Source organism: Bos javanicus, chromosome X (assembly GCF_032452875.1).
Source record: "Bos javanicus breed banteng chromosome X, ARS-OSU_banteng_1.0, whole genome shotgun sequence".
In the NCBI taxonomy this organism is placed as follows: Eukaryota; Metazoa; Chordata; class Mammalia; order Artiodactyla; family Bovidae; genus Bos; species Bos javanicus.
In genome coordinates this window covers 94,242,249-94,386,427 of record NC_083897.1, presented here as the reverse complement: position 1 = coordinate 94,386,427, position 144,179 = coordinate 94,242,249, and the positions used below count along the sequence as shown (strand labels likewise).

The following is a 144,179-nucleotide window of genomic DNA, read 5'->3' as shown; positions in this document are numbered from 1 at the left end:
GTAAACTTCCAATCCCAAAGAAAGGCAATGCCAAAGAATGCTCAAACTACCACACAATTGCACTCATCTCACACGCTAGTAAAGCAAAGCTCAAAATTCTCCAAGCCAGGCTTCAGCAATATGTGAACCGTGAACTTCCAGATGCTCAAGCTGGTTTTAGAAAAGGCAGAGGAACCAGAGATCAAAATGCCAACCTCTGCTGGATCATCAAAAAGCAAGAGAGTTCCAGAAAAACAACTACCTCTGCTTTATTGACTATGCCAAAGCCTTTGACTGTGTGGATCACAATAAAACTGTGGAAAATTCTGAAAGAGATGGGAATACCAGACCACCTGACTTGCCTCTTGAGAAACCTATGTGCAGGTCAGGAAGCAACAGTTAGAACTGGACATGGAACAACAGACTGCTTCCAAATAGGAAAAGGAGTACGTCAAGGCTGTATATTGTCACCCTGCTTATTTAACTTATATGCAGAGTACATCATGAGAAATCCTGGGTGGGAAGAAGCACAAGCTGGAATCAAGATTGCCGGGAGAAATATCAATAACCTCAGATATGCAGATGACACCACCCTTATGGCAGAAAGTGAAGAGGAACTAAAAGGCCTCTTGATGAATGTGAAAGAGGAGCGTGGAAAAGTTGGCTTAAAGCTCAACATTCAGAAAACTAAGATCATGGCATCTGGTCCCATCACTTCATGGGAAATAGATGGGGAAACAGTGGAAACAGTGTCAGACTTTATTTTGGGGGACTCCAAAATCATTGCAGATGGTGACTGCAGCCATGAAATTAAAAGACGCTTACTCCTTGGAAAGAAAGTTATGACCAACCTAGATAGCATATTCAAAAGCAGAGACATTACTTTGCCAACAACGGTCTGTCTAGTCAAGGCTATGGTTTTTCCAGCGGCCATGTATGCATGTGAAAGTTGGACTGTGAAGAAAGCTGAGCGCCAAAGAATTGATACTTTTGAACTGTGGTGTTGGAGAAGACTCTTGAGGGTCCCTTGGACTGCAAGGAGATCCAACCAGTCCATTCTAAAGATCAGTCCTGGGTGTTCTTTGGAAGGACTGATGCTAAAGCTGAAACTCCAATACTTTGGCCACCTCATGCAAAGAGTTGACTCATTGGAAAAGACTCTGATGCTGGGAGGAATTGGGGGCAGGAGGAGAAAGGGACGACAGAGGATAAGATCGCTGGATGGCATCACCGACTCGATGGACATGAGTCTGGGTGAATTCCGGGAGGTGGTGATGGACAGGGAGGCCTGGTGTGCTGCAATTCATGGGGTCACAAAGAGTCGGACACGACTGAGTGACTGAACTGAAACTTCCAAACACATTTTATGAGGCCACATTCACCCTAATACCAAAACCTGACAAAGATGCCACAAAAAAGAAAAACTACAGGTGAATATCACTGATGAACATAGATGCAAAAATCCTTAACAAAATTCTAGCAAAACAGAATCCAACAACATGTTAAAAAGATCATACATTATGACCAAGTGGGCTTTATCCCAGGGATGCAAGGATTCTTTAATATCTGCAAATTAATCAATATAATACACCATATTAACAAATTGAAAAATAAAAACCATATGATTATCTCAATAGATGCAGAGAAAGCCTTTCACAATATTCAACATCCATTTATGATAATAACCCTCCAGAAAGCAGGACTAGAGGGAACATACCTCAACATAATAAAAGCTATATATGACAAAACCACAGCAAACATTATCCTCAATATTGAAAAATTTAAAGCATTCCCCCTAAAGTTAGGAACAAGACAAGGGTGCCCACTCTCACCACTACTCTTCAACATAGTTTTGGAAGTTTTGGCCACAGCAATCAGAAAAGAAAAAGAAATATAAGGAATCCAGATTGGAAAAGAAGAAGTAAAACTCTCACTGTTTGCAGATGACATGATCCTCTACATAGAAAACCCTAAAGGTTCCACTAGAAAATTACTGGAGCTAATCAATGAATATAGTAAATTTGCAGGATATAAAATTAATATAAAGAAATCCCTTGCGTTCCTATACACTAATAATGAGAAAATAGAAAGAGAAATTAAGGAAACAATTCCAATCACCATTGCAATGAAAAGAATAAAATACTTAGGAATATATCTACCTAAGGGGAACATGTGTATACCCATGGCAGATTTATGTTGATGTATGGCAAATTAACCTCCAATTAAAATAAATAAATTTCTATTAAAAAAAAAAAGGAAAAGAAACAAAAGACCTATATAGAGAAAACTATAAAACACTAATGAAATAATTCAAAGAGGACAAAAATAGATGGAGAAATATACCATGTTTATGGATTAGAGGAATCAATATAGTGAACATGAGTATACTACCCAAAGCAATCTATACATTCAAAGCAATCCCTATCAAGCTACCAAAGGTATTTTTCACAGAACTAGAACAAATAATTTCACAATTTGTATGGAAATACAAAAAACCTCGAATAGCCAAAGCAATCTTGAGAAAGAAGAATGGAACTGGAGGAATCAACCTGCCTGACTTCAGGCTATACTCTGTGTACGAGACAGCAAAAGAGACACTGATGTATAGATCAGTCTTATGGACTCTGTGGGAGAGGGAGAGGGTGGGGAGATTTGGGAGAATAGCATTGAAACATGTATAATATCATGTATGAAACGAGTCGCCAGTCCAGGTTCGATGCACAGTACTGGATGCTTGGGGCTGGTGCACTGGGACGACCCAGAGGGAGGGTAGGGGAGGGAGGAGGGAGGAGGGTTCAGGATGGGGAACGCGGGTATACCTGTGGCGGATTCATTTCGATATTTGGCAAAACTAATACAATATTGTAAAGTTTAAAAATAAAATAAAATTTAAAAAAATAATAAAAAACTAAAAAAAAAAAAAAAAGACAGTATGGTACTGGCACAAAGACAGAAACATAGATCAATGGAACAAAATAGAAAGCCCAAAGACACCACCTATGGACACCTTATCTTTGAAAAAGGAGGCAAAAATATATAATGGAGAAAAGACAATCTCTTTAACAAGCAGTGCTGGGAAAACTGGTCAACCACTTGTAAAAGAATGAAACTAGAACATTTTCTAACACCATACACAAAAATAAACTCAAAATGGATTAAAGATCTAAACATAAGACCAGAAACTATAAAACTCCTAGAGGAAACTATAGGCAAAACACTCTCTGAGATAAATCACAGCAGGATCCTCTATGACCCACCTACCTCCCAGTGTAATGGAAATAAAAGCAAAATAAACAAATGGGACCTAATTAAGCTTAAAAGCTTTTGCACAATGAAGGAAACTGCCAGGGACCAGCCCCGGCTGATCCAGGGAATTTGAAGCAGGGAGGGCATTGGCGAGGATCAGGAAACAATTGCTTAATTAAACGTTTATTAAGGATATAAAGAGTGGTGAAATAAGGATAGCTCAGCGAAGAAATTCAGTGAAGAAAAGAGGCTGAATAAAATTCCAAAGCAGGGAATTTACGTCACCTACGAAGGCCGCAGGCGTCCTCCCGTTCTCCTGAAGGAGAGGAGACACTAAGGCCTCCCCGGTCAGATCTTAGAAGCCCAGGCAAAATTAGTAGGCTTGACGAGCTTCCCTGCCTCAGAGGAAAAGTTCAGCTAGAAGGTGAAAGAAAGAACGACATGGGGAGACCAAATTCCAGTAAACAAAAGGGCATACTTTATTTTCCAAAGTAGTTTTATACCTTAAGTTGTGCATAGAGGATAATGGGGGAAGGGGTAGAGTCATGCAAAGACAGCAGTTCCTGATCCTTATCGAAGCCAGGCTTTCAAACATCTCATATGCAAAAGTTTAGGTGATTTACACCATCTTCTGGCCAGGAAGTCTGTTAACATTTTAAGAAACTTATTTTTCTCTAAAGGTGATTATTCTAAAGTCAGGCGCCAGCCTCCAAAAAGCATTGGAGAAAGTTGCATTCCTATAGGGCAAAGGTGAGGTGGGCTCAATCAAGAAAAGAATTAACTCAAGGGTCCAAGATTACAAACATTGAGGCAACTGCTTACATTTCTATACACCCATTATATCAATCAATACACCGCCAAGGACAAAGTAGGTAAGGGATATGGAGACTTAGCAGCAAACATTGGCCCAACAAGTGAAAAACCCTTCACCAATACAATTTCTAATCAATCTTTTAACTACTCAAAGGAATCTATGTTTAGACAGTTTAGAACATCTCCTGCCTCTCACAGTTGGGAGGCTCTGAACAATCACATGTTGCCGGAAAAAAACCTATTCAGGCAGGCTAGAGGACTTCCAAAGGAGTTTGTAGGTTGAAACACTGTCACACCCAGGAATTATTAACTGGAGCTGTAAGCTAACTCTTTTTTCAGAGAGAGGTAGTGGGGGACAGCCCCCCATAAAGTCAGAGGTGTAGGTGAAAGCACAAAGCAGAAAGTAGGCAGACTCTGGTTTGGGGGGTAGATTGCTCGAGAATTTCCAGGGAGACTCCTGAGGCTTGATCTCCCCTTTGCATATGCCAAGCCTCCTTCCTCATGACCTTTGCCAGGGGCGGAGCTCGCTCCCCGCAGGAAACTATAAGCAAAGTGAAAAGACAGCCTTCAGAATGGGATAAAATAATGGCAAATGAAGCAACTGACAAAGAATCAATCTTAAAAACATACAAGCAACTCCTGCAGCTCAATTCCAGAAAAATAAACGACCCAAGCAAAAATTGGGCCAAAGAACTAAACAGACATTTCTCCAAAGAAGACATACAGATGGCTAACAAACACTTGAAAAGATGCTCAACATCAATCATTATCAGAGAAATGCAAATCAAAACCACAATGAGGTACCATTTCACGCCACTCAGAATGGCTGCAATCCAAAAGTCTACAAGCAATAAATGTTGGAGAGGATGTGGAGAAAAGGGAACCCTTTTACACTGTTGGTGGGAATGCAAACTAGTACAGCCACTATGGAGAACAGTGTGGAGATTCCTTAAAAAACTGGAAATAGAACTGCCATATGACCCAGGAATCCCACTGCTGGGCATACACACCGAGGAAACAAGAATTGAAAGAGACACGTGTACCCCAATGTTCATCACAGCACTGTTTATAATAGCCAGGACATGGAAACAACCTCTATGTCCATCAGCAAACGAATAGATAAGAAAGCTGTGGTACATATACACAATGGAGTATTACTAAGCCATTAAAAAGAATACATTTGAATAAGTTCTAATGAGGTGGATGAAACTGGAGCCTATCATACAGAGCGAAGTAAGTCAGAAAGAAAAACACCAATACAGTATATTAATGCATATATATGGAATTTAGAAAGATGGTAATGATGACCTTATATGCAAGATAGCAAAAGAGACACTGATGTATAGAACAGTCTATTGGACTCTGTGGGAGAAGGCGAGGGTGGGATGATTTGAGAGAATAGCATTGAAACATCGATATTATCATATGTGAAACAGATCGCCAGTCCAGGTTCAATGCATGAGACAGGGTGCTCTGAGCTGGTGCACTGGGATGACCCAGAGGGATGGGATGGGGAGGGAGGTGGGAAGGGGGTTCAAGATTGGGAACACATGTACACCCATGGCTGATTCATGTCAATGTATGGCAAAAACCACTACAATATTGTAAAGTAATTAGCCTCCAATTAAAATAAATAAAATTTTTAAAAAAACTTATTTGAAGAAATAATGGCTGAAAACTTCCCTATCCTAAGGAAAGAAACAGACATCCAAATATGGTGACTCCCAATCAAAATGAACCCAAAGAAATCCACACCAAGACATATTACAATTAAAATGTCAAAAGTTGAAGATAAAAGAGAACTTTTAAAGCAACAAACATAAAACAATCAGCTACATATATGTTAAGATTATAGTGAATGTTCAGCAGAAACTTTGCAGGCCAGAAGGAAGTGGCATGATATATTCAAAGTGCTCAAAGGACAAAATTTACACCAAAACTACTCTATCCTACAAGGTTATCATTCAGAATTACAGGAGAAATTGTTTACTAGACAAGCAAACTAAAGGAGTTCGTCATCACTAAGCAGCCTTATAAGAAATGATAAAGGGACTTATTTAAGCAGAATATGAGTTAAAATAGAAATAAGAAAACATATGAAAGAAAACTCTTATTGGTAAAAAACAATATATAATGAAGCCACTTATGAAGCTAGCATGAAGGTTGAAACACAAAAGTAGTAAAATCAGCTAAAAGTACAATAAGTAATTGAAGGATACCCAAAATAAAAAGAGGTAAAATAAGATGTCAAAAGTAATAAAAATAAGTATTAAGAATATTAGAATAAATATTAAGAATAAGTTAAAATATAGTGCTTTTAGACTGCATTTAAATTTAAGCAATATTAACTTGAATTAATCTGCTTTATATACAGATTGTGATATATGAACCTCATAGTAACCAAAAACCTGTAATATGTACACAAAAGATAAAAGAAAGAAATCTAAATACAACATTAAAGAAAACCCACTAAACCACAAGGAAAAGAGAAATAGAGAAGAACAGAGAAGAACTGCAAAAACAACCAGAAAAATATTAACAAAATGGCAAAAAGTGCATACCTCTCAAAATTTATCTTAAATGTAAATGTACTAAATTATCCAATCAAAAAACATGGAGTGGCTAAATGGGTTAAAAAACAAGACCCATACACATATTGCCTACAACAGACTTACTTCAGATGTAAGGACACATACAGAAATGAAAGTTAAAGGACTTAAAAAGGAGTTCCATTTAAATGGAAACCAAAAGAAAGCTGGAATAGCTATATTTATATCAAACAAAGTAGACTTTACAACAAAGACTGCAATAAGAGAGAAATTGTTGTTGTTGTTCAGTCACTAAGTCGTGTCTGACTCTTTGTGACCTCATAGACTGTAGCATTCCAGGCTACTCTGTCCTCCACTATATCCGAGAGTTTGCTCAAGTTCATGTCCTTTGATTCAGTAATGCTATCCAACCATCTCATCTTCGGTCTCCCTCTTCTCCTCCTGCCTTCAGTCTTTCCCAGCATCGAGTCTTTTCCAGTAAGTCAGCTCTTCACATCAGGTAGCCAAAGTATTGGAGCTTCAACATCAGCAACAGTCTTTCCAATGAATATTCGTGGTTGACTTCCTTTAAGATTGACTGGTTTAATCTCCTTGCAGTACAAGAAGAGACAAATTAGGTCATTAGATAATGTTAAAGGAGTCAATCCAACAGGATACACAGTCATAGCTCATTTTATTGCCTTTTGCTTTATTGTGTTTTGCAGATACTGTATTTTTTACAAATCAAAGATTTGTGGCAAACTTGCAATGTCAGATAATGGTCAGTATTTTTAGCAAATTTTTAAAATGCATTATTTTTCCTAGCTATAATGCTGTTGCACACAACAGACTATAGTGCTATAGTGTAGGGTAAACACACCATTTATACACACTGGAAAACCAAAAAGTTCATGTGACTCACTTTATTGCAATATCTATTTTATTGAAGTGGTCTGAACCCAAGCTCACAGTATTTCCAAGGTATGCCTATGATAACTTTAGATACTTATGTACCCAACATAGGAGAACCTATATATAAAAAATACTGATCAACCTAAAGAGAGAACAAAAAACAATATATAACAGTAGGGGATTTTAATATCCCACTTTTATTAATGGATGAATCATCCAGACAGAAAAAAATCATTAAAGAAACCTTGACGTTAAATGACAGTTAGACCAGATGAACTTAACAAATGTATACACAACATTCCATCCAAAAGAAACAGAAGACGCATTCTTCTCAAGCACACGTGGACTATTCTCCAGGTTATATCATATGTTAGGGCACAAAACAGGTCTTTAAATTAAGAAAGTTGAAGTCGTATCAATCATCTTTTTGGACTATAGTAGTCCAAATTATAAATCATTATAAATTATAAATCATTTAAAAGAAAAAAACTGGAAAATGCACAAATAAGTGGAGGGCGGGAGGAGCTACCCCACACCCCCATCCCGAGGCCAGGGGCAGTGGCCGGGAGGACCAACCCCACATCCAGGGAGCCCTGGCTGCGCGGGCGCAGGAGGGCCTTGAGGAACTATCCCACGTTGAAAGTCAGGAAGGGCGGCGGTGAGGAGATACCCCTCGTCCAAGGTAAGGAGCAATGGCTGCGCTTAGCTGGAACAGCCATGAAGAGATACCGCACGCCCAAGGTAAGAGAAACCCAAGTAAGACAGTAGGTGTTGTGAGAGGGCATCAGAGGGCAAACACACTGAAATCATACTCACAGAAAACTAGTCAATCTAATCACACTAGGACCACAGCCTTGTCTAACTCAATGAAACTAAGCCATGCCCATGGGGCAACCCAAGATGGGCGGGTCATGGTGGAGAGATCTGACAGAATGTGGTCCACTGGAGAAGGGAATGCAAACCACTTCAGTATTCTTGCCTTGAGAATCCCATGAACAGTATGAAAAGGCAAAATGATAGGATACTGAAAGAGAAACATCCCAAGTCAGTAGGGGCCCAATATGCTACTGGAGATCAGTGGAGAAATAACTCCAGAAAGAATGAAGGGATGGAGCCAAAGCAAAAAGAATACCCAGCTGTGGATGTGACTGCTGATAGAAGCAAGGTCCCATGCTGTAAAGAACAATATTGCATAGGAACCTGGAATGTCAGGTCCATGAATCAAGGCAAATTGGAAATGGTCAAACAAGAGATGGCAAGAGTGAACGTCGACATTCTAGGAATCAGCGAACTGAAATGGACTGGAATGGGTGAATTTAACTCAGATGGCCATTATATATACTACTGCAGGCAGGAATCCCTCAGAAGAAATGGAGTAGCCATCATGGTCAACAAAAGAGTTCGAAATGCAGTACTTGGATGCAATCTCAAAAATGACAGAATGATCTCTGTTCGTTTCCAAGGCAAACCATTCAATATCACAGTAATCCAAGTCTATGCCCCAACTAGTAACACTGAAGAAGCTGAAGTTGAACGGTTCTATGAAGACCTACAAGATCTTTCAGAACTAACACCCAAAAAAGATGTCCTTTTCATTATAGGGGACTGGAATGCAAAAGTAGGAAGTCAAGAAACACCTGGAGTAACAGGCAAATTTGGCCTTGGAATACAGAAGGAAGCAGGGCAAAGACTAATAGAGTTTTGCCAAGAACATGCACTGGTCATAACAAACACCCTCTTCCAACAACACAAGAGAAGACTCTATACATGGACATCACCAGATGGTCAACACCAAAATCAGATTGATTATATTCTTTGCAGCCAAAGATGGAGAAGCTCTATACAGTCAGCAAAAATAAGACCAGGAGCTGACTGTGCCTCAGATCATGAACTCTTTATTGCCAAATTCAGACTTAAATTGAAGAAAGTAGGGAAAACCACTAGACCATTCAGGTATGACCTAAATCAAATCTCTTATGATTATACAGTGAAAGTGAGAAATAGATTTAAGGGCCTAGATCTGATAGATAGAGTGCCTGATGAACTATGGAATGAGGTTCATGACATTGTACAGGAGACAGGGATCAAGACCATCCTCATGGAAAAGAAATGCAAAAAAGCAAAATGGCTGTCTGGGGAGGACTTACAAATAGCTGTGAAAACAAGAGAAGTGAAAAGCAAAGGAGAAAAGGAAAGATATAAACATCTGAATGCAGAGTTCCAAAGAATAGCAAGAAGAGGTAAGAAAGCCTTCTTCAGCAATCAATGCAAAGAAATAGAGGGAAACAACAGAACGGGAAAGACTAGAGATCTCTTCAAGAAAATCAGAGATACCAAAGGAATATGTCGTGCAAAGATGGGCTCGATAAAGGACAGAAATGGTATGGACCTAACAGAAGCAGAAGATATTAAGAAGAGGTGGCAAAAATACACAGAAGAACTGTACAAAAAAGATCTTCACGACCCATATAATCACGATGGTGTGATCACTGACCTAGAGCCACACATACTGGAATGTGAAGTCAAGTGGGCCTTAGAAAGCATCACTACAAACAAAGCTAGTGGAGGTGATAGAATTCCAGTTGAGCTATTCCAAATCCTGAAAGATGATGCTGTGAAAGTGCTGCACCCAATAAGCCAGCAAATTTGGAAAACTCAGCAGTGGCCACAGGACTGGAAAGGTCAGTTTTCATCCCAATTCCAAAGAAAGGCAAAGCCAAAGAATGCTCAAACTACCGCAGAATTGCACTCATCTCACAGGCTAGTAAAGTAATATTCAAAATTCTCCAAGCCAGGCTTCAGCAATATGTGAACCGTGAACTTCCTGATGTTCAAGCTGGTTTTAGAAAAGGCAGAGGAACCAGAGATCAAATTGCCAACATCCACTGGATCATGGAAAAAGCAAGAGAGTTCCAGAAAAACATCTATTTCTGCTTTATTGACTATGGCAAAGCCTTTGACTGTGTGGATCACAATAAACTGTGGAAAATTCTGAAAGAGATGGGAATACCAGACCACCTGACCTGCCTCTTGAGAAATTTGTATGCAGGTCAGGAAGCAACAGTTAGAACTGGACATGGAACAACAGACTGCTTCCAAATAGGAAAAGGAGTACATCAAGTCTGTATATTGTCACCCTGTTTATTTAACTTATATGCAGAATACATCATGAGAAACGCTGGACTGGAAGAAGCACAAGCTGGAATCAAGATTGTCGGGAGAAATATCAATAGCCTCAGATATGCAGATGACACCACCCTTATGGCAGAAAGTGAAGAGGAACTCAAAGCCTCTTGATGAAAGTGAAAGTGGAGAGTGAAAAAGTTGGCTTAAAGCTCAACATTCAGAAAACGAAGATCATGGCATCTGGTCCCATCACTTCATGGGAAATAGATGGGGAAACAGTGGAAACAGTGTCAGACTTTATTTTTCTGGGCTCCAAAATCACTGCAGATGGTGACTACAGCCATGAAATTAAAAGACACTTACTCCTTGGAAGAAAAGTTATGACCAACCTAGATAGCATATTGGAAAGCAGAGATATTACTTTGCCAACAAAGTTTCGTCTAGTCAAAGCTATGGTTTTTCCTGTGGTCATGTATGGATGTGAGAGTTGGACTGTGAAGAAGGCTGAGCCCTGAAGAATTGATGCTTTTGAACTGTGGTGTTGGAGAAGACTCTTGAGAGTCCCTTGGACTGCAAGGAGATCCAACCAGTCCATTCTGAAGGAGATCAGCTCTGGGATTTCTTTGGAAGGAATGATGCTAAAGCTGAAACTCCAGTACTTTGGCCACCTCATGCGAAGAGTTGACTTATTGGAAAAGACTCTGATGCTGGGAGGGATTGGGGGCAGGAGGAGAAGGGGACGACAGAGGATGAGATGGCTGGACGGCATCACTGACTTGATGGACTTGAGTCTGAGTGAACTCCTAGAGTTGGTGATGGACAGGGAGGCTTGGCGTGCTGCGATTCATGGGGTCGCAAAGAGTCGGACACGACTGAGTGACTGATCTGACCTGATCTGAAACATGTTACTGCAAAGCTAATGGGTCAAAGAAAAATCAATAGAGAAATTAAAAAAAAAAAAAAAAAAAACAACCTTGAGTCAATGAAAATGGAAATACAACTTACCAAAGCATATGAGCTACAGCAAAAAGAGTTATTAGAGGGAAGTTCATAGAGATAAATGCCTACATCATAAAACAATAAAAAGCTCAAATAAACAACATAACTTTACAGTTTGCTGTGCTTGTGTGCTGTGTTTAGTCGCTCAGTCATGTCCAACTCTTCACAACCCCATGGACTGTAGACCGCCAGGCTCCTCTGTCCATGGGATTCTCCAGGCAAGAATACTGGAGTGGGTTGCCATGCCCTCCTCCAGGGGATCTTTCCAACCCAGAGATCAAACCCAGATATCCCACACTGCAGGTGGATTCCTTGTCATCTGAGCCACGAGGGAAGCCCAAATTTACATTTTAAGGAACTAGAAAAATTGAAAGAAAAAAATGAAGCCCAAAGTCAGTAGAAGGAAGGAAATAACAAAATGTCAGAGTGAAAATAAGTGAAATAGAGACCAAAAGGACAATAGAAAAAAATCAGTAAAATTGAGATTTGTTTCCTTGAAAAGATAAACAAAGTTGACAAAACTTCAGCTGCACTAACCAAGAAAAAAAATCAAGTCTCATATAAATAAAATCAGAAATTATAGAGATGTTACAATTGATACCACAGAAATACAAAGCATAATAAGAGTCTACCACAAAATTGGACAACTTATAAGAAACTGATAGAAATATATGGCCTACCAAGACTAAATGAGGAAGAAACAAAAAATTTAAATAGACCAGCCACTAGCAGAAAGATCAAACCAGTGATCAAAAACCTCCAAAAAAATAAAAGCCCAGAGGAAACATCCCTGGTCATCCAGTGGCTAAGCCTTCTCACACACAAAGCAGGAGGCCAGGTTTGATCTATGGTCAGGGGAATAGATCCTACATACTGTATTAAGAGTTGAGATGCTACAACTAAAGAACCCACATGCTCCAATGAAAATCAAAGGTCCCACGTGTAACAACTAAGACTAGGTGCAGCCAAATAAATTAATAAATATTTTTAATAAATAAATAAAAGCCCAGGATAAGATGGTTTCAATTGTGAATCCTATCAAACATTTCAAGAATAAATACTTCTCAAATTCTTACAAAATATAGAAGATTGGGGGAAGAGCATACATATAAATACATTTTATGAAACCAGCATTAACTAATCTCAAAATTAGTCAAGGACACAAAGAAAAAATAGTTACATGAAACATTCCTGATTTGCATAGAATAAAACATCCTCAACAAAATATTTGCCAATGAATTTGCCAATGCCAAGTTCAGTTTGGTCAGTCATTCATGTCCAACTCTTTGTGACCCCATGGACTGCAGCACACCAGGCTTCCCTGTCCATCACCAACTCCTGGAGTTTACTCAATCTCATGTCCATTGAGTCGGTGATGCCATCCAACCATCTCATCCTCTGTCATCCACTTCTCCTCCCACATTCAATCTTTCCCAGCATGAGGGTCTTTACCCATGAGTCAGGGTAAAGTCACATCAGGGGACCAAAGTATTGGAACTTCATCATCAGCCCTTCCAATGAATATTCAGGACTGATTTCCTTTAGGATTAACTGGCTGGAGCTCCTTACTGTTCAAGGGGCTCTCAAGGGTCTTCTCCAACACCACAATTCAAAAGCACCAATTCTTCGGCATTCAGCTTTCTTTATACTCCATCTCTTACATCCATGTATGACTACTGGAAAAACCATAGCTTAGACTAGATGGACCTTTGTTCACAAAGTAATGTCTCTGCTTTTTAATATGCTGTCTGCTGCAGCAGCTGCTGCTGCTAAGTCGCTTGGGTCGTGTCTGACTCTGTGCGACCCCATAGACGGATGGCAGCCTACCAGGCTCCTCCGTCCATGGGATTTTCCAGGCAAGAGTATTGGAGTGGGGTGCCATCGCCTTCTCCGAATATGCTGTCTAGGTTGGTCGTAACTTTTCTTCCAAGGAGTGAGTGTCTTTTAATTTCATGGCTCAGTCACCATCTGGAGTGATTTTGGAGCCCCAAAAAAACAAAGTCTGACACTGTTTCCATTGTTTCCCCATCTATTTGCCATTAAGTGATGGGACCAGATGCCATGATCTTAGTTTTTTGAACGTTGAGTTTTAAGCCAACTTTTTCACTCTCCTCTTTCACTTTCATCAAGAGGCTCTTTAGTTTCTTGCGGGGAGCGAGCTCCGCCCCTGGCAAAGGTCATGAGGAAGGAGGCTTGGCATATGCAAAGGCGGGATCAAGCCTCAGGAGTCTCCCTGGAAATTCTCGAGCAATCTACCCCCCAAACCAGAGTCTGCCTACTTTCTGCTTTGTGCTTTCACCTACACCTCTGACTTTACGGGGGGCTGTCCCCCACTACCTCTCTGAAAAAGAGTTAGCTTACAGCTCCAGTTAATAATTCCTGGGTGTGACAGTGTTTCAACCTACAAACTCCCTTGGAAGTCCTCTAGCCTGCCTGAATAGGTTTTTCCGGCCACATGTGATTGTTCAGAGCCTCCCAACTGTGAGAGGCATGAGATGTTCTAAACTGTCTAAATACAGATTCCTTTGAGTAGTTAAAAGATTGATTAGAAATTGTATTGGTGAAGGGATTTTCACTTGTTGGGCCAATATTTGCTGCTAAGTCTCCATATCCCTTACCTGCTGTGTCCCTGGCAGTGTATTGATTAATATAATTGGTGTAAGTAGTAGCTTTAATGTTTGTAACCTGGGACCCTTGAGTTAATTCTTTTTCTTGTTATAGCCCACCACACCTTTGCTCTGTAGGAATGCAACTTTATCTAATGCTTTTTGGAGGCTGGCACCTGACTTTAGAATAATCACCTTTAGAGAAAAAGGCCTCCGGGCCAGAAGATGATGCAAATCACCTAAACTTTTGCATATGATAAATTTGCAGGAAGAAAGCCTGGCTTACTGCTTGACTCTACCCCTTCCCCCATTATCCTCTATGCATAACTTAAGGTATAAAAACTACTTTGGAAAATAAAGTGCGGGCCTTGTTCACCGAAACTTGGTCTCACCATGTCGTTCTTTCTCTTACCTTCTGGCTGAATTATTCAGCCTCTTTTCTCCACTGAATTTCCTCACTGAGCTATCCTCATTCTATTACTCTTTATATCCTTAATTAACGTTTAATTAAGCAATTGTTTCCTGATCCTCGCCGACGCCGTCCCCGCTTCGAATTCCCTGGATCCACCGGGGCTGGACCCCGGCAGTTTCTCTTCACTTTCTGCCATAAGGGTGGTGTCATCTGCATATCTGAGGTTACTGATAGTTCTCCCAGCAATCTTGATTCCAGCTTGTGCTTCATCCAGCCCAGCATTTCTCATGATGTACTCTGCATGTAAGTTAAATAAGCAGGGTGACAATATACAGCCTTGACATACTCCTTTCCTGATTTGGAACCAGTCTGTTGTTCCGTGTCCAAGTTCTAACTGTTGCTTCCTGACCTGCATCCAGATTTCTCAAGAGGCAGGTCAGGTGGTCTGGTATTCCCATCTCTTTCAGAATTATCCACAGTTTTATTGTGATCCACACAGTCAAAGGCTTTGGCATAGTAAATGAAGCAGAAATAGATGTCTTTCTGAAACTCTCTCATTTTTCAATTATCCAACAGATGCTGGCAAACCAATTTCAACAACACAATAAAAGAATCATACACAACAGTCAAGTGGAATTTTTCCAGAGATTCAAGGATGGTTCAACATCCACAAATGAAACAAATATTAACAAAATGATAAAAATCATATGATCAGATCAAAAGAGTTAGAAAAGACATTTGACAAAAGTTGACATATGTTTATGATTAAAAAAAAAACAAAAAACTCTCAACACAATGAATATAGAGGGAACATGTCACAGCATTATAAAGGTCATGGAAGACAAGCCCACATCTAACATCATACTCAGTGGTTAAACACTGAACGTATTTCCTCTAAGGTCAGAAATGAGACAAAGATGCCCCCTTTCTTCACTTTTATTCAACATAAGATTGGAAGTCCTAACCACACCAGTCAGACAAGGAAAGGAAATAAATGGAATCAAATTGAAAATGAAAAAGTAGAATTGTCATTCTTTGCAGATGAAATGATACTACATATGGAGAATCCTAAAGACACCATGAAAATATTATTAGAACTAATAAAAACATTCAATAAAGTTGTAGGATACAAAATTAATATACAGAAAACAGTTGCCTGTGGACACTGGAGGCAAGAACACACAAGAATAGGGCCAGATTAAAGTCTGAGCTATCCCCACAGCAAGACCAGAGACCAGCCCAGTATTGAAGAGCTTCCTAGGGAGGTGGGAGTTCCCTGCTTCATAGTGAGTGAAAGGACAGTGACAGCTGAGACCTGAGAAAAACATTTTTATTATTCTTATATTTTAATTTGTTCTGCAGTTAGTTATGCATTTTTTTCTTTCTCTTTTTTTCCTATGTTGCTGTGGTTGTTGATTTTATTATTATTGTTGATTATTATTATCTTAACTCTATTCAAGCTTTTGAGAACTTTTTTAAAATCACACTTTTTATTTCCTTTATATATTTCTACCTCACAATTGGATGTTTGTGGCTTGGTTTTGGTTTGGTTTTTTTTGTTTGTTTTTTTTACTTCTCTGGGTTTTATTTTTGGTTTTTGTTTGTTTGTTTGTCTTATTGCTCTTTCCCTGCTATAGTTATTCTTTAACATATATAAATCTTTTTTATATACTTCTGTTAATCTTTCATATTATATTTTTTCTTTTTTTCCTTTTATTTCTTTATTTCATCATGTTTGTTAGTTTGCTTTGTTTTCCTTCATTTATTCCCACGTTGACACTCTGCTTTGGTTTTGTTTTAATTTGTGTTTTAGTTAGTTTTGTTTTTAATTGGTCAATATCATTTTTGGTCTTCTTTGTCTGTTACATTCTTGTACTTTCTTTATTTGGACTGTTTTGGTCTTGTTTGTGTGTGTGTGTATGTTTATGTATGTGTGTTCCTTTGTTTTTGTTATTGTTTGTCTGATTTTGTATTTACCATTTGTCTGGGGTTCATTTGTTTTTTGTTTTTCTGTGTTTGTTTTAATCCCCTTTAATGCCATAACAAATGGCTTGTGAAACCTCTGTCCCCTGGCCAGAGATTGGGTCTGAGCCTTTGGACTGGTTGCGTTGAGTCCAGGACTCTAGACTGCCAGAGAACTCCTAACTGCATGGAGTATTAATTAGTGAGAACTACCACAAAGACCTCCACCTGTATACAAGACATGGCATCACCCAAATGCCAGCAGCACCCATTGCAGGACACCTCACTGAAAAAAGAAAGACAGAAACACAAACCCAATCATCAGCAGACAAGCTACCCACAGACATCCCAAAACATATCACCTCACACAGCCCTGTGGATCTGAGGAGGAAAAAATTTCTCCTCCCACCAGAATGGAGGCACAAATCCCTCCCAACATAAAGCCTACAAAAGCCACTGGACAAACCTTACCCACTGAGGGCAGAAACCCAAAGGAAGAAGTAATTGGACCGTAGAGCCTGGGAAAAGGAGGCCTACAAGACAGTAAGTTAGAAAAAAAAATGAAGAGATGGAGAAATATAAGGCAAATTAAAGAACAAGGTAAAAATTCACAAGACCAAATAAACTAAGAGGAAATAGGCAAACTACCTGAAACAGAATTCAAAGTAATGATAGTAAAGATGATCCAAAACCTCAAAAATAGAATGGAGAAAAAGCAGGAATTAATTAACACATTTAACAATGACCAGGAAGAAATAAAGAAAAAAACAGAGACAAAAAACACAATTACTGAAATTAAAAATACTCTAGAAGGAATAAATAGTAGAGTAACTGAGGCACAAGAATGGATACTGAGCTGGATGATTCAATGGTGGAAAAACTCCTGAAGAGCAGAATAAAGGAAAAAGAATGAAACAAATTGGAGACAGTCTCAGGGACCTCTAAGCCAATATTAAATGCACCAAAATTCAAATAATAGGGGTCCCAGAAGAAGGGAAAAAGAAAATGTCTGAGAAATATTTTGAAAAGATTATAGTCAAAAACTTCCCTAACATGGGAAAGGAAAGCCAATCGAGTCCAAGAAGTGCAGAGGGTCCCATACAGGATAAACCCAAGGAGAAACATGCTGAGACATATACTAATCAAATTAACAAAGATTAAACACAAGGAAAGAATATTTAAAAAGCAAGGGAAAAGCAACAAGTAACATACCAGGGAAACTCCACACAGTTAACAGCTGATCTTTCAGCAGAAACTCTGCAGGCCAAAAGGGAATGGCAGGATATATTTAAAGTACTGACAGGGAAAAATCTACAACAAAGATTACTCTACCCTGTAAGAATTTCACTCAAAATTTATGGAGAAATCAAAAGCTTTATAGACAAGCAAAAGTTAAAACCATTTAGCACCACCAAACCAACTTTACAACACATGTTAAAGGGACTTCTATAGACAAGAACCACAAGAGAAGGAAAAGACCTACAAAAACGAATCAAAAACAATTAAGAAAATGCCAGTAGGAACATATATATCAATAACTGCTTTAAATGTAAGTGGATTAAATGCTCCAACCAAAAGACAAGACTAGCTGAATGGATACAAAAACAAGACCCATATATATGCTGTCTACAGGAGACCCACTTCAGACCTAGATACACATATAGATTGAAAGTGAAAGGACAGAAAAATTTATTCCTTGCAAATGGAAGTCAAAAGAAAGCTGGAGCAGCAGTTCTTATATGAGACAAAATAGACCTTAAAATAAATAATAAGTTATAAGGAAGGACACTACATAACAATCAAGGGATCAATCCAAGAAGACATAACAATTGTAAATATTTATGCACCAGAGTACCTCAATTCATAAGGCAAACACTAACAGACATAAAAAGGGAAATTGACAGTAAAATAATAATAATAAGGGACTTTAACACCCCACTTACACCAATGGACAGATAATCAAAAGAGAAAAAAAAGGAAATACAAGCCTTAAATGACACATTAGACCAGATGGACCTAATTCACATCTTAAGGACATTCAATGCAAACGCAGAAGAATATACATTTTTCAAGTGCACAAGGAACATTTTCCAGGAAAGACTATATCTTGGATCACGTATATCAAGCCTCAGTAAATTTAAGAAAATTGAAATCATATCAAGCATCTTTTCTGATAACAACACTATGAGACTAGATATCAGTTACAAGGGAAAAAACTGTAAAAGAAAAAAAAAAACAAATAAATGGAGATTAAGCAATACATTTCTAAATAGCAAACAGGTTATTTATGAAATAAAAAGAGAAATCAAAAAATTCCTAGAAGCAACTGACAATGAAAAAATGGCAAGCCAAAATCTATGGGATGCAGTAAAAGCAGTTCTAACAGTAAAGTTTATAGCAATACAATCCTATCTCACCAAACAAGAAAAACATTGAATAGACAACCTAACTTTACACCTAAAACAACAGAAAAAAGATGAACAAAATAATCCAAGGTTAATGGAAGGAAAGAAATCATGAAGATGAGAGCAGAAATAAATGAAAAAGAAATGAAGGAAACAATAGTAAATATTAATAAAACAAAAACCTGGTTCTCAGAAAAGAGAAACAAAATTAACAAACCATTAGCAAGACTCATTAAGAATAAAAAAAGTAACATAATCAAATCAACAAAACTAGAAATGAAAAAGAAGAGGTTACAACATATAATGCAGAATTACATAGGATCCTAAGAGAATACTATGAGCAACTATATACCAATAAAATGGACAACCTGGAAGAAATGGAAAGATTCTTAGAAAAGTTCAACCTTCCAAGAGGAACCAGGAAGAAATAGAAATTATGAACAAGCTAGTCACAAGCACTGAAATCAAAACCATGATCAAAAATATCACAAAAAACAAAAGCCCAGGGCCAGATGGTTTCACAGGTGAATTCTATCAAACATTTAGAGAAGAGCTAATGCCTATCCTTCTGAAACTCTTTCCAAAAATTGCAGAGGAAGGAATAATTCCAAACACATTCTACTAGGCCACCATCACCCTGATACAAAACCCATATAAAGATATCACAAAAAAAGAAACTTAAAGGACAATATCAGTGATGAACATAGATGTAAAAATCCTCAACAAAACTTTAGCAAATATAAAAGATTATACATCATAATTGAGTTGAGTTTATCCCAAGAATACAAGGATTCTTCAATATACTCAAATCAATCAATGTGATACACCATATTAACAAATTGAAAAATGAAAACCATATGATAATCTCAATGGATGTAGAAAAAGCTTAGACAAAATTCAGCACCCAGTTATGATTAAAAAAAAAAAAACTCTTCAAAAAATGAACATAAGAGGAACCTACCTCAACATAATAAAGGCCATATACGATAAACCCACAACAAACATCATTCACAATGGTGAAAACCTGAAAGCATTTCCTCTAAGACAAAGAACAAGACAAGGGTGCCCACTCTTGCCATTATCATTCAACATAGTTTTGGGAGTCCAAACTGTGGCAATCAGAGAAGAAAAAGAAATAAAAGGAATCCAGATTGAAAAAGAAGAAATAAAGCTATCACTGTTTGTAGTGAAAGTGAAAGTCACTCAGTCATGTCTGACTCTTTGTGACCCCATGGATTTTTCCAGGCCAGAATACTGGAGTGGGTAGCCACTCCTTCTTTACCGCTGAGTCACCAGGGAAGTCAAAACACTGGAGTACATATATCTTTTCCAATTATAATTTTCACAGTGCATATGTCCAGTAGTGGGATTATTTGGTCATATGATAGACAGCTAATCAGTGAATTTAGTAAAGACCTAAGCAGACATTTCTCCAAAGAAGACATATAGATGGCTAATAAACACATGAAAAGATGCTCAACATTGCTCGTTATTAGAGAAATGCCACTCAAAACTACAATGAGATATCTCTTCACACAGGTCAGAATGGCCATCATCAAAAAATCTACAAACAATAAATGCTTGAGAGGGTGTGGAGGAAAGGGAACTCTCTTGCACTGTTGGAGGGAATGTAAATTGATACAGCCACTATGGAAGACAGTATGGAGGTTACTTATGAAACTAGGAATAAAACTATTATATGACCAAACAATCCCAATACTGGACATATACCATGAGAAAACTATAATTGAAAAAGAAATATGGAGGAGAACAAGATGGTGGAGCAATAGGTGGACATGGAGTACATCTCTCTGCATGGATACATCAGGAATACACCTTGAGACACAGAAGTGCATGCAGAACACCAGCTGAGAGGAGACAGGAGTACCTGACCACCAGAAAAGAATATATAGAACCAAGCAAAATTCGGTAGGATGAAGGAACTAGGGGGAAAAACAAGAGTGTTAGTAGGACTGAACCTGCCCTCAGCAGGTGGGGGAATTGAATCAGGGGTCTGATCCCCACAGCGGGGCAGTTGAGTCACAGGAGAAACACTTAAGGCTGAGAGTGAAACAGCTGGTCTGTGGCAGCCTAAATGGAATGAGAATCAGACAGTCCTTGCCAAAGCCATACATACCGTGGACAGGAACACTGGTCTCCTGGAAGGTGCAGAGGCTGGGAGCTGGAGTTTAGGGATTTTGGAGCAGTCCCAGGGTGAGGGCTGCTGTTGACTGCAGAGAGTCGGATTGAGAGGATGTGAAGGAAGAGATCTTGGTGGGAAATGCCTGGGGAGGAAAGCCGGGGAGCCATGGAAGCAAGATGATACTGCTGAGTCACGCTTAGGGGGTGAAGCCATCATCATAGCCTCTCTCTTCCCAGGTGCCAGCATCAGCAGCTGAACAATAGAGAGGCTGACCCATCAAACACCTGATGCACTGAACTACAGAGTAGAATCCCACTCAGGGTGCTCCTTTAAGTGTCTGACGTGCAGATCTACAGAGTAGGATCCCAGCCAGGGGGGTCCCTCTATGTGCGTGAGGCACCAAACAACAGAGAAGGATTCCAGACAAGGGAGTCCTTTAAGTGCCTGAACAGGCGGAGCTTTGGAGAAAGACTGGCCAAAGAGGTCTTCTAATCGCCAGCTACAAGAGGCTCAAAAAAGACTCTGATAGGGCCATAACTCATGCAGCCGAGGCAGTCCGTGTCCCTGCACACTTGGCGCCACCAGGGTTCCCGCAAACCAAGCAGCTGTGCCACCTTCACACTCAGCCCTCACTGGGGCAGAGCTGCCACAGGCAAAAGAAAAAGTCTTGCGTCTATGCATGCAGGGTCGCTTCAGTTGTGTACAACTCTTTGCGACCCTGTAGACTGTGGCCTGCCAGGCTTCTCTGTCAGAGAGGGGTTCTCCAGGCAAGAATGCTGGAGCCTATTGGCCAATACTGGTTGCCATGCCCTTCTAGAGCACTAGAAGGGCCCTAGCTGCCAACCTCCCTGAGTACCTGGTGCCTCCAGAACCCCTGCGACCCAAGCATCTGTACCACCTCTACACCTGGCCCTCACAAGGGCAAACCCAAGCCCTCCAGGGCAGTCTCAGGAACTAAACCCCAGTGGATGGCCCACATGTGGAGGTGGAAATAAAACTACAATTGAAACCCAGTGGCAGTGTGGCTAAGGAAGAAGATCCAAAACCTTCCCACCAGTTGTACAAGCTGCAGATTAAATCCACATGATCAACTAAGCAGACTCTGTGATGATGGAATATATAAAAGGCCATTGAGAGCTCCCACAAAAGAAATCACACTAGCTCTGATAGCTGTGAACATTGAAGGCAAGAACACAGAGTGGGACCAGATTAGAATCTGAGCTGCCCCCACAGCAGGTCCAGAGATGAGCACAGTGTTGGAGGGCATCCTAGGGAAGTAAGGTGGACTATGACTCCCAGTGAGGGAAAGGACTCTGAGAGCAGTGACTCAATAAAAACATTTATTATACTTATTTTTTGACTTGCTCTGTAGGTTCTTTTGGAGAAGGTGATGGCACCCCATTCCAGTACTCTTGCCTGGCAAATCCCATGGATGGAGGAGCCAGGTAGGCCACAGTCCATGGTGTCGCTAAGAGTCAGACATGACTGAGCAATTTCACTTTCACTTTTCACTTTTATGCACTGGAGAAAGAAATGGCAACCCACTCCAGTGTTCTTGCCTGGAGAATCCCAGGGATGGGGAAGTCTGGTGGGCTGCCATCTATGGGGTCACACAGAGTCGGACATGACTGAAGTGACTTAGCAGCAGCAGCAGCAGTAGGTTCTTTCGGATTTTTTCCCCTTTTTTATCCTCCCCCCCCCCCCCCGCCCCCACCACCGACCCCAATTGTAGTTGTCGATTTTATTGGCAGTAAGAAATCCAATTAAGCTTTTGAGCCTTTTTTTCCCCTCAGTCACATTTTTTATTGTTGCCATAAACCTCTGCCATTCTATTGGGCTTTTGCAGTTCTGTGGAGTTTTCCCCTTTTTTATGCTTTTCTCTTTTTTTAATTCTAATTTTTTAAACCTGTTATTATTTTTTCTACATTTATTCCTTTTTTTGCTTTTCCTACTGTTCTTTTCCCCTTTCCGTTAATCTTTAATGTATATAAATCTTCTTTATCTATGTCTATTTAACTTTGCATATCTATTCTTCCTTTCTTTTCTTTCTCTCCTTTCCTCTCAACATATTTGTTAGTTTTATTTTCATTGCTTTATTCCCCAATTGGCACCTTGCTTTAGTTTCATTTTCCAGTTTGTGCTTTAATTACTTTTGTTCCAGTAGATATAAATTTTGATATCCTTTGTTCTCCAGGTCAATCTATTGTACTTTATATTTGTCGAACTGTTTTGATTTTGATTATGGGTGGATATGTATATGTGTATATTCAGTCACACTTTCTATTGTTGTTATAAACCTCTGCCTCTACACTGGGCTTTTGCAGTTCTGTGGAGTTTTCCTTTTTCCCTTTTTTCTTTCTTCTTCCTTTTTTTTCCTTTTCTTTTTTATATTTTTAGTTTTTTTAACCTTTTATATTTTTTTCTACATTTATTCCTCTGTTTGCTTTTCCTACTGATCTTTTCCTCTTGCAGTAAATCTTTAATGTATATAAATCTTCTTCATCTACCTCTATTTAACCTTGCATATCTATTCTTTCTTTCCTATCCTCTCAACATGTTTGTTAGTTTTCTTTTAATTGCTTTATTCCCCACTTGGGGCCTTGCTTCAGTTTTGTTTTCCAGTTTGTGCTTAAGTTATTTTTGTTTGTAACTAGTAAATATAATTTTTGATTTCCTTTGTTCACTGGGTCAATCGACTGTACTTTGTTTTTGTTGGATTGTTTTCACTTTATTCAAGGGTGTATATGTATATGTGTATATTCCATTATTTTAATTATTATTTGCCTGATTTTGTAACTGTGATTTGTCTGGGGTTCACCTTTGGTTTCTTGTTTTTGGATATTTGTTTAATCTCACTTAATGCCATAACAAACCACTTGTGGAATCTTCATTCCCAACCAGAGATCAAGCCATGAGCTTTTGGAGGAGGAGCACTGACTCCAAGACCCTAGACTACCAGAGAACTAACCCTAGGGAGTATCAAATATTGACAACTCACACAAAGGAAACCACTTGAATACAAGACCCTGCATCACCCAACCACCCTGTGCACCCTGTGCAGGATGCTTCATCTAAATAACAAACAAAACAAAAATACAAACCCAAGTATCAGCAGACAGGATTACCACCTCACTCAGCCTTGCCTATCAGAGGAAAAACAAACAAACAAACAAAAAACTCAGCACACTGGGAAAACTGGTAAACCACTTGTAAAAGAATGAAACTAGAACACTTTCTAACACCATACACAAAAATAAACTCAAAATGGATTAAAGATCTAAACATAAGACCAGAAACTGTAAAATTCCTAGAGGAAAATATAGGCAAAACACACTCTGAGATAAATCACAGCAGGATCCTCTATGACTCACCTCCCAGAGTAATGGAAATAAAAGCAAAAATAAACAAATAGGACCTAGTTAATCTTAAAAGCTTTAGCACAATGAAGGAAACTATAAGCAAGGTGAAAAGACAGCCTTCAGAATGGGAGAAAATAATAGCAAACGAAGCAACCAACAAAGAATTAATCTCAAAAATATACAAGCAGCTCCTGCAGCTCAATTCCAGAAAAATAAACGACCCAAGCAAAAAATGGGCCAAAGAACTAAACAGACATTTCTCCAAAGAAGACATACAGATGGCTAACAAACACTTGAAAAGATGCTCAACATCAATCATTATCAGAGAAATGCAAATCAAAACCACAATGAGGTACCATCTCACACCGGTCAGAATGGCTGCTATCAAAAAGTCTACAAACAATACATGCTGGAGAGGGTGTGGAGAAAAGGGAACCCTCTTACACTGTTGGTGGGAATGCAAACTAGTACAGCCACTATGGAGAAAAGTGTTGAGATTCCTTTAAAAACTGGAAATAGAACTGCCATATGACCCAGCAATCCCACTGCTGGGCATACACACCGAGGAAACCAGAATTTAAAGAGACAATGTTTTGCAATGTTCATCGCAGCACTGTTTATAATAGGCAAGACATGGAAGCAACCTCAATGTCCATCAGCAGACGAATGGATAATAAAGCTGTGGTACATATACACAATGGAATATTACTCAGCTATTAAAAAGAATGCATTTGAATCAGTTCTAATGAGGTGGATGAAACTGGAGCCTATCATACAGAGCGAAGTAAGTCAGAAAGAAAAGCACCAATACAGTACATTAACACATATATATGGAATTTAGAAAGATGGTAATGATGACCCTATATGCGAGACATCAAAAGAGACACAGATGTATAGAACAGTCTTTTGGACTCTGTGGGAGAAGGCGAAGGTGGGATGATTTGAGAAAATAACATTGAAACATGTATATTTTCATATGTCAAACAGATCGCCAGCCCAAGTTCGATGCATGAGACAGGGCGCTCAGGGCTGGTGCACTGGGATGACCCTGACAGAATAACTTAAAAAATGAAAAGGCAGAGAAATACTGCATAAATAAAGGAACAAACTAGAAACACAGAAGTATAATAAATGAAGAGGAAATAGGCAAACTCCCTGAAAAAGAATTCAGAATAATGATAGTAAGGATGATCAAAAACCTTGAAAACAGAATGGAAAAAAATGCAAGAATCAATTAACAAAGACCTAGAAGAGTTAAAGAATAAACATACAGAGACAAAGAACACAAAGGCTGAAATTAAAAACACTCTAGAAGGAATCAATATCAGAATATCTGCAGAGAAAGAACAAATCAGTGAGCTGGAAGATTAAGTGGTGGAAATAACTTCTGAAGAGCACAATAAAGTAGAAAGACTGAGAAGAGCTGAGGACAGTCTCAGAGACCTCTAGGACCATATAAAATGCACCAACATTCGAATTATAGGGGTCCCAGAAGAAGAAGATAAAAACAAAGGGTATGAGAAAATTTTTGAAGAAATTATAGTTGAAAATTTCCCCAACATAGAAAAGGGAATAGTCAATGAAGTCCAAGAGGTGCAAAGAGTCTCATACAGGATAAACCCAAGGTGAAACATGCAAAGACACTACTGATTAAACTAACAAAGACTAAACACAAAGAAAGCATATTAAAAGCAGCAAGTAATATACAAGAGAAACCCCATATGCTTAACAGCTGACCTTTCAGCAGAAACTCTGCAGGCCAGAAGGGAATGGTAGGATATATTTAAAATATTGAAACGGAAAATTCTAAAACCAAGATTACTGTACTCAGCAAGAATCTCATTCAAAATTAATCGAGAAATAAAAAGCTTTTCAAACAAGCAAAAGTTAAGAGAATTCATTACCACCAAACCAGCTTTACAACAAATGTTAAAGGGACTTATATAGTCAAGAAATACAAGAGATGGAAAAGATCTACAAGATCAACCCCAAACAATCAAGAAAATACAATAGGAACATATATATCAATAATTACTTTAAATGTAAATGGATTAAATGCTGCAACCAAAACACACAGACTGGCTGAATGGATACAAAAACAAGACCCATATATATGCTACCTACAAGAAACCCACTTCAGACCTAAAGACACATGTAGACTGAAAGTGAGAGGAAGGAAAAATATATTACATGCAAGTGGGAAGCAAAACAGATCTGTAATAGCAATCCTCATATCAGACAAAATAGACCTTAAAATAAAGATTACAAGAGATAAGGAAGGATACTAGATAATGATCAAGGGATCAGTCCAAGAGGAAGACATAACAAGTGTAAATATCCAACATAGGAGCACCTCAATACATAAGACAAACACTAACAGACATAAAAGGAGAAATTGACAGTAACACAATAATAATAGGAGAATGTAAAACCCCACTCACATCAATGGACACATCATCAAAATAGAAAATAAATAAGAAAACACACGTTTTAAATTATTATTAGATGAGATGGATCTCATTAATATCTTCAGGACATTGCATCCAAATGCAGAAGAATACACCTTCTCAAGTGTACATGGAACATTCTCCAGGATAGACCACATCTTGGGTTACAAATCAAATCTCAGTAAATTTAAGAAAATTGAAACTGTATCAAGCATCTTCTCCAACCACAAACTATGAGAATAAATATCAATTACAAGGAAAAAAGTGTAAGAAACACAAGGACATGGAGATTAAACAACACGCTTCTAAATAATCAACAGGTTCCTGAAGAAATCAAAAGGGAAATAAAAAAATTTCTAGACACAAATGACAATGAAAACACAACAACTCAAAACCTATGGGATGCAGCAAAAGCAGTTCTAAGAGGGAAGTTTATAGCAATACAATCGTACTTTAAGAAACAAGAAAAACATCGAATAGACAAACTATCTTTACATCTAAAACAACTGGAAAAAGAACAAAAACACCCCAAAATTAGAAGAAGGAAAGAAATCATAAAATTCAAGCAGAAATAAATGAAAAAATAATAGTAACGATTAATACAAATAAAAGCTGGTTCTTTGAGAAGATAAACAAAATTCACAAACCTTTACCCAGACTCATCAAGAAAAAAAGAGAAGAATCAAATCAACAAAATTAGAAATGAAAAAGGGAGGTTACGCCAGACAATGCAGATAAACAAAGGATTATAAGAGACCATTATGAACAACTATATGGCAATAAAATGGATAACCTGGAAGAAATGGACAGATTCTTAGAAAAATTAAATCTTTCAAAACTGAACCAGGAAGAAATAGAAATTATGATCAACCCAAGTACAAGCACTGACACTAAAGCTGAGATCAAAAATCCCCCCAAAAAAAACAAAAGCCCAGGAGAATTCTATCAAACATTTAAGGAAAAGCTAATGCCTATTCTTCTAAAACTCTAAAAATTCCAGAGGAAGGAACAGTTTCAAACTCATTCTACAAGGCCACCATCACCTGATACCAAAACCAGACAGAGACAACACAAAAAAAGAAAACTACAGGCCAATATCACTGATGAACATAGGTGCAAAAATCCTCAACAAAATTTTAGCAAACAGAATTCAGCAACACATCAAAAACATGATCAAGTTTGGTTTATTCCAGGGATGCAAAGATTCCTCAATATATGAAAATCAATCAATGTGACACACCATATTAACAAATTGAAAGATAAAAACCATATAATCATCTCAATAGATGCAGGAAAATCCTTTGACAAAATTCAGCACCCATTTATGGTTAAAACCCTTATTAAATGGGCATAGAAGGAACCTACCTCAACATAGTAAAGGCAATATATGATAAGCCTACAGCAAACATTATTCTCAGTGGTGAAAACTGAAAGCATTCCCCCTAAGATCAGGAACAAGACAAGGGTGTCCACTTTCACCACTATCATTCAACATAGTTCTGGAAGTCCTAGCTACAGCAATTAGAGAAGAAAAAGAAATAAAAGGAAGCCAGATTGGAAAAGAAGAAATAAAGCTGCCACCGCTTGTGGATGACATGATACTGTACATAGAAAACCCTAAAAATAGTATCAGAAAATAACTAGAGCTAATCAGTGAATTTAGAAAAGCTGCAGGATACAAAATCAAGACACAGAAATCACTTGCATTTCTACATACTAACAAGGAAAAATCAGAAAGAGAAATTAAGGAATCAATCCCATGCACCATTGTAACAAAAAGAATTAAATATTTAGGAACAAACTTACCTAAGGAGACAAAAGTATTGTACACAGAAAAGTATAAGACACTAATGAAAGAAATAAAAGATGACATAAACAGATGGAGAGATATTCCATGTTCCTGGGTAGGAAGAATCAATATTGTGAAAATGACTATACTACCAAATGCAATCTACAGATTCATTGCAATCCCTATCGAATTACCAATGGCATTTTTCATAGAACTAGAACAAAAAATTTCACAGTTCATAAGGAAACACAAAAGACCCTGAATAGCCAAAGGAGTCTTGAGAAAGAAGAATGCAGCTGGAAGAATCAACCTTCATGACTTCAGATTATACTACAAAGCTACAGTCATCAAGACAGTATGGTACTGGCACAAAAGCAGAAATACAGACCCATGGAACAAGATAGAGAGCCCAGAAATAAACCCAGGCACCTATGGGTACCTTATTTTTGACAAAGGAGGCAAGAATATACAATGGGGCAAAAACAGCCTCTTCAATAAATGGTGCTGGGAAAATTGGATAGCTACATATAAAAGAATGTAATTAGAACACTTCCTAACACCATACACAAAGAGAAACTCAAAATGGATTAAAGACCTAAATGTAAGACCAGAAAATATAAAACTCTTAGAGGAAAACATAGGCAGAACACTCAATGACATAAGTCAAAGCAAGATACTCTGACTCACCTCCTAGAGTAATGGAAATAAAAACAAAAGTATATAAGTGAGACTTGATTAAACCTAAATCTTTTGCACAGCAAAGGAAACCATAAGCAAGGTAAAAAGACAAACCTCAAAATGGGAGAAAATAATAGCAAATGATTAATTTGCTACAAAGTAGAAAATAACAAAGGATTAAATTCCATTGTATACAAGCAGCTCATACAACTCAATACCAGAAAAACAAACAAGCCAATCAAAAAGTGGGAAAAAGACCTCAGCAGACATTTCTCCAAAGAAGACATATAGTTGGCTAACACATGAAAAGATGCTCAACATTGCTCATTATTAGAGAAATGCAAATCAAAACTACAATGAGTTATCACCTCACACTGGTCAGAACGACCCTCATCAAAAAGTCTGCAAACAATAAATGCTGGAGAGGGTGCGAAGGAAAGGAAACACTCTTGCACTGTTGGTGGGAATGGAAATTGATACAGCTACTATGGAAGACACTATGTAGATTCTTTTAAAAACTAGGAATAAAACCACCATATGGCCCAGCAATCCCACTCCTAGGCATATACCCTGAGGAAACCAAAATCGAAAGAGACATATGCATCCCATTGTTCATTGCAGCACTATTTACAATAGCTAGAACATGGAAGCAACCTAGATTTCCATCGACAGATGAATGGATAAAGAAATCATGGTATTACTCAATGGAATATTACTCAGCCATAAAAAGGAACACATTTGAGTCAGTTCTAATGAGGTAGATGAACCTAGAACCTATTATACAGAGTGAAGTGAGTCAGAAAGGGAAAGATAAATACCATATTCAGAATCTAGAAAAATGGTACTGAAGAATTTATTTACATGACAACAATGGAGAAAAAGATATAGAGAATAGACATATGGACATGGGGAGAGAGGAGGAGAAGGTGTGATGTATGGAAACTTAAACTACCATATATAAAATAGATAGCCAAGAGGAATTTGCTGTATGGCTCAGGAAACTCAAACAGGGGCTCTGTATCAACCTAGAGGAGTGGGATGGGGAGGGAGATGGGAGGGAGGTTCAAAAGGGAAGGGATATATGTATACCTGTGGTTGATTCATGTTGAGGTTTGACAGAAAACAGCAAAATTCTGTAAAGGAATTATCTTTCAATAAAAAATAAATCAGTTATTTTTTAAAAATAGAAAAAGATAGATGTACTCCAGTGTTCAGGCTTCCCTGGTGACTTAGTGGTAAAGAATCCACCTGCAATGCAGAAGCTGCAGAACACCTGGGTTTGATCCCTAGGTCAGGAAGATCCCCTAGTGCATGGCAACCCACTCCAGTATTCTTGCCTGGAGAATCCCTGGGACAGCAGAACATGGTGGGCCACACTCTTTGGGTCTCAAAGTGTTAGACATGACTGAAGTGACCTAGCATGCACACATCCACCCCAATGTTCAATTCAGCACTATTTACAATAGCTAGGACATGGAAGCAACCTAGATGTCCATCAACAGATGAATGGATAAAGAAGCTATAGTGTATATATACAATGGACAATTACTCAGCCATTAAAAGGAACCTTTTTGAGTCATTGCTAATAAAGTGAATGAACCTAAAGCCTATTATACAGAGTAAAATAAGTCAGAAAAAGAGAAATAAATATTGTATATTAACACGTCATAATGCATTAATTAATACATTATTGCATATATGGGGCTTCCCCAGTGGCTCAGCTGGTAAAGAACCCACCAGCCAACTCAGAAGATTAAAGAGATGCAGGTTGAATCCCTGGGTTGGAAAGAGGCCCTGAAGAAGGAAATGGCAACCCACTCCAGTATTCTTACTGGAGAAATCCCATGGACAGTGGAGCCTGGCAGGCTACAGTCCATAGGATTGCAAAGATTTGGACACAAGTGAGCAACTGAACAACAATCAAAAGTGGGTAGAAGACCTAAACAGACATTTCTCCAAAGAAGACATGCAAATGGCTAATAAACACATGAAAATATGCTCAACATTTCTCATTATTCAGTTCAGTTCAGTTCAGTCGCTCAGTCGTGTCCGACTCTTTGCGACCCCATGAATCGCACCACGCCAGGCCTCCCTGTCCATCATCAACTCCCGGAGTTCACTCAGACTCACGTCCATGGAGTCAGTGATGCCATCCAGCCATCTCATCCTCTGTCGTCCCCTTCTACTCCTGCCCCCAATCCCTCCCAGCATCAGAGTTTTTTCCAATGAGTCAACTCTTCACATGAGGTGGCCAAAGTACTGGAGTTTCAGCTTTAGCATCATTCCTTCCAAAGAAATCCCAGAGCTGATCTCCTTCAGAATGGACTGGTTGCATCTCTTTGCAGTCCAAGGGACCCTCAAGAGTCTTCTCCAACACCACAGTTCAAAAGCATCAATTCTTCAGCGCTCAGCATTCTTCACAGTCCAACTCTCACATCCATACATGACCACAGGAAAAACCATAGCCTTGACTAGACAGACCTTTGTTGGCCAAGTAATGTCTGCTTTTGAATATGCTATCTAGGTTGGTCATAACTTTCCTTCCAAGGAGAAAGCGTCTTTTAATTTCATGGCTGCAGTCACCATCTGCAGTGATTTTGGAGCCCCAAAAATAAAGTCTGACACTGTTTCCACTGTTTCCCCATCTATTTCCCATGAAGTGATGGGATCGGATGCCATGATCTTCGTTTTCTGAATGTTGAGCTTTAAGCCAACTTTTTCACTCTCCACTTTCACTTTCATCAAGACGCTTTTTAGTTCCTCTTCACTTTCTGCCATAAGGGTGGTGTCATCTGCATATCTGAGGTTATTGATATTTCTCCTGGCAATCTTGATTCCAGCTTGTGTTTCTTCCAGTCCAGCATTTCTCATGATGTACTCTGCATATAAGTTAAACAAGCAGGGTGATAATATACAGCCTTGATGTACTCCTTTTTCTATTTGGAACCAGTCTGTTGTTCCGTGTCCAGTTCTAACTGTTGCTTCTTGACCTGCATACAGATTTCTCAAGATTTCCCATTATTAGAGAAATGCAAATCAAAACTACAATGAGATATCACCTCACACTGGTCAGAATGGCCCTCATCAAAAACTCTACAAACAATAAATGCTGGAGAGGGTGTGGAGAAAAGGGAATGAATGCTCTTGCACTATTGGTGGGAATATAAATTGATACAGCCACTATGGAAGACAGTATGGAGATTCCTTTAAAAACTAGGAATAAAACCACCATATATGACCCAGAAATCCCACTCCTAGGCATACACCCCAAGGAAACCAAAATTGAGAATGGCCAATGTACCCCAATGCTCATTGCAGCACTATTTGCAATAGCTATATCACGGAAGCACCCTAGATGTCCACTGACAGATGAATGGAAAAAGAAGTTGTGGTACATGGAATGGAATAAACAATGGAATACTGCTGCTGCTGCTGCTGCTGCTAAGTCACTTCAGTCGTGTCTGACTCTGTGCGACCCCAAAGACGGCAGCCCACCAGGCTCCCCCATCCCTGGGATTCTCCAGGCAAGGACACGGGAGTGGGTTGCCATGTCCTTCTCCAATGCATGAAAGTGAAAAGTGAAAGTGAAGTTGCTCAGTCGTGTCTGACCCTCAGCGACCCCATGGACTGCAGCCTACCAGGCTCCTCCATCCATGGGATTTTCCAGGCAAGAGTACTGGAGTGGGGTGCCATCGCCTTCTCTGACAATGGAATAGTACTCAGCCATAAAAAGGAATGCATTTCATTCAGTTCTAATGAGGTGGATGAACCTAGAGCATATTATACAGAGTGAAGTAATTCAGAAAGAGAAAAACAAGTACTGTATATTCATGTATACATATATGGAATCTAGAAAGATGGTAGTGATGAACCTATGTGCAGGGAACCAATGGAAAGGCAGACATAAAGAAACAACTTGTGGACACAAGTTGGGGAAGGAGAGTGTGGGACAAATGGAGAGAGTGGTATGGAACCATATACACTATCATATAGATAGCAAAATAGATAGCCAGTGGGAATTTGCTATATGATTCAGGGAACTCAAACCAGGCCTCTCTGACAACCTAGAAGGGTGACATGGGGTGGGAGGTGGGCTGCTGCTGCTAAGTCACTTCAGTCATGTCCAACTCTGTGCGACCCCATAGATGGCAGCCCACCAGGCTTCCCTGTCCCTGGGATTCTCCAGGCAAGAACACTGGAGTGGGTTGCCATTTCCTTCTCCGGGGAGGTGGGAGCAAGGTTCAAAAGGGAGGGGATATATGTGTACCTTTGGCTGATTCATGTTGGTGTATGACAGAAACCAGCATACTATTGTGAAGCAATCCTTTAACTAAAAGTAAATTAATTTTAAAAATCAGTTGCCTTTGTATACACTAATAATATATTATTTGAAAGTTCAGTTCAGTTCAGTTGCTCAGTCATGTCCGAACCTTTGCAACCACATTGACTGCAGCACACCAGGCCTCCCTGTCCATCATCAACTCCCAGAGTTTACTCAAACTTATGTCTATTGAGTCGGTGATGCCATCCAACCATCTCATCCTCTGTTGTCCCCTTCTCCTTCTGCCTTAAATCTTTCCCAGCATCAGGGTCTTTTCCCGTGAGTCAGTTCTTCACATCAGGGGGCCAAAGTATTGGAGTTTCAGCTTCAGCATCAGTCCTTCCAATGAATATTCAGGACTGATTTCCTTTAGGATTGACTGGTTGGATCTCCTGGCTGTGCAAGGGACTCTCAAGGGTCTTCTTCAACACCACAGTTCAAAAGCATCAATTCTTTGGCACTCAGCTTTCTTTATAGTCCAACTCTCATATCCATACATGACTGCTGGAAAAACCATACCTTTGACTAGACAGACCTTTGTTGGCAAAGTAATGTCTCTGCTTTTTAATATGCTGTCTAGGTTGGTCATAACTTTTCTTCCAAGGAGTAAGTGTCTTTTAATTTCATCACTGCAGTCACCATCTGCAGTGATTTTTGGAGCCCCCAAAAATAAAGTCTGTCACTGTTTCCATTGTTTCCCCATCTATTTGCCATGAAGTGATGGGACCAGATGCCATGATCTTAGTTTTCTGAATGTTGAGTTTTAAGCCAACTTTTTCCACTTTCCTTTTTCACTCTCATCAAGAGGCTCTTTGGTTTTTCTTCACTTTCTGCCATAAGGGTGGTGTCGTCTGCATATCTGAGGTTATTGATAGTTCTCCCAGCAATCTTGATTCCAGTTTGTGTTTCATCCAGCCCAGCATTTCTCATGATGTACTCTGCACATAAGTTAAATAAGCAAGATGACAATATACAGACTTGACGTACTCCTTTCCCAATTTGGAACCAATCTGTTGTTCCATGTCCAGTTCTAACTGTTGCTTCCTGACCCGCATTCAGATTTCTTAGGAGGCAGGTCATGTGGTATGGAATTCCCATCTCTTTAAGAATTTTCCAGTTTGTTGTGATCCACACAGTCAAAGGCTTTGGCATAGTCAATAAAGCAGAAATAGATGTTTTTCTGGAAATTAATAAAACAATTCTATTTACAAGTTGCATCAAACAGAATTAAATTACCTGGGAATGAACCTAATCAAGAAGGTAAAAGAGTCATACTTGGAAAATGAATAAATTGATGAAAGAAATTGAAGGTGACAAACAGATGGAAAAATATACATGTTCATGGATTGGAAGAATTAATATTGTGAAAATGACCATATTACTCAAGATGATCTAAAGATCTGATGCAATCCTTATTGAAGTACCAATAGCATATTTCACTAAACTGGAACAAAGTATCCTAAATTTTCTATGGCATCACAGAAATACATACAAGCTTGAGTACTTAAAACAGTTTGAGAAAGAAGCGGGAAGTATCACACATCCTGATATCATACTATACTGAAAAGCTACACTAATCAAAACAGTATGTTACTGGCACAAAAACATCACTAATCATCAGGGAAATGCAAATCAAAACCACAAGGAGATATCACCTTACATCTGTCAGAATGATTATTATCAAAAAAGACTACAAAACACAAATGTTGGTGAGGATGTGGAGAAAAGTGAACACTCCAGCATTGTTGGTGGGGATGCAAATTGGTGCAGCCAATATGGAAAACAGTATGGAAGTTCCCCCAAATTTAAAAATATAATTGTCATAAGATTCAGCAACTCCACTTCAGAGTATTTATCCAATGAAAATGAAGACACTAATTCGAAAAGATATGTGCACTTCAATGTTTACTGCCACATTATTTGCAATACCCAAGATAGTAAAGCAACCTAAGTGTCCATCAACAGATGAATGAATAAAGAAGATATGGTACTGTATCTCAATAATTTAAAAAAAAATTTAATACATTGAATTGGATTCAATTGGATGGAAATGAAAATAAATCATATGAAAATTTGAGGGACAAAGCTAAAGCAGTGTTAACATGAATGGTTCCACATTTGTAATCAACCAATATAATTCATCACATCAACAGACTGAAAAAGAAATAACATATAATTATATCAACTGATACAGAAAAGCATTTGACAAAATTTCAACATCCATTGATGATATATATAAAAAAATAATAATAATAATGCTCAGGCTTCCTTGGTGGCTCAGAGTTACAGAATCCGCCTGTCAATGCAAGAACCACAGGTTCAATCCCTCATCTGGGAAGATGCCAGGAAGTAACTAAACCTGTATACCAAAACTATTGAGCCTGTGCTCTAGAGCCCAGGAATTTTAACTATTGAGCCCATGTGCCACAACTACTGAAGCCCACACATCCTAGAGCCTGTGCTCTGTAACAAGAGAAGCTTCTGCAATGAGAAGCCCTAGACCTCAACTAGAGAGTAGCCACCACTCACCACAACTAGAGAAAAGCCCACACCGCAATGAAGATCCAGCATGGGCCAAATTAAAAAAATAAATTTAAAAAAATACTCAGGATAATAATGATAGAAATTTTTTTGATTTGACCAACAGCATCTAAAAAAGAAACTACAACTAATATTACACAAAATGGTGAAAGACAATGTTTTCTCCTGAGATATGGAACACGGCAAGAATTTCACTTTCATCACTTCAATTAAATACTATACTAGAAATTCTCACTAGTACAATGGGAAAACAAAATAAAAATCATATATGTTGAAAATGTAGAAATTAAACTGTTAAAATTTGCAGAAGGCAAAGTAATCTACATAGAACATTCCAAGATATTCGCATCTGAATTTAGAGTTTCAAAGAATAACAAGGAGAGAGAGATAAGAAAGCCTTTCTAAGTGAATAAGGCAAAGAAATAGATCAAAATAATAGAATGGGAAAGACTAGAGATCTCTTCAAGAAAACTAGAGATACCAAGGGAACATTTAGTGCAAAGATGGGCACAATAAAGGACAGAAATGTTAAGAACCTAACAGAAGCAGAAGATATTAAGAAGAGATAGTAAGAATACACAGAAGAACTATAGAAAAAAGGTCTTAATGACCTAGATAACCATGATGGTGTGATCACTCACCTAGAGCCAGACATCCTGGAATGCGAAGTCAAGTGGGCCTTAGGAAGCACCACTACAAACAAAACTACTGGAAGTTATAGGATTCCAGCTGAGCTATTTCAAATCCTAAAATATGATGCTGTTAAAGTGCTGCACTTAATATGCCAGCAAATTTGGAAAAATCAGCAGTAGCCACAGGACTGGCAATGGTCAATTTTCATTCCAAACCCAAATAAAGACAATGCCAAAGGTTGCTCCAATTACTGCACAGTCACACTCATTTCACATGCTAGCAAGGCAATGCTCAAAATCTTTGAAGCTGGGCTTCAATATTATGTGAACCAAGATCTTCCAGATGTACAAGCTGGATTTAGAAAAGGCAGGGAACCAGAGATCAAATTGCCAACATTTGTCAGATCCTGGAAAAAGCAAGGGAATTCCAAAAAACATCTACTTCTGCTTCATTGACTATGCTAAAGCCTTTGACTGTGTGGATCACAACAAACTGTGGAAAATTCTTAAAGAGATAGGGATACCAGACCCCCTTACATGCCTCCTGAAAAATGTGTGTGCAGGTCAAGAAGCAACAGTTAGAACTGGACATGGAACAACTGACTGGATCAAAATTGGGAAAGGAGTATGACCAAGCTGTATATTGTCACCTTGTTTATTTAACTTATATGCAGAGTACATCACATAAAAGGCTGGGTTGGATGAAGCACAAGCTTGAATCAAGACTGCTGGGAGAGGGGACTTCCCTGGTGGTCCAGTGGCTGAGACTCCAAGCTCCCAATGCAGGGGGCCTGGGTTTGATCCCTGGTCAGGGAACTAGATCTCACATGCCACAACTAAGAGTTTGCATGCCCCAACTAAGATCCGGTACAGCCAAAAAGTTGGTAAATAAATAAATAAATAAGCAGGCATTACTTTGCTGACAAAGGTCCATAAAGTCAAAGCTATGGTTCTTCAAGTAGTCATATATGGATGTGAGAGTTGGACCATAAGGAAGGCTGAGGGCCAATGAGTTGATGCTTTCAATCTGTGATGCTGGAGAAGACTCTTGAGAGTTCCTTTGACAGCAAGGAGATCAAACCAATCAATCCTAAAGGAAAGGAATTCTGAATATTCATTGGAAGAACTGATGCTGAAGCTGAAGCTCCAATAATTTGGCCACCTGATGCAGAGTTGACTTATTAGAAAACACCCTGATGCTGGGAAAGGTTGAAGGCAGAGGAGAAGGGGACGGCAGAGGACGAGATGGTTGGATGGCATCATCAACTCAGCGGACATGAGTTTGAGCAAACTCTAGGAGATGGTGAAGGACAGGGAGGTCTGGCGTGCTGCAGTCCATTGGGTCACAAAGAGTTGGACATGACTGAGCAACTGAAAAACAACACTGATGAGAAAGACATCTTTTTTTGGTGTTAGTTCTAGAAGGTCTTGTAGACCTTCTAGAGGTCTGCATAGAACTGTTTGGTTTCTTCAGCGTTAATGGTTGGGGCATAGACTTGGACTGCTGTGATTTTGAATAGTTTGCCTTGGTAACGAATCGAAGTAATTCTGTTGTTTTTGAGATTGCATCTAAGTACTGCAGTTCAGACTCTTGTTGACTATAAGGGTTACTCCATTTCTTCTAAAGAATTCTTGCCCACAGTAGTAGGTATATGGTCATCTGAATTAAATTCACCCATTCCAGTCCATTTTAGTTCACTGATTCCTAAAATGTCGATGTTCACTCTTGCCATCTCCCGTTTGACCACTTTGAATTTACCTTGAGTAATGGACCTAACATTCCAGGTTCCTATGCAATATTGTTCTTTATAGCATCAGACTTTACTTTCACCACCAGACACATCCACAACTGGGCGTCATTTCTGATTGGCTCAGCCTCTTCCTTCCTTCTGGAGCTATTTCTCTGCTCTTCTCTCGTAGCATATTGGACACCTACCAACCTGGAGGGGATTCATCTTTCAGTGTCATATCTTTTTGCCTTTTCATCCTGTTCATAGGGTTCTCAAGGCAAGAATACTAAAGTGGTTTGCCATTCCCTTCTTCAGTAGACAATGTCTTGTCAGAACTTTCCACCATGACCCATCTGTCTTGGGTGGCCCTACATAGCATTTGCTCATAATTTATTAAGTTAAACAAAGCTGTTATCCATATGGTCATTTTTGTTAGTTTTCTGTGATTGTGGTTTTCATTCTGTCTGATAGATTAGGATAAGAGGCTTGTGCAAGCTTCCTGATGGGAGAGACTGGCTGTGGAGAAAACTGGGTCTTGCTTTGGTGGGCAAGGCCATGTTCATTAAATCTTTAATCCAACTTTATGCTGATGGGTGGGACTGTGTTCCCTCCCTGTAGTTTGGCCTTGATGGCAAACCATGGTAGGGGTAATGGTAACCTCCTCCAAAGGGACTTATGCTAGCACTCTGTGCCTCCCAGGACTGCTGCTGTCAGTGCTCCTGACCAGCAGCAGGCCACTGTTGACCCATGCCTCTGCTGGAGACTCCCAAACACTCACAGACAAGTCTTACTCAGTCTCTTGTAGCATCACTGCTCCTTTCCCATGGGTCCTGGTGTGTGCAAAGGTTTGTTTGTGCCCTCCAAGAATCTCTGTTTCCCTAGTCCTGTGGAAGTTCTGTAATCAAATCCTGCTGACCTTCAAAGTTAGATTCCTTGGGAATTCTTAGTCCCTTTGCTGGGATCCCTAGGTTGGAAAGTCTGTTGTGGGGCCTAGAACTTTCACAACAGTGTAAGAATTTCTTTGGTATAATTGTTCTCCAGTTTTATTTGTAACTGATCAAACCTGGGATCAACCCAATGTCCCTTCAACTGGGGAATGGATAAGCTAATGATGGTACATTCATGCAATGGAGTATAACTCAGGTAAGGGACTATTAAACCCAACGATGTAGATGAATCTCAAATGTATTATGCTTAGTGAAAGAATCCTGTATCCAAAGGCTCCATATTGTATAATTTCATTTATATGACATTCTCCAAAAGATAAAACTATAAGGAGAAAGAACAAATCAGGGTTGCCATGAGTCAGAAGTAGGGAAGTTTTTACTATAAAGTAGCCAGTATGAATTTGACAGGGGAGGGCAAAGGGTAATGGAACAGTTCTGTACCTTAACTGTGTTGGTTACACAACTCTATGCATTTCTCAACGCTTATTGAACTGTACACCAGACATTAGTTATTCTATGTAAAATTTTTAACAAAAAGTTTAAAACATAAAGCATAAAAGAGCTTCCCAGGTGACTTAAAGGTAAAGATTCTGCCTACCAATGCAGGAGATGCAGAAGACATGGGTTTAATCCCTGGGTCGGGAATATCCCCTGGAGAAGGAAATGGCCACCCACTCCAGTATTCTTGCCTGGATAATCCCATGAAGAGAGGAGTCTGGCAAGCTACAGTCCACAGAGTCAAAAACAATTGAACACGACTGAGCACACAAACACTGTGGCAATGGCATAAAATAAGCCTGCATGCTGTATGATTCTTTTTACATGACATTCATATTAAGGCAAAACCATAGGAGCAGAAAAAAAAAGATCAGTGGATTTGAGGGTGGGGGTAGGGGTTGACTACAAAGGGCTCCGAGAGTTTGGAGGTGATGCAAACTATCACATATCTTGATAGTGATGGTAGTTCACTACTGTATATATTTGTGCAAACTCACAGAACTTACACTATAAAGGGTAAACTTTATCGTATATAAATTATACTATTAAGGCAAGAGGGAAAAGACTCGAGAAACATTTTTAAAAAGCTGTGGGGATCTCCCTGGTAGTACAGTGGCTAGAAATCTGCCTAGCAATTCAGGGAACATGGGTTTGATCCCTGGTTAAGATTCCACATGTCACAAGAGCAACTAAGCCTGTGTACCACAACCACTGAGACTGTGTTCTGCAACTACTGAAGCCCACATCAGGCTCTAGGCATGTGGGCTTCAGTAGTTGCAGAACACAGTCTCAGTGGTTGTGGTACACAGGCTTAGTTGCTCTTGTGACACGCAGAACCTTAACCAGGGATCATTGGCTGCACTGGGTCTTCATTGCTTTGCTCATGCTTTCTCTAGTTGTGGCCAGTGAGGTGTATTCTTCATTGCAGTGGGTTCTCAGGCTCTAGGCATGTGGGCTTCAGTAGTTGCAGAGCACAGTCTCAGTGGTTGTGGTACACAGGCTTAGTTGCTCTTGTGACATGTGGAATCTTAACCAGGGATCAATTGTGATATGCTGTAGAAAATCTGGAATCCCAAATTCTTATCCTGACATGAGTACCTTAGTTCTTCTCTTTGACTTGGACCAAATTTTGTTTCCTTGCTGTTTCTTCCTTATCAAGATACCTATTCCTAGTACTTTATCTCTCAGGAGCACTAGAAAAGATTTATGAAGTTAAATTATGAATTGTCATATGGTTATTAAATGGCCTTAGCTGTCCTAGTACCCAATTTTTCACTGAGGCACTATTATCTTTCAGGAGTTTGCTAAGGTAGTGTGAAGTTGGCCCCCATTAAAGGATATGTGGAGCAGAATTTTAGCAAGACTCTATTTTTAAAGCCAAAAAAGAGAATGCATTTAAAATTTTGATTAACAGAGGCTGGCACACCATAGGTACTTAATCAATGTTAAGGAGGCAGTACAGTGCAGAGTAAAGGGCCTGGCATAGTTTTGATAACACCTAGGTTCCAATATACATGTATGTTGTCTTGCCTACTTCCTGACAACTTTGAGCCTACTATCTTTCATGTGGAGAGACTAACCTCTTACCGGAAGAATTGCATTGAATGTTAAGGGAGGTATCAGGGTATAGTGCTCAAGCAGTATGTAATTCTCTCCTCTGGCTGTCCCAGAATGCAGGAGTGGTCTGCACTTCCCTGCCAATCCTGCAGCCAAGAGCTCATCAGTCCATTACATGGTTCTAGTCTTAGGATTTGAATAGGTAAATTAGAGGGTGACAGCAAGAAGCAAGGCTAAGCTGTGAATGTGGTTCCAAAGATGAGGATGTGGAAGTTTGGGGCAGACTGCAGTCTAAGACCCATTCCCTTCAAATGTGTCCAGTCTCTGGTAGACTGCTGGGAACTGAGGTCCTAAGCATGACTCAAACAAGCTCTGGTAAAGTAAGATTTGTGTTTCTGTTGCCATCATTTACCCAAGTTCCTTAATGAGGAATGTTGACACTGCCTGGGCCTTTGTCTGATAGGGCAGACTCCTCCAGAAGAGGCAGCTAACAGTTTTAAGGGGTATAATGTTTAGAAAACACTGGGAAAGGAGTTGGTGGCTCTTGAGGATGCAGCCTATGAATAAATGACACCAAAACTCTTTTGAATCAAGTGCTGGTACTGGGTGAGACATGGTGACACAAGGATGGGGCCCAGCCAGAGTACATCAATCAGTTCAAGGGATTCCAACTCAGTCTGCCCAGAAATGCCCCATAACAAGCACCTACCAACAGGTGCCTTATTTTCCCTGTGTGAACAAACAGTGCTTACCACACCTCAAACCAGCCAGGCTTGTGTGTTGTCTTCTTTCCTCTATCGTATCCCTAGATCCTTCCAGAGTATCAGAAGGCTCATTACTGTTCCCTTTACTCCCACTGCCACAGCAAGGATCTGTGGACTTGGGTGGGAGGAAGATGTGTGGCCTGCAGCCCATAGCAGGGATGTCTTACTGCTAAGCTCTGTTGTGGACTGGTAGAGAAATCATCACACACACACACACACACACACACACACACACACACACACACAAGGAATCCCCAGATATACAGCAGCCTAGCCTCTAGTTGCAGTCTCCAAGAGGGTTTTGTGAGGGGTAGGCCCTCCAACCAGTCCAGCCTATAAGGTGGGGGATAAATTGTTGGCATAAGGGATCTTCTGATTTTTTTTTTTTTATTTCTCTTGTAAACAGAGTAGGGATTAAATAAAGGTATTAGGTTTGTCAGCTTGAGACACTTGGGACCTTTTTTTTTTTTCCTGGAGAATGAAGGGAAGTAGGTGAGGGGTTCTTTTAATATGCAGGTGCTTCAGGGAGAAGCAAACCATTTCATCTGTTATTTCCATTGGAACTGGAGTTGGAGAGGGAGGTGAGATCAGTGGATCAGTCACCAGCACTGTCATCAGCATTGCCAGAGAGGTCAAGAGCGGACATCATGGAATCAGACAGCTTGCTGGCAAGTTTGTCTGCAGATGGAGAAAAACAGGAAGTCATTTGGTGGTTGGCTTGCCAACAGGAGGTTTGCAGGAACTAGGCCACATTTATCTTTGTCCACACCAAACTCCCAAACTGGCTCCCTAACCGCCCACCGTCAACACTAAACAAAACAACTGGTGGGCTACTGGCAGACCACTACTGAATCTCACACAAAGACCCATTTGTCTACCTGTGAAATGATCACCCCAAAATAGCTTATATCTCAGAGTCACACTACTGAGCTTCAAGAATATTTATCTCTTCCTAGTATCAAAAGAGCTCTTTTCTTTTACTGTGTTGAACTTAGCACTCTGCCATCAGCAGTGCTTTGTAAGACCCCCAAAGCTCTTACAGCAAACCGGCAGGATGGCAGTAAGGGCTTTGAACCTGAATGCTCACCTCCAGCCTTCAGCCACACCCTATTATTCCTAGGGATTTTCCTCAGACATAACCTCCTTCAGGAAGCCTTCTCTGATCACCTCTATCCCACCACAACCTTCAGGCTGGGTTAAGTTCCCTCATTTTGTTTTCTATGTCTTCATAGTGATCACTTTGTGTTCCCAATGTCTGTTTTCTTATTTCCTCCTCACTCCAATAAGACCAGCAGTTAAAGAGCAATTAATCTCTGTATTCCCAGGACTCAGTGTAGAATCAGGCCAAGAGCAAATGGTTATGAACATAGTCTAGTTCAAAGAACAGGGCTTATGGGATCAATCAATCCTAGGTTCACGTTTTGGCCCAAATACCTGGAGTATCTGGGACCCAGTTTCCTCACTTACCGAATGAGAATAAGACTTTTGCAATGAGTTAGTGAAAATTAGTATAGCATGAAGACCTAAGTGGACCGGCCACACAATGGACCACCATTAAAATAAAAGGACTTCTTTGGTAAATTGATGGGGAAATATCTGTAATATATGTTGAGTGGAAAAGTGATGTGGCAAATTATATGTACAGGAGACTAACATTTGTCTAAAAAAGAGAACAAGGAATATATAGATATTTGCCTGTATACCTACCCCAGGAATGACATACAAGAAATTAACTGGTTGCCTCTGGGGGGAAGCCTGGAACTAGGGGACTGGAGGAGACTTTAATGTATATCCTTTTGTACGCTTTGGATTTTGAGTGTTTTATCTATAGATAAAGTAAACATATGTATGTAGCCTGAAAGCTTCTTAACACATAGAAAGAAATGATAAATAAATGGTGGCATTTGATACATAAGACTAGGCCAGTGGTTCTCCAAGTGTGGCCCCCAGAGGAGCAACATCAGCACTGACTAGGAACCAGTTAGAAACACAAATTCTCAGCCCCTGCCAACGGCCAATCTACTCAACTAGAAACTCTGGGGGTGTTAAACAGAATCCTGTGTTTTAATAAACCTCCAAGGCAATTCTAAAATAAGCTACTGAAGTTTGAGGACCACTCTGCTAGCAGGTGATCCTCCTAACCCATCCCTGCCCCCTAATCCTGGCAGAGGGTTGGACACATGGAGATGCTCATTTAGGAGCCCTTAATTAAGGCCTCAGGTGGAACACAGGAGGGTGGTCAGGTCCTCCCACCTGCACGCTTCTGGATCTTCTTCTTCTTCTTCAGGGCAGATGCCAGAGCCTGGCCCTGCTGCAGGGGGTCTGTCTCCATGATCCTCTGTAGCACTGGGCGGCGGTCCACTGGGCAAACATCCACCATGCTATTGTTCCTAGGGTGAAGGTCCACATTGCGCTTAGCCCATCCCATCTGATGACGGTTTGGATTGGTGCAATACCCAGTAAGATCTCCAATCTGGGGAAAGTGAGGACAACAGTGAGGTCTGAGCCCCCAAAATAACTCCAAAGACTTCTGCAAAGGAGGCAGGGACAGGCTTGCATTAAGAACAGGAGTCTGGAGTTACACAGAACTAAGCTTCAAGTCTGGCTCTACCACAGGTTGGCAGGTGCTTAGTTATTCTTTCAGCCACAATTTGCTCATCTGTCAAATAAGGGTGGGCAGTGGGTAGCTGCCTGGTTTTTACAAGAATAAAATGAAAAAGTAGAACTACTTGTCAATGACAATTGATATTACAATGATTCTTTGTTCAAATGACCTTTTAAGGTCTTACTCAATTTAACAAATATATTGCAACGTGTATCTTGTGCCCAGTTCTGTATGGGGAAATACTGGAGAAATGATTTGCATGAACACCCATCTTTGGGAAGCAACCAGGCTAAAGTGGAAAAAACTCAACCACACCACAAGTTAGAATACAGTAAGTGCCCACCAAAGATATGCAGCCTAGGTGACAGAAGCTGAGGGCATGGTGGTGGTCAACACACTGCTGATGGAAGGGTCATTCCTGACTGAACACTGGAAAGCACAGAGCATACCTGGGCACCCGAAAGGGTATCTACTGGGCTGGAGTAGAAGGTACACAGGGTCAGTAAAACATAATATTGACAAAGCTCACTATGTGCCAGGTACCTTTCTAAGCACATACATGTATGTGTGTCATATACATACATATGAATATGTATACATGTACTCACACACACGTACGTATTAACTCATTTAATGCTGGCAACAATGTCTTTGACAAACAAGGTAATTACGGTCACACAGCTAGTAAGCAGTGGAATAAATCAGAACCCAAGCAATCAGAATTCTGTATGTATGACTACCTACTACACTACAGCGGGGGAAAAGCAATGCTGTAAACCCTACAACTCTGGGGTTGCAGGGGGTGGGCACCATTCATAACACAGCATACCTAATGGTATCTCCCAGAGTTGGACAATGGAGTGGCCCTACTCATGGCCCTGAACCTGAGCCTGGAACTTGTAATACAGAGTAGGGAACTACTGCTGGTCTGTGAGGAAAAATGCTATGTTCTGGGTGCCTGTGGGCTCAGTAAGAAATACTAGGAGATGGCCTTAAACTTACAACTTTAAACTGATTTTCCTATAAGCACTAGGGGGAGTTTTGAAACTATATGAAAACGGGAATGGGCATAATTCCTACCACTGCCCTAAGGCAGGTCTTATCTCTTACAGAGCACAGGCAAGAATTTCCTTCAAAGACTCCCTACCTCTACTTTGGCTCCTTTCTTTCCAACTTGATTCTTACTGCAGTCACTGGAGTGATAGTTCTATTATATAAACTTGGCCATGTCACTTCCCTGCTTAAGGAACCCTTCCAGATATTATGTAGCCATCAAAAATGAAGGGCAGTTAAGTAATCATATGGAACAATCTACACTATGAATTTGTAAGTGAAATAAAGAATGTGCAGAACAATACAAACAGCATGACTATTTGGATTAAAATAGATCCATTATCTGCTTTTATGTGTATGTGTGTGAAGATGCAATAGCTCTGAAAGGACACTCAAGTCTAATAGTGATTGCCTCCAAGGAGAGGGCAGGGTGGCTGGAATAGAGAAGCAGGAGAGATTTACTTTTATTGTATACCCTTTACCTTTTTTTGGCAGTAGGGCACCCTGCACGGCTTGTGGGATCTTAGTTCCCCAGGGATTGAATCCAGACCTTGGCAGTGAAAGCAGAGTCCTAACCACTGGACTGCCAGGGAATTTCCTACCTTTTCAGTTTTTTACCATGTACCTAGTCAAAATATCTTAAATAAACAAAATGGGAAAAAATTTAAAACCCTTTGCCTTTCCTCCTCCCACGTAAAATAGCCAACTTTCAGTGTTTACCTATTACCCATGGTTTAAATGGAGAAGGCAATGGCACCCCACTCCAGTACTCTTGCCTGGAAAATCCCATGGATGGAGGAGCCTGGTAGGCTGCAGTCCATGGGGTCGCTAAGAGTCAGACCTGACTGAACGACTTCACTTTCACTTTTCACTTTCATGCATTGGAGAAGGAAATGGCAACCCACTCCAGTGTTCTTGCCTGGAGAATCCCAGGGACGGGGAAGCCTGGTGGGCTGCCATCTATGGGGTCACACAGAGTCGGACACGACTGAAGTGACTTAGCAGCATGGTTTAAAGTCAAACTCGAGGCCTTCAGGGATCTGACACTGATTCACCTTTCCCTGCCTCTACCCTGACTCCAGCCACCTCAGACCACTAGTGATTTCTGCAAAATACCATGCTCTTACCCTTTCAGGTCTTGGCACATGCACAGGCTGAGCCCCTGCCCAAGGGCTGCTGCCCCTCCTGCCCAGAGAACTCCTCAAATTTCAAGATGTGGCAGAAGTATCAGAGCCCCGAGGGAAGACTTCCCTGGCTCACAAGTAGTATAGGTTAGGGCCCTTAGATCCATGCTTTCCCATCCTCTGCCCTGAATCCCTGTGTGTCTCTCATAACTGTAGATATCTATGGCTTAAACCACTAAACTGTGACCTCTCGAAGGGCAGAGACAGGGGGGACTGGCAGATGAAGAGGCTGAAAAAGCCTTCAGAGATCACAGCACAGCATATCAACTTGATCCAGTAGGTGCTGGGGACCCATGAAAGGGCAAGTGACCTTTGGGAGCTGCCATATGAGACATATGTCCAGGTCAAAGACAACTGAAAGATTAGGCTAGGGTTACAGAAATGGTAGGCCAGAAAGACACCGAGAGCATCTATTAAGATTTAGGAGAGAGAAGACACACTTGGTGACTGTGTATAGGATCCAAGATACCAGTTAGTGGGAAGGACAAGTCAGGGATGTCCAGGTTTGTAACTTGAACAGCTGGGTAGATAGATGGGGATCCTGTTCTCTAGGGCTAAAGCTGGGCTGGGAAAGCTGCCTGAGAGCATATCTCCTCCTTGGATCTACCATTGGTTTGCAAAGGATATACCCTGCCTACAGCCAGGGTGCCCACAGGGAGTGAATGAATGACCTGTACCTCCCCACTATTATAGGTGGACCTCGTGGGAGCCAGGTGGAAGGGACTGACCATTTCCCAGAGCCCTTGGGTAGAGGAGAGGGTTGCCATGAAGAAAGAGACAGGTACCTTATACACGGTGGTTTTATTTTCCATGGCATCTGCTATTTTCACCATCGGAGAATGGAGCCACTTGATCTCCATTTCGAGCGGGTCCATGTCACCCAACAGCTCATCCGATTCTCCAGTGGCCAAGCCTTTAACACAATCAATACCACTGTCAGGGCCCTGGCTCCTTTCTGCTACCAGCCCCCCAGTCAGGCCTCAGTGGAAAGAATATGTGGACACTGCCCAGGGGAGTAAAGAAGAAAGGCTCTTTTATTCCTGCTGGGAGGCCATATAACAAAGGATTAAAGGTGTGGGTTTTCCACTAGGATACTTGCCTGCCAGTCATGAAGCCTCAGTTTCCTCATCTGAAAAGCAGAATGCCACAAGCCCTGTAACACAGGGCTGCTGTGAATCACAGCAATGGGTGCCTGAAACGCACTGGCCTGAGACACTGCTCTATAAATGGTAGCTACTGGGATTCCCTCCCCAGGACCAGGCCTCTCTCCCTATTTCACTGGTGCCTTGTCTGGAGCTCGCCTCTACTGCAGACCACAAATGTGCACATTGCCCTGGGCCCATACTGCCCTCGCACCTCTTCTAAACTTTGCCCCATCTCCTTCCCTGGGCCTCTAATTGCTAATCACTCTTCAAGATTCAACACTAGGGCAACTAGGAAACTCTAATTATTAACCACTCCTTCTTCTCAACTTCTGGGACCTCAATCATTTGCTAAAGTGCATTCTCACTGCCAGAGCCCCACTTGCCCTCACATACAGCCCTAAAAATGTGAGCTCTAATTCCTCCCAAATGCCCACTTGACAGAAAAGTAAAGTTCAGAAAGAAGGCTGACTTGCCCGAAGCCACATGGGGAATATATTCTGAAGCAGGCAAGCCTCTTGTCCTCATTTGTAATCCAAGCACACTATAAGGCCCAGAGAAGGAACGCTAGTGGCCCTCAAGAGAAACAGAGTAACTAGAAGCCAGGCCAGCCAAGACTTTCTCCACTACCCCAGAGTGTCCACAGACAGGCCCAGAGAGCACCAGGCACCTTTCTTGGGTGGGGTAGAAAAGGAAGGAGCTGCAGATGGTAGAATAGCTGAAGAGAATAAACTTCCCACAGGAGTTTCTGAAAGTCATACCTTTGTACTCCAAAAAATAACCATCTTAATAACAGCTAATATTTACCAAGCATGTGCTATATGCCAGGCACTAGGTTTTACATATTAAATAGTCTTCACAACTATCAGGTATGTGCTATCATCCCATTGTAGAGATGATGTCATTGGTCATAGAGAGGTTAAGAAACTTGTGCAGCACTACACAGCTAACAAAACTCAGATTTTAATCCAGGCAGTTCATTCTTCTAACCACTCAGATACACTGAGCTAGAAGAGTCTTCAACAAGAGGACAAGAGAGCTAGTTTGAATGCCACATCTGCCTGTCACTAACCATGTACCATTTAGCAAGTATCACCTTTCTGTGTTTCAGATGCCTCACCCACCAATGGGGACAAGGGTAAAAATGCAGGAATGGACATGCAATATCCATGTCAATGGCTGTGACAAAATCTGGGGCAATGAGAAGGGTTTTCTTTTTTGTTTCCTTTCTTAACTGGAAGATAATTGCTTTACAATGTTGTGATGGTTTCTGCCATACATTAACGTGAATCAGTCATAGGTATATACATATGCCCCTCCCTCTTGAACCTCCCTCCCACTTCCCATCCCATCCCACCCCTCTAGATTGTCACAGAGCACCAGATTCAGCTCCCTGTGTCATACAGCAAATTCCCACTGGCTATCTATTTTACATATGGTAATGTATATGTTTCAACGTTATTCTCTCTATTCGTCCCACCCTCTCCTTCCCTCCATTATGTCCACCAGTCTGTTCTCTGTGTCTGTGGAGAGAAAGGGTTTTTGAGAGAAATATCTCAGTCCACTCCAGGCCTCAAGAGATGGGGAAAGGAAACTCACGCTTCCTAAACACCTTACCATGTTCCAGGTACTTTGTTGACTTTTTCGTATCTACTAAGAGCCCACAACCAGCCAACCCCCCACTCCACTCCACCACCACCCTTATCTTCCTGTGACCCAAATTATAATTCTTCACTTTGTGGGAAAAGACATTAAACTTAAAGATGTTTAAAATAGTTCTCCCCAAACCAGACTAGGGCCAGAGCATGGGAAGGTCAAATATGGGACCTGTTGTCAGGTGTATGTGGCTCCACTAGGACAGGACCAGTTGCTGGGCAGGCCAACCCACTTAACCCTACTTACATTCCATGGTGTCTTCATTGGCTTGCTCGGTATCCTCAATGTCAAAGACCTCAGTCATCTCCTTAACGATCTCAGCACTGAGATGGGTAGGCAGAGTGTGGGTAGAGGGTGGAAGTGTATAGAAGCTGATCTTCCCACTGCATTGGGAGGTGGGAAGAAACTGACGTTATTAAGACAACAAATGACAAATGAGAACTTTGCTGGTGGTCCAGTGGTTAAGAATTCACCTGCTAATTCAGTGGACACAGGTTTGATCCCTGGTCCAGGAAGATTCCACATGCCACAGGGCAACTAAGCCCATCGCCACACCTGCTGAGCCCCACACGCTGTAACTACTGAAGCCCATATACTCTAGAACCTGTGCTCCACAATAAAATACTGAAATGAGAAGCCCACACACTGCAACTAGAGAGTAGCCCCCACTCACCACAACTAGAGAAAGCCCACACATAGCAACAAAGACCCAGCATGGCCAAACATAAATAAATGAACAAATAAAAATTTTAATTGTATGTTAAAAAAAGCTAATGACCAGTCAAAGAAAGGATGAGTTTTCAAGTCAGAAACAGTGAAGGTCAACTAGAAAGCCCAGACAGTAACTTCTGAACAAGAGGTTGAATTGCTGGATAATCACTGGGCATGAGTTGCCAAGCAGGATATGACTTGATGCCTTGGCCTTCCCTACCCAGGAAGTCAGGCTGCCCCGCTGCTGCAGTGAAAACAGATGAGCCCCCTTGTGGAGCCTGACTCCCAGAAGGCCTCACCCTTACTCCTACTCACCTCACCCAGTCAGCCAGCACAGCTTTGGCTGCCTGCTCCTGACTATAAATGCCCCCCTTCTTCTTCTTCCCCAAGCGGTGGGCCACTGCAGTCAGAAAGTGCTCAGTGGTCTGAAACCCAGAGACACCATAATAGCTGGAGATCTGGTAAAGAGAGGAAGAAATCATGAGTAAGAAAGAAGGGCCCTTGGAGTAAGGCAGGGCGTAAGTGAGAGCCCTGCATACCTCCTCCAGGTTGCAGCGTTGCAGGATGGTCTCCACCGGGGTCACAGGGTCCGCCAGCTTCTGCACGTGAATGCAATTGCGCAGGATAGTGCCCACCTCTGAGTTGGGTCCTGGGACGATGCCCGGAGCATCCAGCAGCCTGATGAACTTGTCCAGGTAGACCTCCTGCATGAACCTGGGTCAGGAGAGGGGAGATGAGAGAGGACGTAGGACAGTGATGAGCCCAGATGTGTCTGGCATCCTCTAAGCCAAGCACCCACTGGAGAGAAGGAGTGTGACAAATGGCACACAGATGAAGGTGGAGAGATGCAGGGTCTGATTCTAGTCTGATTCACTTCCACCACCAGGGACTGAGCTGCAGGACCACAAGCAAGCCTCTGACTCTGAGACTGTTGCTTCATCGAGGAAGCAGAGCTGCTTACTCAGAGCCCAATCTTGCATGATTGTCAGGAGGCTTCAAGGAGCTGTGGCGGGGCGGGGGGGGGACACCCAGCTGGGTGCCTGGCCCAAACCCAGGGTGTGCCAGGTAAATGAGGGCTATTAATGAAACTCCCATGCCTATGGCAGAATCAGAAGCTGGTCCAACATAAGGGACAGGGGTTGAAGGCATGGGAGTTGGGAAATGGTAGGGTGAAGGACCTGTGAAGTAGGGGAGCAAGCAGGTACTTACTTGGTGACCCCAGGAACGGCTCCCACACTACACGCACGGCTGCGCTTCAGACTATTGATCAGGCTGCTCTTCCCAACATTGGGAAGGCCTACAAAGGAGCAGCAGATAGCTCATGGCAGGAAGGGTCCTCAGAACTATTTGGGAGAGCCTGTGTGTGGGAGGCCCAGGCAGGGGCAGTGTGACCAGGCCATTGGAAGCCAAAAACAGAGCCTGGGCTTCTGCCTTCCTGTCCAAGCCCCTCCATGGCCTTTCTATCCCTTTCCTCTACATGTGAGCACCCTGGCTAGATGTGTTCCTCTCACTAGATGTGACACTCACCTCCCACTTACAACCAGCTTGGGAAAGGTGCTGGATGCAAGGCCTCTGTGACACAATCCAATGGATGGTGGGCACTGGGAAGTGTCATAAAACAGAACCATCCATCCTGGTGTATAATTCACCTGGCAGCAGGTAGGGAATGGGAGGTGGGGCTCCTCTCTGAGATGTCAGTCTGAGGAGCTTTCTGTCTGTGGTGTGTTTTTCTGTTTGGGCATCTGTAAGCACCTCTCGGTCTATGGATGTCCTTGTCTATTTCTTACTCATTGGGTCTCTCATTCCCACCATTCTCTTTCTCTGTGTGCTAGAACTTACATGTGTACTATTTATTCCCTGATAGATGTGCCTGTGTATGTATCTCTTGTGTGTAGAAGTCTCTGTGTATCTTCTCTTGGCTATTCTCATTCTAAATACCATTGCTTTTCCCATTTCTGTCTTTCTCTCTGCGTATCTAAGCAACTCTTTCTCTGCCAGTTTGTCTCACTTTCTCTCATTATGGCCATTGTCCTTTCTCTCAAATTCTCCCCACCCCATCAATTCTGCCTCTTTGTTAATTCCCTCTATGCCAACTCCTCTCAGCTCTTTCTGTACCTGGTCCTTCTCTCAGTGGGCTCGTCTCTCTACATGAAGCACCGTGTCTCTTTTTCTCTGTGTCTCCCTAGTCCTCCCTCTGCCTCTATTTCTCTATATATACATATGTATCTGTCTCATCATAGATATGTGTCTGTGTCTCTGACATGATTGTGTCTGAGGGTCAAATGCATCTGGGCACACGTGTCTCTCTATGGCTCTGTTTGCTTGGAGGGGAGTTGGCTAAGTGTGTGGGAAGGGCTTGGTCTGCATGTATTTTGGCTCTGGATCTGTATGTGTCTTCATATATGTGGATCTGTACATGTGTCTGTGGATCCACATGTGTGTATAGGTCTGGGTGTACATTCTTCAGTGTCTGTCTGCATCTTTGTTCCTGCTTCTTTCTATGTGCATCTCCCTCTGAATCTCTTTATCCCTGAGTTTGACTCACTCATTCTTTCCTTGGGTATACATATCTCCCTCCCTACTCACATGAGAGGGTCTCTAGCCCTCTCATGTCTCTCTCTGCAGGTCTCTGCACCTATTTTTGTGATCATATCTCCCTCTGTCTGCATGCCTCTGTCATTCAACTCTGTCTTCCTTCTCCACTCCCCACCAATCCCACCATTTGGTTTTCCAGATATTTTTCTGTATCTATTCAGGTATTTTACCTTTTTCTGTTTCCAGCTCTTTGTCCAATGGTTTCTTCTCTTGGCTTCATTTCTTTTCCCTGCTGGTCTATCTCTGCCTCTCTCAACTTCCCAGTTCCTTTCCCAACAGCTTTGCTTCAATGCCCTGGGCTCCAGGTTTGAGCCTCAGCTCTGTCTCACACAGGAGTGAACACTACAAGTCCCTTTCCTTTCTCTGAGCCCTAGTGTTCTTATTTATGAAAGGGAGATGTTCACCCCTCTCTCCCACAGCTCTGGTGGGATGCATGCATATGTGCTCAGTCATGTCTAACTCTTTGCAACCCCATGGAATGCAGCCCACCAGGCTCCTCTGTCCATGGGGTCTCCCAGGAAAGAATGCTGGATGAGGCAACCATCCCCTTCCCCAGAGTGGTAGGATGACATGGGTCAACTCTAAGCCCAGCCCCACACATTTAGTCCATGGTTTTAATACTCCAACTACAGTGGTGATTCTGAGTATGCCTCCCCATGTCCACCAATCCAAATTACAAATCACAAGAGCCTTCCTGGGACTTCCTTGGTGGCACAGTGGGTAAGAATCTGCCAGCCAATGCAGGGGACAGGGGTTCAGTCCCTGATCCAGTAAGATTCCACATGCCTCAGGGCAACTCAGCCCATGCGAGCTGCAACTACTGAAGCCTGCGCACCCTAGAGCCCATGCTCCACAATAAGAGAACCCACCATAATGAGAAACCCAAGCACTTCAACTAGTGAGTAGCCCCCACTTGCCACAATGAGAGAAAGCCCATGCAGCAACAAAAACCCAGTGCTGCCAAAATAAATAAATACCTTAAAAAAAAAAAAAGAAGGACCCTTCCTGAACAGTTCCTCCTCCCTAGCCAAAAGTAACATGAAGTTCCCAGAATCCTTTCCCCCAATGAAGCCCCTGCACAAGGAAGAAGCCTGGGCCCCATAACCTCCCCTGAGGCCTTACCCACAACGCCCACTCGGATATGGGTGCGCACTTCACCAAGGCGGCAATAGTTCCCCAGAACCCTCATGAGGTTTTCAGCTCCAAAGCAGGCTTTGCTCTTCAGCAGTGACTCGGAGGCTTGATCCACTGGCACACTGCAGCGATTCTGGAAAATGAGGGGTATTACAGAAAAAGGCATCAGATGAGAGATGTGGTTTGAGTGCAGATTTCCAAATTTTAGGACTGCCTCCCTGTTATCACTGAAATCCCCAGCATGAAGCAAAGGGCTTCTTACACAGGCCCTGAATGAACAAGTGCCATTTCTCTGCTTCTACAAGGCCTATTTTTTCCAGTCTTTCCATCTCCAGGCTTCTGTCTCAGTCTCTGCCTAGATACACATCGCTTGCCTCCCTCAGCAGGAGCAGGACAGCCTCCTCGCCTCTAAGCAGGCCAGGTTTGAGTTCCAACTCTGCTTCTCACAGGTATGTGGCCAGCAAATTCTGATTCCATTCTCTGGGCTTCAGTGAACCCTGTCTACACAATGAAAACATTTGCCTCCCTGTCCAGAGAAAGAAGAGATACTGTTCGGCCCACATAGAGCCTACCTTCCCTTGATTCCTCTCACAGGACAAGGCCATTTCAGCCTCCATCTCTTTATTCCTGATGCCACCTCCTCTGCCCAGAATGCCCTTTCATCTCTTCCTCTGTCCTTACTTACCTACCATAGTACTGCAAAATAGAAACTGACTTAAATATCCATTAATAAGAAATAGGTTAAGAAGCTATATCCTTAAAGTGGAATACAGATCAAAGAAAAACCTATTATAAAAGGATGCTTATCACATTTTTGATATCTAAAAGGCATAAAATTATAAAGGAACTACATGCTTCTCCCAGATGAACAGAGATTTAAATGTTTAATGATATCAAATATTGGCAAGGGTAGAGGGAATTAGGCCCTCTCACACATTCATCTGTCCCAGGAGTGGGAAGATAAATTGGTACAGCCACTCGGGTGGGGGGTAGAGGAGGGAAGTGGGGCTGGGGAGCAATTTTTCAGTATCTAGGAAAATCTAAAATGCAAAATACCTATGACCCAGCCACTCTACCTCTCAGTACCCAACCTACACAAACACTTGCTGACTAGCCAAGAAGACGTGTAAGGGTATGTATTATAGTACTGCTTATAATGATTTAAAAAATTGAAAACTATTTTTATTTAGTGTAAAAAAAGTAGAACTCTATAGAAAGATCTTCAAGGGAAAAAAAGTACATCGTAGGATAACATATATGATACACCCAAGCACTATTTTCTCTATATACAAATCCACATATAATATAAAGCACAGAAAAACATCTGGAAGGATACACTAAACTAACAATGGTGGTTAATCTGGTATATGGATAAAGGAGATTGGGATTAGGGTAACAGTGAAAGGATATTCAAGTCTCATCTATACAGTTGACCTTTGAACAACATAGGTTTGAATGGTACAGGTCCACTTACATGCAAATTTTTCTCATTAATAAATACTATGGTACTACATGATTTGCAGTTGGGTAAATCTGTAAATGCAGAACCGCAGATACTGAGGTTCAACTATAAGTTATACATGGATTTTCCACTGTGCAGAAGGTGGATGTCCCTAACCCCTGTTTAGTTCAAGGGTCAACTGTAATTGTTTTTACTTTTTCTACTTTGTGTTTTAATAAGTAAGTTTTACAGTTCGTACAAAATGGAAAAAAATGTCCCCCAGGACCCACTTTCTCTCCCTAGAAGCAACAAATGTTTCTGTACACTTTAATTTAGTCTGACATTGTAAACATATTTCTATGTTAATAATATAATTAGAAAAGAGTGTAGCCCCAGGCTACTGTGTAAGAGGCTAGATGTTTCTGGCCCCAGCTTACCAGGTTTTTGACCTGATGCTGGGTACTGGCCTTGAAAGCCACAGTTGGCAGCTCATTCCGAAGGTATTCTAGCCACTTCTCCACAACCTCCTTAGGGACCAGGTCTAGGAAAAATAGGAACAGATAGGACTGGTAAGAACATCACCTGATGGCTCACTCCAAAGATGCAGCCACCCACAACCCAGGCTTGGCCCACTTTCTGCCAACAGATATCTCCCTACCCTGCCAGTTCCTGTCCAGTCCCCAGGTTAGTCAGAAAGGACAGTCTAGTCTAGGGGACAAGTTGGCCCTCTCTAAGTAGACCTGTTTCCTCAAGGACAATGGGTAACCAACTATATTCCTAGATGCCTTCCTTCCAGACCTGGGGCCTGGTACCAGAGGCCTCCCAAAGACTATTTTCCATTCCCTCCCTGGATTATTCTAGGTTGGGCCAAATGTCAAAAATAACCTTGAAAAGAATGGCTACCATTTATGAAGTACTGACCATGTATGTACCAAGCACTTTATCATTAATTCTCACAATGATCCTATGAGATTGGGACAATCACAGCCCATTTTACACCTAGAAAAATGGAAGCTCTCCGGTGATATGACTTGTCCAAGATTTCAGAGAAAATAGACATCAAAACTGAGATGAAACCCAGACCAGAGTGACTCCTGAGCGCATCCATATGCTCTTATGCCCCACCATCTGGGATCCAGCATGAGGGAGAAGAGGAACTCTCTAGCACTGGCCGGGCACAAATAAAGCTCAAAATGCCAAAAACAGGGAACTGAAAGGCAGAGAGGCTTTAACTCCATTCTCAACTTCTGTTATACTGTGTGGTGTGTGTGTGTATGTTTCAACAAGTGACTTTACCTCTCAAATCCCTAGCTTTAAAAACTCAAACAAGAATTCCTACCTTGCACAACTATTATGAATACCACTGAGTTGTTGTGTCTCTGGGCCTAGTCCAAGCTTGTCTTTTAAGAAGGCTTGGCCCTTGCCCTGCCTTACCCAATCCTGTCCAACACCTACCAATCTTGTTCAAGACCAGGACCAGCTTCTTGTTCCCTTCTGCCCGTAGGACAGTCTCCTCCATTTGGAAGCAGCGGCAGCCCAATGGGTCCCTGGAATCCAGGACTTCCAGAATCACATCAGAGTATTCCACCACCTGCAGGGCACGGAAGACGGTAAGAAGGCAAGGAAAGAACTGGGCAGGAATCAAAAGGCCCATGAAAGAAGAGGTCTTCCTCTTAGGAAAAACAGAAACAGAGAGGAGACATGACTGGATTGGTGCCCTCCCTAAAGGGCCTTAAGAAATGGGCCCCCATACCTTATGGAACTCCTTGTAATAAGCCTTCCTTGTAGCCTCATCATCCAGTTGAGGAAACATATTTAATTCTTGCAAAACTTCCTCCTAAAAGAAAAAAAAGAGGATGGTCCAGGGGAGGAGAGTGAGAGCCGTCTTTGGCAACCATGGGAGGCTGGGAGAGTCATGTGAGGCTGGGAGAGTCATGTGAGTCCCAGCCCACCATGAGCAACAAAATCAAGAAGAGGAAAGGACAGACCTACATGGTCCATGTGTGTGCCTATTTGTAAGTTTGTGTCTGAGTACCAGCTAGAGGACCAGGTATGCACCTGAGTGTATGAGGGAGGAATTTAAGAAAGAGGGAGGTGTAAGTGAGAAAAACAATCTATGGGGAACATGTGATGGAGAAAGCAAAATGTGTACTTTATACTAGAAAAGAAACTTTAACTGGGAAGTGTATATTCTGTGAGATGAAATTATATGCCAGAAATGCAGTAAGAAGTCATAGAAAGAAGTCGACTCCTCTCTTAACTTTCACTTCATACTCTCAATCTTTCTCTCCCCCTGTCCCCCAGTCCTCTCCACTCCCAATCCCCAGTCTGTGTTTCAGCTTGGGAGAAAGGACCTAACCAGGGCTCTCCAATCACAGATACAGCTCTTCACCTCCTTCTTACCCTCCCTCCATGTCCCTACCGTTTCCCATCCTCTCTGAACTGGTTCCCTACTCCCCTCCAAAAATCTCACACACTTCCTCTTTCCTTTTCACAGAGCAATGGCAAAAGTAGCTTTTGAGCAAGCCCACACCAGCCCTACTGAGGGGCAAAGACTGCTCTCTCACCTTGTGCTCAAACTCCTCTTGGCGTCTCAGGACATCCTGGCAGTAGCTTTCAATGGTCCTACGTCGGTGTCGCTCTTGCTCCCGGGCAGCCTGCTGCTTCTCCCTCATTTCCCCAACCTAACAAGTGACCATACAAAAGGGCTGAAGCTGATGAGGTCTGCAATCTAAGGGAGGGATGGAAGATCAAGAGTAATAGGGAGCAGGTGACAGAGAGAGAAAACAGTGTGACTTGGCACAAGTGGTAGGAGCAGGGATACAGGGAGGGAAGAGACGTGACAGCAAGAGATAAAGAGTTAAGGGGTTTGAGGGAAAGAAAGACAAAGAGATGAAGGAGGGGAAAGCATGGCAGACACTAATACAAGGAAAGTATATAAAGCTGAGAGAGATCATGTCCCAGGCAGTGGGAACCACTTAAGACCAGAGAGGGGGGAAAAAAAATAGGCCCTGGGACAACAGAGGATGAGATGGTTGGATGGCGTCACCGACTCGATGGACATGAGCTTGAGCAAGCTCCAGGAGTTGGTGATGGACAGGGAAGCCTTGCATACTGCAGTCCATGGGGTCGCAAAGAGTCAGACATGATTGAGTGACTGAACTGAACCGAACTGAATTGACTGGGATATTCCGTCCTATAAAGAACAGCAAAAGAAACTAGAGAAAAGGAAGAAGGACATCCAGGAGAAATGACAGGAAAACCAAAGTGACAGTGTTTCAAAAAAATAAAAAAGCCTGCATATGTAAAATAGATAGCCAATGGGAATTTGCTGTATGTCTCAGGAACTCAAACCAGGGCTCTAGAGGGGTGGGATGGGGAGGAAGATGGGAGGGAAGTTCAAGAGAGAGGGGACATATGTATACCTATGGCTAATTCATGCTGATGTGTGGCAGAAACCAACACAATACTGTAAAGCAATTATCCTTCAATTACAAATAATTTTTTTAAAAAAGCATGGTCTCAAATGCTGAGAATTGAAAAAGATGAGGGAAGAAAGCAATCCATGAGTCTGATGTCAGAGAACATGCTGGTGAGACTGGCAGGGTCATTCCAGTGGAGCAGTGAGAACAAAAACCAGACAGCCATGAACTGGGAGGTGAGCAAATAGAGACACTAAATCAAGTGTCAAAGCAACTGCCCCTTCTTTCCTTTCCACAAACAGCCTCAACAACCCTAACAATTCTGGCCTTTGCCTTTCAACATTTCCATGGACCTGGCAGTCAAGTCAGGCCCTCTCTCTCCCCCAAGGGAAAGGGCTTACCCTCTTCTTCTTTAACTCAGCCTCCCGACTGGCGTGATCATTGGAGTGGAAAAACTGGGGAGAGTAGGCCACTTTGGTGGCTGCTTTCTTCCCATTCTGCTTTGCAGGCTGGTTACCAAACAAGAGAGAAAAAAATGAAGAGTTAATGAACCCATAGAAATCACCCTTCGGAGGGGGGAGGCGGTTTAAAGCTGCTCATAAGTAGATTAGTGGGAGGAAAGAGGAGAGAAGCAAACAAAAAGGGCTCTGTCCCCAGAAGTCTGTCCATATGACCAGAGAGACCCTTCTTCCCCTAGCTAGGCAGAGACTAAGTAAAGAATACCAGGAAAGGTGGGGGGTGGGGAGTAAGTAGAAAAGTTTCCCAAGTAGAGGCCAAGGGAATACTAAATAGCTCTCCAAGTGAAGCCCTTGGAACAGCAGTAGCATCATCTGGGCACTTCTCAGACGCTGAGAAAGACACACTAAATCAGAAACTCAAGCAATCTGTGTTTTAACCAACACTCCAGGTGATTCTGGAGGGCTAAAGTTTGAGAACTTTAACCATGCTAAAATTTAAGAACTGCTGCTCTGATGCAAGTCCTATTTGTCCACAACTTTCCCAGCGGGACCAGGAGATTCAGGAGCTGGGCCAAAGACTGTTTGAGTCCTGCCTCTTCATGAGCAATACAGACTTGGGAATTAAGACTCAAGTCCCAGCTGAGCTACCTTGAACCTAGGAACTTTTTCATTGAGGGTCAGTTTCTTCATCTAAGAAAAATGAGATTATGACAATCCCTATCAAGGTAAACTAAGCACAAAGCAGTATATGGCTTGTGGTGGGAACTTAATAAATGTTTCCGCTTCTCTGCTGAAGCCACCCAAATGGCTTTTGGGAAAGCCAAATCTGCTGATTCCACTGTGGTGCTCTATTTGGAGTCACCCAATATCTACTTGGTTTTGTGGGCCTCTTCTGGGGTGGGCAACCTGTTCCTAACCTTGTCCCCAACAATGGGTATACCTTACCTGAGAGTGGTACCAACTTACCTTCTTGCAGCCTTTGGAACCTTTACCTGGCTTTTTATTTTCTAAAAAAGAAAAAAAAAAAAAAAGCCATCATCCACCTACCCAACATTCTTTGAACCTTAATGGAGGTCAGGCAACACTGGGAATCTAAGGAAGCCTCAGACTCCATGTCTCTCTAGGCACACAAGACAAACATAGAGCTGGCAGCTACAGTGTCAGAAGAGGTACTGGATACAATGTTTCAGTGAATACCAAACATTATATCCAGTGCAAACTGAAACAATTCTTAAGGGAATCCTGTGAAGAGACCAATAGGAATATGCACTTATAACTTCTCTCTTACAACTTCTAGCTGAGGCAGCTCAACAATTTTGGCACCAGACTGAAGTGGGGGGCTGGCAGCATGAGAAGGTGATCTGAGGAGTCCCACCCAGCTAAACCAGAGTAGATGCCCTCAGCCCTTCCTTGGAGAGAGAACTGTCCTTTCCTGCTGACCCTGTTCATGCCATTGCCTCACAAGGGAATTACACTACTCAGCCAAACTGCAGCCTCCCTTTGATTTAAGAAGCAGAGAGCTCACCTTCTACAATCACACCTTAACAAAGCCTAGGAAAGTAAAAGTCCTCTCCCCACTTCAATGAGAAGTCCCTTCTGTCACCTCCTTCACAACTTGGCCTCTCAGAATGGCGTCTCATAATTCTCACCATCTACAAAGAGGCTAAAGGAATTCCTACAGGAAGAGGTTCTAGAAGGTCAGGATATACAAACAAATATAGGAGCAGCTTGAGATTATCAGACAGAGGACAGGCTCCCCAATCACATCAGGTGGTTCACATCAAAGCAGTGTTACTGTAGGAAACAGAGGATTTAAATACTACTTATTCTTAAGGAGATTCAAGAAGATACTTCAAAGGAACTGTATAAGAAAAAGATTCCCAAAACTTGATATTGAATAAAAATTCAATGTTGTGAAAAACGGAAGGAATATCACTAACAACCAAATTAATAAGCTAGAAGGTCAAGGGAAAAACTTCTTTAAAACAGAACAAAAATACAAAGAAAAGTATAAAATAGAAAATGGAGAATGGACTCAAGAGAGCTAGTATCTAAATTAAGAAGAGTTTCAGAAGAGAAAAGATACAAATGGAGAAGCAATTATTTTTTAAAATACTAGATAAACATTTTCCAAATTGAAAACAGGATTCAGGCGCATCAAGATTAACAAAAAAAGACATATGGCTCAGAGGTTAAAGCATCTGCCTGCAATGTGGGAGACCTGGGTTTGATCCCTGGGTCGGGACGATCCCCTTGAGAAGGAAATGGCAACCCACTCCAGTATTCTTTCCTGGAGAATCCCATGGATGGAAGAGCCTGGTGGGCTACAGTCCATGGGGTCTCAAAGAGTCAGACACGACTGAGCAACTTCGTGAGTCATGAGATGATGCCCTGGACATATACTGATGAAATTTTTGAGCCCCAAAGACAAAGAGAAAATCTTGTAAACTTCCAAATAGAAGGCATTCCCAGCAAAGGAGAGAAATAGACAGCCTTCTCAAAGCCACAATTCTGAACACTTAAGACAGAAGAATAATCATTACAAAGTAATGAGACAAGGGACAGTATTCCAAGTTAAACTTCTACAACTGACCAATAAGATCACTCTTATATGAAGGTAAAGGAAATTTTCAGATGTGGAAAGATTACCACCTGCATTCACCTTCTGGTAAAACGACTTGAGGAAGTCTATCAGCAAAAATAAGCATAAAACCATGCTAAAGGTCTCACTTTGGAAGACTAGGATAAAAATAGTTATTATTTAACTTTGATAAAGTGATACAGAAATTTAGTTACATGATAAAGTGATACAGAAATTTAGTTACACTTGATTTAAATATGAATGCAATTACCAACATAATTTTAAGTACTAGTGGAAGATTTAACTTGTTAAACTTTTTAGAAGTAATAAGGGAATAAGAAGAAACAAACAAAAAATATAAAATAAGATGGTAGAAATCAGACCAAACATATTAGTTATCATAATGAAAGTAAATGGACTGAATTTCCCTGTAACAAAAAAATCAGATCCCAAGTCTTTTCTTCCACAACATTCACGTTGCAATGAAAAGAATGTGAGGCTTGGAATTAACCAGGTCTGGCCATTTTACTCAACAATTTTCATCAACCTAACTTCCCTAGAAAATGAGCACCATGATGAAAGAAAATACATCACTTAGAGGAAAAAACATCTGCTTCAGAGAGGAGGGGGAGGAGAAACAGGGAAGAAGGTAGGGGTGCATTCACCACTCACAACACTGCAACACGCAGGAGCCCCTGTTATTGTTCTTTAATAGCTTCAGAGAGAAAACAGCTACCATTTTTTAGCCAGCCAGAGCTAGGTTTCTGTTCTGGTTCAATAACTACCTACCTATATGACCTTGAAGAATTTTCTTAAATCTGAGCACCAATATCACCATCTATCAACTCTCACTGATATTCAGCAGCAGAAGGTAGGGGAGATGCTTCATGGTACAGCTCTCCATATCCTGGGCTAGAGATACCCTGGACCCAAATGGTAATGATAATGATTAAATCTAGGAAGGTTACTCAGAAGCCCTAGAAAGAGTGTTCAAATACAATTTCAACTGTTGTACATTTTTGAATGGCTATTAAAAAGGAGAGTGTGTTTTATTATTTGAAAGAAAAATAGTCTCAGACATTCCTCTCAACTATCTTCAAGCACATTTGTTCAACCTCCCAGAGACTTCCAAAACACTGATGCCACTTGGTTCTTCATTCAGTGGGCACCCCATTTCCCTCCCTGTGCAGCTTGCACAGTCTGCCATTATGATGGATTACATAGCTGTGCAACCAATCACTGATGGCTGTAAATCTTTTAAATGTCTTTAACAGGTAATACAGTCATACAGTTCCAAAATAAAACCATGTCAGATGTAGAAAACAAACTTACAGTCACCAGTGCAGGAAAGTAGCAGATAAACTGGGAGATTGGGACTGACATATACACACTACTATAAAAAATGGGGTTTCTCTGGTGGCTCAGACAGTAAAGAATCTAGCTGCAATGCAGGAGACCCAGGTTTGATCCCCAAGTCGGGAAGATCCCCTGGAAAAAGAAATGGCAACTCACTGAAGTATTTTTGCCTGGGAAATCCCGTGGACAGAGGAGCCTGGCGGGCTACAGTCTATGGGGAGCAAGAGTTGGACATGACTCAGCTACTCAACAACAGTAATACCAGTATAGCACAAGAAACTGTACTCAATACTCTGTAATGACCTATATCAGAAATGAATCTAAAAAAGAGTGGATATATGTATAACTAATTCACTTTGTTATACACCTGAAACTAACACATTGTAAGTCAATTATACTCCAATAAAAATTATTAAAAATAAATAAAAACATGTATTCTCAGAGGTCTCCCTCCCACACCTGTCCCTAGTCCCTGCAGTCCTCTCACCACAAGAAACCACTTTATTAGTTTGTCACACATCATTCAGTTTCTTTGTGCAAATATAAATATATATTCTTATTTTCCCATTTTCTCCCAAGGAAGGTAATATACTATGTACTCCTGTCGGTAACTTGCTTTTTTCACTTAACAAATCCTGGAGATCTTTCCATCTAACTGTTTTTCCATACTACTTCACTTCTTTCAATTGCCAGGGTTCCTTTCTATGCATATACTCTATTTAACCAGCTAATTATTGTCTTTTTCATCACTACCAATAATTGTTACTAATAAAAATTAATTTAAAAAATAGAAATTCTATTATTATCTTGTATTTGATGTTCTTACAGTATAAACTAATTTTGTTCACTTTTCTTGTGTTGCTTGAAGAAATGATTATTTGTTTTTGGTACTGACATAACCAAAGCCTGACTCTTGATGAAATTTTTATCATTATATAAAGTAAGTGAATTTTTTTTTAACCAAGCCCTACATAGGCAGGGCCACCATTCACACAGAATACAAGGTCACTGGGTTGCACAGTTTTCATCCAGTCTATCCAGTGTGCTATCCACATGCTGTTTTCTCCTCGGGCTATGGCAGGATAAAGGCAGGGGAGCACAAAATCTGTCCTACCACCCTTGCCTTATGTCTTATAAGGAAGAGTCCATGTATCACATTTGTCTTCTCCTTCTAGACTATAAACATCATGGTGGAAGGAGAGGGAATTGAGTTAGCATTACTGAGACATTCTAGTGCCTGACACACAGTAAGTGTCCAATAGCTATGCCTGGTCATGCTGCACCCTTGGGACAAAAACATAAACCAGGTGTCAGTGAGAAGTTAACAGCATGGTAGAAGAGACAGGGGCTTCCCTGGTGGCTCAGTGGTAAAGAATCTGCCTTCAATACAGGAGCCACAGGAGACAAGGGTTCGATCCCTGAGTCCGGAAGATCCCCTGGAGGAGGGCCTAGCAACTCACTCCAATATTCTTGCCTGGAGAATCCCATGGACAGAGGAGCCTGGTGGGCTATAGTCCATGGGATTGCAAAGGGTTGGACATGACTGAAATGACTTAGCAGCAGCAGAAGAGACAGACCTAATCTACAGAGTTAATAGCCCTGGTTCCTATGGGTGCACAGACAAGTGGAAACCAAGGGAGGAGGTTAACAGCAGCAATTTCCAGAGGAAGTGATATATAGGACAAATTTCCAGAGGAAGTGATGTATAAGTTAAAATCTAAAAAACAGGCAAGAGTTATTCCATTAAAGGATGAGAAGGAAAAGGAGTCCTGAAGGCAGAAACAACAGCAATTTATCCACACTGTCTGTTTCACAGTAAGAAAAATCCATAGCTCAAGAGATGTCAGACAACAATTCAGTGGCAGAACACTGTATGCATGTTCTGAAGGGTTAAATTCCAAAGAGAAATGAAGGCTGAATCTTTTAAGCCAATACTTAATAGAGTGCTTATTATGTGCCAGGCACTCTTCTAAGTGTTCTTCCTATTTTAATGCATTAAATCCTCACAAAAAAGATCTTCACGACCCAGATAACAACTCAGATAATCACGATGGTATGGTCACTCACCTAGAGCCAGACATACTGGAATGCAAAGTCAAGTGGGCCTTAGGAAGCATCACTACGAACAAAGATAGTGGAGGTGATGGAATTGCAGTTGAGCTATTTCAAATCCTAAAAGATGATGCTGTGCAAGTGCTGCACTCAATATGCCAGCAAATCTGGAAAACTCAGCAGTGGCCATAGGACTGAAAAAGGTCAGTTTTCATTCCAATATCAAAGAAAGGCAATGCCAAAAAATGCTCAAACTACTGCACAATTGCACTCATCTCACATGCTAATAAAGTAATGCTCAAAATTCTCCAAGCCAGGCTTCAACAGTATATGAACCAAGAACTTCCACATGTTCAAGCTGGTTTAGAAAAGGCAGAAGAACCAGAGATCAAATTGCCAACATCCACTGGATCATCGAAAAAGCAAGAGAGTTCCAGAAAAACAACTACCTCTGCTTTATTGACTATGCCAAAGCCTTTGACTGTGTGGACCATAACAAACTCTGGAAAATTCTTAAAGAGATGGAATACCAGACCACCTGACCTGCCTCTTGAGAAACATGTATGCAGGTCAAGAGGCAACAGTTAGAACCGGACAGGGAACAACAGACTGGTTCCAAATAGGAAAAGGAGTACGTCAAGGCTGTATATTGTCACCCTGCTTATTGAACTTGTATGCAGAGTACATCATGGGAAACGCTGGGCTAGAGGAATCACAGGCTAGAATCAAGATTTCTGGGAGAAATATCAATAACCTCAGATAGACAGATGACACCACCCTTATGGCAGAAAGTGAAGAAGAACTAAAGAGCCTCTTGATAAAAGTGAAAGAGGAGACTGAAAAAGTTGGCTTAAAGCTCAACATTCAGAAAACTAAGATCATGGCATCTGGTCCCATTGCTTCATGGCAAATAGATGGGGAAACAGCAAAAACAGTGACAGACTTTATTTTGGGGGGTTCCCAAATCACTGCAGATGGTGACTGCAGCCATGAAATTAAAAGATGCTTGCTCCTTGGAAGAAAAGTTATGACCAACCTAGACAGCATATTAAAAAGCAGAGACATTACTTTTCCAACAAAGGTCCGTCTAGTCAAAGCTATGGTTTTTCCAGCAGTCATGTATGGATGTGAGAGTTGGACTATAAAGAAAGCTGGGCACTGAAGAACTGATGCTTTTGAACTGTGGTGTTGGAAAAGACTCTTGAGAGTCCCTTGGACTGCAAGGAGATACAACCAGTCCATCCTGGGGGAGATCAGTCCTGGGTGTTCATTGGAAGGACTGATGCTGAAGCTGAAACTCCAATACTTTGGCCACCTGATATGAAGAAGTGACTCATTTGAAAAGACTGATGCTGGGAAAGACTGAAGGCCGGAGGAGAAGGGAACGACAGAGGATGAGATGGTTGGATGGCATCACTGAATCAATGGACATGAGTTTGAGTAAACTCTGGGAGTTGGTGATAGACAGGGAGGCCTGGCGTGCTGCAGTCCATGGGGTCACAAAGAGTCGGACATGAACGAGCAAATGAACTGAATTGAAATCCTCACAACACTATTTGGCAAATACTATTTCTTTTTATTTCTTTATTAAGTAGAAACTATTATTATTCTCCTCTTCCCCCATCCCACTCCCACCCATTTTGTAGATAAGGAGAATGAAGTTAAGTAACTTGCCCAAGGCCACACACATGTAAGTGGAAGAACTGAGATTCAAACTCAGTCTGGCTCCAGAGTCCATGCTCTTAACCACTGGCACAATCTATGATACCAACTTATAGGTACAACTTATAATAAAGAAAAATGCTAAGCTGTGTTAGGGTTACAGGCAGTATAATATGGTATTTACCACTATTCACCCACAGTCTCTTGATCAAGTCACTTAACCTTGCTGAGCCTTGGTTTCCTTATCTGTAAAATGGGTATGGGGGATAACATGAGGGAAAACAACAATAATACCATACATAAAAGACAGACTGAATGATCTGGCTTATACTGGGCAATTTTTTAAAGCTGCCTTGAAATACTGTATTTATTAAAGCTTAGGACTGGGAAGGAGCAGTAAAAGAAACTCACTGTGTCTAAGTTTCATCATGATGATTAACTTGAAAGCAGGTAGATTCAAATCTGCAGGCTTTTGTTTCCTGTCGGAATGGGAGAAGAACCAATTTGAAGACAGAGAGGGGAACCACAATGCCACAAGCTCCCTTCTAAGCCCCCTGAAGGCAAAATAAAATGTTAAAGAACATGACAAGGAAGCCCTAACAATTAGAGGAATTTGAGTGAAGGGGTTATACTGGAGCTGGTGTCTGGTATGGCTGAATATGATTATTAATAATATTATAGGGAAGATAGGTGTAAACCTCTCTTCCTGGGTGGAGTCAGTGCCTCAATGCATCAGATGGGATCCTGGGTCCTCAATCCTCCACCCTGTAGTGTTATATACCTTAGGTAAGGGACTAGCTCTAAACTTCTCTACTCTAAGGGGAGAGGAGTATGCAAGGACAATCTGTTTCTACATACAGTATTTACTGCATCTCTTTTCCCCAAATAGGGAGTTCTATGTCTCATCTATTCTGGAAGTGAGGTGAGGGAGGAGACATATCCTAAGGGACAAGGGACCTCTGAATAGAGCTTTTTTTATGTATCTCTATGTGGACTTAGATCAGTGCAAAATCTTGGGGGAGAGGGGGAAAAAATCTGTGCCTGTATATATGGCTGGGGTCTGTTCCTTGGCAGATTCCTTGATTACAGGGAGAGCAGGATGCCTTTTGTCACTCTACTCCAGGATACAGAGGAACTGAAAAAATTGGCACAGTGGCTGTGTGCATCTCTGCTGCATGGAAAAGGAGCACAGGTCTGTACATTTGTGTGTGTGTGTGTGGGGGGTGTATCTTGAGTCTCTTTACCCTAGGGAGGGCCATGGGATGGGACTGATATGCCTACCTCCACTACAAGATGACATTAGTTCATTAGTCCCATGCTAACAAAGGGGGAAATTATTCAGCTTTCCATGAACAGGGCCTGCACCCTGCCTGCAGTGGGCTATTCTAGACCTTTCCAGGGAGGTTGGGAGGGGCATCATCTGCTTATCTTGCATACCTATTGAAGTCAGCAGTGTGGTTAACACTGAAGGAAAAGGACCTCTGGTTCTCTACACGGGGAGGGGGAGATGGTTTCCTATGGTTTTGTTTTTTTTTTCCCCCTGGATGGAGAGAAAAAGGTCTGAGCTCCTCTACCTTGGATAAGGGGGAGCCCATATGCATTACACTATGGGGTGATCAGTGATGTCACTGCCTCTCAATATTGCAAGGCACCTCTCTGCTCCTTTGGGGTCTCTCCTTTCCTACAGTTGGTGATTCTAAATCCTTGGAAGGGCAGGGGAGAAGGAATGATCTGCGTCTACCTGAAAAGAAGAATAAATCTGAGTCCCTCTTCCCCGGGGGACCCCGAAGAGGCAGTTCTCTCTCTTCATTGGTTAAGGCCTGCTGCTGTTTGCTGCAGGGCATTTTTGATGGGTCAAGCCTTAACAAATTCAGTAAGCCAGCACCCGGGAAGAAGGTGATCAGGCCTGACTTTCCTCAATGGGGACTCACTCTAGCCTAGAAGGGGTATATCTGCGTGGTTCTCTGTGGGCTGAGGCTTATGCCTCGAAACACTTAGGGAGGGGTGGTCTAGCACTTCTGCAGGAATTAGTTACACAGGGACAAGTTAGGGAGGTCTCTAGGTCTTGAGGCTAAGGGAAAGAGGTTCACTCAACTGTTTTATTAGCTCTTCTGTTCTAGTGGTCGGGCGGGGGTGGGGGTAAATACATCAAAGCCTCTGTCATAAGGGAAAAGGTGCGCCGAAGTGGACCTGCCAGTAGAAATCTGCGCGGTTCAGCCTCGTGAGAAGGGAAGATATATCTCTTTACGGGGGAGTGTCAATGTCGCCACACCTTTGGGGTGTCCACGCCCATCTACACTGGGAAAGTGCGGAATGGAGCCTAACTACCCTAAAGGAGGAGGGCAATCCACGCTTCTCCACACAAGCGGGGTCTGTAACTCTCCATAAAGGGTATCCAGGGGTCTACTGGAGAAGGGAATAGCAACCCACTCCAGTATTCTTGCCAGGAAAATTCCATGGACAGAGGAACCTGGCGGGCTACAGTCCATGGGATTGCAAAGAGTCGGACACGACTGAGCGACTAACACACACACAGGGGTCTACGCCTATCTAGATTAGGTGGTCCGTGCCCCTCTACTCGCAAGAATGAGTTTGGGCGTATGTCCACGTGCCGAGCAATCCCTGTCTCTCATCCAGGCCCTTCTACCCTGAAAGGAACCTGACTCTTTACCTCTCTGCTCCGGGGCTGAGGGTGCCTCTGGTTTCACCGCAAACAGTTGATCCTTTCCACGCGGCCGGCTAGGTGAGCTCTCGTCACAAAAAAAGAGAGTAGTTTCTTACCTCCACTTCCGGCGGAGCTCTGAGAAGACAGCACAACACTGTTGGCCCAGGGGCTGCGCTCGCGCCGCTAGTCTTCTACTTCCGGATCCCGGTCTTGCCGAGCCGGATCAGTGCTTTGAGCGTCCCCGGAGGTGGAGCTTCGGATTGACCGTTCGCGCCTGCCCGTCCCTTCCCCGCGGCCCCGCTGGCCCCGCTGGCCCCGCCTCCCGGCTGCGCAGTAAGGTAAGGTTATAGCTGAGGAGGAGGTGGGGAAGAGGGAGGGGCAGGGGTTCATCGGCTGGTGTGGCCATATAACCTACTTGTAAGTCAAGTTCTTGTCTGCGGGCCTCTGCCTGGGCCTAAATATGTGTGTTCTCGAACCTTAGTGACCAAGCTTTCTCCAGGGCCGCATCAGACAAGAGTGGGGGGGGGGGGTCGGTGTCTTGGTCTACAATGGAAGATGGCGACGGGCAGAGTGTGAGAAAATGGCTGCCAGGGTCACATGTTTTGCAGCGTATACCCACCTGAAATGACTAACTACTCCCAGCAACCATCCCGGCGTGCAGGGTCCCAGACAAACCCTGAGGGACCCACTCGGAGCTCTTTCTGCATTAGCAAAGATCCATGGCCAGGCCCAGGAACCCGGACAACTGGAAGTCTCTCCCACCCATTTGCTTTCTTCTCCTCCTCCCTCCTTCCCTCAGGTTCCGGAGCGGCATCTGCTGGAGGGAATGGATTCATCTTTGGAGTAGGGGCAAGTGAGGGTTTCTTAAGAAACCATCTCAGGGAACTCCTGACCTGGCTGGAGAATCAAGTCTCCCCATAAAAAAAAATAATTATGTCTGAAAATGTCTTCTTCCTGATAATTTAGTTACAGTGACGGCTCTTCCTCTAGCCTAAACTTTGGGGTGAGGCCAAGCTTCTCTATCCCAAGGATATGTTCCTGGACACCCTCTGCCTATTCCTACCCCTTACATACACAGGACTCACTGCCACTACATCCATGTGTTTTTCCCCAGAGAAACACAACTCTGGACCCCAAACCAGCCCTGGCCACCTTCACTTTCCCCTTTTCATTAGCAAATTCTTTAAGACTTAACTCTTGTCGCTTCTTTGAACTTTCCCAGCTTGGTTAAAAACTCAGAGCACCTTGTTGGATTTATCTCAGTACGGTAATCATTGATGTTGCTGTATCTCCACAGGAGAGCAAATTCCCTGAGACTAGCGGCCTATGTCTTTGAGCCCTCTGCAAGACCCAGCACAAGACAAGGCAGTCTAAAGCAAATATTTGTTAAATGGGTAAGTTTACAGGCCTACACCACAGATCAATGGGAAATGGACATTTTAGTAGATAGTACTGGAAAATTTGGCTTACCATAACAAGAAAAAGTTAACTGGATCCCTATTTATTTCCACATGAGATGGTAAAGAATATCTTTGTGACCTAGGATGGTGGAAGGACTTTTAAAACTAAGTCCTAAATGCACAAACCAGGGGGAAAAACTGTATGAAGTCTTTGATAGGAATGAAAATTGGTACTACTACTTTAGAAAATAAGTAATCAGAAAAAAATAAAAGAATTAATCCAAATAGTTGAAGATGGCCCTGGAACCCAGCAATTCTGTTAGAGATGTGCACATATATACATTAAGTCCTAGAGAAATTCTTACACATATACACAAGGAGGCATGTGCAAGAATATTCATTGCAAAATAAAAATTTTTAAAGCAGTAAAAAAAAGAGTATTCATTGCAGAACTGTTAGTAATAGGGAAAATAACTGAACAATCTAAAAGTTCACCAAGAGGAGAATAAGTAAGTAGTTGTACAGCCGTAAAACAGAGTACTATATACAGCAGTGAAAAAAATCGAAGCAGAATTGGGTATATCAATCCACATAAATCTCAAAAACATAATGCTGTGATAAAATGCAAGTTGTGAAAGGATACATGAAGTGTGAGACCATTTATATGGATTTTTTAAGCTAGAAAACCCAGGAGGCAGCATCTCAGTAGCCCTGAGATTACCTCTGGGGAAGAAAACGAGGGAACAACATGAGAGAGAAATTGACAGGGACTTAGCAACTGTTTCTTTAATATTTTATCTGAGTACTAGGTACGTGGGTATGTGTTGTGTTATTCATACTTATTTGTATGCCTGAAGTAGTTCATATTTTTTAAGAAAGACTGTATCTGTAACAAAATTAATGATGTCTAAATGGTTCTCAAATTTGACCAGCAGCAGAATCACTTGGGAAAGCTTATTAAAATACCAACTGGTGGGCCCCACACCCAGAATTGTGTTTTAGTTAAGTCTGTAGTAGAGCCCAGGAATTTACATTTCTAACAAGTTCTCGATGATGATGATGATGAAGCTGCTTCTGCAAACCCAGGTACCACATTTTGAGAACTGACAGGGAAAATGAAGTTATCAATGAATTCAGTTTTCTTCATTGTACTTTTCTGTGTTTTCCACGTATTCAATGAGTATATGTTACTTTAGGGAGAGGTTTTGTTGTTTTTTTACATTCTTTTTCATCTCTACTTCCCACTCTTATTTCCCTCATGTAGACAACCATTTTAAAGTCTTTTATGCCTGTATTTTTCTTTATATGTGTTCTTGCAAAATGCATATTGTTTTACATGCATATATTTCCCCCTAATTTTCATTTTTTCATTTTTCAAAATTCAGAACTATTGAAAAAGTAGTACAATGAAAGAGTATACTCTTAATATTTTGCCAGATTTGCTCTACTTTTCTTTATATGTGTATGTGTACATTTTCTTGCAGGCAGTATAACACCTCCTCACCCCTAAAAACTTCAGCACATATCTTGTAGAATAAGGACATTTTCCTACATAATTGCAGTACCATTATCACACCTAAGAAAACTTACTAATTCCATAATATCATAAATGATACCCTATATTCAGATTTTCCAGTTAAGCCCAAAATGTTCTTCAGTTCAGTTCAGTCACTCAGTCGTGTCCAACTCTTTGTGACCCCATGGACTGCAGCACGCCAGGCCTCGCTGTCCATCACCAACTCCTGGAGCCTACTCAAACTCATGTCCATCACGTCAGTGATGCCATCCAACCATCTCATCCTCTGTCGTACCCTTCTCTTCCCACCTTCAATTTTTCCCAGCATCAGGGTCTTTTCAAATAAGTCGGTTCTTCACATCACGTGGCCAAAATATTGGAGTTTCAGCTTCAGCATCAGTCCTTCCAATGAATATTCAGGACTGATTTCCTTTAGGATTGACTGGTTGGATCTCCTTGCAGTTCAAGGGACTCTCAAGAATCTTCTCCAACACCACAGTTCAAAAGCATCAATTCTTCTGCGCTCAGCATTCATAGTCCAACTCTCACATCCATACATGAGTAAACAGACCTTTGTTGGTAAAGTAATGTCTTTGCATTTTCATATGCTGTCTAGGATCATCATAGCTTTTCTTCCAAGGAGCAAGCATCTTTTAATTTTATGGCTGCAGTCACCATCTGCAGTGATTTTGAAGCCCCCAAAAATAAAGTCTCTCACTGTTTCCATTGTTTCCCCATCTATTTGCCATAAAGTGATGGGACCAGATGCCATGATCTTAGTTTTCTGAATGTTGAGCTTTAAGCCAACTTTTCACTCTCCTCTTGCTCTTTCATCAAGAGGCTCTTTAGTTCTTTGCTTTCTGCCATAAGGGTGGTGTCATTTGCGTATCTGAGGTTATTGACATTTTTCCTGGCAATCTTGATCCCAGCTTGTGCTTCATCCAGCCCAGCATTTCCCATGATGAACTCTGCATATAAGTTAAATAAACAAGGTGACGATATACAGCCTTGATGTACTCCTTTCCAGGTTTGGAACTAGTCTGTTTTTCCATGTCCAGTTCTAACTGTTGCTTCCTCATCTGCATACAGATTTCTCAGGAGGCAAGTCAAGTGGTCTGGAATTCCCATCTCTTTAAGAATTCTCCAGAGTTTGTTGTGGTCCACACAGTCAAAGGCTTTGGCATAGTCAATAAAGCAGAGGTAGTTGTTTTTCTGGAACTCTCTTGCTTTTTTGATCATCCAGTGGATGTTGGCAATTTGATCTCTGGTTCCTCTGCCTTTTCTACATCCAGCTTGAACATCTGAAAGTTCTTGGTTCACATACTGTTGAAGTCTGGCTTGGAGAATTTTGAGCATTACTTTGCTAGTGTGTGAGATGAATGCAATTGTGCAGTAGTTTGAACATTCTTTGGCATTGCCTTTCTTTGAGATTGGAATGAAAACTGACCTTTTCCAGTCCTGTGGCCACTGCTGAGTTTTCCAGATTCATGGCATATTGAGTGCAGCACTTCCACAGCGTCATCTTTTAGGATTTGAAATAGCTTATCTGGAATTTTATCACCTCCACTATCTTTGTTCGTAGTGATGCTTCCTAAGGCCCACTTGACTTTGCATTCCAGTATGTCTGGCTCTAGGTGAGTGATCACACCATCATGGTTATCTGGGACATGAAGATCTTTTTTGTATAGTTCTTCTGTGTATTCTTGCCACCTCTTCTTTTTTTTAAATTAATTTATTTTAATTGGAGGTTAATTACTTTACATTATTGTAGTGGTTTTTGCCATACATTGACATGAATCAGCCATGAGTGTACATGTGTTCCCCATTCTGCACCCCTCTCCCACTTCCCTCCCCATCTGATCCCTCAGGGTCATCCCAGTGCACCAGCCCTGAACATTCTGTCTCATGCATCGAACCTGGATTGGTGATCTATTTCACATATGATAATAATATACATGTTTCAGTGCTGTTCTCTCAAATCATCCCACCCTCGCCTTCTCCCATAGAGTCCAGAAGTCTGTTCTTTACATCTGTGTCTCTTTTGCTGTCTTGCATATAGGGTCATCGTTACCATCTTTCTAAATTCCATATATATGCATTAATATACTGTATTGTTGTTTTTCTGTCTGACTTACTTCACCCTGTATAATAGGCTCCAGTTTCATCCACCTCATTAGAACTGATTCAAATGCATTCTTTTTTTTTTTTGTTTTGTTTTCTTTTTTTTTTTTTTTTAATTCTTCCAATTTTATTTTATTTTTAAACTTTACATAATTGTATTAGTTTTGCCAAATATCAAAGTGAATCCGCCACAGCAAATGCATTCTTTTTAATAGCTGAGTAATATTCCATTGTGTATATGTACCACAGCTTTCTTATCCATTCATCTGCTAATGGACATCTCTCCTTGCTATTCTTTGGAACTCTGCATTCAAATGGTATATCTTTCCTTTTGTCCTTTGCCTTTCACTTCTCTTCTTTTCTCAGCTATTTGTAAGGCCTCATCAAACAACCATTTTGCCTTTTTGCATTTGTTTTTCTTGGGAATGGTCTTGATTGCTGCCTCCTGTACAGTGTCCCAAACCTCTGTCCATAGTTCTTCAGGCACTCCATCTGTTAGATCTAATCCCTTGATTAGATCTATTTGTCCCTTCCACTGTATAATCATAAGGGATTTGATTTAGGTCATACATGAATGGTTTAGTGGTTTTCCCTACTTTGTTCAATTTAAGTCTGAATTTGGCAATAAGGAGTTCTTTTTTTTTTTTTTACAAAGTATACAAGAATATAATTTTATAATAAATCTTTCCAGTGTTCGCTATAACTACATTACATGAAATGTTTCCCTTCAAAGAAACTCAGAAGGATAGCGCTTACAAAATGAAACAAAACTTTCTCTGTTCATCTCTGGCAAGCAATGAACAAATACAATTTGCTTAGGAAGGATCCAGAAGTGCTGCCTCTGGAGCAGAAACTACCACTAACATGCTGCTGTGTAAGTCTTGGTGAGTGGCTACTATCTGGAAGTTCTTCCTCTCTTCTCATACCAGTGAATCCATTTCATATAAAGCGTAAGAGAAAACTAAAGCTTTGCATAAGTGAAACTCAGCATGCTCCACTCAAATACTTCTAAGGTAACCACTCTACAGCAAAAACGGCAGAAGTCATCTCTTTTATCCCTGTCCCCCAAAAAACAAACCCCAGAAAGAACAAAACAACCCAAAACCCAAAGGCAAATGCTGTTGCTCAATTAATCATCAGATGGATTTAGAGGCAAAAAACATGACAACAGCAATAATTCAAGTAAAGTATACGAGAAAATTTAAACACACCGCTTTTAAGTTAAGACAGAAGTGAAGGGGAGCTATGATCTTTATATCAGAGTCAAAAAGCTTAGGCATTATCACCAAATGTTAATTCACTTTACAGTCATCAATGAGACTATTGTATGTATTTTTGCACCTTGCACTTGTAAAAGCAGATAAAATATTTAATATGTAATTTACATTGTATTTTACCACCTCAGCATACAGGATGTATATAAATTATATCAAAGTGTAGTAGACAGTTAGGGGCCTGTGCAAACCCTGCAAAAATAGTACTTCAGGTATCTGCTAATTAAAAAAAGAAAACAAAAGACATTTTGCTGTTTAGAAGGGATACAATTCAACTACCACAAAATACAAAGGACTGCAAAAATGTATACCATTCCAGCAACATATATGTTATTAAATAAAGATTTGATTTAAAAGAATATAAATGAAGCCTTTAAGTAGGTCTTTTCTACATGCATATTATTTCTTATTAAAGAAAAAAATATGTAAAAAGGCCATTGGTAATTGCTTTGTTAACATTTGTAGAAAATGCCAATTCTCTGGTCACAAACTCCACTAAGTTTAGCACTTAAGGTCTCTGCAGTTATAAACGTAATTTAAAATACTGTTAATTCCGTAACTCCATCGGTAAAATAATGTGACTTGGAATATGGCAGTCTTCATGTTGAGGGCAATGATCCACAGTTTGTTTTTTTTACTTTCTTAAGGGTGAACAGTTATCCAGAAGAACAGCACCCTCCGCCAACGCTCTGGGCTTGAGGTTCATCATCAATAATCTGTACACCTCGCCTTGCAGCTCCTGGCTGACTGGAGCCATTGCCTTTTGCCCTCTCATCCACTTGTGCAGTTTCTATCATTCTTTTACAAAGGTCAAGAAAGAGTTCCTCAATTCCTTTGTTCTGTTTGGCTGAAGTGTGATAATGTTTTGCTCCCACAGATTCTGCATACGATTCTGCTTCTTGAATGGAAACATGTCTCTCTTTCTCCAAGTCTACTTTATTACCTACTATACATAAACAGATTTCGTTTCCCAACATTTTCCGTAATTCTTTCACCCAGTTTTTAACCTTCTGAAAAGAATCTTCATCTGTTATATCATAAACTAAAATAGCTCCATTTGAATCTCTGTAGTAAATGGGACCCAATGCGTGGAATCTCTCTTGACCTGCTGTATCCCATATAGCAAGATTTACTCTCTTCCCACCAATATTTAACTTCTTTGTTAAGAATGATGCCTGCAGGGTGGTGATGTGCTTGTCGTTGAACTTGTTCTCGCAGTAGCACAGCACCAGCGACGTCTTCCCCACGCAGCCTTCCCCCAGCAACACCACCTTGAACGAGTAGGTTCGGCCCGCCGCCGCCGGCCGCAGCCATCCCGTCGCGTCCCCGCCGCGCCGAGCTCCCCACAGCCGCCGCGGCACCTCCACAGCCGCGGCCCGCGCAGCCCCTCCGCACCGGCGCCACCGCCCCCCCCCCCCGCCCCGCCCCGCACGCCGACCCCACAGCGCCGAGGGGAAAGTCCGAGAGTGCAGGGCCCCGGGCACCACGTCAGGAACCTGGGGAGAGGCGAGCAGCACCCGCTCTCCGCCTCCCTCTAATGGCGTCTCCTTCCTCCTACCAATAAGGAGTTCTTGATCTCAGCCACAGTCAGCTCCTGGTCTTGTTTTTGCTGACTGTATAGAGCTTCTCCATCTCTGATTTTTTTGATCCCAGTATCTAATCAAGGTTTGTGCATTACATTTCGTTATTGTAACACTTTAGCCTCTTTTAATCTGGAATAGTACCCCTATATTTTGTGTGCATGTGATATTACACTGATAACTTTTCAAAAGTTCAGGCCAGTTTCTTATAGTGTCCCACAGAATATCTGGATTCACCTCTTTCCACATGATTAGATTCAGGTTAAATAATTTCAGCAATAACAGTACATGCTGCTGCTGCTGCTAAGTCACTTCAGTCGTGTCTGACTCTGTGCGATCCCATAGACAGCAGCCCACGGGGCTCCCCCGTCCCTGGGATTCTCAAGGCAAGAACACTGGAGTGGGTTGCCATTTCCTTCTCCAATGCATGAAAGTGAAAGTGAAGTCGTGTCCGACCCTCAGCGACCCCATGGACTGCAGCCTTCCAGGCTTCTCCTTCCATGGGATTTTCCAGGCAAGAGTACTAGAGTGGGGTGCCATTGCCTTCTCCAACAACAGTACATACAGGGTGTCATTTACTTTATATTGTATCTTCTCAGGAGCACATAACATCAGGTTGTCCCACTGTGGAGAATGGTTTCTGTCTGTGTATTTTTGTTTTATATAAATGGCATTTCATTCTGTTTCTTACTTTTTTCCATTCATCCTTTTGTTTTGAAAGTATCCATATTGCTGTATGTACATTAAGGCAATTAGAAACTGTTCATGCTAACCACTGCTCATGCTAATACAATTAGAAACTGAAACTGCTCATGCTTCCCTCAGGAGAAGGCAATGGCACCCCACTCCAGTACTCTTGCCTGGAAAATCCCATGGATGGAGGAGCCTGGTGGACTGCAATCCATGGGGTCACAAAGAGTTGGACACGACTGGGTGACTTCACTTTCACTTTTCACTTTCATGCATTGGAGAAGGAAATGGCAACCCACTCCAGTGTTCTTGCCTGGAGAATCCCAGGGATGGGGGAGCCCGGTGGGCTGCCGTCTGTGGGGTCACACAGAGTCCGACACGACTGAATCGACTTAGCAGCAGCAGCAGCATGCTTCCCTCATAGCTCAGTTGGTAAAGAATCTGCCTGTAATTCAGGGGACTCCCGTTCAATCCCTGGATCGAGAAGATCCCCTGGAGAAGGAAATGGCAACCCACTCCAGTATACTTTCTTGGAGAATCTCATGAACAGAGGAGCCTGGCAGACTACAGTCCATGGGGTTGAAAGAGTTGGACTTGACTTTGAAACTAAACCACTGCTGGTAAGTCACCTTCAGTCGTGTCCGACTCTTTGCAACCCCACAGACGCAGCCCAACAGGCTCCCCCGTCCCTGGGATTCTCCAGGCAAGAACACTGGAGTGGGTTGCCATTTCCTTCTCCAGTGCATGAAAGTGAAAAGTGAAAGTGAAGTGGCTCAGTCATGTCCGACTCTTCGTGACCCCATGGACTGCAGCCTACCAGGCCGCTCCATCCATGGGATTTTCCAGGCAAGAGTACTGGAGTGGGGTGCCACTGCCTTCTCCACACCACCATGCTAACCACAGTGTGCCTTCACCACATTTTTCTTGAATATTACCCCAGTGATGGACAGCAAGATTGCTTCCAGCTCCATGACACCACAAATAATACTGTGATGCACATCCTTGTACATGTCTCCTTATTGGCCTGTATAAGAATTTCTTTTGAAATATATACTCAGGCACAGAATGATGGCATCATAGTGTGCATATACTTAGTTTAACTAAGAATACCAATACTACTAAATGGTTCTCTGGGATGGCTGCACCAGTCCAGTTTTACCCTCAGTGTACAAAGATTCCTGGACCCCTCCATCCTCGCTGACACTTGACATTTTCCAGCTTTCTAGTTTTTGCTGGTCTAATAGGTGTAAAGTAATATCTTACCTTGTTTTAGTTTACATTTCTCTGATTAATAATTAATTTGGGGGTGGCTACTGTTGAGCACCTTGTGGGATCTTAGTTTCTGGCCAGGGATTGAACCTGCACCCTCAGCAGTGAAAGTAGAGAATCCTCACCACTATACCACTGGGGAATTCCCACTAATTAGTTTTTGAGCATTTCTTTAGATGTATGTTAAATACCTCTTCTGTAAATTGCCTGCTTGTATTGTTGGCCCATTTTTCTATTAGGGTTCCTTTCTTTCCTATTGATCTGCTAGAGTTCCATATATAGTCTAGCTATTAGTCCCCTTTCAGTTCAGGGGACTAATATTCTTTCCTTGTTTTAACTTTGCCCATAATAGCCATCTTTGAACAGAAACTGTTAATTTTACTGTAATCAAATTCATCACACTTTTGCTTTATGGTTTTGGGTTTGGAGGGGTACTTAAAAAGTAGTTCCCTCCTCCTAAGTTACAAAGATATTCTGCTGTTTTTTTTCTATTAACTTTATAGTTTTACCTTTCATGGTTTTAATCCATTTAGAATCCATCTCATATGTGGTGATAGGTAGGTATGCAATTTTAATTTTTCCACATAGCAACATTTCCCACCACCAAATACTAAGCAGTCCTTCCTTTTTCACTGATTTGCCATACCACCTTTTTCATATATTATGAAATGTACACAAATAGATGGTTTCTGTTCTTGTACTAATGCCACCTTGTTTTTAATATTTTATAATGTATCTGAAATCTGATAGGGCAAGTCCCTCCTCTTTAGTCTTCTTTTGGGTTGTCTTAACTATCCACATAAATTTTAAAAAGAGTTTATTGAGCTCTTCAAAAAATCAACTGTAATTTTTATTAGGATTGCACTAAATTTATAGATTAATTTAGGGGAGTTGACACCATCAAAATATTTACTCATCCCATCCAAGAGTATGGAATGTTCTCATTTGTTCAGTTCACCTTTTAGCTGGGCTCTTTATTAAGAGCTTAAACTTTTTTCTTTAGAATTGTTATGTATTTTACTAATTTAATTTCTAGTAGCTTTATCACCTGGTTTTTGTTACTATTGTGAATATTTTAATTTCTTTTTGAATAGATAATGCACATGCATTTTGAAAGCAAACTTTTATAAAAATTATAATTTGAGGATTGTCACTTAACCTTTCTCCATTCTTCCCAGTTGCTACCATACACATTGCCCATAGTTACCAGTGTTCTTAAATTCTTCCGGTGTTTCTTTATGCACTTAAAAACAAGTATAAATGTATATCCTGTTCCATCTCCCTCTTTCTTACACAAAAGTTAACATACTGTATATATATATATATATATACATATAGTTATATATATTGCTTTTTTCACTTGATACATCCTGCAGGTCCTTACATATCAGAGCATTAGAAAGTTTCCAGTACATAGACACTATATGGAAATGCAAAGATAGAGTACTTCCTCAAACTGTTACATTATGTGGATGTATAATAGACTGGTTCCAAATAGGAAAAGGAGTACATCAAGACTGTATATTGTCACCCTGCTTATTTAACTTCTATGCAGAGTACATCATGAGAAACGCTGGGCTAGATGAAGCACAAGCTGGAATCAAGATTGCCAGGAGAAATATCAATAACCTCAGATATGCAGATGACACCACCCTTATGGCAGAAAGTGAAGAGGAACTAAAAAGCCTCTTGATGAGAGTGAAAGAGAAGAGTGAAAAAGTTGGATTAAAGCTCAACAGAGCTGAAGTACTCCAGTACTTCAGAAAACAAAGTGATGGGACCAGAAAACATTCATGGCATCTGGTCCCATCACTTCATGGGAAATAGATGGGGAAACAGTGGAAACAGTGGCTGACTTTATTTTTGGGAGCTCCAAAATCACTGCAGATGGTGACTGCAGCCATGAAATTAAAAGACACTTACTCCTTGGAAGGAAAGTTATGACCAACCTAGATAGCATATTCAAAAGCAGAGACATTACTTTGCCAACAAAGGTCTGTCTAGTCAAGGCTATGGTTTTTCCTGTGGTCATGTATGGATGCGAGAGTTGGACTGTGAAGAAAGCTGAGCACCGAAGAATTGATGCTTTTGAACTGTGGAGTTGGAGAAGACTCTTGAGAGTCCCTTGGACTGCAAGGAGATCCAACCAGTCCATTCTAAAGGAGATCAGCCCTGGGTGTTCTTTGGAAGGAATGATGCTGAAGCTGAAACTCCAGTACTTTGGCCACCTCATGCGAAGAGTTGACTCATTGGAAAAGACTGATGCTGGGAGGGATTGGGGGCAGGAGGAGAAGGGGACGACAGAGGATGAGATGGCTGGATGGCATCACCGACTCGATGGACGTGAGTTTGGGTGAACTCCGGGAGATGGTGATGGACAGGGAGGCCTGGCGTGCTGCGATTCATGGGGTCACAAAGAGTCGGACACGACTGAACTGAACTGAATTGATAATAGTTAATTTAATGACTGCAGTACCCTACTTATAGATGTTCAGGGTATTTTCAGTCCTTTGGTATTACAAATGGTGCCATGATGAATAGACATTTTATATGTATACAGATATACATCTATAGAATTAGCTGTAAGAATCACATTTGTAACTTTGCCAAAATTTCCCTCCAAAGGTGTACCATTTTGCACTTACCATTCATATATGAGTTTATGTTTCACCACAACCTCACGCAGAAGTGTATATTATTAAAAATTTTCAAGTTTTTGAAAATGTGATAGGTTAGAAATGTTATCTCATTGTAGTTTTAATTTATATTTCTCTTATAATGAGTGACATTGAGCATCTTTTCATATGTTTAAGGGTCATTTTTGTCTTTTTCTGTGAGTTGTCTGTTTATATGCTCGGTTTTTTTCTGTTGAGTTATTCACCTTTCCTCAATTTCTACAAGCTTATTAAATTAAAGAGCTTAGACTTTTGTGAATGATATCAGTTGTCAATATTATTTTCCCTGTTTGTTGTTCTTTTGATTTTTCCATTGTATTTTTTCCAAGCAAATTTTACTTTATTTTTATGTAAACAAATTCATCCACGTTTTATTTTATGGATTCTAGATTTTGATTTGTACTTCTGAGATAGATTGGATTAATGACTCCAATTTTTCATGTGTCTCCATACCCTTTGGTAGTACCCTCCCATACTGACTGAGTTTGGCTACAGTTTACTTCAACCAACAGAATAGTAGTAAACTTGATATAAGCAGAGATTTGAGAAAGCTGTTGCATATGCTGCTTCCTCTCTTGGACCCCCGACCACTGCTACGAGAACATACCCAGGCTAGCCTACTACAGCGAGGGACATTTAGAAATGAGCCTAGGCCTCTGAGCCAAGGCATCCTATAGCAACCAACCTCTAGCCAAGCCACCAACTTAGTGCAAACCCATGAACTAGCAGTGACATCAACAGAGCCTGATCCAGAGCACAGAATCTCTCAGCTTGACCATAAACTATGTCTAAGTTTGGGTATCTAAATATTCATTTTGGTTTTTTACAGAGAATTATTGTGGCAATAGTCCCCCATCATTATTCTTCCTTTTCAGAGATATCCTGGTTGTGCTTGTTTGTTATTTTTCCATTTGAACTCTAAATCAGCTTGTCTAGTTTCAGAGAAAGAAAAAATGGTATTTTTAGTTAGCTTATACTAAATTTAGAAATTAACTTTATATCTTTATAATTTTTAGTCTTCTTAAGAAAATGGGGGCCTTTCTATTTGTCCCTGCCTGTTCTGTTTGTTCAGAGTGTTATAAATGTTTTCTCTTGAAGCTTTTAAACATTTCTTGATAAGTTTGTTTCTAGGTAGACTGAATGTTTGTGTTTGCCCCCATCCTCCGAATTTATATGTTGAAACCTAAGGTGATACTGTTTGGAGGTAGGACCTTTAGCAGGTGATTAGATCATGAGATTGGAGCTCTCATGAATGAGATTAGTGCCCTTATAAAAGAGACCCAAGAGAACTCCCTTGCCACTCTTGCCATGTGAGGACACAGTGAGAAGATGGCTGTCTATGTACCAGGAAGCAGGCCCTCACCAGACATAAAAATCTATGAGGGCCTTCATCTTGGACTTCCCAGCCTCCAGAACTGTGAATAATAAGTTTTGGTTGGCTTATAGTCTGAGTCTATGGTGTTTTGTTATAGCAACCCCAACAGACCAAGACAATATTTTGTCTTTTTGCTGTTATGATAAATGGACTTCTCTTCTGTACATCGTCTAAACTGAATGATTTCTATAATTAATTTTATATCCTGCTACCTTGCTGAGTTCTCTGTTTGTAATTGTTTTCTATTGATTTACTTGGGTTTTCTGACTATACAGTCTTATCTATAAGTAATGACAGCTTTACTTCCTCCATTCCAATTGTAATTTCTTTCTCTTTTCTACTCACAGTGCTTCTGCTACCTTAACTATAATGTTAATTTGTAGTGGAGAGAGTAGATACCCTTGTGATTTTAGCATATAAACACTGCTAGTGTTTCCCCAGTTAAGTGCTGGATTTGGGGAGATGTATATAAATACATATATAAATACATATACATACACATACAAATATAAATACATATACATACACATAATTATGTTAAGGGAGAAACCATATATTTCTCTTCTGCTGAATTCCTTTAATAAAGAATGGGTATTGAATTGTGTCACATGGTTCTCTGGGATCTCTGAAAATGATGATATAATTTTTCTCCTTAGATTCACAATGTTAGATTATATTAATGATTTGAATGATATTGAATTAACTCTACATATGATTGGAATAAACTCTACATAATCATGGATTCTGTTTGCTAATATTTTATTTAGGATTTTGTATTAATATACATAAGTAAAAATTGCTCTTTATCATTTTCTTTTTCTTGTGGAATCTTTGTTAGATCTTGGTATCAATATTATACTCACTTCATAAAAGGAATTTGAAAGTGTTCCACTTTTGTCTAGGCTCAGAAAAATAAGAACAGCATCAAATCATCTGCTTTTCAGTGTTAGTAGACTTCCCCTGTGAAATCATAATGGCCCAGTGCTTTTGGAGCAAAGTAGCTTTTCATAACTTTTTCTGTTTCTTCAATGGAAATTGGTCTATATGAACTTTGCTTTTTTAGAGTTTTGGTAAATTATGTTTTCCTAGGATGTTTTCCATTCCTTCAAAGTCTTTAAAATGATTTGAATAGACTTGTATGAGTAATCCTTTAAAAAATGTGTAAAATGTCCTTGTACTGTGGTTATGTCCAACTTTTCATTTCCTGGTTTGTATTTGTGCTTTCTTCTTTTCTTGATTATTATTTATGGCTTATATATTTCTTTTTCACAGAATTAGTTCATCTGTTTATGTATTACTTCTACTGTTGTTGTTCAGTTGCTAAGTCATGTTCAGCTCTTTGCAACCCCATAGACTGCAGCACACCAGGCTTCCCTGTCTTTCATTACGTCCCGGAGTTTGCTCAAATTCATGTCTATTGAGTCAGTAATGCTATCTAATCATCTCATCCTGTGCTGCCCTCTTCTCCTTTTGCCTTCATTCTTTCCCAGCATCAGGGTCTTTTCCAGTGAGTCAGTTCTTTGCATCAGGTGGCCAAAGTATTGGAGTTTCAGCTTCAGCATCAGTCCTTCCAATGAATATTCAGGATTGATTTCCTTTAGGATTGACTGGTTTGTTCTCCTTGCAGTCCACAGAACTCTCAAGAGTCTTCTCCAGCACCAAAATTCAAAAGCATCAATTCTTCAGCATTCAGTGGTCAAACTCCCACATCCATACGTGACTACATGACTACTGGAAAAACCATAGCTTTGACTATGTGGACCTTTGTCGGTAAAGTGATGTCTTTACTTTATATATTTATTTATTTATTTGGCTGCACCGGGTCTTAGTTGTGTCACATAGGATCTTTACTTATGGCATGTGGGATCTAGTTCCCTGACCAGGGATCGAACCCAGCACTGGGAGCATGGAGTCTTAGCCATGGGACCAACAGGGAAGTCCCAAAGTCTTTGCTTTTTAATATGCCATCTAAGTTTCTCATAGCTTTCCTTCAAGGAACAGGTGTCTTTTAATTTCATGGCTATAATCACCGTCTGCAGTGATTTTGGAGCCCAAGAAAATAAAATCTGTCACTGCTTCCATTTTTTCCCCTTCTATTTGCCAAGAAGTGATGGGACCTGATGGCATCACCAGATGCCAACAGATTTTTGAGTGTTGAGTTTTAATCCAGCTTTTTTCATTCCCCTCTTCCATCCCAATCATGAGGCTCTTTAGTTCCTCTTCACTCTCTGCATTAGAGTGGTATCATCTGAATATCTGAGGTTGTTGACATTTTTCCCAGCTATCTTGCAGCTTGTGATTCATCCAGCCCAGTATTTCACACGATGTACTCTGCACAGAAGTTAAATAAATAGCATGAGAATATATAGCCTGGTCATACTCCTTTCCCAATTTTGAACCAGTCCATTGTTTTACATAAGGTTCTAAATATTGCTTCTTGACCCACGTACAGGTTTCTCAGGGACAGGTAAGGTGGTCTGGTACTCCCGTCTCTAAGAATTTTCCACAGTTGGTTGGATGTCTCTTGTGTTTTTGGAAAAGGGTGTTTGCTATTACCAGCGTGTTTTCTTGACAAAACTCTGTTAGCCTTTGCCCTGCTTCATTTTGTACTCCAAGGCCAAACTTGCCTGTTACTCTGGGTATCTCTTGACTTCCTCCTTTTGCATTCCAATCCCCTGTGATGAAAAGGGCATCTTTTTTGGTGTTAGTTGTAGGTGCTGTAGGGCTTCATAAAAGTGGTCAACTTCAGCCTTTTTGGCTTTAGTGGTTGGGGCATAGGCTTGGATTACTGTGATGCTTAATGGTTTGCCTTGGAAACAAACCAAGATCATTCTGTCATTTTTGAGATTGCCCCCAAGTACTGCATTTTGGACTCTTGTTGACTATGACGGCTACTCCATTTCTTCTAAGGGATTCTTACCCATAGTAGTAGATATAATGGTCATCCGAATTAAATTCACCCATTCCCATCCACTTTAGTTCACTGATTCCTAAGATGTCAGTGTTCACTCTTGCCATCTTTGTCTTTGTCTGACCACTTCCAATTTACCTTGATTCATGGACCTAACATTCCAGGTTCCTATTCAGTATTATTCTTTACAGCATCAGACTTTACTTTCACCACCAGACACATCCACAACTGAGTGCCACTTCATTCTTTCTGGAGCTATTAGTAATTGCCCTCTGTTCATCCTCAGTAGCATATCGGACACATGCCAACCTGGGGAGCTCATCTTCCAGTGTCATATCTTTTTGCCTTTTCATACTGTTCATGGGATTCTAGTGGCAAGAATACCAGAGTGGTTTGCCATTCCCTCCTCCAGTGGACCACGTTTTGTCATAACTCTCCACTATGACTCATCTGTCTTGGGTGGCCATGCATAGCATGGCTCGTAGCTTCATTGTGTTAACACAAGCCCCTTTGCCACAACAAGGCAGTGATCCATGAAGGAGAGTTCTACTGTTATCTGTTTTCTAACTCCTTTATTTGAACTTTTATTTGTTAATTCTTTCCTTCTGTTCCCCTTATTTTCTTTCTCTTTCACTGACTTTCTGAGTTGAGTGCTTATTCATTTAATTTTTTCCCTGTTTTTAATACATATATCTTGAGGCAATGTACTTTTCTGTGACTGCTGCTTTATCTGCATCCGTAGATTCTGATATGTAATGTTTTCATTATCATTATTGTCCAGAAATTCAGCAGTTTCGGTTTGAGTTTGCCCTTTGACTCAAGAATTGTTTGACAGAGAAGTTTTATATATTTAGATGGAAGATTTTACATTGATTTCTTATTTTATCCAGTTGTGACCAAAGAATTTTATCAATATTAGTTCTACCTTTTGGAATTTACTGAGATTTTCTTCTTGGCCTAATACTGATTTTGTTTATGTTTTCTATATTCTTACTGGGCTTTTGTTGATGTTATTTTATTTCATTGATCTGTCTTAGAATGGAAAGGGTGAGTTATATTTCTCCTATTTTTAGAGTGTTTCAATCTATTATCTATTTCTCCTTGTCTTTCTTAACATTTCAGCTTTGTGAAAGTTGCTGTGTTATTTGATACAAAAATAGTCATAACTTTATATTTTTATTGTTGTCTCAATTAATGTTTTTGTAATAAGCTTTTTATTTTAGAATAATTTTAGTTTTATAGAACCCTTCATCTAGTTGCCCCTCGTGTTAATATCTTATATGACTACATTTGTCAAAACTAAGAAATTGGCATTTGTATACTGCTATTAACTAAACTCCTGACTTTATTCAGATTTCACCAGTTTGTCCACTCATGTCCTTTTTCTGTTCCAAGGTCCAAACCAAAATCCCACATTGCATTTAGTCATCATATCTCCTCCAAACTGTGGACAGTTCCTGTCTTTTCATGACCTTGACAGTCAATTAATGCCTTTCATTTTGAGTTTCTAAATTGTCTGATAATTAATATTGCAACCCCTGCTTCCTTTATTTGCATTTGACTGGTATACTTTTGCCCTTCTTGTATTTTTAACCTTTCTGAATCAATTTGTTCTAGTCGACTCTCCTGAATATAGTACTTGGATTTTGCTCAGTGATCCAATAGAAAAATGTTTTCCTTTAAATATGTAAGCTAAGATCATTTGGACTTCCCTTGTGGCTCAGCTGGTAAGATCATTTATTTATATTGATACAAAAGATGTTTGATTTTAATATTGTCACATTATTTTATTTTCTTTTTTAGTTATATTTTTATATATTAAAAGCATGTTCTAGGCAGTCACAGGTTTACTTCTGTTCATTATAGACTAATTTGTGCTTTCTAGAATTTTATATAAATGGAATCATGATCTATGTACTCTTTATTGTCTGGCTCCTTTTACTCAGTGTAATTATTTTTAATTCATCTATATTATTTCTGTATAAATAGTTAATTCCTTTTTATCGTTGAGTAGTGTTCCATCATGGAGAAGGCAATGGCACCCCACTCCAGTACTCTTGCCTGGAAAATCCCATGGATGGAGGAGCCTGGTAGGCTGCAGTCCATGGGGTTGCTAAGAGTCGGACACGACTGAGTGACTTCACTTTCACTTTTCACTTTAATGCATTGGAGAAGGAAATGGCAACCCACTCCAGTATTCTTGCCTGGAGAATCCCAGGGATGGGGGAGCCTGGTGGGCTACCGTCTATGGGGTCGCACAGAGTCGGACACGACTGAAGTGACTTAGCAGCAACAGCAGCAGCAGTGTTCCATCATATGGACATAGCACATTTGTTTTATCCATTCATCTGAATAGACATTTAGGTTATTTTTTGTTTGACAAACTTTTTGCAAATATTACAAATTTTAAAAAAGCATATTACTTATGTAGTCTGTTTTGATTTTTTTTTTCAATTGTCCTGACATTTAGAGAAGTTTATATTTTGGTCTCGTGATTGTTGTTGTTCAGTCACTAAGTCATGGCCCACTCTTTGTGACCCCATGGACTGCAACACACCAAGCTTTCCTGTCCTTCACTATCTCCCAGAGTTTGCTCCAAGTCACGTCCATTGAGTTGGTGATGCTGTCCAACCATTTCATCCTCTGTCGCCCCCTTCTCCTCCTGCCCTCAATCTTTCCCAGCATCAGGGTCTCTTCCAATGAGTCATTTCTTTGCATCAGGTGGCCGAAGTATTAGAGCTTCAGTTTCAGCATCAGTCCTTCCAGTGAATGAATATTCAGGGTTGATTTCCTTTTGGATTAAGTGGTTTGATTTCCTTGCAGTCCAAGGGACTCTTAAGAGTCTTCTCCAGCACCAGAGTTTGAAAGCATCAATTCTTCAGCACTCAGCCCTCTTGATGGTTCAACTCTCACATCCATACATGACTACTGGAAAGATTTTGACTATATGCACCTTTGTCGGCAAAGTGATGTTTCTGCTTTTTAATATGCTGTCTAGGTTTGTCATAGCTTTTCTTCCAAGGAGCAAGTATCTTTTCATTTCATGGCTGCAGTCACTGTCCACCGTGATTAATTTTAGTCTAGTGATTAATTTTAGGTATCTTTTGTTACTTTCTTCTAATTATCTATTGCTAGTGTAAAGAAATGTTATTGAGTTGTATAAGTTGATTTATTCTAAATAGCAAGACCTTTAAAAAGTGATTTATTTTAATTTTTGGCTAAGTTGCTGTGTGCGGACTTTTTTGTAGTTGTGGCAAGTGGGGGCTATTCTCTAGTTGTGGGGCGCAGTCTTCTCAATGCAGTGGCTTCTCTTGTGGAGCACCAGCTCTAGAGCACAGGCTCAGTAGCTATAGTGCACTGGCTTAGTTGCCCATGGCATGTGGAATCTTCCCACATCAGGGATCAAACCCATGTCCCCTGCATTGGCAGGCAGTTTCTTAACCACTGGACCACCAGGGAAGTCCTGTAAGTTGATTTTGCTGAACTCTTTTTAATTCTAATAGTATGTCATTTGAATCTGTTGATTTTATCTCTTCTAATCCTTACAATTCTCATTTCTTTTTCTCCCTTAATAGTATTAAGCAAGACTTCCAGTTCTATGTTAAACAGTACTTGGTGAAAGTAAGTATCTAGTATTATTCTTAATCTTCAAGGTAAAGCATCTTAAGTTTCTCCATTTACATCATATTTTGCAATATGATGTAGGGTTTTGGTATGTAACCTTCACAAGTTAAGAAATTTACATTCTATTCATATTCTTTTAAAGAGTTTTCACCATAAGTAGGCATGTAACATACTTTTTATGTGTTAATTGAGATAATCATATGATTATTCTCCTTTAGTCTATTCACATGGTAAATTACATTGATAGATTTTCTGAGGTTGAATGCATTCTTCGTGGATTCTTAAACTCCACTTGAATTGTGATGTATTTTTTAACATTCTGTTTAATTAGATAAGCTAATATTTTGTTTAAGACTTGTACATCTATATTCATAAGTGAAATGAGTCTATGGAGTTTTTTTATTGTCTTTATCTGGTTTTAAAATCAAGATTTCAAGATTTTACTAGACAAATAAAATGAGTTGGGCAACTTTCTCTCCTTTCTATTTTCTCGAATAACTTGTGTAAGAAGAGAAATAACTCTTGAGAATCCAGCACACTATACCTGTAAATCCATCTGGGCCTGGATTTGGAGGAAGAGGAGATCCTTACCTACCCTTTCAATTTCACTAATGCCTAGTGGCCTTTTCAAATTTTCTACCTTCTATGCCATTTTTATCATTTTACATTTTCTAGGAAAAAACTTTACCTAGATCTTTCCAGTTATTTGTCTAGTACCTGGCGGTGCCTTCACAAAGAGAGGGGCACAAGAGGAGAAGTATGTCTGTCTTTTGGGGGCATAGGAAGTTTGACTACCTCTGCATTTTCAGCAGAGCAATGGCTATATGTGATTTTCTGTTGCTTTGGATATTTGTGATTATGTAATGAATATGTACACTTTTATAAAGGTGTGTTTTTATACATGATGCTCTGGTTTGTTTCTGTTTATATTAAAATGTCAGGCTGAAAATGAGTAATTTAAAAAAATTTTTTTCTGGGTAATTATTTTTCTGTATCTGTTTGCATGGGTCCATGAACTGTGATGGCGGTATTTCCATGGGTCTCTAATATCCCTGTGTACATCTGCATCTCTGCCAGCTGGTAATTCATTCTGTGTGTTTTTCCATGTGTTTGAGTATCTGCAACTGTGAGGGTTCGTCATTCTATGTGTATCTTTATGTCTCTGTACATGCCTGCGGGTGGGGGATTATGTATGCATCTCTGTATTTTACTGTAGAAATATATGCATGCAGTGCACATGCTACGTGGCAAGTTCAGACTCTCCAAGTCTGGAAGAAACATTACAACAGGAAATGCTCTGGATTCCAGCTTCCGGATGGAATTTCACTCAGAAAAATACCCCTTCCTGGTCCTCCCAATAACTGCAGCATTCTTTGTCTTTCCTGAAGAGACTGAGTTAAGGAGGTTTATGCTAACCTTGACCTCAGAGGCAGTGTCTTTCAGGAGGATCTGGCAGAGCCATGAAATTCCACACCCTGCCACTCGCCTCTTGCCAGGCCTACTTCTTCCTCCTAAACCCTTTTATAGCTCCACGTTATCTACCAGACCAATTCTGATCTAAATTGTCCAGAGAGGCCAGAAGAAGACACATGGAAATGAGGAGAAAGAAACAGAATAAGGTTTTTAAAACAAATACATAAATAAAAATAGATGTGGGAACAAGAGGTAGAGAAATGAGAACAGGAGGCTAAGAGACAGAGACCAAGAAATAGGGCCTGAATGGTAGCAACAGATACTAATAAATGATGATAAAGAAACAAGACTGGGGACAGAGAGGTGTATAGACAGATGGAATGGGCAGGGTAGAAAAAGAGGGACTGACAGAAATGAGACTGGAATGTATGGAGTGGGAGAGAGGGGGACAGAGACAGACAGAATGGGGTTAGAAAGGCAGTTACATAAAACATGAGGACAGAAAGATGATAACAGCCAGGTAGTGACTGGGAGAGTGACTGAGATTAGATAAAGACAGAAATGGAGATGGTATTGAGGAAGAGGAGGAAGAAGTTGATGAAAGTAAAGTTGATTTACAGTGTTTCAGGTGTACAACAAAGTGATTCAGTTATATGTACATATATGTGTGTGTATGTGTGTGTTTTCAGACTCTTTTCCATTATAGGTTATTACAGGATATTGAATATAGTTCCCTATGCTATACCATAGGTCCTTGTTGTTTAATTTTAGGAGCTAATATTTTTGAGCACTTGTCTGAGGCATAGTTCTACAAACTTTACATGTGTTATCTCATTTAATGCTCTTGGTAACACTGAAGTAGGTACTGCTGTTTTACAGGTGAGGACACAACTAGGATTGGAGTCCAAACAATCTAACATCAGTGACCATGCTCTCAACTTTGTCAGTGACAGATAGAGACAGACAGGGAACTGGAGACAAGATAGCACACAGATAAAACACACATAGGAACAGAAAGATGGAGGCAAGAGACAGGCACATGAGGAGAGCCACCCAACAAGAGAGATGGTAACAGAGGTAGAAAAGGGGTGATAGCTGAGAGTATCAAAGAGGGGAAAAGGATAAGACCAACAGAGAGGTATGTGTGTGAGACAGAAACAGAGAATGTAAATGTTAGTTCTGGGGGGAGTTGGGGGGACAGGGGTGAAGACAGAGATTGGAACAGAAAGGTGAGAACAGAAATAGAGAAAGATAGGTGGGGAACAGAGACAGATGGATGCAGCAATACAAATAGAAAGATGAGAACTGGGAGACAGCCAGAGGTAAGATAAATAGGTAGAATGTGATTGAGACAGGGGCAGACAGAAAAGAGGCCAAGGAGCCAAAGGAAATTTGAAAAAAAAAAAAACAAAACAGAAAAGACTGAAATCTTGGAACACAAATTCAGAAATACATGAGGAAGGGTAATGTGGTATTATGTATGTGAGGACAGAGACAGACCAAGAGGAGAGCCGTAAGTTAAATAAGAATAAAATGGAGACAAGTCAACCCCCAACAGAGGCAACAGAGAGAAAGTGAGAGCAGGAGCAAGAAGGGGAGAGATGGAAAGAGAATAGGAGACAGGAAAGAGAAACCACCAGAGAGATGTAAATGGAAAGGCAAGCAAGCAGCATAAGACAGATGGGAGACCTCTGAGAAGTGGTGACAGTGATGGTGAACTGGGGTGACAGTAAAAAATAAAACGGAAATAGAGACACAAGATGAAGTAATTTTGATTCAACTACCATTCACAAGTCTCGGATACATCAGGGCTGGCACCGGACTGTGTGGTGCCCAATAGGCTGTGAACTCAGGAAGTCAGGGCCTGGGCCTTTGTTATGCAATAATGTATTCTTCACCCACAATATTCTCCCAATCATGTGCTTATTAAACATTAGGTACTGGGGACTGTGCATGCATTACATGGATTACATTATCGAATCCTCACAACTCTGATGTGGTAGATAGTATTATCATCCCCAGTTTACAGATGGGGAATCTGAGACTTTGAGTGATGAGTAACTTACCCAGGATCACACAGAGGAGCTAGGACCAATTGGTCCCCTATGTGAACCAATGGTGAGAGTATGTCACGAACAAAGGACTAGAATGAACCCTGTTCTATCTGTGCACCCAAAGTGCAAAAAATCAAATTCCAGTCTGCCTGACTCCAAGGCCTGCATGTTTGTCCACCATGCCACACTACTCCAGTGCAGACTCACTCACAGACTAATGGAAGACTGCTGAGCCAAGGTAAGTGTATCCTGACTCCTTACCTTCTGGAGTTCCCTCTATCAAAAAGGATGACCTGGCTACTTCAGAGAGACTGAGAAAAGTCCTGTGAGTGGAAGGAATAAAGCCCTGTGGGAGAACAGCAGCCAGGGAAAAGCAGAGAATGCTTCCTGGAGGAGAATGCCTCAAAGAGGCCAAAGAGAGGTTTACATGGTAGTCAACAAAGCTTCAGGGTCCCTTATTTGCACAGGTCTTTTCCAAGGCCCTGCTTAACAATCAGGGAAAAATCAAAGTGTACTGAAGATATGTACTCTTCTCTCTACAAAAAAACTGAAATGCCCTGACATCTTACAGTTCATATTCGAAAGAAATTAAACAGAGGTTTTCCCACATTTGATCATAGTCCTAAAAATGTACATTATTGTAAAGCTGAAACTTTTCTAAACTATCAATAGTGCAAAACAGATTTCTATCAACCATGCTATTAAGAAAGACTGACTAATATTTCTAGTCTCTCTACAGAAAATTGATCTTATCTCATGCTTCAGTGATAAAAGCCATCAGACATTGTTCCAAGACCCTCCTCTTCCCACCACTGACTCTCTAAACCTCCCAGTATCTGTGTTCATCTTTTGTCTCATTCCTTTCTATTACAGTGAAGGGCCTGAGGACCTCTCCTCCTCTCTGAGGCCCAGTACCCCAGATCCCAGCCCCCCCTTTCCTTTCCATTCTTTGCTTTCTCTTCTGTCTTCCCATCCTATCCCTTTCTATGATCTCTGGGTCATTCCCAGCAGCAAACAAGCATAGTCTAGTATCTCCCGTCTTTAAAAAAAAGTCATTTTTTGCCCCTCCTACCATCACCTGAACTCTCTGGGCTCTGTTCCCATTCATAGCCATGTTTCTAAAGGGAATTGCCTACACACCTAGCTCCACTTCAGCAGAGTGGAGGGCAGTGTTTTATTTCCTCTGACCTCAGGAAAGGTCCTAAAACAATATACCCTCCCACCAGCATTCTATCCAATTATTCCTATTTTTTAACTTTATTTTTCATGATAATACATTATAAATTTTAGAATATACATGTCTGTACAGTTTGAATAAATTATAGAAGAAATACCTATGTACCTGTACACATCACCCAGCTTCAAAAACAGATCATTTCTGGACTTCCCTGGTAGCTCAGCAGTAAAGAATCTGCCTGCAAAAGAAGGAGTCACAGGTTCAATTCCTGGTCCAGGAAGATCCCACATGCCATTGAGCAACTAAGCCTGTGCATCACAGCTATTGAGCCTGTGCTCTAGAGCCCAGGAACCACAACTACTGAGCCCACGTGCCATTACTACAGAAGCCCTCATGCCCTAGAGCCTGTGCTCTGCAATGAGAAGCCACCACAATGAGAAGCCTGCACACTGCAATAAAGAGTAGTCCCCACTCACCACAACTAGAGAAAATCCCGAACAGCAACAAAGACCCAGCATAGCCAAAAATAAATACATAAACTTATTTTAAAAAATCATTTCTGAATGACAAAACCCACCGTGTAGCCCTCCCCAATCACATCTCCTTCCCCTCCCTGAGACAACCACTGTCATTTTTCATGCCTTGCTTTTCCGTATGGTTTTACAACATATGACTGCATCCATATATTGTATAATTTTGCATGTTGTTCAAATTTATAGAAACATATTCTTCCATAACTTTTTGGAATGAGTATTAGGTTTCCTGAGTTTCATCCATGTTGATACATGTAACTGGAGTTCATTCATTTATTTCATTGTGGTATTCCATTGTATAAACGTGTCTCAATTTATTAATCTTATTATGCTCTTGTTTCTGCTTCATGTTGTCAAACAGGCTTTGGTGAACACTTGTAGTGTCTCCCAGTACACACGTGCAAGGACTTCTCTAGGGGAGAAATTCTCAAACTTTCTGGTCTCAAGACTTCCTTTACATTCTTAAAAATTATTGCATACCCCAAAGAGCTTTGATGTATTGGCTTATACCAATTGATACTTGCTGTATTAGAAATTAAAACTGAGAAAATGTAAATATATTAATTTTAAATAAGCCCATTACGTTTAACAAAAGTAACATTTTTATGAAAAATAACTATATTTTCCAAACCAGAAAGAATGTAGTGAGAAGAGTGGCATTGTTTTACATTTTTGCAAATCTCTTTACTGTATGGCTTAGTAGAAGACAGCTGGATTCTCATATCTGCTTCTGCATTCAATCTGTTATGATATATCACATTCACATGTTTGCCTCTGGAAAACTCCATGCTTGAGAGAATGACAGTAAAGAAGCAAATAACACCTTTCTAGAGTTATGGTTTTGGCACCCCCACTCCCCATCCCTGCCCTCAGGATCCCCAGACCACACTATGGGAACTACTGCTCTGGGATAGACACCTAAAAGTGCTGGTCCTAGAGTTTGTGCATCATTCAGCTTTACTAGAAAACGCCCAACATTTTCTAGAGAGATTGTATCAGTTTACACTCCCACCAATGGTGTATCCATTCTTTATCCATTCTGGTTTTCCTAACCCTAGTTATGTCCCTGTTTACCTGTTTTCAGTCTCTTTGCCACCTCCTACTTCATCAGACCTCTAAAGTTGAAATTCCTCAGAGCTTGGTCATGAGTCCTCTTCCTTTCTCTTTGTTCTGTCCCAGACTGACTTCTCTCATGGTTCTTAATACTATCTCTATACTGCCAACTCTCATTTATATCTGAAACCATACTTCTCCTCTATACACTATATACCACTATCTGCCTGACTTCTTCATTTGGCTATCTCAAGGGCAGGTAAAACTGAACTCTTGATCGTCCCCTGAAAACCTGTTCCTCTTTCCATCTTCCTCATCTCAATGAATGACCTGGCTTCACATCACTAGATCCCTGGGAGGCATCCTTGATTCCTACCTCTCCCTCCCACCCCCAAGCCACCACCCCAAGCCCTTTCAATTCTAAGTATCTTTCAAATCTACCTCTCTTCATCTCACAGTCTACCACCTTAGTCGCACTCACCATCATCTCTGATTGCAGTAGACTCCTAATCTTGTCTATCTCCAATTCAATTCACAGCAGCCAAAGTAATCTTTTTAAATATTAACTATACCATGTAAACCCCAAGCTTAAAAACCTTCAATGTAGTGTATTTCAGCATTTGCGGTGTGTGAAGTATCTACAAAAGAGAGATTATTTCACCACGATTATAAATGATACAAATTGAAACAAAAGTTTCACGAGACATGCTTACCCTTCCTACATGATCCTATAATACATTTTGATATTTTCTTTTATCAAATTGATTTCAATACCTTCTTCAGTTTGACCCACATTTAAAAGCACTGCTTCAGTACCTTTTTATTGCTCACAGAATAAGATCTGTTCTTCTTACCATGGCCTATAAAGCTCAACATAAGCTGGTTTCTGCCAGCCTACTTCTTCAACCTCACATCCCATCCTCTTGCCCTCAGCTCTCTATGCTCCAGCCACACTGGTCTTCCTACATTCCCTGAGTATATCATTTCCCTTTCTTCCCAGGGCCTTCTTACTTGCCATGGCCTCTGCCTAGGACACTTTTGCCTCCACTCTTCATAAGCTAACTCCCACTTCACTCAGCTTAAATATCACGATCTGCCTGACTCTGAGGCTAAATTGCCCCCATATTCTCTTTCCTATCACCCTGTCCTGGCTCTTTATAGCCTTATCAAAATTCGTAATTTTGTGTGTGTGTAAGTTGTAATTATGTATTTGTTTGCTTCAAGTCCTCTCCAGCACCAGACTGAAATTCTGAGGGCCAAGTTTGTTCACCATGATCTTGTTTATATCTGTCTAATTCACCACTACATAAATAGTGCCTCACAGTGTGACTGGCCCTAAGTGTGTGCCCAAAAGGCATTCATCAAATGAGCAGAGATCTGAAGAACAGATGAAATGGAATTGGGGAGATGTGGAGAAAATTTCTTGCAGATTTAGCATATGCAAAGCCTTCAAAGCTAGTCAGACTAAGGAGCAGGCTAAGAATTTCAGCTTTGACTCAAGCATGGAGTCTGGAAAGGCTAGTGGGAGTCAGATCATGAAGGGCCCAGTTTAATTTTGCCTGTTGAGGAAGGCAGCTTTCCTTTTGAGCTGGGAGGGACTCACTAAAGGGTTCTAAACATGAGAGTAATATGATTTGGTTTACCTTTTCAAAAGTCACATTGCCTACAGTGAAGAGACTAGATGCCAGGGAACAAGAATGAAACAAGCTATGACAGTATTCAGGTTAGAAATAGTGCTGGCTTAAATTAGAGTAGTGGCAGCAGAAATGAAGAGACTACATAAATTGGGGAGATATTCAGGAGATAACAATGACAGGACTTGGTGATTGCATTGGGGGTGGAGGAGAGAAAAGAGTCAGGGTATAGCTCAGGTTTCTGTCTTAACTAGAGTCATTCACTAAGGTAAGGTCAAAGATGGACAAAAAGGCTGCAGGGAGGATGCCATGAGTTGGAGAGAAGCTGAAGCTTTAGGTGTCTCCAGGGTATTCAGGTAGAGCTGTTTATTAACCTATTGAATTCATAGGTCAGAAGAAATATCTGAACTTGAGGTATTAATTTGGGGGTCATCAGCAAATAAATGATAGTTGAAACTATGGGAATGACTCATAATTGTAGAAAAGAGCAGAGAGAGAGAAGAGAGCTCAGGGAACACTCTAAAGAGCACCAGCTTTAACAGTCGGACAAGGAGACTGGTAAGTAAAAAGGAGTTACCAAGGAAGTAGGAGAAAACAAGAGTATGGTGCCACAGAAGTGGTTTAAGGAGGGAATATTCACTAGTGCCAAATGCTACCAAGAAGTCAAGTAGAAAAAAAAAAGGATAACCTCTGAAAAGATTCTATTGGATTTAGTGACATGGGCCATGGTAGACCTTCATAAGAGAGCAGTATCAGGCAAATAGAGGCAGATTGGAGTGGGTTTTAAAATAAGTGGGAAGTGGGAAAATTAAGACAGTTAAGTGCAGGTGACTCTTTTGAGACATTTATAGAGAGAAGAGAGGGAGGTGATTGGAGAGGAAGATGTTTTGGTAATTATTTTTAGAAGGAAGAGACCTGAGTATGTTTAAATGCTAATAGGAAGGAGCAAAGGACAGACTCTGTAGGTTTGGTAGCAAAAAGTCCAGAACTTCCTTTTTTGGTGACTTCTGTTTACTTTATGAAGTAGGAGGTGGGGTCATCTGCTGAGGGTCAAGGATTAGATGAAGAAGGGGGATTGAGGAGAAGGGACGTTAGAAATGGCTGTTGTGGAGCATGGGAGAGGGGGCTGTCGGGAAGGCACAGAAGGGTTGTGGATCAGAACGGAAGACCTGGTAGAAGCTGGGAACCATGAGTTTATAGTGGCACAAATCTGTGAGGTTGAACAGTTTTCTCCTGCAGTGTTTAGTTGCCTGGGCACAGGCATAGAAAAGATGGACAGTTGGGCTGATTCGAGGTTGGGACGTTGCCAGGCAGATGCGACAATCCTGGGAATTGAGGCTATTGGTCAAAGGTGGCAAAATGACCACGAGGTCTGATCTGAGCTGAGTGAAGAGTATGAAAGGCAAGTCCCCTATGAGCCAAGCTCTAGAGAAACTGGAACATTTGGAAAGGTTGATAGAAAAGAGACTGAGGATGAGCAGAGAGAGACAGACCCAAGATGGGACAGAAAGGCAGATTTGGGACGGTTGAGCCCATTGAATTGCCTATGCTGTACCAGGGGGTGATGCGAACGGCAGGCTGAGCCGGAATTTTTAAGGAGGAGGGCCTAGAGGGCGGTCGTAGCGAGAATAGAGGCCGGCCCTAGTTAGGGGGCGTGGCCAGGCTCAAATCATGAGCAAGGGGGCGGGACCGAGGCAACTGGGTCCCAGCGCCGCTGTGGCTGTGGCTGCTTCAGCGACGACTCCCGCCTCTCCACCCCCCTTCTCCAGGCTCCTTCCCGCCCGCCACCGCAGAGACCCAGGCCGAGGCTGGGGAGGACGGTGGAGCCGGGCCTAGACTGTTCCCCTGCCCCCGCTGCTGGAGCATCGTCTGGAGACATTGGCTGAGGGAGAGCCCCGCAGCCCGAGCGCGCGGCACACAGGCGCGCCCCCCGCCACCGCCATCCTCTCCTCCCTCCCTCCCCTTCCCTCTCCTTTCCTCCCCTCCGCCCCCTAGCCTCCGCTGCGGCGGGAGGAAGAACCCTTTCCGACCAGCCAAGAGAGCCTAGATCGATTCCCATTTGGGGAGAGAGAAGAGACCCTGAACTCGGAACAGACCGGCCACTCGCCCCTGGGCCACGGAAGTGGCTCACTGCTCGCGAGAGAGCCCACGCCGAGCGCTACCCCCCGACCCTCACTCAGCCGCTGCCGCATAGACAGCGCTCCCCAGAGGGCCCCCGGCCCCGCCGAACCCACTCCCTGCGCGGGGCCGGGGCCGGCGATGCCTGGCACCGCCGCGGCGGTGGCCGCGGCTACTGCTGGTACTGCCACGGCTGCTGGCCCGGGCCCGGGCTGGGGGCTAGAGTCTCCGCAGTGGGGCTGAGCCCGCAGCCCCGCCCCCCGAGCCTGAGGCCGCTGCTCCGCCGGGCGCCGGGCCTCCTCCGCCCGTGCCTCCGCCCCAGGAGCTGGAGCCAAGCGGGGAGCCCGGGCCCCGCGCCCAGGCCCGGACCATGCACGGCCACCGAGCCCCGGGGGGCGCCGGGCCTTCAGAGCCCGAACACCCAACCGCGAACTCCCCCGGCGCCGCGTCACCGGCCTATGCTGACTCGGACCCTGGAGCCTCGGAACCCGGACTGCCGGTGCCCAGGGGCTCAGGCTCGGCTCTCGGCAGCCTCTTGGATCCCCAGTTTGCCGGACCCTCGGACACCAGCCTGGGCGTCGCTCCAGGCCCCCGGGTCTTGCCCTGCGGCCCCAGTCCACAGCACCACCGGGCCCTACGCTTCTCCTACCACCTGGAGGGCTCGCAGCCCCGGCCTGGTGAGTGATTGAGAGAGAATGGGAGCCCCAGCCGTGGGCCTGGGAGCGGGTTCTTGTTCTCAGGGCCGGCTCGCTCACCACAGCCCTTCGACTCTTCTCAACCTCCAACCCCTTCCCTCGCTCCTCGGCCTTCTAATTCTTTCAACCCCAGTCCCACCCCCACCCTCAACTCCCGCCTCCTCTCTGTCCGCTGTGCCCTTTCAACCATTGCGACCCCCTTCTCTTCTATCTGCTGAGGCTAATGGGAGAGGGAGCACTCTAAGAAAAAAGGGTAGGATTGAAAGGCAGGAAGGGGGATTTGGTTGGAGGAACCGGGGCTTGTTTGGGGGAATGGGAGAAAAGGAGTCTCCCATTTGCCAAGCACCTACGTTGTGCCAGGCACCGGGCTGGATGCTTTACATGGGTTTTTATTTCATCTTCAGGAGCCTCCTGTGAAGTGGATATCATTAGCCCCATTTTGTAGGTGAGGAAACTGAGGCTCAGAGAAGTTTAGTAACCTGTCCAAGGTCACACAGCTAGTATGGAGACAGGATTCCAAAACAGATCTGTTTGAGTCCAAAGTCTATGGTCTTTCTGCTTCCCCAAACTGAGCTTGGAGACCATGAAAGTAATGCCAAGCCTTCTGCTTATGTGATTTTCTCCTGTACTATTCAGCAGCTCTGGAGTATGAGTGGAAAAAAAAAAAGAGGGATGGTGGATTGATCCAAGGTTGGGGTTTTGCCAGTGTGTATGGCAGGAGGACAAGGGAAGGAGGGAGTGAAAGGTGCTGATGAGAGAGAAAGGTGGTCTTAAGAGGTGGACCTTGGAGATCAAGTTGGAGGGAAGGGCTGGAGGTGGTGATAGGTAGGGAGATAGCAGAAAGGTGGTGATGGTTGGAGGGGGCGGTGCAAAAGCCAGTTGTAGCAGAGCTGGAGAGGTGCAGGACTACAAGATTGGTTGTGAGAAGTCAGGATGCTTGAACTTGGATTTGCAGATTGGAGTGGCTCTAGGTCAAGCTGGGACCACTGACCACTGCCTGGAGAGGCCTTCATGCTGCAAAGACCTGAGTGTCTGAGGAGTCCAGCAGGGCCTCCTCTATCTGGGAACATACCATGTGGACCTGAGCCCAGGAGCCATGGAGGAAGAACAGTGCCTTCCACTAGGCAACAATGAAGGAGCTGTTGAGCCTCTGGGACCTCCCAGGGCCCACATCCCAGGCTCCTCAGATTTAGGGGACTGTGGACCAGCACCAAGTAGCATTAGCAAAGCATATAAGTATGAGCAACTTGTGTCCCTTGCTGCTCTTGTGACCTTGAGCTAGTCGTGGAACCTCAGGGGCTCCCTCCAAATGGGCTGGAGATAAATCAGCTAACAATAGGCCTTTAACACCCTGCCTGCATGTTGCTCCTGCTGACTTTCCAAACTCCCCTTGACAGACACTGTGTGGAGCAGGTTACTCACCCACTTTATTGCAGCACCTTCTTTCAGATTCCAAAACATGCCACAAGCACTCCCACCTCAGGGCTTTTGCATCTGCTTTTCCCTCTGCCTGGCAGCTCTTCCCCCAGCTCTCCACCTGGCTTGTTTCTTACCCTTCAGGTCTCAGCTCAAATGTCAACTCCTCTGAGAGACCTTCCCTGATCACTTTAGGTAGGGGCCCTTGTGGGTGTCCATCGAAGTTGCCAGTGCACTTCCATCCTTGCACTTGGTACATATGCAGTTATCTTATTCTATGTGTCTATTTATTTATTGCCTGTCTTCCTCAACTAGAATGTGAGCTCCATGAGGGCAAGGGGATTGTATCTGTTCTGTTCATCATTGGATCCCCAGCAACTGGCATAGTGGCTAGCATACAATAGATGCTTAATAAATCCTTGTTGAACAAATGCCTAAACAGATACAAAGGGGCCACATAGTAGGAGCTCAGTAACTATTTGTCTAAGAGAAGGACAACTGAACTCTTGCCCTCCAGATACTCTTGGTATGGGAGTCAGTAGCTGGGCAGCATCTGGGCCCCTGGTCTCTGGCCTCTGATCAATACACAGCAGTGATTCTTCCCACTCCACCAGTCCTTCCAAATTACAATCACAATACCCATCATGAATCACTCCCCTCCTCCCCACAAAAAGCAGCACAAATTTCCTACACTCTTTTTTCCCAATGAAGTCCCTGCCTTAGTAGTTTAGTTCAGTTGCTCAGTCGTGTCCAACTCTTTGCAACCCCATGGACTGCAGCATGTCAGGCTTCCCTGTTCATCACCAACTCCTGGAGCTTGTGCAAACTCCTGTCCATCGAGTCTGTGATGCCATCCAACCATCTCATCCTCTCATCCCCTTCTCCTCCTGCCTTCAATCTTTCCCAGCATCAGGGTCTTTTCTAATGAGTCAGTTCTTTGCATTATATGGCCAAAGTATTGGAGCTTCAGCATCAGTCCTTCCAATGAATATTCAGGGCTGATTTCTTTTAGGACTGACAAACAGTATTAAAAGGCCTTAGTCATTGGTGGGTGTCTTTTTCTATTTTTTCACTTCAAGATGAGAAGTGGGAATAAGAAAGGTGTCAGGGAAGGACCTGACCTCTCATTCAGCCATTCCTCACTAACTCACTGTAGGACCCTGGGTGAGTGACTTTCCTTCTTTGAGCCTCAAATTTCCTCATTTATAGAATGCCATGAGGAGTCTATGAGATAGTGGTTGCAAAGCCTGCAGAATGAAATAAAATTTAAAAAAAGAAAAACCTTCTGAAGTGGAGGCGGAGGAATTACTCAGGCCCTGGCAAGACAAGCACTGAGCCATGTGATTCACAGCAGCATGGGGCGTGAGAGCCCTCCTCCCCCACTGCCTGGCCAACCCAGGAGTAGGCACAAGTGACTTGCTTCTTTCTCTACAGGACTCGCCTATAATTGGCCCAAAGAGGGCAGGGTTGGTGATTGTAGGGTGTGTGTGTGTGTGTGTGTGTGTGTGTGTGTGAGAGAGAGAGAGAGAGAGTCTTAAGTTTCAATTAAAGGGTTGAAACATTTTTAGTCCATATGTTAACATTTCTGTGTGCCTCCTGGCTTCCTCCCTCAGACTGCTGAAGCCTTTATAGAATCACCATCCTTAGGAGCCAGCGGTCCATCCTGGTGGTATATGTGTGCGGGGGGGTGCTTTTTAAAATAATATATTAATATCTTATCCATGGGAAAGCTTTGAATTGCTTCAAAGTGCTTTGTCTTTTAGTTACCCTGATTCCTATCCAGGGGTTGGATGATTGTTTTTATGCCCATTTCCCAGGTTAATAAAATGTGAGGCCTTATTGGGTTACTAAGATAACCTCTCTGAGATACAAGAAAGTGCTTTGAGAGAGTCAGAAAGGAGTTCCCAGGTATAGGTTTGTTCATAGAGATTTGGGAAGAACCCTACCCTCTTCCTCAGCTTTGGGAATATCTTTCTAGATGCTGGTTGGGAGATAGCTTGGGACTTGACCTTAGCTCAGTTGAAAGGGTTGCAAAGCATTAAAGCCTGGTGTTAAAGTGGGTAGTGGAAGGACTGAGTTGAGGGAGGCAGCAAGAGGGGCTGGCTTCTCCTGATTTGGAGCCTAGGGCATCATCTGACACACTAAGAGTTAGAATTGGAGCTGGAAAGGTCCCTTGTCACAATCTGGTCCTGGATTTCCTAAACTAGATGAAAATCAGAATCCCTTGTTGACTTTGAAAAAGTAAATGTGATTTCCAGACTACCTCAGAGCTCCAGAATCTTGGGGTTGCAACCCAGGAATCAATTATGAAAACTCCCCAGGTGATTCTGATATATAGCCTAGAATGGGCACCATTCTTGAGCTGGGACCATGGAGACTCTGAGAGGCAGTTTAGCTGTGATCCTACGATCCTACAGTGAGTCAGTATCATTAGGATACCACATCAGCCTCTACTCTGACGTTGTTTTCCCAGGGCCCTTTTTTGGCCACCTCACCATAACTTCCAACCCTGAAGGGAGGCATGGGATCTAAGCTAAAGGGAGTGAGTCAACCTCTCACCCATATAAGCACAGACACTGGGAGCCTCAGTTTACCCTTTATGCCCAGCTCTTGTGAATGGCTGCCATTTGGCCATTCAAGTTGGAAGGCAGTTACAGTTCTGGGACTCTGGGACAGAGGAAACCTTGGTATCAGCACCATCCAGCACAAGGCCTGGCCCAAAGGAAGGGCTCTAGAAGGGTGTCAGCAAGGTTTTCAGAGCTAGGAGGAACATGGAGGCAGTTCAGGTAGGAAGTTCAGTATGAGCAAAGGCACTGAGACATGAGGCATCCTGGCACAGGGGCTGACATTGGGAGAAGCAGAAAGATAAGGCTGGTGAAGGAACTTTATCCTGATGGCAAAGGGGAATTTTGATGTGCTCAGATATGGGTGTTTAAGAATTCTCCATGGCTGTATGTGGAAGAGTGGATGGTAGGACCCCACAAAAGTGGGGTCGGAGACAGGCAGGTAGAGATTGCAGTCATCCAAGCAAGAGGTGATGATAGTTTGGATTAGAGAAATGGCAGGTGCAGAAGGTAAGATCTGAGAGGTATTTTGGTGCTAACATGGACAGATCTTGGATGTAGAGGCTGAGGAAGAGAGAAAAGTCCAGGATGTTTCTGAGTTGTTTTCTGAAATCAACTACAGTGACCTGGTAGATAGTGGTGGGGCCACCTACTTGCAAGAGAAGGAGCAGGTTCGAGGGAAGATACTGAGGTACATTTGAAACCTGTTGCATTTGAGAGTCCTGGAGGGACACCTGGGTGGATGTGGCCAACAGGCATTTGGATGTAGGGTTGGAAAGCTCTGAAGAGAGTTCTAGGCCAGAGATGTTCGGGCATTTTTCCACCACCAATGAGTACCACCAGCCACACAGCAGCTCATGGGGAGAGTGTACATGGTTCTGGGGGCCAGTCCCATCCTTGAAGACATAGATAGTGAGGTCAGCAGAGTCACCTTCTGGTGAATCATTCATTACTTGCCCAAAATTTGCCTTAGAAATGCCATTTGGGATAGGGGGAGGAGCAGTTTTTAAAGTATATTTGCATAAAGTTGAGATCCATTTCACATATACCCAGGGTATTGGCTGTTGCACAGAATGAAGGGAGTATTCCTGAAAAGCAAACCAAACATTAGTAAATTCCTGTGACTCCCTCCATGTTTTCCCTGCTGAGGGCATCCTGAGAGGCCTTAGAGGAAGGTTGCTCATGGAAAGAAGAGAGGACTCCTGAAAGGAGGGGGCAGTGGGCTCTGCTGGTGGTTTTTGGAGATCAGCAGTTTGAGATTCCAGAGGAGTGTCTGAGAAAGGACCCAGATTTAGTTCCTAGTCACCTGGGACCTCCCAAACAAATACAACAAAGGTAGCTACAAAAAGGACTAAAAGAATTGAAGTCTCCAATTGCAGATGGTTGGCGCCCCCATTCCTCCACCCTTTCAGGTTCCTCTGCCTCTAGGGGACGGCCTGGCTGGGGCTACTTGGTCCTTCAAGGGTGAGTGGTAGCTAACAGTGCCCCAGACAGATGCCAGCCATGGCTTTCTGGAGGCCAGTTAGCTAAATGCCTTAGGCAGATGTGGAGCTGGCCAGACACTGTCTGGGTGTGGCTAGGACCTGTCTGGAAAGAGGACAGGAAGTGTAGTCTCCTGATGCCCAGCCTGGAAGAGTTAACTGCCCTCAACTGTAGAGAGCAGTCTTCCCTGGAATAGTGAGTCCAGCCTCTCCAGGGTCCAATACCCAGTTCCTTGGACCTGGAAGGCATGACGTCTCCAAAAGATACCACAACACAGAGGACTGGAGACAGGGATGAGGCTAGCAGCAGAAGGAACTCAGCACTCCTAATTCACTGTGCCCTCAGGCTTCCCTTCCCACCACAACACCTTCATTTCCCCATATGTAACAAGGAGGACCTGTTCATCACATTTGTCTGGTATATAATAGGGCATCAATAAGTTCTTGGTAAGCAGATAAGGCAGAGTGAAAGAGAGGAGGGAGGAGGACATTTCTTTATTTAACAAATGTTTATTGAGTACCTACTTTTTCCTTGGCCCTCTGAGTTGCTGGCTGGACAACAAGGCAGGCTCAGTCCCTGTCCTCGTGGAGCTCCTTTCTAGCAGGGAAGACATGACAGGTAATTCCAAGCACAGATGCTGCAGGAACAGATGAGGAGGGGGCAGGCAGGTAAAAGAGAGGACACTTGAGCTGAGATCTGAAGGATAAATAGGAGTCCAGAGGTAAGGAGAAGCAGAAAAGCTGTTCAGGCCCACGAGAATGACATGTGCCAAAGCCCCAGGCAGAGGAGAGCACTTTCGAGGAACAGACAAGAGGCCTTTGTGCCTGGAGGGTGGGGGTGGGTAAGTATTCTCTAGCTGGGCCTTACTTGTCCCTGCACTCAGTTTTAGAGTTCACTCCAGAGGCAATGGGAGCCCACCACCAGGCTGCAAAAATTGAAGGGGATTGTGTTTTCATAAGCTGGTTGTGGTGTGGAGAATACCTCAGGAGGACCCTGAGGATGGGAGGGAACGGTTAGGAGGCTGGACTGGGAAAAATAGCCTATGGATTCCTGCCCTCCAAAGAAGTTGAGTCTACAGGACTTGGGGTCTGGCTGGACTCAAGTGAGTTGAAGGAGCAGGAGGAGTCTCAAAGAAAGCCAAATCTCTGGCTTTGGGAAGTGGGTGGCTGGAGGTGCAGTTCCTGGGGTGGGGAAGCAGGAGGAGGAGCCACTAGGAGCTGGGGTAGAGCTGGGGTTTAGAATGCACTGAGTGTGAGGAGCCTGGAAAAGAGGCATCTGTGTGGCAGTGCCCAGTCGGTGTCAACTGTGTCCATCTGGGCCCCAGACTAAGGACGGGAGGGTGAGGGGCACAGGTGTGTGGCTGAGGCCCAGAGAGGGAACTGAAGGCTTTTCCCATTGCTGTTGCTGGCAGCTTTCAGCCCTCAGCGGCACTTCCACTGAGAAGGGGTTAAGTCAGGGAGGGAGGGCTCCTGGAGAAAGCGGGAAGGGCGGGACTGGCAGCACAGCCCCAAGAAGCTCAAGCTGGCACAGAAGCTCTTCTGCCTGGGCCTTCTAGGCCCTTGCCACCTCCCACGCTGCTGCCTTCAACTTCACCTTCACCTTCCCTGCTCCCCCTTCTGCAGCTTCCCTGCTCGCCTAGACTGGGCCTCCCTGCCTAATGCGTTCCAGGTGTAGCCACGGCCCCCTCCCCCACCGGGGACACAGGGGAGGGGGGCAGGGAAGGTGCTGGGCTCTTTCACACTGCATCTCTTTGGGAGTTCAGGACTTTGAGTCTCCAGACAGCTTCTGTCTCCGGAGAACCCCTTTCTCCCATGTCCCTGGCAGGGGCAGGCAGTGGTGAGAGCCCCCTCCCCAGCTCTGCCACTTTCTACTTTCATGTGATCCTGAGCAAATCACCTCACCCCTCTGAACGTCAGTTTTCTTATATACAAAATGGAGTTAGCATCCTCACCTCCTAGGGTGGTTAGGATTAAATGCCACAAGTAGAGCACATTGTAGCCATGTTCAACAAGTGGCCCTGGTCTGCCCTTTTTGTCCCCTTTGCCTCTCTGGGCCTGCATCTCTCAGTGTCACTGTCTCTCTTCTGACTCGCCCCACCCCTTTTTTCCTGACTCCCTCTCTAGCTGTCTGAATTTCTGGGTCTCTGTAGTTTTCCTGTCTTTGTCCCGGTCTCTCTCTGTCTTTTTCCCCTCATGATTTCTCTGTGTCACGAAATCTCAATTTTGACTGGGTCTCGGGGAAGTGGGGAGGAGGGATGGGTAAGTGTTGGGGGCTCTGGGGTCACACACAGCAGGGGTCAGAGGGGCCATTCCCCAGTGGCTTTGTCCTCAAGGGGAGGGAAATCCCAGCCAGCGTGGCAGCCCCAGCACTGGGTAATTACTGCCCCCAGTGCTCCCAGCTGCAGCTCCACTCCCTTCCCTTCCTGTCCTCTTAAGTCCCCAGCCCCTCCCTGGGGGTGGAGCTACCACTCCCAGCCTTCTCTGGCCTCAGGTCCAGAGACGCTGGGAGGAGTTGGTTAGGCCCTCACAGTAATCAAGAAACTAGAAGAGAGATAGGCTGTCTGTGCTCCCTTATGGCTGTTGTGTGTGTGTGTGTATGTATGCACATGAGGGCACATGTGCCTGGCTGCCTAACTGTTTTTGTCTCCATGGGTCTGTTTTGTGTATATCTTAATATTCTTGTTATTATGTATTTCCATGTGTATGTTATTATATACCCATGTGTGTCTGTGTGTGTCTCTAGGTCTGTATATGTTAAGTGTTCCTTTATTCTTGTTTTGTGTCACCTTGGCTCTGTCTGAACCCTTGAGCCTTTTCCAGTTGTTTCTGTATGTGGGTCTGTCTGTATGTAGACTGTGTGTATGTGTTTCTGTACTAGTGCCTATCTCTGCGTGGCCCCTATGGGTCTGTATCTTGGTAGCAGTGGTTGGTGGAGGAGGAGAGCGCCTGCCTGTCTTGTGGCCTTTTCGGCCCCTTCCTTCTATTCTTTCCTATTCTTACAAACCCAGGATTCTATTCACTGTGCCCTTCAAACACATGCTTTACCGCCCCACCCCTAGTATCCAAACTTTTGCTCAGTTTTCTTCCCTTGCCTGCAGGACTGTGCCCAGTCCATCTATACATGAAAAAACACTTCCTGGACGACTGAACTCAAAACCCGTTTCCTTTAGAAAGTTCTCTTCCCTCCCCCTCTCCTCAATGTGATTTCTTCCCCAATTCAGCAGACATTGAGTGAGGATGTGCTCTGTGACTCTGGACACAAACACACTTGGGATCCAATCTCAGTTCAACCACTTCCTCAAGCAAGTTATTTTGTTTCTCTGTGCCTCAGTTTCCTCATCTGTAAAATGGAGCTAAAAGCATACAGAGAATACAGAACTAAAAAGCATCTTGATGAAAGTGAAAGAGGAGAGTGAAAAAGTTGGCTTAAAGCTCAACATTCAGAAAACGAAGATCATGGCATCCGGTCCCATCACTTCATGGGAAATAGATGGGGAAACAGTGGAAACAGTGTCAGACTTTATTTTGGGCTCCAAAATCACTGCAGATGATGACTGCAGCCATGAAATTAAAAGACGCTTACTCCTTGGAAGGAAAGTTATGACCAACCTAGGTAGCATATTCAAAAGCAGAGACATTAATTTGCCAACAAAGGTCCGTCTAGTCAAGGCTATGGTTTTTCCTGTGGTCATGTATGGATGTGAGAGTTGGACTGTGAAGAAGGCTGAGCACCAAAGAATTGATGCTTTTGAACTGTGGAGTTGGAGAAGACTCTTGAGAGTCCCTTGGACTGCAAGGAGATCCAACCAGTCCATTCTGAAGGAGATCAGCCCTGGGATTTCTTTGGAAGGAATGATGCTAAAGCTGAAACTCCAATACTTTGGTCACCTCATGTGAAGAGTTGACTCATTGGAAAAGACTCTGATGCTGGGAGGGATTGGGGGCAGGAAGAGAAGGGGACAACAGAGGATGAGATGGCTGGATGGCATCCCTGACTCGATGGACGTGAGTCTGAGTGAACTCCGGGAGTTGGTGATGGACAGGGAGGCTTGGTGTGCTGCGATTCATGGGGTCACAAAGAGTCAGACACGACTGAGCGACTGAACTGAACTGAGCATACAGAGTTGTTAGGACAGTGCCATATAGGAAACAATGCCTGGAGCAGAGTAGGAGCTCAACAAACAGTTGAATCCTCATACCTTATATCCTCCATAAAAAAGTAAACACCTTGAGTTCCAGAGAGTTCTAAAAGTTCTTGCAATCTCCTGCTTTTTTCACCAGGCATCCTAAACAGGGCAGAAGACAAGACAGAACAAAAGGCAGATTCCAGTTCAGGGAACTGCTGACAAGTATTGCATGAGCCAGCTCTCTGAAACTCCTCAGGTCCCTAGGAGACTGGGCCCTTCCAGAGGATGGAGGAGAGACTCCAAAGCTGCTGCCCCAGGGCCATAGCATGTCAGATAGGGCAGGAAGTAAACAGCAGATGTGGAAGGGGCCTTAAGGACCATCCAACTCAGATATTGCAAAGTGATGGCCCACAAGTTGAATCTAACTCACAAATTTCATTTGACCTACTCAGTGTTTTTAAAATTAGGAAATTTCACACAAAATCTGGATTTCTGATTTTCTTGAAATATTGGAAGACCTGAAAATGTAAGGGCCCTGTTACTGCAAGGTGACAATTAGATAAAGGGGAGAAGCTGCTGTCCCTGCTTTAAGTGAGGCATATGCTCTCTAGTTTACCACCACCCTCACCATCCTCTATTGTTGTCCCATTTTACAGAAAGGTTCTCACTTTACACAAGGATCCTCACTTTACACAAGAATCCACACTTTACAAAAGGAATCTCATTTTACAAAAGAGTTCCTCCATTTTACAGAACAGTCTTGTATTTCGTCAGATTCCATTTACAGATGTCATGCATTTCACAAAAGGGTCTTTAAAGAACGCTCCTCACTTTATAGAATGTCACTCCACTTTGAGGAAACCTTCTCCACATTGCAGAAATGGAATATTGCAAAGAAATTGAAGAAATTTTTTTCCTTTTTTATCAAAGAGACCTCCATTTTACAGAATGTTTCTCCAGTTTTCAAAAGGGAACACTCTAGGAAGCTCCTTACTTGCCAGAATGGCTCCTACTTTCCTAAAATGCCTTCACTCTGCAGAAGATGCCTCCATTTTTCTGCAGAGTCCTTATGTTCACAAGACCAGTCTACTTCAAGGAAGGACTCTGAGCTAGCCACAGGGTTCCTATAGACAGCTCCCCCTGCACTTCTCATACTTGACAGAGCTTTGTGTTGAAACTTTCAGAGAGAACATCTGCCAGGCCAAACAAGTTTGGCTGCAAAAGCAGAGCAGTGCAGCTGGGCTGGACCTCACATTCAAGGGGCTGGTGGAAAGAGGTGGGGCAGCTACCCCACCTTTATCCTCTGCTTTTTTCTCAAGCTGAGGGGCTCCCCTTCCCCACCCCCAAGAGAGCTGGCTTCCCAAAGGACACTTTCTTATTTGCTGTTCTTTTCCACTCCCTCTTCTTTCCCCACCCCACCCCACCCCCAGGAATTCAGCTGTCTCAGGGGCCTATCTCACACCCTAGAGAGGCAGGGATCTGGAGGTTGCTGAGAGAAACATGCACTGGGGGTCAGGAGGCCTGAGTGCCAGGGCTGGCTTCTGCCCACAGTAGCATCTCACCAGTTCCTACAATGAGAAGCACACACATACTCTCCCCATTTTGCAGATGGGGAAATTGGGGTCCAGAGTTGTGAAGCAATCCCCCAGGTCACCAGGGAGTTAATGGCTGAGTTCCAGTCTGCAGCCCTATTAGCTGTCTTGAGATTAAGCCAAGGCTACATCTGGGAGAAGGGAGAGGGGGTGCTGCTGGCCAGGGAAGGGGAGAACTGGGAGCTGAAATTCCCAGAAAGAGGTGAGGGTCCAGTTCCAGTGGAAAAGTCCTTGTCCTCAAACTCAGCTATGGGGTAGACCTGCTCTGCCAGTAAGCCCAGAAGCACATGCTCAGGGCACCTGCCAATCAGTGCCGTGAAGCTACCAGAAACAATTTCTGGAGTGATTTTGCTATTTCAGTACCAATAAGTTGTCATGAGAAAATTCCAAACTCTGTTATACTTCTTGAAACTTACGATTGCATTTGGTTTCTATATTTTAATTGAATTTGAATGGAGGATGGGGTACCATTGTCTTTTCTCTGCCACTCTGTCTCTAGTAGAAATCCTGCCCTGATCTGAGGAACTGTCAGAGAGTGGGGCTGGATTCTGTGTTCATCTGTGACTGGGTTTGCACATGTTTCTCAGTATGTTGATAGCTTTGTGTTGGGTTGCAGCCTGTGGCCCCTGGGTTTATATATCTGTGTGCATAGTTTTGTTTCTTTGTGGATGTGCAGTTCTATTGGCTTTCAAGTTCAAGCCACATTGCTGGGGGGCTGGGGGCACTATGTGCTTTCCCTTCTTTGTCTCATGGACTCTTCAAAACCAGGGGGCTGTGATTGTTATCCTATTTTCCACACAAGGAAACTGAGGCTCAGATAGATGGAGAGGCTTGCCCAGGGTCACACAGTTAGTAAGTGAGGGTGTTAGGATTTAACTGAGGTCTGTGTTACTCTTGAGCCAGATATTCCTAGTGAAGGCTTCACAACATCTTAATCCATGCAGTTTGGTCAGCAAGTGTGATCAAGCCACCCTTCTTTGGAATAGTCAAGTACCACAGGTTTTTAAATTGTTGACTTTTTTTTTTTTTTTTTAGTAAATAAGACCAGATTCAAGGTTATACCTGAAATAATGTCACTGTCATGAGCATTCAGGCACCCACTGAAGGGAAATTGGGTAGAACCCACAGCTTGCCTCATGCCACCTCAGAGGCCTGGCTTCTCCTCATTTATTAGAATCCCTTCTTGACTAGAGCTTTTGGAACTCACCCCAAAAAATTAGATTTGAATTTCAAATGTACAACAAAAATTTTTTAGTATAGCATAATACACTTTGGGGCTTCCCTGGTGGCTCAGTGGTAAAGAACCCACCTGCCAATGCAGGAGACGCAAGTTCTACCCCTGGGTTGGGAAGATCCCCTGGAGAAGGAAATGAGAACCCACTCCAGTATTCTTGCCTGGAAAATCCCATGGACAGAGGACCCTGGTGGACTACAGTCCATGGTGGTCGCTAAAAAGTCAGAAACAACTTAGCGACTAAAACAATAAACAACAGCAACAAATACATTTTTAAGTATGCATGACATATGCTTATACTAAGAAATTATTCATTGCTTATCTGAAAGTCAGACGTAACCAAGCATCCTGTATTTTATCTGGCCATCCTGTCCCTGGCCTCTCCCTCCCTTGAGCTTCCCCAGTCCCGACAGGCTGACCCCCTTGCACTTCCTGAGCCGAACTTAGCTTTTCCTGAATGAGAGTCTCTTGTCTTTGAGATTGGGAGCTCCCTGAGGGTCAGGATCAAGATTGCCTTTCGGCCTGCTGAGGGCCTGTTGGAGGGTTTGCCCCACCCCACAGCAGAGCAGGGGCTGCACCTAGGCATCCTAGGGTGCCCAGGGCATGTTTCCCATTAGCAACCAGAGATGTCTGAGCATAAGTATGTGTGCACACCCTGTGCTGCACACGTTGCATGTGGACCTGTGAGCAGCTCTGTGGTTCTCAATGGGTCTTTGCAATTTTCCTCACTGTCCCCCCACTCAGACCAGGGACCAAACCTGTGACCCCTGCAGTGAAAGCCTTTGGTCAAGTGACTTTCTATGGGGGCGTGCCCTTTGTGGCCTCTGTTCTAATGGGTACTGGGGGCTCTGGTAAACCCAGTGGTCAAGGGACAGTGCTGGTGGAAGACCTTGTCAGGTGTGTGGGTGTGGGTGCAAGTGTGAGAGAGAATATTATGGATTATCAACCATAAAAAATGGACTGGAAGATTCCCCTGGCAGTCCAGTGGTTAAAACTCCACTTCCACTGCAAGGTGCACAGGTGGGTTTTTTTTTTATTATTAATTTTAATTGGAGGATAATTGCTTTACAATATTGTGTTGGTTTCTGCCACACATCAACATGAATCAGCCACAGGTATATATAATGTCCCTTTCCTCTTAAACCTCCCTCCCACCTCCCACCCTTGGTTGTCACAGAGCACCGGGTTGAATTTGCTGCATCATACAGCAAATTCCCACTGGTTATCTATTTTACATATGGTAATGCTTTCAATATGTTTCAATGCTACTCTCTCAATAAAGGGGTGCAGGTCTCAACCCTGGTCAGGGAACTAAGATCCCATATGTCAAGCAGCTTGGCCCAAAAAAATTAATTTAATTTAAAAAATGGACTGGAGAAAATCAATGCAGGACTTAAGGGAGTGGGGATGGGATGGGGCAGTGGGAAGAGCTCTGGTATCTAGGGCAGGGGAAGACCTCCCCTGGGAGCTCCCTGAAGGCAGAGATAGAATTTTCACCTTCTCCAGCACCTAGTCTAGTAGGATCAGAGCAGGGCTCAGAAGTATTCGGGAGACTAAACTAAACCAAGGGAAGCCAGAGAGTTCAGCATGGTCGTGAGGGGCCATAGAGAACTAGCTGGGAAGCTTCTATTTTCCCCATGGGCAATGGGGAGTTCATGGCAGGTTCTTATGCAGATAAGTGGTATGACTTGAGCTGGAGGTCCGTTAGCCACTTACAGGGAGCAACACGTGGAGCCATGGGGGACACTAAGGGGAAACATAGGAGGAGACAGGAAAATGTAGGCAGAGGAACATGGAGGGAACACTGCAATAGGAAAGAGAGGGATCTTCTATCTTCTTCCCTCAGTGGAGCCCTGCCTGGTTCTTGGCCAGGCTCAGGCTCCTGAATTGAAACCCTGTTGTCATAATCTGTGGGCAGGCTTGGGGGTGTTGTTCTCACCAGCTGCACTGGCTCCTGACTTTCTGAAGCACTGGGGCACACCTCTGCCCCTGTAGGTTCCCCTCTTTCCCAGCTACCTCTTGGAAAGCAGAGTTAAGAAGTCTGGTCTCAGATCAGTCTGCTGCAAGTCTGTCACTGACTTGCTTTGTGACCTTGGGCAAGTCACTGCTCCTCTCACTGCCTTCGTCTCTTTGCTAGAATCTGCCCCTCTCACCTAGGAATCCAGGGTGTCCCTGAATATATCAGTCCCATTCTGCAGGGCTGCCTGCAAGGAGACAGAGAGAAAGGAGAGGCAAGCTCACCTGTGAGCTCCCAGGTGAAGTGGGTGGGAAGGGAGCAGAGAGTGAGCCAGAGCAGGGCCACAGAGGGTGGCATGGTTACCCTATCCCCAGGACAAACAGTGGAGAGAGAGAGAGGGGTCCTAACTAGAGAGGGGCTTGACCACCCTGGATGGACTGGGCAGGGAGGGCTTACCCAGGGAGGCCTGCCTTCTTTGAGGTATGGAGACAGGGCCAGGTGAGTGCCTCCAGGCCCAAGGAGGCAGACAAAAGGTACCTGCTGGGACCCTGGCACCCGTGTGTGTTACCCTGAGAGGGGTCTGCATGGTGGGGTGTCTGGCTTTGCTCTGTGGATCTCTGGACCTCTCAGCTGTTCTCTCTCTGTCTTTCACTTTCTCTGGCCATGTGGTCTCTCAAAGTATGTCTCTGTATGTGCCGCCCTCAAGGTGATTCATCCTCCATCAACCCCACGCCCAGGGGGAGGGCAGGGCAGGACCAGGCCAGGATATGCTGAGCAGAGCAGGGTAAGCAGCCCAGCTGAGCTGAGAGGAGCACCTCCTCCCTCCCAGCCAGGGCCCTGCCTGCTATGGGAAAGGAAGTGAGGAAACTGCACCCAAAGCCAGGTACTGAGTGGGGGAGGGGGGCTCAGCCCAGGGCCTAGGGCACCTTGTTCCTTCAGGGCTGGGAGGGGACCATGGCCTGAGACCCCCAGGTCTTTGTGACTGGATTGTGGCCTGATGGAGTCAGAGACCCTGGGAACCTGTTGGAACCCTGTAGGTTGGGCTACTCCCTCCCTCCAGGACTAGGAGACCTGAAATTTCCTGCTCCTCTTTTTGCCTGTGACCCAGTAGAGTATTTCTGTGTTGTAGCTGTATGTTTTTGCAACAGAGGCTGCATGTGACACCATGACTATATAGACCAGGAGGCAAGTGTCGTGTGTATACCTCAGCCCCTAAGACCCAGGGGCTCCACGGACATGTTTGTTTCATGAGTATGACATAGTAAGTTACGCCATGTGTGATTGTGTGTCTGTGATTTTGGGTACATGGTGGCAGGTGACTTTGTATTGTTTAGTCATTGTGCAAGGTTGTGTATGACATGGTATAATAACCCCCGATGGCTATAGTCTTGTGACTGTGTGAACCATTTGCAGGTGTAAACCTGTAACACCATATCCTGGTGTGTATGACACTGTGGCCCTGAGATTGTGAGATACGGTGTAAATGGCACTGTATATCTTTGTGACTCAGTGGAACCATATTTGAGGAGTATATAAGTGGGTATACGATGGTAAGTGGTTAGGTGATTGTTATATGAGCCTATGTGTGAAATTGTAGATTTGCCACTGTGTGACATGTCTTTGTGACTGTGCATGGCCATGTTTGACAGTGCATGTAATACTGTGAGGGTGTATGATAATATGTGAAGTTGTGACTGTGGATCTTTGTGACTTTGTGTGACCAGGCTTTCAGAAGCGTTTTGGCACGATTGGATGTTTGAATTTTGTGTCCCCAAAGTTCAGTGAAACAGTGTGAATAACACCTGTGTCTCTGTGACTGAGTGAACCCATTTGTGACTGGTCACGTATGAAACTGTGACACAGGGTAACAGACTCTCGGTGGCTATGAGAGGTCATGTGACTGTGGCATGGCAAAATTGGCACCATGTGTGGGTGTGAGTTCTGGGGGCTCTTGGCTGCCACTCCCTCTCTTGTCCTGACACCTATTTGCTGCATCCTTCCCTACACAATGGTCTTTCATAGCTCTCTTCTGCCCACAGGCTGGTCACCCAGCTCATCAAACTGCCATCCGGGGCTTGCCCTCTCTACTCTGCTTCCTCCCTGACTTCTCTATCATCTGAGACCTGCCACACACAGATCCCTGCCACACTCTTTCCCTTAGAATGTGTCATCTCTGGGTGCAGAGGTCCCCTCACACCTCCCAGATCAGTCTTCTCACCTCAGGGTGACCATCATCTCCCCCAGGACCAAAGACAGAGGTGGGTTTAGGGACCCCACAGTGAAGGAAGAGGGACAATGCAGAAAGGCCTCACTTTACTGAATTTTTTTGCCTGGTGTCCTAAAGATGTTCCTGTAACCTGAACTCTGTGTGCTGGCTGTGTGTGGGTGTGTGTAGGTGTGGAAATAGAGGAGGATAGTACAGATTAGTGAGAAGCTTGGATTTTAAGAAGCAAAACTTTTATTCATGAAATATAATTTCATTATTTTCAGCTATATAAAATTGTAGAAAAGGGAGTCCAGATATCCTCAGGAACTGAAGAGAAAATGTGAAGAACGGTTTAGGCTCAGCATCTCACTATGACTATATAAAAAACGGTGCAAGCATGTACACAAACCATAGGCTTCTCGTGCCTGCCCCCAGCCTGGTTAAACTCCCTAGTAATGATGCCTGCTGACATACAAGAAATCAATGTACTAACCACAAAGAACTCTTGTCTATTAATGAAAACAGCTAGCCACAACCCTGGGCCTGGCTCCCCATCTGACTGCTGGAGTAAAGGTTTCCCAGAAAGACAATGTAGCCAGGAGAGGGGTTCAGAGGAACTCGATACCACAGGTACCTGCTAAGACATACAACTTTCCAGTCTCCTTTGGGATAATCAGTTGCTTAACACACAGTTTCTCCCTTTCTGCAGGGATGCACCAGGGAAACCGGATCTTGGTTAAAAGTTTGTCCCTTGACCCTGGCCAGGGCCTTGAGCCTCATCCAGAAGGTCCCCAGCGACTTCGCTCAGACCCAGGCCCCCCCACTGAAACCCCCAGCCAGCGTCCTTCGCCACTGAAGCGGGCACCGGGCCCAAAGCCACAGGGTAAGTGGTTCCAGAGAGGGGATAAAGAAATGTCCCAGGAGAGGGGACAGAGGAAGGGAAAGGTTTGCCAGTGGCCAAGGAGAAGGCTTGTTAGAAGGACAGGAAGCACCACAGTCTAGGAGCAGAGGGCTATGACCTAAAGCTAATGAGCACATACTGGCATCTCACCTCAGGCCAGTTCTGTGCCTGTCTCAGGCAAAGGTGCAGACCGGGGGTTTGTGGAGGGGCTTGTGGCCTGGCTGCAACAGCCAACTTCAAACTCAGCCTATTGGGATCTCCCCTCTTTATCCCATCCATCTCTCTAGTCCCCCCGAAGCCCAGCTACCTGCAGATGCCCCGGATGCCCCCACCACCTGAGCCCATCCCACCCCCACCATCACGCCCACTGCCTGCAGACCCCCGAGTAGCCAAGGGCCTGGCCTCCAGGACAGAGGCCAGCCCCAGTTCTGCAGCAGTATCCTCACTGATTGAGAAATTTGAAAGGTGAGTCCAGCTCCCAGGGGACCCTGTGGGGGGATGGTGGGCCTGGAATAGAAAGGACAGTTGTAAGACAGGCCTCTCAGTCAAGCTCATGCCCTGCCTCCATGTGTGTCTACCACCCACCTCAGAGAGCCTGTGATTGTTGCCTCGGATAGGCCAGCCCCTGGCCCCAGCCCAAGTCCCACAGAGCCAGCCATGTTGCCACAGCCACCCCCACAGCCACCAGTGCCCCAGCTCCCCGAGGGCGAGGCATCCCGCTGCCTGTTCCTGCTGGCTCCTGGGCCCCGGGATGGCGAGAAGGTACCCAATCGGGACAGCGGCATTGACAGCATCAGCTCACCATCCAACAGCGAGGAGACCTGCTTCATCAGTGATGACGGGCCCCCTAGCCACGGCCTCTGCCCTGGGCCCCCTGCCCTGGCCAGTGTCCCTGTTGCCTTGGCCGACCCCCACCGGCCCAGCTCCCAGGAGGTTGATAGTGACCTGGAGGAGGAGGACGACGAGGAGGAGGATGAGAAGGACAGAGAAGTCCCAGCACCCCTGGTGGAGAGACAGGAGTCCGTGGAGGTATTGACCCACGTTCACTGAGAGGCAGGACTGTGTGGAGAAACCAGAAGCCTGGGTTTTACACTTGGTTCTTTCCCCAGCTCAGTATTTCTCAAAATAGGGCATTGTTTCCACTTGGAATGTTTGGCTTCCCTGGTTCCCTGGTACTAAATATCAGTAGCAGACCTGTACCATGTCCCTGCATCACTGTAACTACAAAAATGACCATTCACAGTTCCAAGTGCCCATGAGGAAAATTGTACCCTCATCTGAGAACCACCAGCTGGGCCTCAGTTTTTCCATCTTAAAGATGGGCATTCTGGTTGGGGATCTTTAGAGTCCTGCTCCAGCTGGACAATCCCCAGATTCAGAAGCTATGTGAGGTTGGGCAAGTCTCTGCTGCCCCACCATAATGTTAGTTTCCTTATTTGTAAAATGGAAAGTCACATCCAGATAGACTTCCAGACAGCTGGCCTCTGGAAGGGCACAAGAACTTAGAGCCCCCTAGGAGCCTGAGGCTGTGGGACAAAAGCTCTCAGCAGCAGGAATCCCTTTCTGTGCCCCAGCAGCCTAACACTGCTTCTGAGGTATCCTTGCACTTAATTAGGTCGTAGCCAGAATACCTGTGTCACCAGAACCCAGCTCAGATGTGGGAGCCAAGGTCTGGGACTCAGCAAATGTGTGTCCAGTAAACAGGCAAGAAGGCCAACAGGCAATGAGTTTTATACACTTTTATTCTTTTGGGTTTTCCTCGCACCCCAGGTACTCAGCAAGCCTTTACTGACAATGAACTGAGTGGGTGAATAACTAACATTTATAGTCTACTTAATCCATAGCGTGCTATGTTTCACTTACATTAAATCATTTAGTTGACTAAATTAAAAATGGACTTAGGTCCTATTATTATCTGTATATGTAGATGAAGAAACTTAAATACAGAACATTTATACAACTTATTCAAGCTAGTAAATGGCAGAGCTACAATTTGAACCTAGCTAGGAAGTCTGACTTTCTAGCCCACACCTTACCCACTATACTATGCAGAGTGAATAGAGGGAGCAGGTGGCCTGGTGAATGAGTGGCTGAATGAGAAGTACACAGTATCAGAATTGAGGGGTGGCCTTTATGACACACAGGGGAGTTGGAGTGAAGCTGTGGGGCTTATGGCTTCAGGGATGGGAGGTACAGTTATCTTTAAGTGGCATTAGGTATAGAGCAGCATTTATGGTATTCCGAGAATTCTAGGGGTTTGGGTGAAGGTTAGGGTACAGGATGATAGACCAGCAGTTGCCTCTTCTCTCTTCAGTTGACTGTGCAGCAGAAGGTGTTCCACATTGCCAATGAACTCCTGCAAACTGAGAAGGCTTACGTTTCCAGGCTCCATCTCCTGGATCAGGTGAATGGTCCTGCAAGGGCACCAGGGCACCAGGATCTGGTAGGTGGGTGCCAAAGAGGAAGTGAGAGGGCCTGAGCCTAACCCTATCAGTGGGGCCAGAATCTAGAGGTGGTAAGGCTCCTCTCTGACCTTGACCCCCATCCTGTCCCCCTAAAGCCAACTCTGATTCATCACCCCAAGCTTGATCTTTGTATCAACCCTCATTCCTAAGCCCTAACTACAACTCTAATCCAGATCCTGAATTAACCTGGCTGTGAACCAGACTCTGACCCTCATTCTAAACCTGGCCCTATTCCTGACCCCCAAATCCACTAGAATCCCTAGGGGTAGGAATTTTTGTCTGTTCACTGCCTGGCACACAGTAGACACTCAAAAATATTTGTTAAATGAATGGATCTAATTCCAACCTTCTCTCTGACCCTGAGTCAAATTCTTACCTTGACCTTGATCCTGACTTATTGTTCCAATGTCTACCTCTAGATCCTAACCTTGACAACCTGAAATCAACCCCACACACAAGCCTCACTCCATTCCCTCACTCCTCAGTATCAAGATCAGTGTTGATCCCAAAGCTCCATAGAGCTGCCCACAAACACTGCCCTCACCTGCAAGCTGCTCCTTTCCCAGCCAAGCCCCAGGCCCCACTGGGCTGAGCACACATGCCCTGCCCCACAGGTGTTCTGCGCTCGGCTGCTAGAAGAAGCTCGGAACCGCAGTTCCTTCCCAGCTGACGTCGTCCACGGCATCTTCTCTAACATCTGCTCCATCTATTGCTTCCACCAGCAGTTCCTGCTGCCTGAGCTAGAGAAGCGCATGGAGGAATGGTGAGGGGCCCCAGATCTAGGCTGCCCATCTTCCTGTCCACTTGCCTGCTGAGCCCAGGCCCAATGTGTGCACTAGAGTTTGTTCCTACCTGCCCTCTCCCCTCATCGCCTTTCACAAAAAGAATCAGGCCTGAACTCTGCTTTCCAGGCCCTCTCAATCTAGAATGAAACAAGATCAGGACTCAGAAAATTACAACAGAATAGCAAAGCCCTAAAAAGTATAAGGTTAGGAGCCAAATTGGTTGGGGTCAAATTCCAATTCTGCCACTTGCTAAATTTGTAATGTTAAGCAAGTTTCTTAAGTTACTGCGCTTTAGTTTCCTCAGCTGTGAAATGAGGGTTAATAATAATGGCCTACCTTGTAGGGTTATTTTAAGGACTGAATGAGTTGATACATGTAGAGAGCTTAAAATAGTACCCAGTATATAGTTAAGTGCTAAGTTTTGAACTGTGGTGTTGGAGAAGACTCTTGAGAGTCCCTTGGACTGCAAGGAGATCCAACCAGTCCATTCTGAAGGAGATCAGTCCTGAGTGTTCATTGGAAGGACTGATGTTGAAGCTGAAATTTCAATACTTTGGCCACCTGATGCGAAGAGCTGACTCATTTGAAAAGACCCTGATGCTGGGAAAGATTGAAGGCAGAAGGAGAAGGGGACGACAACGGATGTCATGGTTGGATGGCATCACCAACTCAATGGACATGAGTTTGGGTAGACTCCAGGAGTTGGTGATGGACAGGGAGGCCTGGCGTGCTGCGGTCCATGGGGTCACAAAGAGTTGGACACGACTGAGTGACTGAATTGAACTGAAGTGAATGTGAGCCATTTTTTAATCAGTGCTATGATTGTTGTTGTTGTTATTCCCTGGTGGCTTAGACGGTAAAGAATCTGCCTGCAATTCAGGATACCTGGGTTCAATCCCTGTGTCAGGAAGATCCCCTGGAGAAGGGAATGGCTACCCATTCCAGTATTCTTACCTGAACAATTCCATGGACAGAGGACTGGTGGGCTATAGTTCATGGGGTCACAAACACGACTGAGCAGCCGTGTTTCACTTTCACATCAGTACTATGATAGAGCTGAGAATGGGAGGCTGTGGGAATCAAAGGGACCAAAACTAGCTTAGGGGTTAACAAAGGATTCAGTGAAGAGGTGAGATCTGAGCTGAGTCCTGGGGTAGAAAGGCAAGGTTCATAGGCAGTCTCCTGGCTTCCAGGCTCGCCTCTTCCAATTCATCCTTTAGTGTCTATACCACCTTCCATAATGGTCTTTCTGAACAACAATCAGACCAGACCATTTTACTTCCTGATTAAATCATCTCCATGCTCCCCACACCCACAGGATAAAGTGCATCTTCATGCTACATGAAGTCACTTCCTACATCTCCCCAACTACTATGACCACTGAGGGCTGAACCAAGGCCACTTCTTATTGTCTCCCCCAGCAGACTGTGACCAATGAAGGTCTGGTTCTATGTGTCCTCCAATAGACTGTGACTCTTGAGGAGTGCAACCAGGTCTGGTTACTTTGACTCCCCTACCAGACCATGACCTTCTCAGGGATCAGCTAAGTGTGGCTTATTTGTGTCACCAGAATAACCCAGTACAAGGCTGGGCACAGAATCAATAGGCAGTGTATGAAGTGGCCCTTTCAGGTATCCCAGGACGAGTCTTCCCTTGTGCTCAGGGCAGGGCAGAGTTGGGGTGGGTGGGCCCAGGCTGTGGTCTTAGGTCATGCTGAGCCTTTCAGCCTACTTATTCTATAATATAAGCAGCATTTCCAAAGGAACAGACTGGCTGAGAAGTAGATTTCCAGGACTGGGATAAGAATAGCCTGTAGAGTGGGGGCACTGTGTGGGACAAGGATCAGCAGGACCAGGTCAGCCCCTGTTTCCACCCCAGGGACCGCTACCCACGCATCGGAGACATCCTGCAGAAGCTGGCACCCTTCCTCAAAATGTATGGCGAGTATGTGAAGAACTTTGACCGAGCTGTGGAGCTGGTCAACACCTGGACAGAGCGCTCCACCCAGTTTAAAGTGATCATCCATGAGGTGCAGGTAAGCAGTGAAGCTGGATGGGACCAGCTGAGATGGACAAGTCTGTGGGGACCTGGTCAGGGGTTTTTGGCCAGACCTGAACCCTCCTGCTTCTGCCTGTCACAGAAGGAGGAAGCCTGTGGCAACCTGACATTGCAGCACCACATGCTGGAGCCCGTGCAGCGCATCCCCCGTTATGAGCTGCTTCTCAAGGACTATCTGTTAAAGCTGCCCCATGGCTCCCCGGACAGCAAGGACGCCCAAAGTGAGTACATACAACTGGGCCCTCCTCCCCACCCCACCCCCGCCAAAGACAACTAACAGGGTCAGCCTTCCATTGCCATGTAATTGAGATCTCAGAGTAGGACCTCCAAACTGAACAGCCCACCTTGAGTGTCTGGAATGAGACCCCAAGATGAACCTCCAGGTTGAGGTCTCTGCCTGAGCACCTAGACAGGACATTCATGAGTCCCCCAGCCTGAAGTTTCCAACTGGAACTCCAGAGTTTGATGGGTGTACTCAGAAAGATCCCCTAAAGGGATCTCTTCCCTAGGTTAAGACCCCAAGGCTGACCCCTTGACTGGTTCTCAAATGAAGTTGTCCCCAATCCAAAATGAAGCTGAGCTTAAACCCTCAGGGACTGAGCCAACAGGCTAAGAGCCCAGACTGACCCTCTCACGCCAAGTTTTCTTTACTGAATCTCCACTGCTGAGCTCCCCAGAAAGAGACGTGTCTCATCAAGCCCCTGACTTTCCATTCTCCACATTTAGAGCTTCATTCCATACCCACCAGTCACTACCCAGAATAACCCTCCCAAAAGAACCTCCAAGTCTTTTATCAGAACCCCATAAAATCACCTCCCTAGTACTGAGTACCCCAGACTGGACTCCGTATTTTCTGCCTCCCAGATTTGGATCTCTAGGCTAAAATACCACCTCCCTAGACAAGTACTCACACATTGAACCACTAGCAAGGATTTCATTCTGATTCTTTCAATATGAGACCCACTCCTCAGGGTTATACCCCAAGAGTGCTCCCCAGAGTCTTCCCAGCTTTCTCTCCCCAGACTGTTATTTCCATTTATTCCTTCATTAACATAATAGATCATTCCTTCATCTATTTACTGAGTACCTTAGTGCTCTGTGCATTGTCCTAGGCACAGGGGATATGGAAGGTGAACAAGACAGACAAGGTCCTTGATCTCACTCAGGGAATGTGTATTCTAGTCGGGGAGATAGACAGTAGACAAAAGTCATAAATACACAGGAGAACATTAGATAGGTGCTATGTGTGATTCAGAGAATGAGAGGGTGATGTGACAATGACTGGGGGGGCCAACTTTAGACTGGGTGACCTCTTAGAAGAGAGGATATTTGAATCAAATCTGAATAATAAGAAGAGGAGAGCCATGTGCTGAGTAGGGAGGAGCATGTCCCAGGCAGAAGCAATAGCAGGTACAGAGTTCCTAAAATCAGCCCTCAGATTGAGTTCACCTAACTTAGTTTCCTGTTTTATACCAATCTCAGCCCTATATGAGTTCCTAGAATAAACTTCAGAGCTTGAGTTTGGCCAGCTGAACTCCCCACACTGAGCCCAAAGATGAGCCTCTCAGAAAACTTCCCAGTCCAGTTTTCTGAGGTGCTCAGAATGAGAATTTCTGAAGGACAGCCAGCCTGAGATGTGCTCACTAGGCTCCCCAGTCCAAGATCTTAAGTTGAGCTCCCTATTTTTTTTTTACCCCTCAAACTAAAATCCCCAGGTAGAGCCCCAGAAAGTGCCTCCAGATCTGAGCCCCACTGAATTGTATCTCTGATTTCACAGTGACTTTCCTACTTTATATTTCCCAGACTGAACTCTGGAGCCTGGACCCTAGACTGAGTTCCCCAAACCAGGCCAGCTGGAACTCCTGGCCTGAGCAGCAACCCCCGAGCCCAAGACTGAACTCTAACCAAGATCCTAGACTGCCCAGCCCAGACCAGGCCCCATCAGAGCTTCCAGATCAAACTACCAAGCTCCTAGACAAAGCTCCCCAAACCATACTCCCTAGCCTGAACCCCCAAAAGAAATCCTGGACTGAAATCCCCACACTGAATCACCAGACAGAGCCTGTACCCACTGGACCCCTGGAAAAGCCCATATATACCCTCACACAGGATACCTCCAGACAGAGTTCCTGATAGCAAATTAGTCTGAGCCCAGTGGCCTCTACAGGCCTGAGCTTATATGACCACAGCTTGCCAGAGTCTTCTTCCTGCCCCCTTTCCTGGGCACTGCCCACCTCCACGACCCAGCATACTCCATGTAGAATGTGTGGAAGAAAGGGCAGCTCTAATGTCAGCTCTGCTGCCTCCTGGGGCACACAGCCTAGGGTTGCACCTCTTCTCTCTGATTCTCAGTTTCCTCATTGGACAAACAAGGCACATAAGGTTGTTATGAGGGTTGAAGAATGCTAGGCAAAGCATCTATTCAGGAGCCCAGGAAAAGGTGGTAGAACCTTTTCCCCATCCTAGGGAGCTCCTCGTCTGCTGAGGGATACAGATAGGTAAATACATGGTGAATACATAGTGTGACTGGCAGGACAGAAGGGAGCAAAGGGGAAGGTGGGAACCCAGACAGTGTCCTAACCCAGCCTGGGTACTGAGGGAAGGCTTTTTGGAGGAGGTGAGCTGAATCCAGAAGACTGAGTTGGCCAGATGAAGCAAGACAGGACATGTTTAGGGAGGTGCAAGTGGAGAAGGCTGGAGAGGTCAACAGACGCCTCTGTTGACCAAGGGCTTAGAATGCCAGGCTAAAGGACTGGGTCTTTACCCTGCAGGCATAGGAGAACCACTGACAGATTTGAACAGAGGAGTGACAGCAAGCTGTGTGTAAAAACGCGCCCTCTGACAGCTAGGGTGGAAAAGGGCTGGGAACTTGGAGACTGGCACCTGAAAGGCCTGAACTGGGTTAGGGATCACAGATCTTGAGCACCAAGACTTGGTCATTGAGAGACAGCCTCCTGGGAAAATAACACTTGCTTGGTCAACCATGTGGACTCTCTTCAGAAGCACCTGTGCATATTTTCTGAATGGGAAAATCCAGCACCATGCAAACAAGAGTGGGGTACAGTGCAGCTGGGCCTCAAGCATGGACAAGATTCATTAGTGTGTGGAGATGCATAGGGATTTATTTCGTATTTTTTTCTGATACCTAGTCACAATAGGAAGTATGGAAATACAGGAAAGCTGAAAGAGGCAAGGAAGAAAATCATCTATGATACAAATAAGAGAATAAGAGTGAGGAACATTTTGACATAATTCCTTACTGGTATTTTTTATACATATATTTGTGGCATTGAAATCATGTGGTATACACAAGTTTGTATCCTTTCCTTTTCCTAAAATACCCTGAGCATTTCACAGATCACGAAAAATCCTACAAAAGCATCATTTGCAAAGGTTGTTTAGTATTGTGTTATATGAATGCACATTACTCTGTTTAACTGAACCCCTACAGTTGCATTATTTCTGGTTTGACATTACTGTAAACACCACTGCAACAAAGTGTATTTGTACACAGAACACGTATTTTCTTAGTATAGATTCCTATCATCAGAATTATTGAGACAAAGAATAGAACTGTCTCTTTCTTTATATGACTTGTTTTCTGATTATAAAAGTTAATACGTATTCTTTGTCAAAAATTTGGAAAAAGAAGACAGTGAAATCACCCATAGTCCCATCATCCAGAGACAACTTTTTTTTTAATTTATTTAATTGGAGGCTAGTTACTTTACAATATTGTAGTGGTTTAGTGCCATACATTGACATGAATCAGCCATGGGTGTACATGTGTTCCCTATCCTGAACCCCTCTCCCACCTCCCTCCCCATCCCATCCCTCTGGGTCATCCCAGTGCACCAGCCCTGAGCATCCTGTCTCATGCATCGAACCTGGACTGGTGATCTGTTTCACATATGATAATACACATATTTCAATGTTATTCTCTCAAATCATCCCACCCTCGCCTTATCCCACAGAGTCCAAAAGACTGTTCTATATATCTGTGTCTCTTTTGCTGCAGAGACAACTTTTTTTTTTTTTAATTATTTATTTATTTTTTGCTGCACTGGGTCTTCCTTGCTACAGGTGGGCTTTCTCTAGTGGTGAACAGGAGCTACTCTCTAGCTGCAGTGCTCAGGCTTCTAGTTACAGTGGTTTTTCTTGTTGCAAAGCATGGGCTCTAGGTGCGTGGGCTTTAGGAGTTGCAGCTAACCGCTCTAGAGCACAAGTCAATAGCTATGGCACATGGGCCTAGTTGTCCTCTGACATGGGATCTTCTCGGAACAGGGATCAAACCCATAAAACCCTGCATTGGCAGGCAGATTCTTTACCACTGAGCCACCAGGGAAGCTCCTGAGATAATTTGTTAAACATGGGTATATGTCCTTCCAGTTACAGATGTAACTATTACAGTTATTTTGTTAGTGGTAATAATAATCTTAAGCTTGCATTTTATTGGCTGCCAGCTATTTCATGTCCTGTGGTTCTGCTACTACTGTGGCATTAATCGAGTCGTTTTCTGATTTTAAGTGATGTTGCTATGGACATCTTTGAGGCTGGCACTTTCTGGAATGGGGAGGGTGTGGTCAGGCCAGGAGGAGGTATTCAGGGAGCAGAAAAGCTCCCAAAGCCTTTTTTCTGCTAGCCCCTATCTGACCTCCCACTCTGTCTGCAGAGTCTCTGGAGCTGATAGCCACAGCAGCAGAGCACTCTAATGCTGCCATCCGCAAAATGGTGAGTGGCCCTTCTAGCCCCTGCCTTTCCTTGGCCAGCCACCTATCTCCATCCTGGGGAGTGGGAGGCTTGCAACTTGTGGACATCTGAGGGGAGGCCGGAACCTCAAACCTTGCCCTTTACTCACTACCAGGAGCGAATGCACAAGCTGCTGAAGGTATACGAGTTGCTAGGAGGTGAGGAAGACATTGTCAGCCCCACCAAAGAGCTCATAAAAGAAGGCCACATCCTTAAGCTGTCAGCAAAGAATGGGACCACTCAAGACCGATACCTCATACTAGTAAGTGCCAGGGGTAGGGGTGCAAGTGGGCTACACCACCCCTACCCTGCCATGCCACATTGACCCGGTACTCACTCAAGGCTGTACTTCCTGCTCTCCATTCCTTCCTCTACTAATGCACTGTATTTTTACCACCTATACTGGGCATTTTTTTTCTCAACTTTACAGATTATGTAACTAAGACTTAGAGAGAACTGACTTGCCCAAGGCCAACCAACTAGGAAGTGACTCCCATGCCTAGGCTCTTTCCTTGCAACCTTTGTGCCCAATCTGGTCTGTTTTCTCCATCTATTGCTTTGAGTCCCCAGCAGTAAAGCTTCAGGAGTCCTATAAGGGAAAGGAGCTGAGCCATAGGCCTTGTGGGGCCTCCACACATACATCCAAAACCTTTTCCTTCCTAGTTCAACGACCGCCTCCTTTACTGTGTGCCCAGGCTGCGGCTCCTTGGCCAGAAGTTTAGCGTGCGGGCACGCATTGATGTAGATGGCATGGAGGTGAGCACCGGGAGGTGGGAAGGGGAACCTGGTGTGGGACCTTGGTGCTGGGAGAAACAAAGATGTTCTGACTCTGAGCCCAAGTGTGTGCATGTGTGCAGAGGGCAAGGGCCCTGTGGAGCTCAGTAGGTGAGCTCAGTAGTTCACCAAGCCCTTTTCTCTCTCCATCCAGCTGAAGGAAAGTTCCAACCTCAATCTGCCTCGGACCTTCCTGGTGTCAGGAAAGCAGCGCTCCCTGGAGCTCCAGGCCAGGTACTTGCCCTTGCCTATATCTTCTCTCCAGCCTCCTGTTGCCTTCAGATATGCTGAGGCATTCTAGACCTAGTGCCAGGGCACTGGCTACCTCCCTAGAGAAGAGAGTATTCCAGAGAAAGGATGGGTCCCTTTCCCCAAAGATGCTTGCTCTTCTGATGGGTTTTGTTAGAGGAGAGGGAAGAATGAGATAGTAATCCAAACATGAGTAACAGGAGCACAAATAGTTTATTGTGGATTGAGAGATTTAAGAGAAATAACAACCAAATGCAATGCCTGGTCCATGATAGGAGTCTTGTTTGAGAAAAACAGCCCTAAGAGACATTTTCAAGACAGTAGGGAAAATCCTAAACATGAACTGGGCATTAGCTACCAGGGCATTATTGCTAACTTTCTCAGGTGTGATAATGGTATACGAGGATATAGGGGAATGGCCTTTTTTTTTTTTTTTGGTGATGTATGATGATTTAGTATCATGATATCTGTAACTTATTTTTAAATGATTTATATCAGCCTATATATATATATATATATACACACACACACACATATGTATAAGATATAGCAAAATATTTTTTAAATTTGCATCTATTTAGTGAATATATATTTAATGTATTTGTGTTATCCTATCTACTTTTCTGTATGCTTGAAATCTTGCATAATAAAAAATCTTTAAAGAACAAATTTTAGAATAATTTCCAGCCATTTAACAAAGGGGCCTTCATATCCATTCTCTACTTGAATGATTATAATAATAGTTCACATTTAATGAAGACTTGCTCTTGTGCCAGAGGCACAGTTTTAAGTTAACTTTAACTTAAGTTTAAATTTAATAGTTGAACTCTCAAAACCCTTGAAGTAGCCTCTGTTACTATCAACCCCATTTTACAGATGAGGAAACTGAGGCACAGAAGAGTTATACACCTTTCCCAAGATCCCACAGCTAGAAAGAAGCAGAGCTGGAATTGGTGATAGGGTATCGAGGCCATGGTCAGGGCTGGAGAGTGAATGCACGTGGGTAGATGATCTACTTCTGAGAGGCAGCAAAGAATTAAGAAATCAGAGTCAGAACTCTCATTGCTGGGACTGCATGGAGGCAGGAGAAAGAGATGAATGTGGGCTAGAGGGTGTCCTGGAAGATGAGAGAAGGGAGTTGGGTTTGATGCTCTGAGAGACTAAGCGTCTCAGAGGCCTGAAGCCAGAAAAGTGAGAACAAACGTGACAACAGGCACAGCCAGGGGAGGGCAGATGTGGGGCCCAGTCAGGGCTCAACAGAGCCTAAGTGACTGGGACAGGTCATCAGCTAGGATGGGAAGGAGAGGGCTGAAGAGGGATACTGGGCCCAGAAGGGTGCACCGAGCAGTGTAGGGTTTTCTCCTAGTAGCAGAGGGAAGGCATGGAGAGTTTGCTTTGCAGTTGCTTTTTTGCCCTTTAAAAAGTTGTTTTTAATGAAAATTTTCAAATAACCACAAAAGTAGAAATACAAACACTCATATGCCCACCACTTAACTGATTCTCAACTTTGGTGACATAGGAATCAACTGAGGAGCTTTAAAAAATACTGATGTCTGGGACCCACCCCTGGAGACTTTGGTTTAATTTGTCTGGGGTATAGCCTGAAGATGGGGAGTTTCAAAAGCTCCCCAAATGATTTTAATATTATGTGCACCAGGGCCTGGAGAATTCATGGACTACAGTCCATGGGGTTGCAAAGAGTTAGATACCACTGAGCGACTTTTACTTTCACTTTGCTCTGCCAGCAGGAACAAAGAAGGTGATGTTGCTCGTATGATTCAACTTGGCACCAGGGTTTAGAACCACTGACTTAGGAATCAGTATATATTTTTGCCATATAAATATTTTGCTGAACCATTTTAAAGTAAATTACAGACATGACTCTTCACCCCTATATACTTAAGTATGAACTGCCAAAAACACTATTGTGGCTCTTAAACATCAAATGCAATATTGTTTAGTGCAAAGAAGTTAGAAAATATAGATAAATAAAAAAGAATTTGTAAAAAAGAGTACAATCAGAATAAAGTAAAATCCCCTAGAACCATACCACCCAGAGACAGTCAGTGCTGATGTGTTGGCAGAAAGTCTTTCTGACTTCTCCTCTATTTGCATATGTATACACACACAGAAACACACAATGTTTCCTTTCCATATTTTATTATGAGTATTTTCCAAAATAAAGGAAAGTTTAAATACAGTGAACACCCAAGCTCACCATGTAGATTCAAGTGTTAATATTGTGGTATATTTACTTGATCATAAATCTATCATTTCATCCACCTACCAATCCAATTTTTTTAATGCATTTCACCAAGTAAATTGCAGATATCATACACCTCACCCCTAAAGACTTTGGCATGCATATCGTTAACTAGCATTCAATATTTGTTTAAGGTCTCCTCCTTTTTCTTGAGGCAAATTTTCAGAGTGAAATGCACAGGTCTTAAGTGTACCACCGATGAGTTCTGACAAATGTAAACACTCATGGCACATGTGTTTTTAAACAAAAAGGGAATGCTATGTTTATTTTATATATGTTGCTTTGAGTTAACATATTATAAACAGCTTTTTCACTTATGTTGTGTGGAAGTAGTGATATATACTATCATTTCTTTTTTTAAAACCTGAGCCCCTGTTGTTGGACACATAGACTGCTTCTAATTTTTCATGACAATAAAACAGCACTGCAGTGGATATTCTTGTAGCTAAATATTGACTCACATCCTTGATTTTTCATGAAATGATCCTAAGGATACAGTCATATTTTCATATTAGAAAAATACTTTTGATGTCTAGAGTCTATCAACAAAGGCTTCCTTTGTGGCTCAGCAGGTAAAGAATCCACCTGCAATGCGGGAGACCTGGGTTCGATCCTTGGGTTGGGAAGATCCACTGGAGAAGGAAAAGGCTACCCATTCTAGTATTCTGGCCTGGAGAACTCCATGGACTGTATAGTCCATGGGGTCACAAAGAGTTGGACATGATTGAGTGGCTTTCACTGGAGTGTAACTGTGGAAGGAGATTAGAGGAGGCCAGGTGGGAGTCAGCCAAGAGGCTGGCTCCTACTCCTAGTGAGCTGTTAATGGGCCTGCACCAGGGCAGACAGGAGAGTTGAGGAAGGAAGGCAAAGGGAAGGAGCAACACACTGACTGAGCACCTAGTGTATCAAGGATTGTGCTGGGCACTTTACACATCACCTCAGTTACTGCTTTAATAGCTCAGTTGGTAAAGAATCTGCCTGCAATGCAGGAGACCCCAGTTCGATTCCTGGATCAGGAAGATCCCCTGGAGAAGGGAAATTCTCCAGTATTCTGCCCTGGAGAATTCCATGGACTGTATAGTCCATGGGGTCACAAAGAGTCAGACATGACTGAACAACTTTCACTTTCCAGTTACTGCTCAGAACAACCCAGGCCGATAATTATCATCCATTCTTACAAGTGAAGAAAAATAAACTGCCCTCCTTTCTCAAACTTGACATTCTAGCACAAACAGGGAACTGTTCATGGTTTCCTGTACATTCTATATGCTAATTCACACACTTCAACCTAACCCCCTCTACTTGAGGGCTAGCACCTCCTTGAGGAAAACATCTTTAGTAGCCCCCACCCAAACTCCAGGATGGGACAGGTTTCCTGGGCTCCTCAGCCCCATTTTCCCTCTGTCACAGCACTGATTCCCCTGTATTGTCCATGTCTGCCCCCGTGAGCTCCTTCCTTGATGTAGGGTCTGCTCTGAGGCCCAGGCTCCTAACACAGGGTCTGGAAAGTATTAATAACTGTTCAATAAGTAAACTCAGGTTATATGACTTGCCTAAAGGTCACATAAGTGGTAAGTGAAGGAGCAAGAAGGTCAAACTCAGATCTTTCCAACTCCAAAACATCTGCTCTTTACCACTCCAATTGCTTTTGGTTGGCCTGCCTAACCCAACATCTTTCTTTCCCCCTGCCCCCACCACCTTCCCTACCCAAGGACTGAGGAAGAGAAGAAAGACTGGGTCCAGGTAACATCTAAGAAGGCTTTGTGGTAGGGGGCTGGAAGAGTATTAACAGGTCTTCTGGGGGTGGGGGGCTCAACCCTAATATTCACATCTGACCATAATGGGCCTGGACATCTGCCTTCCAATAAATTTTACCATCCCCATTTTACAGATAAGCAAACTGAGGTCCAGAGGTTAAGGAGAAACTACCCAGTTCTTTAGAAAGCTGGCTCCTCTGAAGGTGTAACCTCAGTGAGTTAAGCCCTGTAAAACATTTAACCCCAGACATTTGTCAGGAAGGCCTTCTGTGGCTTTTCAGCCACTGATCAATCCCCTTCCCCCATTTCACAAATATAAGAACTGAGACCTGGATTTTGGGAAGGGACTTACCCAAGGTCATACATCTAGCAAGGTATAGAGCTGGGTCTAGAATCCAACTTTTCTGACTCCAAGCTAGTTTATAGGACAGTGAGGTAAGGGTGGAAATAGATAGTTGGGTTTTGACCTCTTATTTCTTATACCTCTCCCAGGCCATCAACTCTACCCTCCTGAAGCACGAACAGACGCTGGAGACCTTCAAGCTGTTAAACTCCACAAACAGGGAAGATGAAGACACACCCCCCAACTCTCCGGTAAGAGTCCACATCCCCTCCTTCTGCACCAGGATCCCCTCCAGACCTCCAGGTGCCCACCTTACCTTGAGATACTCCTCTCCTCTTCCCAGAGAGGCAGTAGATGACTGCAGAAGCACAGGCTTCTGTTGGTAGGGTCATAGAGAAATTATTGGGGAAACTAATGCCCGAAAAGTATTGGTACAAGTGACAGGTTTTCAATAGCACAGTGAAGTAGAGCAGAGCCAGGACTCAAAGGCAGGTCTTCCGAATCTGTCAGTTGCCTACCAATGATGATCCAAGCCTGGGCGAGGGCTGGATGGACTGGGCTGGGGAGTCTGAGTTTGACTCTCTGACTGGAGACCTGGCCCTCTCTCCAGAATGTGGATCTTGGAAAGCGGGCACCTACGCCCATCCGAGAAAAGGAAGTCACCATGTGCATGCGCTGCCAGGAGCCCTTCAATTCCATCACAAAACGCAGGCACCACTGCAAGGCCTGTGGACATGTAAGTGTTGAGAGGCAGGGGCAGAGCTATGGAACAGACAGGCTGGCAACCCAAAGGCCCACTTCTAAGAGGGCACCCTCTAAGTGGGGGGAGGTTGTGAAGTTCACTGTGGGAGTTGGTACACTGAAGGGGAAGACCCACTGGAATCAGGCTGTTCTTACCCACTTGCCACCCCAGGTGGTTTGTGGGAAGTGCTCCGAGTTCCGGGCTCGCCTTGTCTATGACAACAACCGTTCCAACCGTGTGTGCACTGACTGCTACGTGGCCTTGCATGGGGTACCCGGGAGCAGCCCAGCCTGCAGCCAGCATACACCCCAGCGCCGGAGGTCCATCCTGGAGGTAAGACCCAGGCCCCTCAACTGACCACAGGGGCACCAGCCACTCACGCAGTGGTGACTAAGGCCTGGGCATCTCTGAAATTGTAATACCATGTGCATGCGCTGAACAAGTGACCCCAGGCTTCGAGTGAATAAAATGAGTACAAAAGTGAATCAAAGAGTAATTTTTATTTAAGTGCTTTAGATGTTTAATCTTCACAGTAACTTATCTATCAATGCTTTTCCTATTCTTGTTTTACAAAGGAGGAAACTGAGGCCCAGGGAGGTATATTTGCCCAAGTTACACAGTGAGTGGCAGAGCTGGGATTTTCTTTTGACTAACAAAATACCTTTTCTTATTACAATGGATATGTGCATTGAAGAAAGTTAGACATCATAACCAAAAATAATAAAAATACCATATTCCTTTAACCCAGGGCTTCCCTGGTAACTCAGTGGTAAAGAATCTACCTGCCAATGCAGGAGACACAGGTTCAATCCCTGAGCTGGAAAGATCCCCTGGAGAAGGAAACGGCAAACCACTCCAGTATTTTCACCTGGGAAATCCCACGGACAGAGGAGCATGGTGGGCTACAGTCCATGGGGTCGCAAAAGAGTTGGACATCACTTAGTGACTAAACTACTACTACAAATTCCTTCGACCCAGAGATTACCACCATTAATGCTTATGCTTCCTATCTTTCTAGATACATGCACATACATAAACTTATGCTTTGTAACTAAATTGAGGTATTTATTTAACACTTAAAGAAAGCTAACTCCATGCCAGGCACTCTTCTAAGCACTTTACATATAGTAACTAATTTAATCCTCAGAACAGCCCTATATGCTCTCCTTCCAAGTCAACATTTCCATCTAGGGCTGGGATTCTGAGCCTGACTACCTTACCCACCCACCCACCCAACCCCTTAACCACAGTGCTAAGTTGCTTCTCACTGAGTATAGGGAATGCGTGTGATGGAAGACTGAAAAAAAGATGAAGTGTAAATGCATAAATGACTTGAGGAATAAATGGACTGATGGAAGAATGCCTGACTGACATTTAGGGGCTTCCACTGAGAGTTACACACCCCTCCCACCAAGCCTTAGAGGCAGTAGCCATGGCCCGAATCCAGCAGATAAGCCTGGCTTTGAATTTCAACTCTCACTGGGTTGCTGCTGCTGCTGCTAAGTCGCTTCAGTCCTGTCTGACTCTGTGCGACCCCATAGACAGCAGCCCACCAGGCTCCCCCGTCCTAGGGATTCTCCAGGCAAGAACACTAGAGTGGGTTGCCATTTCCTTCTCCATGAAAGGAAAAGTGAAAGTGAAGTCGTTCAGTCATGTCCGACTCTTAGCAACCCCATGGACTGCAGCCTACCAGGCTCCTCCGTCCATGGGATTTTCCAGGCAAGAGTACTGGAGTGGGGTGCCATTGCCTTCTCCCTCACTGGGTTGACAGTGGGCAAATCACTCCTGCCACCTGAGCTTCAATATTCTCCTGAGACATGTGAATAGCAATCCCTATGCTGAGGGGGTGCTGGAGCCAAGGTAGGCCTCCTATCAATATTGATGCCCCTCATGTCTCTGGTCACAGAAACAGGCCTCAGTGGCTGCGGAGAACAGTGTCATCTGCAGCTTCCTACACTACATGGAGAAGGGTGGAAAAGGCTGGCACAAGGCATGGTTTGTGGTCCCTGAGAACGAACCCTTGGTGCTGTACATCTACGGAGCCCCTCAGGTATGTATCCTACTCCTGGTCCTTTCAGCCACCTGGCAAAGCCAGGCTACTCTCCTTTCCTCTCAGTCCTTCACCTCTCCTTGGCCTTGGAGGATAGTGTGAACCTAAGGGGAAATCAGAAGCCCCCACCCTTATGAGACAAAGACAGGCTCGAGACAAGGAGTGATTATGGATCAACGTATGTAAGGATAAGTCGGGTGAGTTATGGGGGAAGGAAGCTGAAGTGGAGACGAGATACTGCTTAATCCAATTTGGAGTGAGCAAGATGGAGAAGAGGGCAAAGGCCTGAAAACATTATAGGCTCTAAACTAGCCTAGCTGGCTTGGGGTGTGGAAGGAAAGAGGTATTTGAATCAGCCTGCAGTTCTAGCCCCAGTTCATTTTCCTATTGCTCAGTTAAACCATTTAAGGTTCTTGAGCAGGGAAAGAAAAAGAGGGGTTTAGAAGATGTAAAACCAGTGAGAAGCCCAACCCCAAGGTGACCCTAGCTCTGTCCCTGTCCCCCAGGATGTGAAAGCGCAGCGCAGCCTGCCCCTCATTGGCTTTGAGGTGGGGCCTCCTGAGGCTGGGGAGCGGCCTGACAGACGGCATGTCTTCAAGATCACCCAGAGCCACCTGAGCTGGTACTTCAGTCCTGAGACAGAGGAGCTACAGCGGCGCTGGATGGCTGTGCTTGGCCGGGCAGGCCGTGGGGACACATTCTGCCCAGGGCCCACACTGTCTGAGGACAGGGAGATGGAAGAGGTGCCAGTGGCAGCTTCAGGAGCCACTGCTGAACCCTCCGAAGCCCCCCAGACCCGAGATAAGACCTAGGGGGTTTGTGGGTAACTGGGACCCCCTGCCCTACACTCTAGCTGCCCATGTCCAATTAAGGGCCCCAGCCCCCACCCTCCCAGCTCAGTCAATACTTGAACTCCCATCATGGGCACTTTCAATCCTGAATGCTGGGTCTCGGGTTTTTTTAATTCATCTTTTCACAAAACCTGGGCTTTTAAAAAAAATATTCGTACAGTGTGGTTAATTTTTTTTAAACCCTGTCCCCCCAGGGAGGGTGGGGGCTGTTGCTAGACCTTCCTGAATTAGGCCATTTTCCCCCAACCCCTCAATACCCTACAGATCCTGCCTCCACCCAATTCCCTCCAAAGCACCAGAGGCAGGAGATCTGGATTCAAGTGCCAGCTCTGCCACAGACCCCATGGCCCTGGCCCACCCCTGCCCCTTCAACTAGTGTCTTCATATGTATGATGCTATGTGGGGTGGTGACCAGACCCCTCCTGCCTCTCCCATGGCTTACAGCTTCTACCTGGCCCCCAGGGCTACCCAGTATTTTATCGTCTAGACCCATGGCAGGGCCACTGGGCAGGACAGGGGAACACGGGGGAGGACAAAGAATACTCTGTTTTGTTTTTTAAAGAAAAATACAGTTTATTTCAAGCTTACAGAAACTTTCAGAGCGCAGCTGTGCTCCATTTGTCCATCTGTTTGTTTGTCCAAAGTAACAGGTTGTTGGGGTAGGCCCAGAAACTGCTCCCTTGTTGAGCTCCGAAGCTCAGCTCCCAGAACGATGCTTCCAAAACTACTCACAGGTCAAGCCACAAATTAAACAATAAGGTATTATTTATTGAGGTGACTTCAATGGGATGAGGTGTTTGGAAAGAGGTTGGAGGAGACAGAAAACAAAGCCCAGGTCCCCTGAACTCACTGCCTAGACAAGGTCTTAGACATCCTGAAGGAACCTAGGGCCAGACCCTGGGCTGCAGGAGGAAATATCCCTGGGAGGTTCAGGAGCACAGAGCTGTTCTGTGTGGGGGTTTGTGGGGAGCAGGTACCACAGCTACTTTCATATCTTCAACTGATCTCTCTTCTATTTGCAAGCTCATCTCACCACTCCTTACCCAGCAGGAATATTGGTTCTCCTGCTGGCTCTCCCCCTTCACACATTCACCTGCCTACTATCAACCAGCATTTAGCTTCTCCTCCAGTCATTCCCACACCCACTCATCCCTCCCTCTTCACACTGGTTGCACCCAAGAGGCACTTTGCTAGGAAATCAGGCCTCATCACTCAGACCACCCCAAGTCCAAGGACCCTTGGGCTCTTCTTCCCCTGGAAGGAGCTGGACAAGGGAATGGGGAGAGGGTGGATATGGGATAACCAGTCCACAGGTCTGCAACCCTCCAACAAAAACCCTACAAACAAATCCCAAACAACTAACATACAAGGACCCAGACCATTTCCAGCCCCATTCACTTCTTTCTCCGGACAATGGTCCAGCCATCCTCCACTATATCCTCTTCCTTAATAGTCTGGGAGTCTGGACCAGAGGGTTCAGGCTGGGGGCAGACCCCATCTGTAGCTGCCCCATCATTCGTAGCTGCAACCTAGGGGAGAAATACAAGAGAGAGCTAAATAAACCCCCAGCTATGGCCAATGGAGACCCAGGCTCTCCTAGCTTTGCCAGGACTGGCCATGAGACCTTGGGAAAATTTCCTGCCCTTTATGGATAATACAACCACCACCCCCCATCACTTCCCTGCGAAATTAGCTGATCTCCCATAAGACTGAAAATATCTACATCTCCACACCCAAGAGTTGCACCCCTTTCACCTCCATCTCCTCCACGCTGTTTGCATCATCATCCTCATCGGTCTCTCCAGCTGTCGGCAGTGCAGTGGCTCTGACCTTGCACTTTCTTTGGGTGATGAGAGAGGCCATCTCCTTCAGAGCAGCCCTATCACCCTTCTGGAAGTGGTGGAACATGGTCTGCAGCTGCTGGCTCACCTACCAAGAAAACATTCAACCAACTTCGATTTTCTAGAGAACCTACAATACAACCAGCTCGTGTTTGCAACAAGAGTGGGGAGGGGTCTGGAATTTTCCAGAAGAGAATGGGGATCTTTCCTCCCCAAGGAGTTCACTACTGAAGCAACCACATATGAAGGGCTCATTAAGGGCCTGAAGTGTTGAAGGAGGCCCTCCTACCACAGAAGGCACTAGAACTGGGTTTGAAAGACAGAAGACGTAAAAAGGGAAAGCAATCCTAGCAGGAGTAGTGATTTAACCAGAACATTTGGAAATGTACCTGCATGGTGTGCCCCTGAGATGGAGGTGACAAACAGACCTGACTGAGAATGATACATGGAGAGAAATAACACAAGCAGGATTTGAAAGGCCTGGGAAGACTAGATTTTCCTTTAGGCAACGGGGGTCATAGCAAGTTCTTGCACAGGACTCAAGAAAAGAATGGTTACAGCCAAAAGTGTTCATCTAAAACAGACAGCTAGGGAGAAGAAAGGCTGCAGGCAGGAAGATGGTAGTTGTATCCATGACATGCTCACCTGGGGCAGACTCCCATCCTCCACAACTGTATCAAACTCGTTCATCATTAGCTCCCCGAGGAAGTCCTCCACCTCATCTAGCTCCAAGTCAGCTGAGTATGAAAGGATAAAGTCCTCTGGTCAAAGACCAGCCAACTTCATCACCCTTGCCCACTACTCTTAAGTACCTACTTGGTGGATCCACATCTGATTGGTGGATTAAGATTGAATGAGCCTTTTATTTGCTAAAGTGTTCTACATTCCAGGTTTTAACATGATTTTTAAAAAGAAAAAAAAACAAACATTAAATACCTAATTTCCAACCTGCACTCTACCAAGTCCTCTATTCCTGGAGCATTCCATCCACACTCACCCTCTTTTCAGCTGACCTATTTTAACCAGCCTCCTCCCCACATGACCTTGAGCATGTGAGTTACTCATCTCCAAGACTGTTTTCTCTTCTGCAAAGTGAGGTTAATGGTAACCTCCTTGAAGGTCTGTTATGAGAAGTCACCCAAACAATGCCTAGCACAGGCATTGTTTGTTTGGAACAATGGAAATCCATGTTCATTTCCATTACTCAAGGGCTGAAGTTTTTGAAATGTAAAGACTTCACAACTGTGGTTCCACTGACACAGGAGGCCACACACCAATGGGATAGGTAAGAAGAAACAGATGTTCAGTACTTGCCATGATGAAATCATCACAGCCTTGACCTCAATGTCCTATTGTATGACTTTAGCTGAGACTTCCTCCCTCAGCTTCAGTTACCTTATGGGCCCATGCTCTGCTTTTTCTGAATTAGAAAATAAGAAAGTCTTCCACAAAGCTCCTTGCTCTCTCTTCCCTCTGGGAGAGCTCATTCACCCTCTTCGCTTTCCCTACCATTCTAATACCCCCCAAATCAGTCTCCAACCCAGGCTACACTCCACCTGTTCCACAGGTGCTTCAGACCCTCCATATCCAAAGCCAGATTCATCATCTTACCCTCCAAACCTAATTTTCATTCTCCAGTGTTCTTCTAGTCCATGAAAGGCACCTAAGCCACCCAGTGACTAGAAACTAGAAACCTGCCCCATTTTCCCTCCCCCTCTACAGTCAAACAATTTCCTTAGAGCCATCCCTTCTTTCCCATAACTAATGCCCTAATTCAGGCCTCATCGTTCTCTAGACAAACACAGCCCTCTCCTTAGTCTTTCCCTCTAAAGTCCATGCTCCATACTGACTACTTTCTGAACTTTCTAGCCAGAAAACCCCATCCTATTAGATCCTGCTCATGAATTTTTAATCACCTAACTGCAGTGTTTCATATTCTGCTTTTGAAAAATAACTGGCCTCCTGGATTTTAAGGGAAGTTATTCAAAAAAAAAAAAAACTAAAGGGAAACAAAGGTAAACAGGTTTCTTTTCGGTGGTTCTTGTCCTTATCCAAGCCTTTAATATGTTAATGATTACTGTGACTCTTAAGTAAGAGCTGAAGAAAAGAGCTTTCCTTATATAATTTGACTGGAGAAGCTTTTTCTTCACAGAACATCTAATAGAACTAGTCTTCCAAACCATGCATTCTGGCAAACGCTGGCCTAAAGGACAAAAATCAAAGGCACATAAGTCCTTCCATGTCTCACTCTTTTTCCAGGGGCTTCCCCATCTCCCATCTTCATTCTCCACCATTCCTCCCTTCCACATACCCACAAGCACACACACACATCCCTATTCTAACACTGAGCTCCCTGCCACTATCCAAATATAACACATAATCTCCTCATACCACAGGACTTATTTCTGAGTGTTGCTCTCTCTGCCTCCCCTCCTTGTTAACTCCTTCTCATCCCTTAAGATTCAGCCCAATCACCACCACTCCCTAAAGATCTCCGAAAGACGGCTTCTCCCCCAGCTCACATTACCCAAGCATCCTGAGCTCCTCATTATTAGAACACCTATCACCCTGTCTGCAAATGCCTATTTACTTATCTGGATCTCTCACTAGATGGTAAATTTCCTTGAGAGAAAGGACTCTGCCTAATGTCACCTCCAAGACTAAAAAACTAAATGAAGAATACTGTAAAAAACCTTATTTCGTAAAAGACTCCCTGTAGGACCCTTTGTTCTTATACGACCCTCAAGACGCATCAAAGATGTAGATCTCTGCTGTCCAAATAGTCAAATGTGGTTACTGAGCACTTAAAATGTGGCTAGGCAAAAAAACAACGAGACGTGCTAAAACTGCAAAATACCCACCAGATTTTGAAAATTTAATACTAAAAAAGGATGTAAAACATCTCATTAACAGCGTTTTATACTGACTACATGTTGAAATATTTTGGATCTATTGAGGTGAGCAGTTCATCTGCTTCTTTTTACTTTATTAATGTGGCGGCTGAAAAATTTTAAATTACATGATGCGACTAATATATAGGATCACGCTGGTGGATACTTTTACATCCACTTTACAAATTAGGAAACTGAGTATCGAGGCAGGGCGATAATAGTTGTCCAGCATGATACCCTGAGTCAATGGCACGGCCAACGAGGCATTCGAACTCAGGATTCTGACTTCAAAGCCTGCGTTCATTCCACCTCGCCCTCAGGTACCAACCGACAATTGCTCAAGAAGTGCGGATTCACTAGAATCGGCAGCCGCCTCCTCCTCACGCCCCCACAGAGACAAGTCCCAGGGCCTTACATTCACTCACCATTGCGGAAGAAATACTCCTCCACTGCACCCCCGAGCCACTCAGCCTTCTCTTGGCTATACACACCTCCGAAGCCGTTCTCCACAGCGATCTGCGAATACAGACCCAAGCCCATCACGTCAGTCTGGGAGCCCGCCTGCAGTGGCGCAGAATTCCGCTGTTTATGCCGCCCAACCAAGCCCCAGGCGGCTCGCTAAACCAACTCCTGTTCTCTCCCGGTCGCTAACCTTTATCCCAGCCGCGACTCCGCTCACCTGCAAGGCGGGCCAGGCCTCCAGCGCCGCACGGACTGCCGCCCCGAAGAGCGCTCGCGAATCTTCAGCAGCGTCCGCCATCATCCGGCCACGGACCACGTGACGCCCAGGCGGGCCAATACCTGCGCAGTACCGCCCAGACAGAAGGAGTCGAAAGCCGAGCCTGAGAATGCAGATTCGCCTTTCCGCTGACCTGGTAGCAAGACAAGAGCAATAGAAAAGTCTGTCGAGGAATCGATGACACCAACACTGTTGCTCACCTATAATTAAATCTAAGGAAACCAGGAGTGGAGGACCCCTAGGTCCATGAATTCGGGACACAGGGTACTGCGTAGAGAAGATGTGGGGAACTTACTAAGGATGCAGATTTCAGGCCCTTGGACAGCAACCTCAGATAGCAATGCCTACAAATCTGCATTTAATAATGTATCCAGAACACTCCACCCAACAGCAGCAGAATACACATTTTTCTGAAGTGCAAGTGGAACGTGTTCCAGGATAGACCATATGTTATGTCCTAAAGCAGCCCTCAATAAGTTTAAAAGGATTAAAACCATATAAAGATGGTTCTTCAACCACAGTGGGGTGAAATTAGAATTCAATAACAGAAAGGCGTTTGTGGAATTCACAAATATGTGTATTTTAACACACTTCTAAATAACAAATGAGTAAAATAAAAAAAAAATCACAAGGGAAAACGAGACATCTTGAAATAACTTGAAACTAAGGCACAGCACACCAAAATTCATGAGGTGCAGCTAAAGCAATGCTTAAATGGAATCTTATAGATATAAACATCCCTATTAAAAAAGAAAAATCTTAAATGAATAACCTGATATGCCACCTTCAGAAACTAGAAAAAGAATAGAGTAATCCCAAAGCAAGCAGAAGGAAGGAAGAAAATAAAATTGGAGAGGAAATAAATGTAACAGAAAGTAGAAAAACAATAGAGAAAATCAATAAAACCAAAAGTAGTGTTTT

General features: G+C 43.3%; 4 protein-coding genes and 1 long non-coding RNA gene across 9 annotated transcripts; 1 reads left to right on the top strand and 4 right to left on the bottom strand.

Annotated features, from left to right (window-relative positions):
• Window positions 1-42,746: 42,746 nt before the first annotated feature.
• Window positions 42,747-70,651, bottom strand: GNL3L (G protein nucleolar 3 like). 4 transcript variants are annotated; one of them, XM_061410253.1, is made up of 16 exons: window positions 70,228-70,651; window positions 67,858-67,925; window positions 60,762-60,802; window positions 59,739-59,846; window positions 58,483-58,599; window positions 57,669-57,752; window positions 57,371-57,506; window positions 56,353-56,456; window positions 54,463-54,607; window positions 51,955-52,042; window positions 51,285-51,459; window positions 51,061-51,203; window positions 50,281-50,417; window positions 48,022-48,149; window positions 44,648-44,867; window positions 42,747-43,072 (listed from the first exon to the last, which is right to left on the bottom strand). In XM_061410253.1, the coding sequence occupies exons 2-16, from the start codon at window positions 67,874-67,876 to the stop codon at window positions 42,990-42,992; spliced, it is 1,728 nt and encodes a 575-aa protein (XP_061266237.1). In that variant the 5' UTR covers window positions 67,877-67,925; window positions 70,228-70,651; the 3' UTR covers window positions 42,747-42,989. The 4 variants fall into 4 exon arrangements, with proteins under 4 accessions (XP_061266237.1, XP_061266238.1, XP_061266236.1 ...); XM_061410254.1 differs by having other exon boundaries at window positions 70,118-70,378; XM_061410252.1 differs by lacking the exons at window positions 67,858-67,925; window positions 70,228-70,651 and adding an exon at window positions 63,166-63,229.
• A 5,730-nt stretch (window positions 70,652-76,381) lies between these two features.
• LOC133242633 (ras-related protein Rab-21-like) lies at window positions 76,382-84,028 on the bottom strand. Its single transcript, XM_061408798.1, has 2 exons — window positions 84,000-84,028; window positions 76,382-77,976 (listed from the first exon to the last, which is right to left on the bottom strand). The coding sequence occupies exons 1-2, from the start codon at window positions 84,026-84,028 to the stop codon at window positions 77,079-77,081; spliced, it is 927 nt and encodes a 308-aa protein (XP_061264782.1). The 3' UTR covers window positions 76,382-77,078.
• A 6,047-nt stretch (window positions 84,029-90,075) lies between these two features.
• On the bottom strand, window positions 90,076-112,257 carry LOC133243390 (uncharacterized). Its single transcript, XR_009735068.1, has 2 exons — window positions 110,884-112,257; window positions 90,076-95,428 (listed from the first exon to the last, which is right to left on the bottom strand). It is a non-coding gene; the product is annotated as an uncharacterized LOC133243390 (long non-coding RNA).
• Window positions 100,075-138,380, top strand: FGD1 (FYVE, RhoGEF and PH domain containing 1). 2 transcript variants are annotated; one of them, XM_061410250.1, is made up of 18 exons: window positions 100,075-101,205; window positions 118,510-118,683; window positions 118,989-119,166; window positions 119,292-119,730; window positions 121,016-121,105; window positions 121,781-121,929; window positions 123,830-123,986; window positions 124,092-124,230; window positions 128,682-128,740; window positions 128,874-129,020; window positions 129,422-129,514; window positions 129,687-129,766; window positions 133,757-133,787; window positions 134,294-134,395; window positions 134,755-134,880; window positions 135,058-135,219; window positions 136,793-136,936; window positions 137,443-138,380. In XM_061410250.1, exons 1-18 carry the CDS (start codon window positions 100,899-100,901, stop codon window positions 137,746-137,748), a joined length of 2,883 nt encoding a protein of 960 aa, XP_061266234.1. In that variant the 5' UTR covers window positions 100,075-100,898; the 3' UTR covers window positions 137,749-138,380. The 2 variants fall into 2 exon arrangements, with proteins under 2 accessions (XP_061266234.1, XP_061266235.1); XM_061410251.1 differs by having other exon boundaries at window positions 100,078-101,205; window positions 119,514-119,730.
• Window positions 138,381-138,534: 154 nt separating this feature from the next.
• Window positions 138,535-143,309, bottom strand: TSR2 (TSR2 ribosome maturation factor). Its single transcript, XM_061410257.1, has 5 exons — window positions 143,199-143,309; window positions 142,945-143,035; window positions 140,274-140,365; window positions 139,543-139,716; window positions 138,535-139,316 (listed from the first exon to the last, which is right to left on the bottom strand). The coding sequence occupies exons 1-5, from the start codon at window positions 143,280-143,282 to the stop codon at window positions 139,182-139,184; spliced, it is 576 nt and encodes a 191-aa protein (XP_061266241.1). The 5' UTR covers window positions 143,283-143,309; the 3' UTR covers window positions 138,535-139,181.
• Between the last annotated feature and the right edge of the window lie 870 nt (window positions 143,310-144,179).

Coding starts and splice junctions, on each gene's coding strand:
- TSR2 (XM_061410257.1), bottom strand. CDS start 143,282: ATGATGGCGGACGCTGCTGAAGATTCGCGAGCGCTCTTCGGGGCGGCA. Junction 143,036..143,198: donor AGGCCTGGCCCGCCTTGCAG/GTGAGCGGAGTC, acceptor CTGTATTCGCAG/ATCGCTGTGGAGAACGGCTT. Junction 139,717..140,273: donor AGGATGGGAGTCTGCCCCAG/GTGAGCATGTCA, acceptor TTTTCTTGGTAG/GTGAGCCAGCAGCTGCAGAC.
- LOC133242633 (XM_061408798.1), bottom strand. CDS start 84,028: ATGAAGGCCCTCATAGATTTTTATGTCTG. Junction 77,977..83,999: donor CTCATAGATTTTTATGTCTG/GTGAGGGCCTGC, acceptor CCTTATTGGTAG/GAGGAAGGAGACGCCATTAG.
- FGD1 (XM_061410250.1), top strand. CDS start 100,899: ATGCACGGCCACCGAGCCCCGGGGGGCGCCGGGCCTTCAGAGCCCGAA. Junction 128,741..128,873: donor ATGCTGCCATCCGCAAAATG/GTGAGTGGCCCT, acceptor ACTCACTACCAG/GAGCGAATGCACAAGCTGCT. Junction 135,220..136,792: donor GCCGGAGGTCCATCCTGGAG/GTAAGACCCAGG, acceptor CTCTGGTCACAG/AAACAGGCCTCAGTGGCTGC.
- GNL3L (XM_061410252.1), bottom strand. CDS start 63,214: ATGGTGATATTGGTGCTCAGATTTAAGAAAATTCTTCAAGGTCATATA. Junction 58,600..59,738: donor CTGAGTTAAAGAAGAAGAGG/GTAAGCCCTTTC, acceptor GTCACTTGTTAG/GTTGGGGAAATGAGGGAGAA. Junction 52,043..54,462: donor TATCCGAGTGGGCGTTGTGG/GTAAGGCCTCAG, acceptor GCTCCTTTGTAG/GCCTTCCCAATGTTGGGAAG.